This window comes from Puccinia triticina, chromosome 2A (assembly GCF_026914185.1).
Source record: "Puccinia triticina chromosome 2A, complete sequence".
Classification (NCBI taxonomy): domain Eukaryota; kingdom Fungi; phylum Basidiomycota; class Pucciniomycetes; order Pucciniales; family Pucciniaceae; genus Puccinia; species Puccinia triticina.
The window spans coordinates 3496866-3638615 of record NC_070559.1 but is presented as its reverse complement, the minus strand read 5'-3'; the positions used below and the strand labels follow the sequence as shown (position 1 = coordinate 3638615).

General features: G+C 46.8%; 18 protein-coding genes across 18 annotated transcripts; 10 read left to right on the top strand and 8 right to left on the bottom strand.

Annotated features, from left to right (window-relative positions):
• Positions 1–8757: 8757 nt before the first annotated feature.
• On the top strand, positions 8758–11035 carry PtA15_2A368 (uncharacterized protein; the record flags this gene model as incomplete). The annotated part of the gene is made up of 13 exons (XM_053166382.1): positions 8758–9143; positions 9226–9259; positions 9341–9384; positions 9461–9490; positions 9621–9657; positions 9740–9772; positions 9874–9915; positions 9982–10127; positions 10206–10265; positions 10364–10435; positions 10518–10544; positions 10618–10864; positions 10946–11035. The coding sequence occupies 13 exons, from the start codon at positions 8758–8760 to the stop codon at positions 11033–11035; spliced, it is 1248 nt and encodes a 415-aa protein (XP_053017610.1).
• Positions 11036–23124: 12089 nt separating this feature from the next.
• PtA15_2A367 (uncharacterized protein) lies at positions 23125–24189 on the top strand (the record flags this gene model as incomplete). The annotated part of the gene is made up of 1 exon (XM_053166381.1): positions 23125–24189. The coding sequence occupies one exon, from the start codon at positions 23125–23127 to the stop codon at positions 24187–24189; it is 1065 nt and encodes a 354-aa protein (XP_053017609.1).
• An 8368-nt stretch (positions 24190–32557) lies between these two features.
• Positions 32558–33106, top strand: PtA15_2A366 (uncharacterized protein; the record flags this gene model as incomplete). Its single annotated transcript, XM_053166380.1, has 4 exons — positions 32558–32573; positions 32729–32793; positions 32891–32924; positions 33021–33106. 4 exons carry the CDS (start codon positions 32558–32560, stop codon positions 33104–33106), a joined length of 201 nt encoding a protein of 66 aa, XP_053017608.1.
• A 39-nt stretch (positions 33107–33145) lies between these two features.
• Positions 33146–35297, top strand: PtA15_2A365 (uncharacterized protein; the record flags this gene model as incomplete). The annotated part of the gene is made up of 4 exons (XM_053166379.1): positions 33146–33265; positions 33934–34243; positions 34320–34829; positions 34918–35297. The coding sequence occupies 4 exons, from the start codon at positions 33146–33148 to the stop codon at positions 35295–35297; spliced, it is 1320 nt and encodes a 439-aa protein (XP_053017607.1).
• A 1137-nt stretch (positions 35298–36434) lies between these two features.
• On the top strand, positions 36435–38048 carry PtA15_2A364 (uncharacterized protein; the record flags this gene model as incomplete). Its single annotated transcript, XM_053166378.1, has 5 exons — positions 36435–36616; positions 36701–36746; positions 36818–36949; positions 37046–37171; positions 37902–38048. 5 exons carry the CDS (start codon positions 36435–36437, stop codon positions 38046–38048), a joined length of 633 nt encoding a protein of 210 aa, XP_053017606.1.
• Positions 38049–40561: 2513 nt separating this feature from the next.
• On the top strand, positions 40562–41881 carry PtA15_2A363 (uncharacterized protein; the record flags this gene model as incomplete). The annotated part of the gene is made up of 4 exons (XM_053166377.1): positions 40562–41040; positions 41122–41350; positions 41434–41553; positions 41651–41881. 4 exons carry the CDS (start codon positions 40562–40564, stop codon positions 41879–41881), a joined length of 1059 nt encoding a protein of 352 aa, XP_053017605.1.
• A 14652-nt stretch (positions 41882–56533) lies between these two features.
• On the top strand, positions 56534–58317 carry PtA15_2A362 (uncharacterized protein; the record flags this gene model as incomplete). Its single annotated transcript, XM_053166376.1, has 3 exons — positions 56534–56959; positions 57034–57922; positions 58016–58317. The coding sequence occupies 3 exons, from the start codon at positions 56534–56536 to the stop codon at positions 58315–58317; spliced, it is 1617 nt and encodes a 538-aa protein (XP_053017604.1).
• A 6043-nt stretch (positions 58318–64360) lies between these two features.
• On the bottom strand, positions 64361–64668 carry PtA15_2A361 (uncharacterized protein; the record flags this gene model as incomplete). The annotated part of the gene is made up of 2 exons (XM_053166375.1): positions 64361–64578; positions 64656–64668. The coding sequence occupies 2 exons, from the start codon at positions 64666–64668 to the stop codon at positions 64361–64363; spliced, it is 231 nt and encodes a 76-aa protein (XP_053017603.1).
• A 5494-nt stretch (positions 64669–70162) lies between these two features.
• Positions 70163–71563, top strand: PtA15_2A360 (uncharacterized protein; the record flags this gene model as incomplete). Its single annotated transcript, XM_053166374.1, has 7 exons — positions 70163–70182; positions 70270–70342; positions 70438–70570; positions 70651–70729; positions 70817–70945; positions 71040–71391; positions 71456–71563. 7 exons carry the CDS (start codon positions 70163–70165, stop codon positions 71561–71563), a joined length of 894 nt encoding a protein of 297 aa, XP_053017602.1.
• A 1185-nt stretch (positions 71564–72748) lies between these two features.
• On the bottom strand, positions 72749–73799 carry PtA15_2A359 (uncharacterized protein; the record flags this gene model as incomplete). The annotated part of the gene is made up of 2 exons (XM_053166372.1): positions 72749–73157; positions 73246–73799. The coding sequence occupies 2 exons, from the start codon at positions 73797–73799 to the stop codon at positions 72749–72751; spliced, it is 963 nt and encodes a 320-aa protein (XP_053017601.1).
• A 2884-nt stretch (positions 73800–76683) lies between these two features.
• On the top strand, positions 76684–81680 carry PtA15_2A358 (uncharacterized protein; the record flags this gene model as incomplete). Its single annotated transcript, XM_053166371.1, has 13 exons — positions 76684–76930; positions 77749–77804; positions 77914–77961; positions 78107–78207; positions 78349–78444; positions 78549–78654; positions 78719–79225; positions 79386–79833; positions 79906–80097; positions 80174–80481; positions 80584–81461; positions 81549–81567; positions 81636–81680. 13 exons carry the CDS (start codon positions 76684–76686, stop codon positions 81678–81680), a joined length of 3051 nt encoding a protein of 1016 aa, XP_053017600.1.
• A 4068-nt stretch (positions 81681–85748) lies between these two features.
• On the top strand, positions 85749–86843 carry PtA15_2A357 (uncharacterized protein; the record flags this gene model as incomplete). Its single annotated transcript, XM_053166370.1, has 3 exons — positions 85749–85823; positions 86581–86673; positions 86742–86843. The coding sequence occupies 3 exons, from the start codon at positions 85749–85751 to the stop codon at positions 86841–86843; spliced, it is 270 nt and encodes an 89-aa protein (XP_053017599.1).
• A 4251-nt stretch (positions 86844–91094) lies between these two features.
• Positions 91095–92651, bottom strand: PtA15_2A356 (uncharacterized protein; the record flags this gene model as incomplete). Its single annotated transcript, XM_053166369.1, has 5 exons — positions 91095–91327; positions 91396–91452; positions 91515–91610; positions 91685–91912; positions 92390–92651. 5 exons carry the CDS (start codon positions 92649–92651, stop codon positions 91095–91097), a joined length of 876 nt encoding a protein of 291 aa, XP_053017598.1.
• Positions 92652–93209: 558 nt separating this feature from the next.
• Positions 93210–94794, bottom strand: PtA15_2A355 (uncharacterized protein; the record flags this gene model as incomplete). The annotated part of the gene is made up of 7 exons (XM_053166368.1): positions 93210–93229; positions 93291–93757; positions 93824–94110; positions 94185–94253; positions 94319–94411; positions 94484–94577; positions 94640–94794. The coding sequence occupies 7 exons, from the start codon at positions 94792–94794 to the stop codon at positions 93210–93212; spliced, it is 1185 nt and encodes a 394-aa protein (XP_053017597.1).
• Positions 94795–95669: 875 nt separating this feature from the next.
• Positions 95670–97472, bottom strand: PtA15_2A354 (uncharacterized protein; the record flags this gene model as incomplete). The annotated part of the gene is made up of 6 exons (XM_053166367.1): positions 95670–96032; positions 96130–96336; positions 96399–96659; positions 96730–96855; positions 96933–97091; positions 97170–97472. The coding sequence occupies 6 exons, from the start codon at positions 97470–97472 to the stop codon at positions 95670–95672; spliced, it is 1419 nt and encodes a 472-aa protein (XP_053017596.1).
• A 4288-nt stretch (positions 97473–101760) lies between these two features.
• PtA15_2A353 (uncharacterized protein) lies at positions 101761–102091 on the bottom strand (the record flags this gene model as incomplete). Its single annotated transcript, XM_053166366.1, has 2 exons — positions 101761–101777; positions 101899–102091. 2 exons carry the CDS (start codon positions 102089–102091, stop codon positions 101761–101763), a joined length of 210 nt encoding a protein of 69 aa, XP_053017595.1.
• Positions 102092–119631: 17540 nt separating this feature from the next.
• PtA15_2A352 (uncharacterized protein) lies at positions 119632–120289 on the bottom strand (the record flags this gene model as incomplete). The annotated part of the gene is made up of 3 exons (XM_053166365.1): positions 119632–119802; positions 119881–120018; positions 120098–120289. 3 exons carry the CDS (start codon positions 120287–120289, stop codon positions 119632–119634), a joined length of 501 nt encoding a protein of 166 aa, XP_053017594.1.
• A 15120-nt stretch (positions 120290–135409) lies between these two features.
• PtA15_2A351 (uncharacterized protein) lies at positions 135410–136906 on the bottom strand (the record flags this gene model as incomplete). Its single annotated transcript, XM_053166364.1, has 5 exons — positions 135410–135430; positions 135511–136005; positions 136241–136307; positions 136388–136555; positions 136632–136906. 5 exons carry the CDS (start codon positions 136904–136906, stop codon positions 135410–135412), a joined length of 1026 nt encoding a protein of 341 aa, XP_053017593.1.
• Between the last annotated feature and the right edge of the window lie 4844 nt (positions 136907–141750).

Here is a 141750-nt window from a genome sequence, read left to right as displayed (position 1 = left end):
TTTTCAAGCAGCGGAGCCCTTTCCGGAGGGGCTCCAGGATTTTTTGAGTTTTAAATACAAGTGCGATTCACTCCCGCTGGTCACTTGCCCATTATCTTCCCGTCCAGAACCTGATCTCCCCACCGCTGAGGGCCAGACCTCGGCTCCTCCCAGACTGCTGTTGACATCACAGCGGGCCCACGGCAACCAATTGGGGACGCACCCGGATGGTCGCGGCGACCCCGCAACAAGGGGACGTCGGGGTGCGTTGCGGTCAAGGTAGTCAGGTCCCACGCAGCGGGGACGCGACCCGTGAGAGTCCTGGATAGGTGGCACGACGGGGGAAGTAGGTCCCCAGAACGCATTTCTGAATGTATGACCCGAGCTCATCCCACCGGATTGTGGACTGAAAGATTATCCGGTCAGATCACGTGGGTCATTTTATCCGGCCACATGACTCAAATGGGGTCTGGACACTGACCTGTGATAAACCCACCAGATATTCTTTTTCATTTTTTTTTTTTTTTGGGGGGGGGGGGGCGAGTTTTTGGCTAGACGGACTAAGCGATACAATTTTTCTTGGGTCAAGTTACAGCAAAGGGGGAAGAATACACGGATGGGGGTCCGGGGGACATCATCGGAGCGGGGGGTACATAGGAGATTGCACAGGAGGCAGGCTGCTGGTGGCGGAGGTGAGAGTTCCGGGTGCATTTGCGACTGGATGAGATGGAGGAGAAACTGGAGCAAGGGGAGACCTCGGGCGTAGACAGTGCGGGAAGCCGTTGGCGGGGCTGGATGTGGTGGCTTGTTGTTCGGAATTTATAGGAGAGGCTGGATGGGCATTCATAGCATGGGGGAGGGTGGTTGTGAGGTGAGCAGGGAGGCATGTTCATTTATAATATCATTGCAGCAAAGTCAGTTGTTGCTGCTGGAGAGTAATGTCAACAGCAGTCTGGGAGGAGCCGAGGTCTGGCCCTCAGCGGTGGAGATCAGGTTCTGGACAGGAAGATAATGGGCAAGTGACCAGCGGGAGTGAATCGCACTTCTATTTAAAACTCAAAAAATCCTGGAGCCCCTCCGGAAAGGGCTCCGCTGCTTGAAAACGACCATCAAAGGCAAACCTGTGGGTGCGAGCCAGGGCTGGGCCCCCAGGGAAGGGGCTACACTACCACTGGTGTAACGTTTTCTACATGTTACTTATATTATAAGAGATTTATTATTAATTATGTAAGATTTCTTATGAACTACTAGTAGATTTTACGATTTCTACTCTGGCTTTTAATTATAGAGTTTAGTTTTGTTATCCAAGCTTTCATCGTTGTATTTAGCCTTGTCGGGGATGTTGTTTCTTTCCTTTCCTCTTCCTCATTGCAATATCTTTGTTCTTAGTCTTCATCACTCTTGAGTTCCAAAATAAAATCAACAAAGTCTAAATTACCCTTCAAGAGTTTAATCTTCACTCAAAGATAAACTACCATCTATTACATCCAAAAACAAGCGACACTCTCTCTTGAGTTTGTTCATAGCTACTAAAGAAGTAGGAGTAATAGGGCGGCCCTCACAATTATCAACGTTGTAACCGCTGCGCTGCGTTTAGCGTAGCGAAGCGGTTAGCGCAGCGGTTTTTGTGCCGCTGCGCTAACCGCTACGCGCAGCGGTCAGACCGCTGCGCTAACCGCTTTTTGTTTTCCCAGGAAAAAACGGTGATTTGCAGCGCGCTAAAAAAAGCGCCCGCGTAGCGCTGAACCGCTGCGCTTCAGCGGTAGTGCAGCGGTTTTCAAAAACAGGTTTAAATCATGTTAAAAGCCATTCAAAACACAATAAAATTGCGCTATCCGCTAAATTAGCGGATAGCGTAGCGGATTTGCGCTAACACTGCCACCCCTCAGGATGAAACAGTACCCCGCTAAATTTAGCGCTATGGGACGTAGCGGTGTAAGCGCTGCGCTGCGCTAAATGACCGCTTTGTCTAGCGCAGCGCAGCGGTTACAACGTTGCAATTATATTGCAATCTTCCAACCTTAGATTTCCAAACATATAAAATTTTGGCGATCTTTGGTTATTCATTTGCTTTATCAACCTATCTCTTTGTTTTGATTAAGCTTTCGCAAGTTCAACCTTCAAAATATAAATAAAATATAGTCATCATGTCCAACAACTCTTCTCCAGTTCTCCCTATTCGCATGTCCTTATCTTCGTCTCCCAACCCGAATTCCTTTTCTCATCACGCTGGACAACCTTTTGTGACTCCTTTTCAAAGCCCTCTTCCGAATTTCACTGTTTCCGATGATAATCAACGTTCCCTTCCACCTCTCGGCCCAATTCCGGCTAATTTCGAGCCTCAACCCATTGACTCATTACCGATATCGACTTCTCCTGGCCCTCATCAATCTTCTTATCAAGGTGCTTTGGGTTCGGTTCCTCAAGAAGAGGTGGTTTTGGGTTTGATTGCCGGATTGGATGTCAATAAACTTCCGGATCGTGACGAAACGATTGTTGCTAATTCTCAGGCAATTGCTAGTCTTCAAGTTCAAGCTAGAAGGAACGAGGAAACTATTCGTAAGAATGATGCAACCATTAAGGAATTATCGCAGCTGTTGGTTTTTGCTAATGACTTTACTAGAATGAAGCTTCATTATTCTCAAGAATTTCTCCAGGTTCGCAATTCATTAGATTCTACGAATTCTTTGATCAATTCTCGCATGTCGGTGTTGGAGGACTCTTTCTCTCGTCGATCTGCGGTGAAGTCTAATCCAGAACCTCCTCATTATTCACATATCTATTTTTCTGGGAATATTTGTGAGACTTACCGTTTCTGTGCGACTATGCGAGATACTTTTGCGCAATTTCCCAATAATTTTGCTACAGAGCGTCAAAAAATTCTCTGGATCGCGTCGTACTTTAGGGCGGCATCCGGTAATTTAGGCGATGACTGCCCTTCTTATTACTGGTGGCGTGGACTTCTGAAGGAGAATGCCGAGAAGCTAGGGGTGCCGGTTTTGCGGGCTTCATCCTTGAATGACTTTGTCATTCCGGAATTGGCGGACTCGGAATCGTTTCTCGGGGCTCTGAAGGACTTGTTTTCAAACCATAAGGAAGTGGAAGAAGCTCGCGCTAAGCTTTCATCTTTACGTCAAGGTTCAAGGTCTATTACCGACTTCAATATTGAGTTCAATTTGTATTTACATTTGGTCGATTATTCTGAATCGACTTTGGTGGCTCTCTATCAAGATGGTGTCAACGTCAAGATTCACGAGTGTGGATTGGTTCGGGGCGAATGGTCTTCAATTCAAACTTTGAAGGCTAAACAGGCGAGAGCAGTAGCTTTGGCTCCGGATGCGGTTGAGGTGGCGGCTTTAAATCATCGTCGAGCGGCTCCGGCGACCAGAATCGAGTATTGGGTCGCTGTTCCCCCTCCAGTTCCTGCACCAGTTCCCCCCCCAGTCAAGACAACTCAACAGGTACCAATGGATATCGATGTAATGTCCGCGGATTCGGGTTTTAATTTTCCGTTATGGCGTGTTGAGGCTACTCGACGAGGACTTTGCATTCGTTGTGCGGGTGCTTTTGATGAAGATCATTATAAGAAAAGAGGTTGCCCCTTACCGGAAGACAAATGGATGAAGAAGGAGGACTTACTTCAGATTTGGAAGGGTTGGGGCGGGACTTTGCGCAAAGATCAAAATTGAGCGGATCCGAGTCGCTCCCGCTATGCCGACAAAGGGAAGAAACGGGAATCAGTCTCAGAAGTCTCGGAACAGCCAATCTTCAAGAAGCGAACTCAATCGGTTCCTCAAGCCTCAAATTTGGCCCCTTCTATCTCCATGGATCAGAATTCGGGCGCGGAGTATGGGGGAGTTCGTTATGTTGACTCAATCTCCAATGAGACTCTCTCGGTTGCGGAATTGTTATTTAATCGGGAGTTAAGCAAGGAGGAACATGATGAATGTAAGCCTTTCTATCGAGTTTTGGTTTCAAACATAAATGATCGTCCTATGTTTCAAGGGAAGATTATTGCGGGTTTGAACAATGTTTTTGATGTTCACGTTTTGGTGGACTCTGGTGCTTCAAATTCGTTTATTGACAACCGTCTTGTTACAATTCAGGAGCTTCCTACTTTTGCGCTTTCTCAACCTTTATCAATTAGGTCTTTCGATGGTTCGAAGGCGGTGTCAGGCAATGTGGTTTCTTTTGTTGAGGTTTCTCTTCTCATTCCGATCATAGATGGTAAATTTTTAGAATCCAAAGTGCGATTAAATGTGACCAGGTTGTCTTCTTCTAAGATTATTCTAGGTAGTACTTGGCTTAAAGACACAAACACTTTCATTGGTGGGAAAGATAATGATATTGTTATCAACGGTTGTATCTCTTTTAATTCCGCAATTGAAGAGTCAAAAAGCTCGTGTTTGTTGAGAGAGTTTTCTGACGTGTTCGTGACAGAGAGCTTAGCACGGCTGCCTCCCCATCGTGTGGGCTTTGATTGCGAAATTAATCTGAAGGAGAATTCAATTCCCCCTTTTGGTAAAATGTATAACTTAAGTAAAGAAGAACAAGATGCGTTGAAGCTGTACGTGGATGAGAATTTGGCTAAAGGTTTCATTAGAGTGTCTTCCTCACCAGCGGCGGCGCCAATTTTTTATGTCAAGGTTGAAGGAAAGGCTGATCGTCCTTGTGTAGATTATAGGCTCCTAAATGGGATGACGATTAGGGATTCATATCCATTGCCGGTGATTTCTCATTTGCTAAATAATCTTCATGGCTGTAAGTTTTTGTCCAAGATTGACTTAAAGGCAGCTTTCAATCTTTTAAGGGTGGCTCCGGGTCATGAGTGGAAGACAGCTTTTCGGACACCATGGGGATTGTATGAGTATCAAGTTATGCCTTTCGGTTTGGCTAACGCCCTGGCGACTTTTCAACGTTTTATTCAACATGTGTTACGTGAATACTTGGATGTTTGTTGTTTCGTATATATTGATGATATTTTGATCTTTTCTAAGACGGAAGCAGATCATTTGTTGGATTTAAGGAGGATTCTAGCGAAGCTGAGGGAATATTCTTTGAAGGCATCTTTGAGTAAGTGTGAGTTTTTTTGTCCTAAGGTGACTTTTTTGGGGTTTGATATAACACAGGAGGGTTTGAAGATGAACGTAAGAAAGCTAGATACAATAAATTCATGGCCGTATCCCTCTAATTTAAAAGAACTGCGGAAGTTTCTCAGGTTTACTAATTTCTATAGGAAATTTATACCGGGTTTTTCTGACGTAGCAGGTCCTTTGACTTCAATGACAAAGGATGGATTGGGTGATCGTGTCGGTTGGAAAATGGAATTATCGTTGAAGGCTTTCGACGATTTGAAATCCTTGTTCGTCAATGAGCCATTGTTAGTACATTTTGATTTTGATAAACCTAGATTCGTACATACAGATAGTTCGGGGTTTGCTATAGCCGCAGTGTTGAGTCAGCCAGATAAGGATGGCAAGCTTTTGCCGGTAAGTTATTATTTGAGGAAGTTGACTGATAGGGAACGATCGTGGATGATCTTTGATCTAGAATTATTGGCCATTGTTGAAGCATGCGAGGAGTGGCGGGCATGGTTGATGGGTACAGAAGAGCCCGTAAAAATGTTTTCTGACCATTCTAATTTATTGTACTTCAAGACGGCAAAATATTTATCTCCAAAGCAGGCTTGTTGGGCACTAACTTTGGATAATTTTAACATGTTGATTTATCATGTGCCAGGGAAGCGGAATCCGGCGGATGCGCCGAGTAGACGAGAAGACTATGTCGGTGATCGTAAGGATTTTCCGGAGGCTCGTTCTATAACGGATAAACTGGTTCCTATGGAGGCGATAAATGAGACACATCCATCGGACGTTGTGGGGTTTCATGGTATTCATGACATTGCTTTTCAGCGGCCAAATCAATTTTTGTTAAATCATTTTGCTAAGAACTACACTGATACTGACTACTTAGGTAAAGATGTAAGAAAGATGAATAATTTGGTGTTGCATCACGACAGGATTTTGGTCCCAGAGAAGTTGAAAATAAGGATATTACAGATGTATCACGACGCTCCGACGGTGGGACATCCCGGGGTAGCACAAACCTTGTCGACTTTAACGAGGACTTTCTCGTGGCCTGGAGTAGGTAAGAATGTGGCTGATTATGTGCGATCCTGTGATTCCTGTCAAAGGGTGAAAGCGCGGCGGCAGGCTCGTGATGGTGAATTGGTACCGTTGGTTTCAGGACCGAAGCCGTGGAGTACCATAGGAATGGACATGATTACAAAGTTACCTTTGTCGGCCGGATTTGACTCAATCTTAGTGGTTATTGATTTGTTAAGTAAGATGACTCATTTCATTCCTTGTAAAGAATCTTCTTCTTTGGCGGTATTAGCTAATTTATTTAGGAAGCATATCTTTTGATTGCATGGATTACCGGATAGGATCGTTTCTGATCAAGGACCCACATTTGTGAGTGAATTTTGGAAGTGTTTGAAGAATGCGTTGAACATAAGGTCGGCTCTTTCAACGGCGTATCATCCTCAAACAGACGGTCAAACAGAAAGGATGAATCAAGTTTTAGAAGATTACTTACGTCATTTCTGTTCCTATTATCAAGACAATTGGGATAAGTGTTTGGACATGGCAGAGTTTTCTGTTAATAATTTAGATTCGGCAAGTTTAGGAGTTTCTCCATTTTTTTTTCTCTTATGGTCATCACCCAAAGTTTAACATTATGACTGAGAGTTTGGGGCGGAAGGAGTTGGATGAGTTTTTATTAGACTTGCAGCTGACCCAAGAGAAGGCAATGGAATGTTTGGTTTTGGCACGTAAGAAACAAGCTCTTTATTATAATTCGGGAAAGAAGCCGTCGCCAGTTTATGAAGAAGGAGACGAGGTCTTACTGATGCGGAAGTTTATACAGTCCAGGCGTTTGAATTCAAAGCTTGATTACAGATACATAGGTCCGTTTTGGGTTAAAAAGATGGTAGGATTGAACGCGGTAGAATTAGACATTCTAAAAGATTATCCTAAATTACATCCGGTTTTCAACGTGTCGCTAATTGTTTGTTATGTTAGGCCAAATGGTGTTGTGGATTGCGGGTTGACGGATGGTATAAAGGAAAGATATTATGAAGATGGAGAAATTGTTGATTGGTCGTTAATGAAAGCTATTTTGGATGTAAGGTCTCTAAAGAAAGGTAAGTTTGATTATCTTGTTTCTTGGAAGAATTAGACGGTGGCGAATGATACGTGGATAGCCAAGGAACACATTCCAACAGGGGTAAATTCCATTTTACAATCATTTAAGCTGATTCGTGAGAAAGACCTTAAAAATAAAGCAAAAAGGAAAAGCAGGTCCGCGGGCAAGGTGGCGGAAGAATTCCAGGTACAAGGTCAGGCCAATTTGTAACGTTTTCTACATGTTACTTATATTATAAGAGATTTATTATTAATTATGTAAGATTTCTTATGAACTACTAGTAGATTTTACGATTTCTACTCTGGCTTTTAATTATACAGTTTAGTTTTGTTATCCGAGCTTTCATCGTTGTATTTAGCCTTGTCGGGGATGTTGTTTCTTTCCTTTCCTCTTCCTCATCGCGATATCTTTGTTCTTAGTCTTCATCACTCTTGAGTTCCGAAATAAAATCAACAAAGTCTAAATTACCCTTCAAGAGTTTAATCTTCACTCGAAGATAAACTACCCTCTATTACATCCGAAAACAAGCGACACTCTCTCTTGAGTTTGTTCATAGCTACTAAAGAAGTAGGAGTAATAGGGCGGCCCTCACAACTGGGTGTCGGCAGTGACAGTACAGCCTGGGTCAACCGTCTAATGACGGAGCCCTACTGTTCTTGTGACGCCCCTTGTGACGCGGGCAGGACACCCAAGTCCTTTCCGGGTCACAGGTGCGTGGGGAAGCCGGGCTAGTGACTGGGCTCGTCCCAGTCGGTGGAATAGGTGCGACATGGGGGCTTGTAGTCATAGGTGCGTCCTATTGCGTCGTACAACGCCACGGCTACTGTCGCGTCCTCCTTACGGTTCCAATTCACGCGGGGTAGTCCCGCTGTGTATGTACATAACTTGGCTGCGCAGCATGAGGGCTTACTCTGGCTTACTTCTTGGAGGACTTGTCGAGTTTCGGTGGGAAACCAGCCGAGGGGACTCGCGGAGCAGCGAGGACTGGCGAGGTGCGCTGGCTGACTGTCCAGCAGGTTCCACACACTACATGCAGGTACTGCTGTATAGTCAGGGAGGTATCGAAAGGGGTGTTGGGGGCAAGCCTCTCCGTGAGACAGAGACCCTGCGGGGCTCTCCTCCAGAGAGGCTTGGTTAAGCTCGGTTGGTACAGGTCGCGGCGAAGCCGCGCTGTTCCCTAGTGTAAAATAGAAAGGAAAAAGCCCCCTGTGTGTTGAGTGAGGGTGGGTCGCGGTTGCAGTTACCCTAAAGGTTGCCTGCAACCCTTCAGTGTGCCAACTGCCAAGGTCAAAAGCGGGCTCACGAAGCTGACTGAGGAGGCCATCTTCCCTCTCGCAACTGAAAATATTCTCAGCCAGAGAAGGTTCTCTTCCGTGTACATATAGTTCTTTTCGATCCTCATTCCAAGTTCTGTTTTCATTCTTCCGGGCCTAATCGATCGATCCCTCAAGGTCTCTATTCCACACCCGGCATCAAGAATTCGGTCAAACTTCTTTTCTTTCAATCCTACTGTGCCAATTCACGTGGACAGCCGCGAATAGGCAACTCTTACAACTAGCATCTAATTAATTGATGGCTGGTTCATTATCTTTCATTTTTCTCTGCCTGCCGGTACTGTCCATAATACTCTTGGCGAATGCAGATCCTAGTGTTCATATCCATCGCCGCTCCCCAGAAAAACCTTCCAAGCCATCTGGCATTCGCGGACAAAAATCGGGTATATTGAAGCCTAGTTCCATCGAGGACGCGTCCGGAAATCTCCCCGACCCGAAAGGCGCAGCGAAAGCTACTCCATTTGGCTTCGGATCCAAAGTAACTGGTGGCGGCAAAGCCAAACCTCAAACACCAAGGAGTCCCGCCGAACTGGAAGCCTGGCTGACTGACAAAGTCCCAAGAGTTATTAGGATCGACAAAACTTACGACTTTACTTCTCCCACTAACACAACCACCACAGGATGGTAAACATGTTTCAAAGTGATCTGAAGAGCAATTTGGTTTTGCCTCAGCTAACATAGCATTTTATTTTCTTAATTGTTTTAGCAAACCTTGGAAGTCTTGTCCAAACGGAATGGAGGTACAGTTAGCAATGAATTATGGTCAGTCTTTCAGCTATGGCTGATTTGTAACAGGGCTAACCAAATTCTTGCGGTTTTAGACAACTGGTGTAGCAAAGAGAAAAAGCTTCCGGGAAACGTTCCCGTATGCACCGCTTCTCTAATCTTGCACTGTAGTCTAGTCATTCATGAAAACTTACTTCCCTAGGTCCCAATTGAAGTCTCTCCGTTGAATCCGATAAAGATTCAAGGTCAGAAGACTCTAGTAGGTGTCGGCAAATCAGCAATGATCAAAGGGAAAGGGTAACTTATGCAGCCTCACGCCTACCTTCCTTGCTAAATTCACAGTCAATCTGATTGATTTTTAATATTTTCCATCAGTTTTCTTATATATCGCGTCCAAAACATCATCATTCAGGTCTGTTTCCCTCGTTTTCATTGACCAAATTTTCATAAGCCTCTCAAACTCATCCCACTTATTCATCAACTATCCTCACTAGAATGTTCACATTACCTGGCTCAATCCATCCATTGTCAGTGATTTGATTGCTTCTCCTTTTTCTCGCCCTATCTCTCCGGCATACACAAATTTCAAACCTCTCATTCAATTGAAATTTCTGGAAGCAATCAACAGGTCTGGGGAGGTGATGCAATTATGATGGACGGCGCGAAAGATGTAATTAGACTTTTCTCCTGAGAGCACCATTAGCGAGGTTTTGACTCCCGAGCTTCTTGTTTTCAGATATGGATCGATCACTGCACTTTCAGCCACATAGGTCGTCAAATGATCGCCAGCGGCGGTATGCAACAGGTTGAAGCCAACACGGGTATCACAATATCCAACAACCTTTTTTCGGGAAAAACTAAATGGTCACAAAGGTGTAGCAAGTGAGTGCATTCAATTTGGCCCATCATGAATAATTAAATTTTTAAATCTTTCAAACTGATAGATTGATGAACTATTAGCCGTCATTACTGGACAGTACTACTCTCCGGCGCCGATGACCAAATAACTATGGCTCGCAAGTTGAGTTCTTCCTCTCGTGCCTATACACTCGAACCAAATAATCCAAGAAGAAAACATGAACCGGGGCAAAAATACTCATGCTTTAAGCTTTTACCAGCTGTATTGATTCAACCTCAGGCAGAACTCCAAAAACAGGGGGTTCTGGGAATCCCAAGGTACTACTACACTAGTATGTCAATATTTCCGACGCTTTCTGCCCCAGATGGTTGTCTTGATAGCTATGTTGACACCACAACGTTTTGTATTTCCAGCTACAACAATGTGCACACGAATATTTTGTGAGAGATTTCGTTCTTGCTACCGGGATCACTCGCAGTACCTCCTTACTAACATCGGGTACTTTGTGAGCAGAGGTGAGACGTTTGAGATAGGAAGTGGAAGCAAAGTCTTAGCGGAAGGAAACCTTTTTGAAAACGTCAAAATCCAAAACCCTTCCGATATCGAAACACAAGACGCTGGGCACTCTTATGTGCCTATGAAACCTGAAGAAGCCGCTCGATGCACGTCAATTCTGGGAAGACCTTGTGTCACTAACCTATTGAGAAAGTCCTCGCCATACAAGTTTGCTCTCGATAGCCAAATTTTGGATAATTTTAAAGTAAGTGATATTTTCATATGAGCCCCTGTAAGCTTTGTGTCCAAAAGGCTAAATAATCACCATACATGTTTGAAAAAATAGACGTTTCCAGCGGTGGCACGAGCCAATGTCTCGCCCGCCTCCAGCATCCAGCGTGAAGTTGCAGGCCAATGTGGTGCTGGTCATATCTAAACCCTCTTTCCTTTCAAGCTCAACTGTATGTCTCCAAACTTGAAGTATCATGTACCATCTAAGAATCAGAAGAAGAAAAAATGTATTGGAAAAAAACACGTTGTGACATCATCATCTGCAATTTACATTTGTGACTGAGTTAAATAGTGTCAGCTAGCTCCCTAGTCAGATCTAACTGTCAGAATAAATCGAATAAGCAGCGCGCTTATACACACTCCACTCTATTAGAAAAAGATTTAATTTGCGCACGGAGGGAAACTCTTTGCGCACGTGAATTACCGTGGACTCAACCTCACTAGACCTTGGAGCCCCCTCCGTGCGCGCCACCAGCTCCCCCCAAAAAACTATCCGCACATGGAAGTTTCCTGTGGTGACAGGTGGCCGGTTTAAGACACTCTGGCTGTCAGACACTGAGACACTAAGTCCATGTGTCTACAATGCAGAGTACATGTCTTATAGCCTACACCACCCGCAAATGGGTGTGGTTTCCTCCGCAGCCACACCCAGTGGTTTTCGCGCGGAACTCGCGCGGCCCCCCGAAAACTCGTGCGGCCCCCGGACCCCCTAGCTGCATATCATTCGGGGTGCTTGTGGGGCCGACCGGTCATCAAGGCATACCCTCGATGACCGTCTCAATCGAACGGTCATCAAGGTGTATGCTTTGATGACCGGTCGGCTCTTGATGACCGGAGCCGGCCGGTCATCAAGGCATACACCTCGATGACCGTCTCAATTGAACGGTCATCGAGGTGTATGCCTTGATGACCGGTCGGCTCCGGTCATCAAGGACCTCGATGACCGGAGCCGGCCGGTCATCTGAATACCACACCTCAATGACCGTCTCAATTGAACGGTCATCGAGGTGTATGCCTTGATGACCGGTCGGCTCCGGTTATCAAGGACCTCAATGACCTCAATGACCGGAGCCGGTCGGTCATCTGGATACCACACCTCGATGACCGTTCTCGATGACCGTCTCAATTGAACGGTCATCGAGGTGTATGCGTTGAAGACCGGTCGGCTCCAGTCATCAAGGTACCTAAATATGTACCTCAAGGGCCAGCCAGCTGGCCGGTCATCGCGGTGTATCGATGACCGGAGCTGACAGTTCATCAACGCATACACCTCGATGACCGGAGCTGACCGGTCATTGAGGTGTGGTATCCAGATGTCCAGCTGGCTCCGGTCATTGAGGTCCTTGATGACCGGTCGGCTCCGGTCATCAAGGACCTCGATGACCGGAGCCGGCCGGTCATCTGAATACCACACCTCGATGACCGTTCAATTGAGATGGTCATTGAAGTATACAGATGACCGGCCGGCTCCGGTCATCGAGGTTTACGCCTTGATGATCGGTCGGCTCCGGTCATCAAGGTACTATGTACCTCAATGACCAGCCAGCTGGCCGGTCATCAAGGTTTATGTATACCTCGATGACCGTTCAGATGGTCATTGAGGTACATTTATACAACCTCAATGACCAGCCAGCTCGCCGGTCATCGAGATTTATGCTGATGACCGGTCGGCCCCATAAGGACCCCAAATGATATGCAGCTAGGGGGTCCGGGGGCCGCACGAGTTTTTGGGGGGCCGCGCGAGTTCCGCAGGAAAACCACTGGGTGTGGCTGCGGAGAAAACCACACCCGTTTGCGGGTGGTGCTAATGGTTAAAGACTTCTTTAATGATTGACTCATGTACATAAAGTCAAGAGTTCAATTCCCTGTCATTACATGAAGTATGTACCTTTTATTTTAATGTACTATTATTATGTATTTAGTACCTATTTCACACTCTTTTGAGTATGTAATTAATCTTATTTCACATTGATTACATATCTGTTTATACTGAGAGAGATAATCTTATCTCTCTGTGTATTTATCCTGATTAAGCTTAATATATTTACAAATAGGGTGATTACATACATATTTATGTAAATCCCCTTCTGAATTCCGTGTTCACTCCTCCTTGGAGTTAAGGATCCCTCAGGACCTTGACTCGAAGGAGGGAGCTGATCCTGTAATATAAAAGGGGGGATCTTTCCCCTGGAGAGATTTCCCCCCAAGATTATCACACATAAAAAACCCGCCAACCTTACTACAATCAATAGTGAGTGGGGTTTATAATAATCAAACTAACCTTGTTTCTCTCTACAGTCTTCTTTACCTTCAACTCGTGTATTTTCTAGTTACAGGTGATTGTTATCACACCTGTAACTTAGAAAATAATCCTTCTTTGTTCTAAAGCTACGGCGCCGGCTCGAGTCATCGCCGCGTCCCCTTACTTTTGTAAGGGAGCTAGCCCCTCCGCTACCTAGCGTCGAGGTGTGGTTTATTCCCACTGGCTCTTTGAGCTATAGTGCGGCCCCATCTCCGCTGGCCGCTACCCAAGCTGCTACAGCGTGAACTTAAAATCCATCAGAGCCACGTCACATAAGAGACGAGCCCTGACACTGGCAATCCAGAGGAATTGATCCTCTTGATGAGCGGAATAGACCGGTCATCAAGAGGCCACATACATCTCAACGACTGGTCTGTACCGGTTGTCAAGACGCCACATCCCTCTGGATGACTGGTCTGTACCTGTCATCAAGAGGATACACAGTAAATACCGGTCATCAAGAGGATATATCTGTCTTGATGACTGGTACAGGCTGGTCATCAAGAGTATACATCTCTCTTGATGACCGGTACAGACCGGTCATTGAGAGTCCACATCCCTCTCAATAACCAGAATAGACAGGTCATTGAGAGGCCGCATCCCTCTCAATGACCGGAATAGACTGGTCATCAAGAGGATTGATTACTCCGGATAGCCAGTGTAATACTCAAAAGTGGTAATCAAACCATTTTGCTGAATGGTGAAGGGGATGAGGGAGGTGCAAACTCTGCCCTTCTGGCTATCAGCTGACAAGACCCACCAAGCTAGGCTTGGCAAGTTTTTTATTCAAGTGATAGGAGTGGTTGGATCAAGATGAGTTTGTTTGATTGACACAGTATAACAGTTTGATTTCCAATATAAGGTTTTTTAAGGTATGTGAGAAATGAGAGTGATTTCAGTGGTTATTTGCAAATATAAGGGCTGTATGGTGGTAAGGGTAAGTGTGAGGGTGGTATGTAAATAACTGGTGGGTACTGAGCTGAGGAGAAGAGAACTGGGTGGAGGAGGAGCTCCTTTTATAGACAAATGTGAGATATTTCAGCCCCCCCTCTGGGGGGGGGGATCCTGGGTTAGGGTTTTAGCTAGGGTATGAGGCATTTTAGCTGGTGGCAGTAGGTGCAAATGATGTCATAATATGTACAAATGATGTCATGACATGTCAGGGATACATAAATGATGTCATTAGGCTGCAGTGGTGCCGCATGAAAGTGACAGTAGTGACGGTAGGCTGCATGAAGTGTCATACAGATGCAGTGAGTGCTTAAATGAAGGCTGAGGCTGCAGATGCAGTGTAAGATGATATCATACTATGGAAATAGAATAGGGATGGCACTTTGTACCCGGGACCCAATGCGGGTGCGGGTACTACCCTAAATTCAGCTCAAATCAGACACCCGCCAAAGCGGGTACCCGGGTGCAAGGTGGTAGGTACCCGGGTGCAAGGTGGCAGGTACCCGGGTGCAAGGTGGTAGGTACCCGGGTGCAGGTTGCGGGTACCCACCATTGTTTTTTTTTTCTTATAGAAAACTTATTCAAAATAATAATTACTTGCTATCTACCTCATAAATATCCTGTTTATTCTTTCCAGATTTCTCCTTGCCCTTCTTTTTTCCTTCAGCCGTCTGTTTCACCTTCCATGCACGCAACACCCCACTCGGAATCTTGCCGTTTTTGGAGCAGAAAGCAACCACCATTCCTCGCGTGAGAGACGAATTGCTGAGAAGGTGCCTCCTGACTGAAACATAGTCCCTACCAAAGTTGAATGATTGCTCAACCTCAACTGTTGTTGCTGTTGCAGACAAAACTTGGTCAGATTTGTTAAAAAAAAAACAGAAGGAATATCCCTACTGGGACAGCTGAGGACGTCCAATGCCATCTGGAGCAGACCTCCATGAGTATTTCCTGCACGCCCTTGGGTAATCCACCATTATAGAGGGTTCACCAGCTGCCCTTCATCATTCAAAACTAACCCTCCAGCAAGCCACAAATTGAGTGGATCGGTTGACACATTCCCTGTGCGTGCTTCAGAGGCCCCACTCAGCCTGGCAAGAAAACCAGTGTGAGGCTGGCAAGCAGAGAATTGAAAGTTAGTTTGCTTAGATAATAACCAAAAATTTACAGAGAGAAAAAGAGCCATTCACTCACCTTTGCGCGGGGATTGTTTTTAACTGTTTGCTGAACTTGAGGTTTGTATTGATTTTCCCACACTTCTCTTGCAAGTCTGACAGCTTCCGAGATCCACTCAGGTTTCCACTTGGCTAGTTTAAAATATTCATCCTTAAAAGAAGGATGAAGAACTTGCAAATAACAAACTTGTAAATGAGACATTCTATGGTAATTCACCAGGAAAAGAAAATAGTCACTTGATGGCAAGTGACATGATGCAGCTTTGGTTTCTGCTCCAGAGCTACTCCAGCACTGCTCCAAGTCTGCTCCACCATAGAGATCGCCAGTGGGTACCCGTTTGGCGGTACCCGCACCCGTGGGCGGGTACCCGCCACTGCCCTTTGAGTACCCGTCCGCGGGTGCCGTGTACGGGTCCGGGTATGCAATTTGGGCTAGAAAATCACCGGGTACCCGGGTACCAAACAGGTACCCGCCATTGTCAGCCTGAGTCGTGCAGGTCTTGGGACTGCGCCGGGGCAAAGCGCACCTCAGGGCTTGGTTCAAGCACTGAGAGCCTGAGACATCTCACCACCAACCCCCCGGCCCGGTCCAGGTAACCTGACTCCCAGCCCTCCCAGCCTGAGCCCACCACCACTGCTATCCGCCCGACCACTACAATGAAACAAACCAGGAAGCGACCACGCCAACGTTCACCTTCAAAGTCACCTTCTCCGCAGGTGTCATCAAATTCTAGGAATAAATCAACCACAGAATCTCAAGAAAACACCGAAGAAATCAGAGTTATTGACTCAGAAAATGACTCTATCAACCCCACCGCGGTCAAGTCACAAGCCACTCCAAACAGCAACCCTAATTCCAGTGGCCATCGGGAGCTCACCGACGAGGAGGTGCTTTGTAAGATTGTTTCTGATCCGTTCCGTCCGCTCACTATTCCAAACTGAAATCCTCCCTCATAGTTCGAGCGCAGAAAACGGCCTCAAATGGCATCAGCGCAGCTTATTCCAGCTATCACCCACCAGAACTCTCACATCAACTCGACAAAAAAGGACGGCGCATGATTGCATATCCATGCAAGATGTGAGACTGCCTAATACCCAGCCACCCAAACATTTTTGCTGACCAATATTCCTGAACTTGAATCAGGTGCAGCACAAAAATCCACCGGCCGATGGGTGATTCGTCTTGCAGCAATTTATTGAAACACGTGGCAGGATGTATCAACAAGCAGCATGAGACCAATAGCAACCGAAAGCTGGCCAGTCTTGGTGTAAACGGAACGGGTGATATAGACCCAAAAGAGGTGAAATGCACCCTTGATCCCTTCGATTATTTTTGATCATCATTCTAATTTACTTTGGATTGTCCAGGTAAACCAACTCTGCGCGATTTGGTGTGCTGAGTCAGCACGGCCCTTTTCCGCTTTTTGTGACGAATCCCACAAGCGCATCCTTCATCCAATCATTGTTAAACACTTGCCTTTGGCAAAGGTAGTTTCCCGATCGATTCACATGCTCTATACTGCTATTCAAGACAACTACCGGGAGGTTTTACAGGTGTATTTTTTTTTTGCTCTTGATTTCTCTTACAATATTCTCGAATACTGACTTGCTACTATATTTAATTTATGTACTTGTATAGAAACACACCGGTGCCATGTACCTTGGGGCTGATGCATGGCAGTCGCCCAACGGTCATGATATCCTTGGCGTTGTGATTTATCGATTGATCAAGGACGGCAGTGGAAAAATTGAGCTGGAGGATATGCCTCTCGATTTTGTCCAGCTTGCTAAGAGTCACACTGGCGAGTATCTGGCGGAAACTTTGCGTTTGGTTGTGGAAAAATTTGATGTTCAACATAAAGTAGGATTGATCGAGTATATTCCACATCTCCTTGAACATTTAAGATGCTGACCTCTCATGTCATCTATCAGATTTGCGGCATTGTTACAGACAATGCCTCAAACAACATGTCCATGGTGGCCGAGATGAAAAAATTCAAATGGCACCGATTCAAAGGCGACTCGCAGTGGATCAGGTGTTATGCACATATCCTGAATTTGATCGCACGTTCAATATTGAAAAAATTTTGTAATTTGAAGAAGAACACCGGAGGCGATGAGGATTCAGCTGAAGAAACCGAGTCCGAAGATGAGGAACCTGAGATTCTGATCCGTAGGTAAGTGCAGGTCAAACATTTTATCAAGTAGCTCGGTTTCTTATTTTTTCAATTCCCACCTAGATACAATGAAGATACATCCATCGATGAATACGAATATACTGCTGACGGCCAAAGCAACACTTCAGAACAATATGATGCTGATGATGAGGTTTGCGAGGCTGAATTATCAATGCAGGACATCCACGATCTAAGTGATGAGGATGAAGATGAGGATCTTTACACCTCGGCTTCATGCAAACAAACTTTGGCGAAGGTATTTCCATTCCTCCCTGCCCCCCTTGGTTAATTTTTAGCACTGAGACATTTCTTCCTCCTAGTTTCGCGCTATCGCTCGCAAACTTCGCAAATCACCAAATTCGAAGGCCGAGTTCGTGGAAATATGCGGCGAAATGAATTGTGATAAGCCCCATAACGTCGAGAGAGATGTCTCCACACAATGGAACTCCACTTATGTCCAGCTTCAGGGAGTCATTCGATGTGAGAAAGCCATGAGTGTACATTCCTACATATTCTGTCCTCTAATAGCAAGTACTGACAATTTTTTGAGTGGCAGTATTCAATGGCAGAAGGACAAAAAATATGGGCTAGCTCGGCAATATCATATCAACAAGACTGATATCAATTTGGCACGGGACTTGGTTTCCCTACTCGAGTTGTTCTATGAACAAACTCTTCAGGTATCTACTCTTGGATCGGCTCGCTTAACTCACGTCATCGTCTTCATAGACGAGATCACCGAGCATCTTTCAAATGCAATCAAAGGAGAAGGCCACAGATACCCACCTGTGCTGCGAAATGCCTGCCAAGTTGGTCTTTGTCTGACCAACAAGTATTACACACTCACTGACTGCTCGCCTCTATATCGGATTGCCATGGGTATGTTTCTTGTTCCATCAATTCCGGAGAAAAACAAATGACTAAATTTCTTTAGATCAGTACTACACCCATCGTTCAAAGACAAGTACTTCCAGATTGCAGGTTGGGAAAAGGAATGGATCATCGAAGCCATTCGGCTCACACGCGAAATGTTTGATTTGTTTTACAAGCCTCAAATAGAACCTCCGGTTTCCAGTCAACCAACCAGCTCGGGAAAGGTGAGCTTTTTTTTAATACATACGTCCTTTTGCATCTTAATTGGCTGACAATAGATCATTTCAGCACAAGACAGGCAATATTGCACAGCTTGCGATTGCTGCCCAAACAAACCAATCTTCAATTGATCCAATTGACGTCTGGCTAGCTTCTGGCCTGGTACTAGACGATGGCTCCCCTATAAATGCGCTCAAGTGGTGGATTCAACAAAAAAACGCTGCTAATTTGCATGGAGGACTAGTACAAATGGCTCTTGATGTCCTGAGTTGCCCAGGTGAGAATCCACAGTATAATCATTAGAATCTTGCAAATTAGATTGTTTAGCTGATTTTCTGACGTTGCAATCTAGCTACCTCAGTCAATGTCGAGCGTGCTTTTTCATTTGGACGCGACTATGTGTCAGAAAAGCGACACTGTATCAACCCAATATCTATCACTAGGGGAATGGCGGTTTCTTTTTACTCAAAAAATAACTTGATCCAACCCGGTCTCCTCAAAAAGTGGAAGGTTGGTCTCCAGGAGGAAAAAAAGAAAAATTTTAAGGGCAAAGGGAAAGAAAAGTGATACTTTATGTATAAATTTCTTTTCATTTTTTTTACTATTGAATGATAGGAATGAACACAACAAGAATCTTTGAAATTATGGTGAAAATTTGGAGGCGGGTACCCGCGGTACCCGCCTCAAGTACCGCCGGTACCCGTTGGCGGGTGCCGTGTCCGGGTCCGGGTGTCCAATATTGGACAGATTTGTAGCAGGTACCCGCACCCGTCGCGGGTACCCGTACCCGTTTGGCCATCTCTACTCCACCAGCACTTGTAGAGCTTGCAGGACTGAACCAGAGCACTCAATGTGGCACAGTCAGCTGATCCTAATTTTTTCCCAGGAACAGCTGATGCTCATCATAAGCTGAGCAGTAGGAATTGACTGAGCCTGGGCCAAAGATGAGCATTGGATGAGCCTGGGCTACAGCTGAGCATTGGATATTCCAAGCCTGAAACAAATCCAAGTGTCAGCTGGACCAAGAATATTCCAAATCTGAGCATCAGCTTAGCCAACAATGGTCCAAAGCTGAGCATCATCTTGGAAAAGGCTTGCGCAGAGCTTAGGATCAGCTGGGACAATACTGTTCCAAAGATTAACACCAGCTGGGCCAAAATTTTTCAAAAGCTGAGCATTGGCTGAGCCAATGCTGATACAAAGCTGAGCATTGGCTGAGCCAAAGCTGTTCCAAAGCTGAGTATCAGATTTTTTGAGACTATTCAAAAGATTAATATCACCTGTGCCAAGGCTGTTCCACAGCTGAGCATCAGCTGAGCCAAGGCTGGTCCACAGCTGAGCATCAGCTGAGCCAAGGCTGGTCCACAGCTGAGCATCAGCTGAGCCAAGGCTGGTCCACAGCTGAGCATCAGCTGAGCCAAGGCTGGTCCACAGCTGAGCATCAGCTGAGCCAAGGCTGGTCCACAGCTGAGCATTGTCTTAGCCAAGGTTGGTCCACAGCTGAGCATCAGCTGAGCCAAGGCTGGTCCACAGATGAGCATAAGCTGTTACAGGAGTGGTCAGACTCAGAATCTGAGCATTGGCTGGGCCAAGATTTATCCAAAGCTGAAAATCAGCTGAGCCAATACTGGTCCAAAGCTGAGCATTGGCTGGGCCAATGATAGTCCTAATCTGAGTCTAAGCTGAGCCATGACTGGAATAAAGCTGAAAATAAGCTGGGCCAGGACTGGTTCTGATCTGGGCAACAAAGCTGAGCATGAGCTGGGCACCAAAGCTGAACATAAGCTGGGAGCTAAAGCTGAGTGTCAGCTGACCAGAAATGGGGATCAGTGGTGCCCAGCAAAAACTGAGGATCTCCTGTGGAAATTCTTAAACTGTTTAGATGGTGGGTAGATGGTGGGTAGATGATGGGTAGATGGTGGGTAGATGGTGGGTAGCCCGCTGGAGCTGGCATGATGTCACTTGTCATCAAGTGACTATTTTTTTTTCCTGGTGATTGTAGTAGAAAAAATATTCACTCATAGCAACCCGGTACAGCGGTGAGCAATCTGTGAGGGTGTAATATTTATTTTTCAGTTGAAGGCCTGCACGGCATGAGTTTGTCAAGGCCGGAGGGTACACATTGCGCTCGGAAATGATGGTCAATAAATGGCTGGTATCTGGTTGATGAAGACAACAACTTGTGATATGTGTGCCCCACCGCGATTTGAGACCATTTGAGTTATGTCATAGAACGGTTCTAGTATGTTGACCAGGTCGCGTGCTAAGTCAAGGTTGTTTTGGTTGATGTGATATGCTCGAGAAGTACCGTGTTGCTTATCTTTTTGCCACTCAAGACTGCACACAAAAAGCGTAAATGTTAGTGTTTTTTGATTGACAATCTGACTCTAAATCTTTTCAAGAAGCGTCAAGATCAATCAATCAATCAATCTCCTCTCAGTAATCTGATATGTCTCATTGATTTATCTTGATCTCTTCAAGATCTATCAATTGTTCAATCTCCTCTCAGCGAACTGATCCTTCTCATCAATCTGCCTCAATCTTGTCAAGATCAATCCTTTGTTCAATCTTATCTCAGCAAACTAATACTTCTCATTGATCTGCCTCGATCTCATCAAGATCAATTGATCAAGCTCCTCTCATTGAACTTATACTTGTCTTTGATATAGCCTCATTCTTTTGAGTGAGTTCTTCTTCATTTTTGATCATCATTGTGTAGCCTCAACTCCCAACAACCTTACAGGATATGTATGTTTTGTTTCCCTCACCCATCCATACAGATAGATATTTACGTGTTGAGATTTCGACTGGAGGACCGCAGCGCGAGGAAACAAAAAGATGAGCATGTGGGCTCGAGAGGGGGCAGTGAGTGTTGAGGGCTCACCAGATTGGCTCAGGATGGAGGCGTGGAGAAAATAAGGAAGAACCAATAAGTTGATTTCAGTGGACTAGGCTATGTTTAAATAGACTATGTACATGATATCAACTTGTGGGTGACAATGAAAATGAATATGAAATAGAAATGAATAGAAGGAAAAAGAACTCTCAAAGATATCACAAATCTGTCACAAGCAGAGCGTGCGCACATCAGAGAATAAGGGACATTGGGAAAGATTGATAGTCTAATCTTGGCAGGGAACAATGTCACATGGCAAGTACAGAAAACAATCATGACCATCAACATACCAGATCATAGGAAGTGTGAGAGCATAAGAAGTGAAGAGAAGGGAATCAGGAGGCACTTGAGTGAGGAAAGGAAAAAGGGATAGGAGGCAGAAGGCAGAGGAAAAAAGGACAAGAGGACAAAATTCCAACATTACGGAAGCTCACAGGGGACACAAATCACGCCAAATCACGCCAATTGCGCAGCCACCCCCGAACAAAAAACTCCGCTCCCTTCCACAAGGGGCCGAGTTCGCAACATCCGTGCACGCCACCACCTACAGCACATGTATTGATTCATGTGTAGTGTATCAATTCATGTGTATTGCCAACTCAATACGTATGTATCGCCAACTCAATATGTATGTATCGCTAACTCAATACATATGTATTGCTAAATCAATACATATGTATTGCCACTGTCATACATGTGTATCGCTACATCAATGCATACATATCACTACTTTGATACAAATGTATTGCTACTTCTTTACCAACGTGGGGCTACCTCGATACATGGGTATTGCTACATCGAATCATAGATAGTTAGCAATAAAAACAGCTGCACTGCAGCATCATCTCTAACCTGTATTGAGTGACAAGACACATGTATTGCATGACAATACACATGCATTAACACCCATGCGGTCTGGGTATGCAAAAACACCAGACACCGCGATAAACCTCTCTGATCAAATACTTATCATTGGTCTAGGGGGCACCCGGTTGTGCTGACCCCTTGTACCAATACATGTGACGTGGACCAAGATGGCTGCAGGAGATAATTTATTGCAGGGTCCGGTGTGCTTGGGTACCCGGACCAATGCATGGGTGTTGATACATACATGTGTATCGTCATGCAATGCATTCGTATCTTCACGCAATACATGTGTATTGTCACGGGACACATGTGTATCGTCACTCAATAGATACACATGTATCAATACACTACACATGAATTGATACATGTGCTGTAGGTGGTGGCGTGCACAGATGTTGCAAACTCGGCCCCTCGGGGACGGGAGCGGAGTTTTTTGTTTGGGGATGGCTGCGCAATTGGCGCGATTTGGCGTTGGCGCGATTTGTGTCCCCTGTGAGCTTCCGTAGATATTCTATCGTTCAATCTTATCTCAGTGAACTGATATTTCACATCAATCTGGCTCAATCCCATCAAGATCAATCAATCAAGCTGCTCTCATTGACCTCATCCTTGTCATTGATCTAGCCTCAAACTTAGTATCAATCTTGCCAAGTCCTTCTCATTCTTTTGAGTGAGTTCTTCACAATTTTTATCATCAATGCTGGTAGCCTCAACTCCCAATAAGCTTACCAGATATGTATGTTTTGTTTCCCTCACCCATGCATACAAATAGATATGTTTAGTGGTGTATTTGAATACATGAAGCAACACAAACGGGATAATTGTAATAAGAGAAGAAAAACCAAGCGGCACTCCACATACAAATCTGTGAGCCATGCTGAAGATCCCTTGTTGCCGCCTGAAAAGCTTACTTGGTCAATTAAACAATTCAAAAAAACCGAGCTCTTGCCACACCAACTCATGGAGGGTGATCAAAAGCCCACCGATGCCAAACTTTCAGAGGCTCTGAAGATTGCTGAAGGATTCCACTATTTCGGACATGGGAAAGTAGTAGTTATCCATGAAGACAATCCAGATCAGATTATTGCAATAATCAAATTCACCAAAGTAGAAGATCTAACCCTGACCAAACTGAACGATTGGAACATTGTCGCCAGGTTCATTCATAAATGTAAACAATTTGTCAATGTGGTCAAGGAAGCCTCTCGTTCTGGGGGTGGATACATGTGGATGGTGGTGTGGCGGAAATGTTTTGAGGCTTATCAACTTGCGGGAGTGTATCTTAACTCCAAGAAGATTGAAGCAGCAAAAGACAACTACGATTCTCTCATGCGTTTTTCCTCAACCCCTTCAAACATACTTGTAAAACTGTTTAAAGGTGTTGCAAACATTGCATTCAAAAAAAACCGTGAACTCATGAAAACAAATTCTATTCCGGCTTTTGGATTGCTACACTACAAGGATCCCTTGGGTAAATTTGAATGCTCACCAAATCTATTGTTCACGACTGGCGGATACTTCAACCCGCCTCACAAGGATACTAAGGATGCCCAAGATTTTGCATTCACGCTATTCCTTCCAACTAACAAGTTGGACGGCTCAATTATAGCATCAACTGATGTTTACCATGTCAAATGTGGTTTGTTTGTTTTTCCGGATTATAGGATTGGTATTAATTTAGACAAACAAAAAGGGATTGTCAAACTCGTTTGGGCTCAAGAACAGTTCAACACTGCACTTTACCTGCTAGAGAATCTCTTACTCAAGCTCAAACAGCTATGTCTCTTCAAATTAACCAAACAACTCTTACCACCTTCAGAGATATCAACAATGGTTTGATTTATAATAGACCTGCTATTAAAAAAAAAGGCAAAAGAAAATTTGTTTGTAGCTGGTCATGATTATGCCATAAACCCTTCCAATTATCCTCATCCTTAATTTAATTTTTATGTAGATACTTTTGAAGTTTTTGTCACTCAATAAAATAAAATAAAAATCGTTAACCCATTATCTACAAATTTGCTGCAATCAATGTGTTGAGTTCTTCCCTATGCAAAAGACACTGAAGCTCATCTATGTTTCCCCCCAATGCCTCAATATTGGGTTTGTCATGACCCACTGACTGAAGATCACTGTCAAGATCATTTTGGGGAGTCAAGTTGTTCTGGTTACGGGTGAAGAAATCACGCATGGTGGTTTGATTGAGTGATTCACAAGAATTTCCAAATGCATTGTCAAAGTTTCCTGAGATCATACAGTGCCCCCCACAACTTCTCAACTACCCCACACCTGCAAAAAAAAATTGAACTTTGAACAATGTGTTCAAAGTCACCAGACATGTATCACATGTAAGCTATACATTTTTGAGACCTACAGACGTAGGAGAACTCAAAAATATAACTTTGAAGTCTGTGCAATGCCTCAAAAAAAAGTTTCATTTTTTTCAGATGCAAAATTTGGAACAGCTGGTTTTAAGACCATAGTATGTGGTTACAGACATGTACTATTGTGAAGAATATTTCTTCATTGCTCTCTTGGCAGCGAGTCCAGTGAAATTTCAATGACTTTGGACTATTATCATGCATGTTACCAGGTCTGGTTGGTGAAATGGGACATTTGCATCAAAAAATTGGCCAAAAAGAGCCCAGCATCAGCCCACTTTTAAAAGAATTTTTGGAAAAAAAATCTCCAAAATTTGGAACCCCCCTGTAGGGGTAGTTGAGAAGTTGTGGGGGGCACTGTAGATAAAAATCCACTCTGATTCACCCTCCTGTCAATGAGGATCCTTTTGTGATCTCAGTTCCTGAGCCAATACCGCATCTACATATCAACTTTTTTGAGGACTCTATACTATTTTCCAATACTGCTATCAACCTTTTTTGGCGACTTAACGCACATATCCAATACTGCCATCAACCTTTTTTGGCAACTTAACGCACATATCTACTACTGCTACTCAATCATGTATTTGTATCTCTAGCCTTTCTTAAATAAACCACAGTATATTCCCTGGCAATTTCATGCCCCATCTTGCCCAGATGGGCACTTCACACCAGTTCAGAACCAGGGCCTGCCAATAAGGCACTTATCCATAAGTATATAGGAAAAATTTAGTCTATGTACATAGAGTGAGAAGAGATCAGAAAGAGTATCTAACACTATCTACACATCTATAAAAGTGTACAGTTTTTGAGTAAATTTATATACCGTTGGAATGAACAAAACACAGCATGTAACATACAGCATGTAACATAAATGCATTCAAATAATGTAGAATTCAATCTTTCCAGGTACTAAATTGTTGCCAGTATGCAATATTCCTTTTTTGGTATTGTTGTTTTGGTGGTTTGGCTAATGTGCATGACTGGGAAGAGGTGGCTGGATGGGGATTAGCTGTAGGATGAGATGGGCTGGACTTGGCTGATGATCTTGATTCGTCGGCAGCGGGTCAAGCTGATTCAATGGTTCTTAACGCAGTCAACACTGATCTGCGAGGAGGGGTGATGTTTAAGGGCGGAATCATAACCCTTATTAACTTGGCTACTTGAGCCTCCCGGGCCTCGCTAGTCTTGACTGGTGATGGTGACCATCCAAGATAAGGATAAGAATAAACTGGTCTGCAAGGAGGGGTGGTGTCTAAGGGCGGAACTGGTGATGTTGAACTTCTAAGATAAGGATAAGCATTTCAACAACTGGAAGTGTAAGTATGAGGACGACGTTGGTGAGGGTTGCTTCTGTAAGTTTGAGGACGACTTTGGTCAGGGTTGTGTGGGGGATTCACTGGGTTTTTTCGATGTTGTGGGTTGGCAATAATCAAACCAGCCAAATAATTTGGATACGTTGTGTGGCAAAGAGGGCAGCTCGGTTTCTGGCATCTCAAGTCTTGCTTGTCAAATCATTCCTGTGCAGGGGAACCGGGGAACCAGCAAATTCAGTAATGAGGAGATAACTATCTGGTATTCTCTGAAAGTACAGAATGTAAAGGCGCACCTGGAGGCAAGATTGATGAAAGCTGTGCGGCCTATCAGGAGCACAAGATAGCCAAAATCCATCACCTTGACAGATGTCCTCTAAGCATATGGAGCAGGTGTTCGCTCATTGTTGAGTTTGAAGGATTAATGATAAGAGAAAGAAGTATCCCAGTAGATAACCTTAATCCACAATAACTAATCCGCGTTAATAGTCAATAACTAATGGGCAATCAGAGTCAATAATGGGTGGGAAAAGTGGTGGATGTTTGTGGAAATTGCCTGTTGAACAGGTATTTTTAAATTGTTCGCGCATGGCTGGCTTGGGTAAGAGTGTGGCCACTGGGATGTGGCAAGGAATTGCACGATAATGTGCTCTGAATGGGATCTTTTTGCCATTGAAGTTACTTCTAGATCTAAAAATATACAAAGGACAGTGAATTGTTTAACACTCAATCAAGTCAATACCCTTGATATTCCACCCATCCTTCATAGCAGACAAAGAATTAGAGGTCATCTGTTTGGATGGCTGGACGTTGCATGAGCAATACCTATTACAACTGATTGAGTCAAGCCATAAAATGAAGCCAACGGCCTGTGGATCACAAACAGGTCTCAATGCTTTTTCAACCCTAGTGATGTTCAGGTTCTGCAAGTGCAATACTGTCTGACCTTGGCATCTTTGATTTTTTTTTCTCCCTTGTTTGTAATGGTTAATAACTACGACCCAGCCCTGTGTTTCAGCCACTTTCCTTTCTTCTATTTCATACTGTGTTTCAATTTTCATGAGCTCATCTGGATTTCTGCCATGTGCCCCGCCCACCGCACGCCTCTCAAGATCAGTCAAATTCCCGGGCAAGACCGGTCATCAAGCGGAGAGGATATCCACTCTGATGACTGATCAAGACAAGTGTCATTGAGTGGACTGTGACATCTCCCTCTGAAGACTTCCTAGTGCAGATTCTCCCGGAATACATCCTTATCACAGACTCTTCCGGGGAGGAAGACTTATCTGCTAGAAGTTCTCAAGGGAGGAGAAGACAGCAGGGCGGATCCTCCCGGAGCAAACAGCCAAAATTGTGAGGGCAAAGGGGCTAGACCCCATGTGTGAACGTGGGTTTGTTTCCAGTCTCTTTGACTGTACTATGTAAGTAGGCCGGATGGCTGTTTGTGAAAATTGAAAGGCTCCATCAAGGGAATATGAGGTGGAGATTACTGTACATTTCTTTCAAAATTTTATCCCTACTGAGCGCTGGGATCTTAGCTCCAACCCTACATAAATATGTAAAAGCTCAGCACAATGTCATGTTTTGCAAATAGGGTATGGTTTTCTCAAAACCACATGTTGCTCTGCTCCCAAATTCAAGTCAATACCAGGATTTAGATAATTTTGCTACTCTTTTGGGACAAAATAAAGAAGTAATTTTTAAACAGGGTTAAAAAATTGCCTCCCATAAATTAATTTTTCAGCTCCCAAATGTTATTTACTTCCTGGGGACCAAACAATAATGCCAGCCCTGGGTCCCAAGGACCAAAATTTGACCCAGGACTTTTTTGGGAGCCAGAAAATTAATTCTGCCATCATCCAGAAGTTCCAGAGGGCAAAACATATCAATGTTGATGTTGTCAAATCAGCAATTCTGGGAATCAAAATTCAATTTTTTGAATGGGTTGACTTGACCTAAAAATTTACAATTGACACTGAGAAATTTTGAAATTTGGACTAGATTGGGAATTATCTCATGGGCAGGGATTGATTGGATTGTGATAGAGGAGTCTGGATTTTCACCTGACACTAGAGAATACTATCAGGTATAAAATGAATACATGTATCTTTGTGAATACATGTATCTTTGTTAAACTATATAGTATAGACCAATCAAAGGTGAAAGACTTGAAGATGTTAAGAATAATGGTAAAAGATTTCTCTGGTATAGTCAGGAGTGGCTCAGATATTTGATTTGTTTGTATAAGTGTGTGACATTCAAGAGGAGGGAGGTGCCTGTTGTAAATAGATATTTCACAAAAACCTTCTTTCAATCAAATCTCATTGTTGGCCGGGGGGATTTCACCTCTGTGAATGGCCAAACAATATGCTATGTTTTGCTCCTTAATGATGGGCATTCCTGCTTGTAAAAAGGATTCAGAAGTGTGGCCCCGGGGTTTGTGCAGGAGAATGAAGAACCTCTGTCCAGCTTGGGCCGACGAGCTACCCAAAGGGAGTAAAGGTTGGGGATTTGATCACCAATCAACCCCATGGATAGGGCTTCCTGTCTTGCACCATTGTAGTAATTGTTAATGTGCCTCAGGACATGATCTTCATCCAGGGCCTTTTGGAGGGGGGTCCTGCTGTTGTTGTCTGGTTCAAACTCAGTATTGATCTTGGATTTCATGGATTCAATTACACTGTACAGCCATTGTTTCTGGTGAGAAAAGCTGTTGTTATATTGGGTAGATAAAATCTGTCTATTTTGTGTTGCATATGAGTTTACAAATTTTCCAAATGATAGAGCTGCAGATGATGGAGTGATATGATGTTGGCTGGCCAATATATCAGGCGGAGACAGTTGGTAGTGGTTTGAAATTTGAGAAAGGCTATGATGACTGGGATGTTTTGATACAGAAATCTTGTCTGGTATGGCTGGAGTAAGCAGGTTGTTGGAAGGGCAGTTGAGATGTTCAGCTGGAGCACAGTTGTGTTGTTGGTTTGATTGTATGTGTTGATAGACTTCATACTGATGCTGCAGTGCGGAGAGCAGGGGTGACTGTGAGGTAATAGGATTAGCGGTGATTTCAGAGGCATTGGCACTGGGGAAAGGCATGCGTGTGCTATAGTTATTGGACATTAGGACTAGGTCGTGGTGGGTGAGGTGCCTGTTTATTGTGACTGAGTTTGTCAGGTGAAGCTTGGCTAGGTCAGCGTTGAGTTTTGAGTTTGATGTTGAAGTTGCAGCAGTCGTGATGTGGTGTTGAGAGAGCCCAGTTTGCTGAGTTTGATGGTTGAAGCTTGGCCACGTTGCGGTTTACACTAGGTTTACACCACAAAACAAATCCTGGCCTAGGTCAAGGTGTAAGAATTCTAGCACTAACTAGATCAAGGTGTGTAATTTCACGGTTCGTGTTTAGAGAGAAGAATTGAGTTTGATGTTGAAATTGCAGCAGTTGTGTTGTGGTGTTGAGAGAGTACAAATTGCTGAGTTTGATGGTTGAATCTTGGCCACATCATGGTTTACGCTAGGTTTACGCCACAAAACAAGTCCTGGCCTAGGTCAAGGCAAATGAGTCTGCTGTTTGTGGCTAAGAATTCTAGCACTAACTATATCAAGGTGTGTAATTTCACTGTTTGTGTTTAGAGAGAAGAATCGAGTTTGATGTTGAAGTTTCAGCGGTTGTGTTGTGGTGTTGAGAGAGCCTAGTTCACTGAGTTTGATGGTTGAAGCTTGTTCACGTCGCAGTTTACACTAGTTTGACACCACAAAACAAATCCTGGCCTAGGCCGAGGCGTAAGAATGCTAGCACTAATTGAATCAAGGTGTGTAATTTCACCATTTGTGTTTAGAGAGAAGAATTGAGTTTGATGTTGAAGTTGCAGTGGTCATGTTGTGGTGGTGAGAGAGTACAAATTGCTGAGTTTGATGGTTGAATCTTGGCCATGTCAGGGTTTGCGCTAGGTTTACGCCACAAAACAAGTCCTGGCCTAGGCCGAGTTGAATGATTCTGTTGTTTGTGGTTGAAGGTTGGGCAAAAGGTTGATGCCAAGTGAAAATCTGAGGACTGGGTTGAGGGTAGCACTAACTTAACACAAGTCCCCCCTGGTGGGAGGCTCGCTGTGGCTAGCCGCAAAGCCCTCCTGCCCGTAATGTCAAAATTTTGGCTGAGAAAGAAATCACAAATGGCTGGAGGGAAAATATTAAGCCTCAGCCAGCCTCCCCCTCAGGTCCTGTGGACCTGCCCCAGAGCCAAAAGATACTTCTGGACCTCAGTTTTCATTTGGCACCAGTCTCATCTCCTCAATTCAAACCATTTGCACTGTACTAATGGTACTAATGTTTTCAAAATAAAAAAACATGAAGAAATTTAAACTAAGGATGCACAACCATCATACCTGGTGGATCCTGGATCCGCAAACCCACAGATCCTACACATGTAGTGTTGCATTTTGTTGCAGATAGGAAACTCAATTGTGCATATTATCAGAAAATCCAAAAATGGATCTTCAGAGCAATGTAATATCCTTCAGGATTCCTTTGACCTTCAATCAGTTTTGGAGCTTTTTGCTCAAAGTTTTGGGTGAGGGTGTGCATCAGCACTGCCAATGAAACTGTCTATTCAGTTTTTTTTTTACATATTTTGCTGATTTTTAAATAATTATTTAGTGGTTTTGGGGTTGAATATCCTTCCTTTCCCTGCTAGACTTCAAACATTAGGCTTAAGCCTCTCCTGCGGAGAGCCCTCTGGGCGGGGTCCCCCGGATCCTCCGTTTGAGAGGCTTAGTTAAGCTAGAGGGTAGTGTGTGTATTATAATTGAGGAAGCAACAGGTCTGAGCTTAACGGTTGATCTGGCTAAGGTGTATGTAGGATGCGATGAGCTGGGGAATTGAAGGGAAGGCCGCACTGTGTAAAGGCAGGAGGGACTTAGGCGTGAAATGAGCTTGAGTTGACCTGAGCTGCATGAGATCCGTTGAGGTGAGCTGAGGGCAGATTTTGGCTATACACCACAGGTGCACCAAAAGTTTTTGGCATGGTTATCAAAACCAAATTGATTAGATAGTGGTTTTCCGAACCAAATTGGTCTGAATCTGGTTTGTGGACAAATTCCGTTGCCAAAAAGGTTCCAAAAACTGTACCGTGAGAGAAGGAGCATCCAAATGGTTTCCAAAACCATTTCAAATGGTTCTGGAAATATTTTTCAAACCAAGTTGGTTTCCAAAATATTTTTAAAACCACCTCAGGTGGTTCCAGAAATATTTTAAAAATATCTGAAAATGGTTAGTCCGACTCGTTCTTCAGGACGTCCAGACTCAATTAAAAAAAATATCTTGAAAACCAATCAAACTGGTTTTCCAAATATTTTGTTGCACCTGTGGTGTAGAATAGCCTCACATTTGACATATCCCATACTATTCAATAGTCTAACGGAGGTTGACATGGGTGCAGATACAACGGCTTTGTCAAAAGTTTTGACACGGGGAGGTATTGGTCTGACACAAGGAGGAAATAGGAGGTTAGAATGGAAGTGTGGATGTAAAAAAAGATACATACCGGTGAGATTCTGTGCGCAGGATGGCGGGGTGGCCCCTCGGCGTGAACCCGGTCCTTGGCCGTTGGCGGCGTGAAGTTGGCCCTGGTGTCGGGGGTGCTCAATCGCTTAGGCTATGAGATTGCTAACTTATCAAAGTCCCTCCCCATGCGGGAGGTCGGAGTTCGGGTGGTGGTCCGGGGGGTGACTCATTTGGGTGGAGCTTAAGTTTGGCTGGTGGCGAAGCCACCCCTCCCACTTACGGCTAAAGCGGCTGTTTGGGTGGGAGACCACCCACCAAAAAGTGATGGAAAATCACTCTTTGAATTTTGTAGCCTGCAGCTTCAACGCTACCCCCCCCCCCCCCCATTATCGGAACTTAAGCTGCTTTATACTTTGTTGATTTTTTGAGCTCATCACATCAACATCACATTTTCCAAGTTTTTTGCGATAAATTTTTGTAAAGCCCACCCAGACTCAAGACGGCGGTCTTCACAGGCAGTGCCTGGCCCCGCAGGCCTGTGCGGGTCAAGTTTTTGTTTCTCTTATTTCGGCTTTGCTTGTCTGCTATACTTTTTCCTTTGAAAATCTAAGCTGACAGGAAGGAAGATGAGGTGCAGGTGCATCTGTCGATGCTCGGGACCTCACATGTAGCTCGCATAACGAGTGAGCTACAGGCTCTCAAAGTTGAACCAGGATTTTGCCTGATGGTCTCAGGCGAGCACCCCCGCTTTGGGTCTAAGTCCCTCCCTGCGGTCGGCGGCACTCTGCTCCCCACTCAGCCCCGCAGAGGAGGGACTTTGTTAAGTTAGATGAGATTGTTTTGTGCTTGTGTCGGTGATTCAATGCAGCGGGCGGGCTCAGAGCACTGCCAGCTGTTATGCTGGTTGGCCTCACGGTGTGCCGACCAGCCTCCGCCGGGCACGTTGGACCCGGCGGGGATGGGTTGGCCGGATGACCCAAGGCCAACCCAACCGACAGGCTGGTAATCCCACCTGACATGGCATGTCAGCTGAGTCGGCGCGCCAGCGGAGCTGGATGGGTCGGGCCAAGCCCGACTGATCGTTGCTCGCCCGCGGTCGAACTTGGGGCACACAGGTTGGCGCCCGGGCCGACCAGACCCGGACTGCGCCTTGGGCTCAAATTCGAGCGGTGGTGTACACTGCCACAGAACAACCCAGCCAGAACATCCACCAGCCCATCCGCAAACCCCCGAAAAAAGACAACCTGGTCTCGGTGAGCCCTCCTCACTCACTCATTCCAATTGCTCTCCCCTCCTCCTCTTTTGGCCTTCCAATCAATCAGCTGACTCGCCTTCCCTTTCCCCATCCAGACACCCACACAGACAACAAAAAAAGCCAATTCCCGTTAGTCCCCATCCCACCAGTTTTGGCCCTCCAGAATGTGTCTTGCTGCCCTGCTGATCCGCACCCCCCTTCCTACCATTCCATTCATTCCTGCAGCCGACAATACTCCTGTTGTTCACTCCTCCACCTCCGGGACTCAGCTAAGCTCGACCCAGAACACTTTCCAAGATCATCGACAATAGTGGTCAACTCTAATCTGCTTGCCCGCCAACATACATACAATGGCAGCATCGATCTCAAGAAGGCTCCAACTAAGCAGCATCTGCTCCTCCGAGAATGCCACCCACACAGTGTGTCTCTTGCTCGACAACCTACCCGACTGTGTCACCATCCCTCATGATGTTGAGCGTGATGACGACAACAATGGTCCTCGACTCTTCCTTCATTATGACCAAGACATCACTTCACTCACAGTCAGCGCTCTGATGGAACGCCTCCATCAGGAACTTCAACCCATCATCCCTCCCACTTACCGAGCTTCAACACGACGCTACAGCCTCCCAATGGAAATAGCGAGGGCGTGCGACCCGAAGAACATCAAGACTTTTTTCCACGTAATGCCTGTCCATCCTAGCACACTGGTGAAAAAAGTACTTCGTAAGCCAGAGGGAAAGAGACTGTTGGTGATGGACTTCAGGAATACAGGTAAACTTCCTGTACTTCTTGGTGCTCTCCCTCTGGTATTTATTGCTTGATGGCGGTGGATGCTGACGTACTGCTCTTGTTGGCTTCAGGCACCGTAAGTGCAGAAACCCTGCTAAATAGGACTTTCATGGGTTACGAACTAACCCCCGGAACAACGACGACATGTACAACCTCTGCTGCAGGCCGCGCTCCAAGGGCTGTTTCCCTATGGACGACATTTGTCTCGAAAGTGCAGGGTTTCCAGAAGCAACCGGCGATTTGCGCCCCACACCGCACTCTTTTCGAGGATGTAAAACCCAAGAAGCACCGGGTTGTTGGTCAGGAAAGCACCATTGAAGGGCTGCTCGACAATGAAAACTTTCAGGTGTTCAACAATCTAGCAACCGGTGCTCCTCTTTGGGCGGGCTCTCGGCAGCTCGCACCGTGCTGTGCACAACCTGACCGAACGATTACCAATTGCTCGCAAACACTGCTGCCAATCGAAGTGAAGCCAACGTCTGTTATTCCAGAAGGAACTGAGCTGGTCGAAGAAATCAGCAGCACTTTAAAGAAGCTCTACAATGCCATAGAGGCAAAAGATCACCGCTGGATAAAGCTATCATCGACGGATCGGAAAAGTTGGGAGAAAATCGTGCACAGCTCTCCGGCATCGAAAGCTTTCACGCAAGCCTATGGTACGTCGAGAAGACCAAAATACAGTATAACGATTTGAGGAATTTCAAATATTGACCTGCTTGTTGACATTCTCAGGTTACTCGTGTGCCAACAAAACCCGTTACGCCATCCTCACTAATGGCATCGACTGGTGGTTCATCAAGCGGTCAAGGCAACGCATGGGGGACGTGCAAGTGACTCCCTCCATCAACATTGGAAGCACAAACCCAACGGTCGCACAATGCTTGAACTATATTGCCAAGCGGGCGTTGGAAAGGCCGGGATGCCCGTCGCCCTCTGATCCGACGCCGTTTCCACCCTCCTTCAACTCGCAGTTCCCGCACCAAACCCGCTCGCTGCTTCTTCCGCCTGACAGCCATGCCCCTGTGGTTTTGCTGCTTGCGGACGGCACCGAACAGTTTTTTGACGACGGGGACGTCGTTGGGCTGGAAGAGACTGTTGAAGGGCTGCATGGCAGCACTTCAAGAGCTGTAGTCTTTGGAATTACCATAGCTTTGAAAGTTGTTGACTTATACAAAATGCAAGACGGACTTGCACCGCTTGAGAATGAATTGGCATGCTACCAGCACATGGCAAAACTTAACGGTAAGATTGTACATCACGGCGAGCCAGCCTCTCTTACAAAACGAGAATATTTAATTCTAAATGACACTCTGATTCCCGTACATTGTAGGAACTATTGCTCCGCGCCTCCACGCCTTTGGTATGCTGGGGAACGGTGCCTTCCCGGTACTTGGTACCGAGTGGATTGACGGTCACCCACTCAGCAAAAATGATTCCGCTCTCTTTCCGCAAGTCCGAGAGGCATACAGCAAGCTCCACTCCATGTACATCAAGCATGGCGATGTAGCCAGCCGCAACATCCTTGTGACCAACGACATGGTCAAGCTCATAGACTTCGCTCAGGCTATCATTTTTGAAGACAAACAGGTGGCGCGTGGCGAACTAGATGATGAGATGGACGCTGTCGAGGCGCTGCTGCGCAAGCTCGGAGTGAAATCGCAGGCCTCAGCCGCTGACATCCCCTTACGCAAAATGCCTCGTGTGGAGTAGGACAAATGTCTTAGTTACGGTTGGATCTGTGCTGCACTGCTGATGATTGGGCCTTTTTGGCCTATCCAATTGCATGTGGAATGCTATGTTGAGCTGATACTTTCAATATATGTAGAACATATCCCGAAGCAATTCGCCTAACAGCGCCTAACCATGCACGGCTTCAAGTTCACCCTGCTGTACATACGCAAGCATTAACCTGGAAACCTTCCAGCATTACCTGTCTATTTCGGTCTTGTTACTATCAACACCTATCTTGCCCTTTGTTTATTTCTTTGCGGATCTCATTGCTCATGTATGTACGATGTTAAGCATTTTAGCTTAGATGAATAAATTCCACTTCAATTTGGGTTTTGATCTCTAGAATCTTGCGGGTTGAGAATCACATGAGATGCAGGGGATGTAATCAAATGAGGGCTGGAATATCTTGTTCTCTCAGGCAAGAATTGCTGATCAATCGCGGCAAAGCCTCAGGGCAGGAGGGACTTTGGTTTAGGAACCTCTGTGCGGTGAGAGATGCAGGCATCTGTTGAGAAAACTTCCAGAGGGGGGTGTCAATTCTGGTTCACTGCAGTCTGTCGTGCCTGCCGGGGGTAAACAGTTGGCTGAGCGGGTCTGAATGTTTGTTGTTTCTGAGTGGAAGAATGAAGTTGTTCAGATCAGTCATCTTGAGAATTGAATTGTTCCTTACCACCATCTCTCCAACCTTGAATGGTAAAGGTGGATTAGGGTAATCTCATAAACTAATTCTTGAAGTTGTGGTGAGAAGGAGTTGTACCAGCGGCCTGCGCCTCTCTCCGTTGCCGGCTAGGAATGTCCGGAACAGAACCAGGAAGAGGTCGGCCGGAACGGCTTCTTCGACCAACCACACCCGCCACATCGGCTAGGCATGCCCGCCATCCACTCCATCAGCTACCGCCACTACCGCCCCTTCGCCATCTTCTCTCTCTCTCTCTGTGCCCGCACAGCACCGTGTCGTCCTGCTCACCGCTGTTGGTATCTGCAGGGACACATGTGAGTATGATAATCGCTTCCCGTCTGCAGGAAACGCCGCGGCTGCTGACCCAATCACTCAACAAAGACGAGACCTTTCGCCATGCATCTCGCGGCAGAGGCCACCGGCCGACCTGCAAGTTCATGTCGATCAAGACCACGGTCTTTCTAGTGTTCTGCCAGAGCTTCCTGCGCTCCTTCTTCGACCATCTCGGCCTCTTCACTCCCACCGAGTACTGGTCCTGCTCCCACATCCCCGACGCCGTCAACGCCCTCGCTACCACCGTCGAAATGGCCATCGTCGGCCTCTTCCAGCTCGACGCTTTGTGAACCTCCCCTCTCCTTTTGTCTCCCCCACCGCTCATTCGTCGATCGCTTCGTACTCCCTACCCCGAGTATCGCGCGCTCAGCAAGAGCTCTGAAATCAGCCTTCCAGAACTTCCTGCATTCGCAAGAGTCAGTGATCTGCCCCCCGCCTCCATCCCTCGTGCGCATTCTCAAGCCATCTGACATCTGTTTTTTGATAGTTATCCGGACTTCGGACGGGACATCTTGATGGGCATCCAGTTCCTGGTCGACCGGATCCGGGGGGGGCGGAGTACACGAAGTTGCGCCACGCCACGTCGCAGGGCGCGAACGGGATGGACTTCCAAGCGGCGGTCAGTCTCTTCTTCCCCCGATTTTTTTTTAGCGCAACACAGAGATACTGAGTGCAGAGGGTTTTTTTTGTGTGTGTGTGGCGGGGGGTTGTATAGTTTGGGCTGGACCCGGGACATGCACGGGTGCGCGACCGCGAATGGGTGGAGACCCACGCGGCCAGTCCGACGGGCGTGGGCCAGGGCGGCGTTCAAGGCGGGGAGTCCGTCTGTGGAGGAAGACGTGTGGGACGCGAAGATGGCAGGGCAGGGGGGGGGGGGGGAGGCGACGAGCGACGACGAGCCGGCCTACGATAGGACCCTGGAAACCCCCTATAAATGGGGGTAATGTAAAATCCAGAATTTCGCCAAAATTCATACATTTTTTGACTTGATTCATACACGTTTCATGCCTACACTCAGGGGATTTTCCAGTTTTTCATACATTTTTAATGCCTACCATTGCTGCCGAGGGGGGGGGGGGGGGGGGGGGGTGGCAGAAGAATAAAATCTTGCTTCAATTTTGCAAAATTTCCACTTTTCTTGTCCTCCATGCAAAAAAGAAAACAATAGGAGGTTTCAATTGTGGGCTTAAGAATGCCTTCTGGTGATTTTCAGCTTAAGTTTTGAGAAGTATTGAGGGAAATAAAATTGGTAAAATTGACTTTTGATGCCCTATGCCAATGGTATAGGCCCTAAGACAAGGGGGGCTGCTGAGGGGGAAGAGGCTTTTCTGTTGCACTCTCCCAAATTTCATACATCTTAGTTACTACCCTCCCTTACCCAGGAAAAAATTCATACACTTGAAGTGCTTACCATTGAGGCCAAAAAAGCCCATTCATGCCGTTTTTGTGCCTACCATTTTGGGTTTTTGCCAAAAAATTCATACATTTTCATTACCCCCATTTATAGGGGGTTTCCAGGGTCCTCCTACGATCCGTACGTCTCTTATCTCTCCCCCCTCTTCCGCGATCAGAGAGAATACTTACTGAGAGGGAGGCAAAAACAGATCAAGCTCGGCCTCGTCCACTCGCCCTTCGCTGCCAACCCCGACCCTCAAATGCCCCCCGCCCGCCAACATCCATTCCGCCCGCCGTATCCGCACCGGCTCCGACCGCTCTGACTCCTCAAGCGCCCTCCCCGACTGCACTCACCCCCGTCTTCCCGGCGCCCATCAGCAGCACAAGTTCATCCACAGGGACAGCTGATCCGTCTCCACCCTCTTGCCCTCCCTCCCTCTCTCTACTCTCCTCGCTCCCCCCTCTCTGTTAGTGTTTATGCTGTATGTTTTGTCAGTGCCTGTGGTCAGGCCTGCCGCACTGCAGTGCCAATCACTCGGTCCATCTGGTCAAGCGTTGCACGCTGGCACGGCTTGCTTTTTCCGTTCAACTTTGAGTAAACTGGAAACTGAAGATAAACATGCACTCCAGCGGGAGTGTAGACAAACGTTTCTACCATTTTTTAATTTTTTTTTATTTTTTTGCTGGAGAAAGAGCTAACTTACCTAAGGGGAGCAAAGCGACCTCCGAAGGAGGCTCCCTGCGGTACAAGAGGGACTTTTTAAGCTAGGACAAAGAGCTTCAAGTCCTGTGAAACCACCTTGTCTCTCGAAAAAAAAAGTGGTGGCGGAAACTTCTGTACTCTTCTGTTTACCTACCAACTGTACATACAGCTTCCTTGGCATCTATGTTGTATTTGCAAAGCCTGAACAACCTCGTTGAAAACCCTGCGGGACCACACATTTGGATAGCGGGCTGCTGTACAGAATGGCTGTATCCTCTCTACGGCTTTCATCATATGTATATCAAGGGCTCATAAGGGACGAGATTGTGGATGTGCCCAGCGTCGCCGCCCAACCTCTTGCATCTCACCGCACAAAGGAGCAACTCCGTCACATCCCCATTCAACATGCTTCTCTTGAACCTTTTCTTGGTAATCTTTCTTCACTTTGGAGCAGTCTTTGCCTATGAGTTTACCGATGAGTTTAAAGAAAGCTTTAGATGTGGAGGCATCCATGGCTACTGCGCTGTCAGAAGTTTCGAAGTAGACAAGTATTATCGTAAATAAGTATTTTCTATCATGATCAAGGTCAGAATAAGCTCGGGCGAGTTGATTATTGACTGATGTGATATTATCTCTGGCTCTGAATGATCCTCATTGATCAACTGCGAAACATACCCTAGTGCAAGCCGCCGACAAACTCCGGCACGGCCTTTATACCTGTAGGGCTCGTCGAGAAGGGGGGAAAACCCAAAGAGGGGGGAGACTCGTTTACAATTTGTGCTGCAAAACTGATTTTCAAATCGTCGTATGTCTATTCTTGGCTCCGACTTTGCTCTAGCTCTTAATTATGAGAAAAGAAATATCATTGAAGGCTGACCGAAAAAAAATGCCATCTGGACGCCGAATTGCTTATAGCCGCCGAAATTCTTGCCAAACCCACCGGTGGAAGTAAACGATATTACGATGAAGAAAGAAGGATGTTATAGCCAAATATAGCTATGATCAACCATCCTAAATTCCATCTGAGATGGATACCAGCTATAACGATCTTAGCAAAGTCCCTGCCTGAGGCCTCGCTGGAGGGACTGATGCCCTATGAGGAATTCTCACGCATGACTTTTGGATATTTGAACCCGGATTTCGTTATATTCCTCATCACTCCCTCAATTCTCACACTCTGCCCTCAGAACCCATTTTTCCTAAATTGCAATATACCTGTCCACTTGTTTCCTATCTTTTTCAGATCACTGATATCTCCATTCGAAACTTTTCATAAGAATCTTTATGTATACCATATTGAATAAAAAACAGAATAACTATCACATCCCTACCACCGGGATCTATGAGCACAGACAAAGGGGGGTTCATGTTAGCGGGTTCTAATTTTTTTTGTCAAACCTGGCTACAAAGTCAAGGACTGCAGGACTTCCTACCAAGAGAGTCTGTTTAAGGTTGGACCACGTCGGAGAGGGAGTCCCAATCGGTCCCGGACTCTTCGGCGTAGTAGACTCGATTAGATCCCTGAGTTACCGTTTTGGCATCCTTGTAGTCGGTTTCCAGACAAGTGAGGGTGACAATGTCGTGCACCCCCTGGATCGCAAAGAGCTCCTCTAGTCAAGTACACCATACTGGAAAGGTTAACGAGTTTCCGTAAAGGACCGAAATGTTTCCAATGATCATGAGAGCAGAGAGCCGAGGGGTTTTTGTGGTTTGGGCGGGCATGGTGTCTTGAAGATGACGAATGGCTAACCCTGATCACCACATCATGACGACAGCGATATCCATCGACGGCACAGCTGGGATCACAATTCGCATCGCGATCATCGACCTTGGTGCATTCTTGTTCTCTCTGTTCGAGTCGTTTTTTTGTCTATAAAGACAGACACCCTGTCTTGGATTCTTGCCCCACCAACCCAACGACCTCAGACGTATGAGCAGACATCCCTAGTCTTCAAGCGCGATTTTTTGGGCATCTTGAACGCATTTCTGTGTTTATATTCATTCAAATAAAGATATTAAAGGTTGCTTGTGCCAATATACCAGATACTAAATACCCATAGCGACTCGTAGATACTCGATCCCCACTAAAAGCACCAGCCTAAATCTCATATTTTCAAGAATCAATCCTGGAGAATGGTTCCCTTTATTTTCAAGATCAGTTTACTACTGCTGATAAACCTTCAAGAATCCGTCAAGGGTGCAAGTGTTGTCAGGCCCAGCCTCCACAAACGCCAATTCGATATCAGTAGCCTTACGGGTTCGCTTGGCGGTGGTGGTATACCTGGCTTCGGCGGCTCGGGTTCGGGCTCCGGGGGCGGCGGGCTTGGTGGCTTACCCTCTTTCGGTTCTGGAAGTGGTGGACTCGGTGGGCTAGGTTCCGGTTCCGCTGGTGGACTCGGCGGTTTTCCCGGGATGAGCTCGGGCGGCGGGACTGGCGGACTCGGTGGTTTATCCGCTATGAGCTCCGCCGGCGGGATTGGTGGGCTTGGCGGAACGACTTCCAGCTCTAGCCCATCCGACGCCGACTTCGGTAATAATGGCAGCGCATCCATCACTGGCAAAAACAAATCACGAGGCTCGGCCGGTGGATGTCCATCTTATTACATGATTGGGTACGTACTGGCTGGCGATAACGAAGGAAAGTACGGAAAATGACAGTCCAATCGCTGTCGGGACCCGTCATTTTTCATCAGTGCTCGCGGAACCAGCGAGGGGCCAACTGGGTCTGTAGCCTATAACGCCCTGTACCAGAAAGTCTTATCAACCATTCCTGGAGGGGCAAAACAAGAACTCCAGTACTCAACTTCAGCCGACTATTCCGTCACTGTAACCCAAGGTGCTCAGACTGAAGTTAAATTGATAACTGGAGAGATCTCCAAGTGTCCGGAAACGGTCTTTGTTTTGCTTGGTTACTCGAAAGGAGTCAGTAGAGTGAAACTAGCGTGCCGCCTGTTTAGCCCAATTCATAATTCTGACACCCCTCACCACGGCCGCTCTATCAACAGGCTATGGTTCAGACACAAACTTTGAACAACAAGGATATCCCCCAAGACAAAATTGCGGCCGTCGTTCTTTTTGGAAACCCTTACTTCAGAGCTGGTGCTTCTCAAAACAAATGTGGCGCAGTAAGTTCGGGATGAATTGCCGACAAGATATTGAGATATATCAGATCTTTGAAAGATTGACTAATTCTACCACCTCGATATTTTGGGACAATGCTAGACCGCTGGTATGGGGATTGCGGCCATGGCGGGTGCCAAAATGCCAGAGCAGTTGACCGATAGGGTCTATGACTGTTGCGCCGCTGGCGATCAAATTTGTACCTCCACGGGGAGCATGATGGGCCATCTCACATATGCTGGCCAACACGAAAATGACGCAACAGAATTTGTGATTCAGAAGTTAAAGGCAAAGCTTGCTGGTTCAACTACTGCAAAATACAAGAGCTCTTGATCTGGGCCTCACTCATCTTTCACAATTTCTAAGTTTTACCTCTTGTTTACAATTTCATGTTCTAAAACCACAAATTTAGCTTTGAAAATTAACATGGGCTGGTAACATGTGAGATTGGTGGAAGCAAAACATTCGAATATAATTGTGCCCCTGATCAGCTTTCTCAAGCTTGTTTAGTTCTGAACAATTATGGTGTTCAAAATTGATTTTTAAACCACTTTCTACATAAAATCATAAGAGCTACATGTCCAAAGGTTTGATGGGGTGAAAGTTGAGGGTTCTCTTCATTTCAAACACCTCTGAAAACTTTGATAAATCTTATGATTTTATGTAAAATTATATTCAAAAATCAATTTTGAACACCCTAAATGATGTTGATTAGCCTGGTTCATGTTGGCAACTTGACAAAATGTTCATCACATTTTGTCCTAAATAAATTTTGTACAATTTTTTGACCATCAGGACAGCATCATGAAAAAACTGACAGGACTAGGTGGAAGGTGACATGAATCTAACTCCAGCCTTTATTCCACCAACCATACACTTAGGGAATGGTAAGAGGGCCATTTTTGGTCAAGGGGTGTTGTTGGAGTCACCACTAGACTTGGAAGACATGTTACTGAGTGTCACCCAACACCTATTCACATCAATTTGTTCATGGTGCAGAAAAATTGGTTTCAGAAGAATCTGACCAACTTGAAAAAATTGCAAATTTTTACTCTGGCCATTGAATGATTTGACAGCTTTTCCAAACCAGTCCCTCCTCAGAAGGGCAAAGCACAAGCCTTGAGACCGCAAGTCTGTGGGACCCTCCTCCAGAGTGACTTTGTTAAGCTTGGTATTATCCCAGCTTGTGTTGAGTTTAAACCTGCTAGGATGATGTATCACCACAGTCTGGAGCAGCTGTGTAGTTAAACATACACCACTATGACCCAACTGCCCTGGAAGCCACAAGCATCTACAGCCCAAACTGCAGGCCAAAAGATGTTGCTGAGGCCTGCAGTGTCATTCAGACGTTAAACACAGATTTTAATTCTTATGAAAAATCATCAGGAGCAAAAGATGTCTGGCATGCAGATACAGCAGATGAATGAAAATTTCATCATACACACATATGCATGACATCCCGTCTGCTTCTTGAATCAGGGCACATGCCAACTCCCATTCAGAAAAAGTAGAATACAACAATTTGACTCTTCCAGCATCTGTTCCCCTTAATAATTTCAACATTCACCCACCATCAAATTCAAGCTTCCTTTTATGGTCAATTCTGTGGAAAGGAAGATAAGATCTGGAGTCTGGGTTTCTGGGGGTTCTGGATCCTACGTGTTAGATTGCAGGATGAGGAAGAGGTCTTCATCTCCAGCCTCTCAAACCATGAGTGTGCAGTCTGTGACATGTACATGTTAGCTATGTACACGTGAGCCCGCACTATTGCTCATAAAATTATACCCCCTTTAATGCCAAAGCCTCCCCCACTGAAATTTTAATCAAGGAGAAATAAAAAAATCCTCCTGTTTTGGCTCTGCATTATGTCCATGAGCAGCATTAAAAACACCATTGGGAAAAATTATAGGTCCTATAAATGCCTGTGCCTGTGAGGCTGAGTCAGCTGGTTTCATTTTATATTGCCAAGCCAGCCCATCTAGATCTCCACCAATTAATGTTATCTATATTGTACCAAGGAAAATAATCATCAATTAGGAAATGATTTCAAGATAGCTTGTTTTTGGCAAAATTTTAGGTCAAGTATTGTCAGCCTGTAGGTAACTAACTGTGGTTGAGAGGGTTGTTACTAGCAAGATGATAGTGTAGAGTGCCAAAGATGGGCCAATGGGTTCGTGGTAAGACCTGTAAAAGGTTTCACTCTATCAGTAATCTTGACTTAGAGGCTTGCTCAATGAAGGCGCGTCCAGATCAACACAGGGTGTTAATAGGCATCCAAGGAATAACTCAACTTGGGTTCGTGGTTTTACCTACAGAAAGGTAAGGGTAATCAAGAGTTGATGTTATTCCTGAATTGAAATATGGGTGAGAATGAAAGCACTGTTTAACTATAGTATGGGTTAAACTTTGCTGTAATAATATTCTGAGGGATAAACAGTCCTGGGGGGCGTGTTTATATAGAGGGAAAAGAGCAGGAGGGGATTTGAGGCGCTGGGAGGCGCTTCAGGACCAGGGGGGAACTGGAAGCCCTCAAAGGAAGCAGATCCTCAAGAGGATCAACATTGAAAATTATCTGGGCAGTGTACTGATCAGTACTGATCCTAGATCAGCAGCTGTGTACACTAGCTGATCAGTGATTCCATTCAGTGCTCTTTTGAATTACATTACATCATGTATTGTTTATGTATTTATATCATAATCAATATTTTATGAATGTAGGGAATGAGGCTTAACAGGGGATAAATGAGTGATACCTGTCTTAGGGGTATTTCACGTGTACAGTAATTTTACAGTATATTGTAATCTTACCGTTTGCACATAACTTTGTTGGATTTTCATCCTCCTGGACTCCTCTCTTCTGCCTTCTGCCTCCTTTCCTTTCCTTTTTCTGATTCCAAATGATCCATCACTCTCACCTCTTATGCTCTCACTCTTCTTATGATCTGGTATGTTGTTGGTCATGATTGCTTTTCTGTACTTGCCATGTGACATTGTTCCCTGCCAAGATTAGACTGTCAATCTTTCCCAAATGTCCCTCATTCTCTGATGTGTGCGCGCTCCAATTGTGACAGATATGTTTCATCTGTGATATCCTTGTTGAGAGTTCCAATTACTTCTATTCAATATCCCTATTCATTTTCATTACCAACCACAAGTTGATTCCTTGTACATAGTCTATATAGCTTAGCCTAGATACAAGAAATCAAAATCATTGGTTCATCTCATTCTTTTTCTGCGTCACCCTTGAGCCGCATCCAGTGAGCACTCATACTCACTGTCCCCCTTCCTTGAGCCTTTTGGCCTCTCTTGTTGCGCTTGCTGTAGCCATTGCTTTTGGAGTCAAATCTCATCAAACTTAACTCTCATAACAACATTACATTATGGCAACTGTATTTGACTATGGTTATCTGTAAAGTAATTTATCACAAGAGTAAATTCTTAAGCTTGTATCCAATGATACACATATGTAATAAAGGTGTAAAAGGAATGCACTATATGTAATGTGAACAATTGCAGGTACTTGGTATGTGTAAGGTACTGTGAAATGTACTCTGTGGCTGACAAGTATAGTGACAGAGGCAACTGTGAAAGCCTCAATGAAAAGCTGAATGATTGAATTGAGTAAAATAAAACAGATGATTTCACAAGATTGGAAATCATTGGATGGTTTTGTTGAGGCGGGCAGACTAGTTGGACTTTTTGATGTTGTGTAAAGTGCTAAACAGAGGCTTCACAGTTCATGTGTTGAGATACAGAGGCCCATTGGTCTGTTGATGTTTCAAGGCCTTGTATGGGTCAGGTGTATCAGCAATCTCAGAACACCCTGTCTCAGCGGATTTCCCTATGCGTTTTTACTCCTGATTGGTAGTCTGGTGGAGACGTGAGGGTGAACAGGTGACATGGTGTTACAAATTTTTAATATTTTGCCAAACCTTGATTATAATTTGGTTTGCTCCTGATTCAAACTGTAAGTGGAGGTGGTGTGGCAGTGACCAGGCAATGTGGCAGCAGTGCTGATGTTTTGGAGAATTGTGATGGGAGACTTTTGTTTGGGCCTGAATTAATACAAGTACCTCTGGTAGCTTTGCAATTCCCTTGTTTCAGGGGACGGGCTGGGCTGGGACCCAGCGCTCCAAAGGCGCAAACTTCTGATGGCCTCTTTGGAACTCAGACACTTGTTCTGGTGAGTGTTCATTTCTTGCAGCCTCACTACACAATTTTTTCCTAAATTAGTTTACACCAAAACCCCACCAACTCCTCTTTTTGCAAGGCACACCTTGCCCAACATACCACATACTGGTTTGCTACTCACAAACTGCCTGCACAATTACGGATTAGGTGAAATAAATTGGAATATTTATCACCTCCTGTGACCTCATCTAGGTACATACCAAGGGTGAAATCGCTGCGCTTCAAAAAGTGCAGCGCAGCGTGAAGCGCAGCGGTTTTGGTGGCCGCTGCGCTGCGCTGAAAGTAGCGGCCCCGCACGCTGCGCTACCGCTTTTTGGGTCTGGCAAGAAGCGGGGACCCGCTACTTTCAGCGGTAGCGCAGCGGAACCATCGCTGCGCTACCGCTTTTTGACCTGGCCGCGTAGCGCTCCCCCGCTGCCAGCCAAAAAAGCGCAGCGCAGCGCAAAGTGCAGCTGTTTTGGTCGCCGCTGCGCGGCGCTGAAAGGAGCGGCCCCGTCCGCTGCGCTACCGCTTTTTTGCGTCGGGGAAGAAGCGGGCCCCCGCTATTTTCAGCGGTAGCGCAGCGGGACTGGCGCTGCGCTACCGCTTTTCGGGCTGACCGCGCAGCGGTTCCCCGCTGCGCTGCGCTAAAAGACCGCTTTTTTGTAGCGCAGCGCAGCGTTTCAGCCTTGTTAACATACTCTTCCAACCATCATACATATAAGCACCACTCTAAATTTCTTTCCCCATCAGATAACCTAACTTCTCTCTGCCATTGTAGAACACTACTGATCTATTGCTTCTAATGACATCAGCACCTCAATCCCACCTTACAAATTATGCCAAGTTTCTAGGAAAAAATATAACTTTACTTACCTCTACTCACCAACAGGAGGAAAAGCTTACTTTCATTCTTAGCCTCTTTCCAATCCTCTTCATAAAATTATATACCAGCTATCCCGGGACACTGAAAATGGTTTTGTATTGGTTACAACCCCCCACAACAAGGTCAACTACAGTCAGCCAATACAACATCAGTCTCCCAAACCAATTTAATGCTGCCCTTTCACTTGGTGTGTAAGTAATTCATAGCTTTATCTATGTGCTTATTAAAATTTTCTGATACAATTCCCTCTATCATGGCCCACACTTCACCTTAAACTTAGGCCAATGTGTGAAGAGCAATTTTACACATGAGCTCCTCCTGAGGAACTTTTTCCTCTTTTCCGGATACATTACTGGCAAAATTGGGCCCACCATCCATTTTGTTGTGAGAAATTCTCATAGATCCAAATTCCTCAAAAACACTGGTACATTCCTCACCCTTTCCACCTCCTCATGCAGGCTTATTCCATTGAGCTTTTTCATAATTTCCAAGCTCCTCATTGCTACAATCTGCAGTCCCACTGCCTCAAAGGAACTTACATGATATAATTCTCAATTATTGAACGTGTCCCTTGCCTGGCTGGATCTCATCTATGTTGTATCATCAGTCAAAATACCATCCGTTATTTATACTATTGTTACTCAATCCATGTTTGCTCAACTGTCTGATCTATGTAAATTCAATAGTTGTTGTGCAACCTGAATATCCTGCAGAGATTGTGCAATGGGACTTGAATAATGGTCACATGCTTGACAAAGCGGATGCTAGGTGCAAAATTATTGATCAGCTCACAAAAAGATAAAGAGGTTACATTGACAAAGATAACTCTCCAGTACAAGGGTGGAGCTCAGGCTAAAATTTCACTCTATTATAATCAATTCCACATAGTAGCATGTTTTTCAATGACAATGAGCAAAATTCATTACCAAACTTGAAGTCTCATTTTTTTGCACATGGTCAACTATATGTAGCTTTATCATGGTTTATGTGTCCAGAGAATTGGCTGTGTTCCAGTTCTTATCCTCAAATGATGTCCTCAACATGGTTAACATATTTGTATTAAATTAGGCTGTTTACTACGTCTTTGACTTGCACTATTAATTTGTAAAATGTGTCAGCTACACATGTGTATATATGTTTTGAATATTATGACAATTAGCAGTGCTTGCTAGGTATACGTACTCAATTTTTGCTGAATTATTGAATTATTTGAGGAGGGATGGAAAGTTGACTGTGGCAGTCTTCTAGGGTTTCTGTTTCAGGTGCATAATGGGGGTTTTAAAGTTGACCTTGTGCAATTGCATGCAATTTTGCAAGTTGGCATTCAAGTCAGATCCTGAAAACCAAGTTGCAAAAGGTCATGCAAGTCTAATTTTATGTCAGCCGGGCTACTATGATAAGTTAGAGCCCGGCTAACAATGCTAGCATATGTAGTAGCGGCGCAAAGGGCCGCTGAAGATAAGATAGAAATTACATTCTTTCACTAATAGTAGCGGCGCAGAGCGCCGCGCACAAGGATAGAAAGGGTATTCATTAATGAGTATTAAATGCAGCGCAGAAGCGCCGCGCACCAGAAACTATGCAATACATATCCCCTCAAACCTTAAACCAAGTTGAGGGGTGAATAGTAGAACTCCAGCCAAAAACGGCCGGAGAACCAGTTATGAATTGGTTGAAACCCGCTCTCAAGGTAAGAGAACCAAACTTAGCTAAGTCCCTCGATTGGAGGCGCGCGAGCGCTGTCGCGAAGCGTCCCTCCGAAGGAGGGACTTACGCCCTACCTCGCAAAACAGTAGGCAGCAGAAATCCCATTTGGCTGGGGAGAATTTTCAAAATCTTCAACTCTTGATATCTCGACTCAAGTAAAAGCCATCGAAAATCTGAGCAGACAGATTTGTCCGCCTACATCTGCCCTTTCACTTTCCACCTTCCTGAGGTCGGATCCCTTCAAAAACACTCTTGAATCCCAAATGAAACAAAAAGGAGTTCATGGGTTTTGGGAGGGCATTGTTCAAACAGGCCTCGGTCAAAGCCATACTTTTGACACCTGTCAAAACCTGGCAGCTCTTATTTATTTTTTTAAAAATCAAGCTCATGTGTTACAGGTAAAAGAAAGATACCAGCAGAGAGCCATGCTTCTTGGCTATCTCTTGAAGCAGCTGACTTGGCCCCAGCTGTCCTTGCGTAGCCTCAACGGAGGGACAAGCAAAAAAGGCTGAAAACAGACATCTGCTGCCTACTGTTTTGCGAGGTAGGGCGTAAGTCCCTCCTTCGGAGGGTCGCTTCGCGACAGCGCTCGCGCGCCTCCGATCGAGGGACTTAGCTAAGTTCAAAGAGAACGGGTTGCAAGACATTCTCCAGTTCGATCAAACTAGGAGAAACGACAACAGAAGGACCAATGTGAAACGGCCGGAGGAGTGTAGCAGTAAAATGAACTACTGAATCTCCCCGGCAGCAGATGAACAGTCCAAGAATGATTAGAAAATCAAATACCCTCCCTCGGATCGAGGGAGAGAACCCGTCATCTCCAAAAGATGAATGACAGGAGCGATGTGGATCCTAGAATCCTCAAACGCTCCTGTCCACGCTCTACTCCTCCGGCCGAAGAGCCGAAGGAAGAATAACTAAACAGAGCTACAACCCTACCGGTTGTAGCTCGAATATATAAATGGGGGCCTTTGGGTGATTCAAGGTCCCCCAGATACATTTATAACCACTTCGAAGCTTTGCCTGTCTCGCCCTCGTCTAATTGACCTGTGCGCCAGCCGGACCTTGCCTCGACCTTGGTTTACTTGAATCAGTAGCCTTTTTTACCGCAGACCCTCGCTGAGAGTAAGTCTGCGTTTTTTCCCTTTTCTATCGGGATTTTATCCCAAACTATATCCTGGGTGCGAGTAATCGCGCAACTACCCCCTTTCCAAGGGCCCCAGAAGCCACAGGACACAAAAACCCCTGCGCATTTTGTGCGCAGGCCCTGTAAGAACCGCGGAGGGCACTAAACCACCCCAGGCGCCCCTGGCCCCTCCGTTAACCTCTTTTTTTGTTTCATTAGAAGTAGCTTTTCCTAAGCTACTTCGCACTTCTACCGCACATTTGATGCGCGCTACATCGCACCATGCTCTGTCGCCGGCGTAGCTAGAGGAGTATTCATACTCTTGGCATCACCAAGCCTGACATTTTACTTCACCCCACAGGCCTCCTTGAATGTAGTTTTGAAATTTGGTGTTAGAAAAGTGTTGAGTTGCTGTCTGACTTGATGTGACACTCCCTGTGAAACTTACATCATTCTATACTTTTGACTGTCAGTTAGGATGGTCCGTAGGAACTTAAATTCTCATCCCTGGACCATTTTCAACACACAGTCTTGACTCCCTGGATTGCCTTACCCTTGATCCATCCATAAATAGCGGACACTTGCACACTCAAACATTCACTGCTTCCTCTCTCCACATATCTCCACTACCCCGCTTCAAATCACCTCTTCCGCTTCTAATTCCTCATTTACTTTGTCAAACTGCTTCAATCTTTGCTCTGCATCAAACAGCTCTTTTGCCAATTTGGTGAGAATCAACACCAGAAACTCAATCACCCTCAATCCTCAATCCTCTTGTGCCTTGGCTGAACTGTGTCCCTTCTCTTCTTCCTCACTCTTATTTCCTTACTGCTCTCCCTCTCCTCAGATTTTTGGTTGCCTAGATAGTATCTATCTCTTCAAGTGGTAAACTTACTCCCTCTCAATTTTCCCTGTCTGTTATTTTTTCTTTTTCTAACTTGTGTTTCTCAGTCTGGTTTTGGTTTCACAACAATAAAAAGTCTAGTTCTAACAAAAAGCCTTGAACATCAACTTGCAAAAGTGTATGCAAGTTGCAACCAGCCAACTTTGGATCCCCCTAATTTTCTAAACAAATTGCAGCTGCATGAACAATGGGTGTTGATGTTTCACACTATTAAAAATTTACAATGATTGAGAATAGTTGGTTGAAATCATTTCCAAAAAGTTGTCATGAGTGGCAGGCAAATTTGGAGTATAATATTTTGTGTCTGAAACAAGGTGTGCAATTTGTGCACAGATGCAATATAATTGTATATAGATGTCTTGGTGGAGGCCTGAGTTTTGCTCCAGCATCATTGTACATGAGAGGGAGACAAAGCTGCCTATAAACACTATTCTTTCTTGTAGCCAGAATTTTGAAAATGATTCCTGGAGTTGCAAACTGGTGGAACTTAATTTGGAACACTTGAGCATTCTCCACTTTTTTAAAAAAATATTGAAGACCAACGCTTGGTGATAGGGAAAATCTGAGAAGGTCAAATTGTAGGGATAGTGATGTTGCATAAGTTGCATCAGGGACAGATCTGTGGAGAGGATGGAGGAGGAGCTATAAAAATTCAAAAAGGGAGGGGCGGCTTCGCGGCCAGCCACAGCGAGTCACCCACCAGGGGGGACTTGTGTTAATTATTATTTAGGGACAGCCCGGACCCTCCGTTCGAGAGGCTCTGTTCCAGGGTTTGGGCCAGCAGATTGGTTTGACCAGGAGGCTCGCGGTCCGCCCCCCTTTCGCTACCGCAGCTGCGTAGTCGGAAGGGTTTCAAGAGGCATGATAGGGCATGATGCCTTCGCGGCGCGCTGGGGGATTTTGATCCCGCTCTTTTGGATCCCTGCGAGACTGCGATGACTTGGCTGCAGAGCGCGCGCCCAGCGCTACTGCTGTTGCCCCGGGGTGCCATTTTTCTCTCTGTAATTATCAAACTTGCACACTTTCTTGTTGGTTTTTTGATGTATGTAATAATTAGTAATTGATGTTGTTGTATGTAACTTCAACTTGTATTCAATTTCAGCCGATTCAAAAGGGAAAACCGTTGGGTTGTTTTTTTGTGATGGTTTACAGAAACGATGGAGAACCCATGAGTTTTGAAACCTGACATCACTGTTCAAGTATGTGGAACTTCTGAAATACTAGAAGATCATTATGCTCTCAAACGGGGAGCTTTGTCGTTACATGTTTACCTTGACGTGGGGAAGATCATGATGCTCTCAAACGGGGAGCTTTGACGTTACATGATGAGACGAGGGTGTGGATGGCACGGTGATACTTGAACAGACCTGAACTGTGAACTGCGTTCTGCAGATAGATGTTTTATCTAAATATCAATTCGGATTATGGGCAAGTGCTTGATGTACCACCCGAACATCATCTTAGAACTTCCCATGAGTCTTTTCCAGTCAAATACCTCCTTCAGCGGATTTAAGTACTTATCCAGAAATTAGTTAGCTATAAAGCTCTTCAAGTATTGCCAAGCCCGTTGTGAAAGTCATGTTACGAAATATTTGCTTTCTGATCAGCTACCTTGCCTGCGGAGTGGCAGCTCGTCCAGCGCTACCGAGCCTGTCAGCTCCAGCTCAAGAGGATATCATCAACGCATATGACCTTGGAAAACAATTCAGTCGGAAGCGCCCCCCGGAGAATCAAGTTGAAACCTGCCGACCCTGTCATCTTAGCTGTCATAGTAACACTCAATGTAAGAGAACTCTTTTCATCTATTTTTTTCCTATCTTCAAACTTCATCCGTGTTCTCAGTCTAATTCTGTTGAAATCAGGGGAGGCACCAAATACTTTGCTGCCAGACGGGTTCAAGAGGCCAAGGGCAGAACAACATGGCAGTCAAGGTAATTCACAACCAAGCCCCTACCCATGCGGCTTATCTACTGATAACAACATTCATGAGACATCCATGTCCCCTGCCATTCACCATACAAGAATGGATTTCATCAACGAAGACCCTGAGATGTACAGGCTTTCAGAACCTCAATTGAATTTGGGCTCAAAAGATCTTTATAATCAATGGATCACATTGTTGGATCAATCGGAATGGAAGGCAGATTCAGACTTGGATTTACCTGGAAAAGATTACATGAAAATTCAAGATCATACAAATTCTCATCAATACTCCAAACATCAAGATAACAATGAGGATCAAAGTGAGTGGGAAATATCAAATAAAAATTTGCCTGAAGAGATATATCTGAAAATATCATTCCTTTTTTATCACAGATAATTTGACATGGGGAATTTCTACAATGCATGATCCTATTCAAGTTGATAAGAAAGCCAATAATAATCCCATAATGGATTCAATAGCCATCATTGACCACCACAAATTAAATGATTTGGTTGGAGGCAATGACCACCAAGAGAAAACTTTAGATGAAAATAAAGCATCTGATTCTGGCAAGGTTATAAAAGGATTCTCAGAAGGATTGGAAGAAATGATAAACTCCCATGAAGTTGATAAATTTCATGAAGCTGTTTTTGGAGGTAGCATGGGCAATAAAATATCAGATGAAATGGAGGAGTCAATTATCAACAAGATTGAAATATCCAAGTTACTAGAAAATACCTTGGGATCCAGCAATCCTCATACTGCATGGCAAGCACTGTTTAAATTTTTGGATCAACCAGGTTGGAAGCAAGATTCGGATTTGTTTTTCCCTGGAGATGACATTCAAATCCAAGCTCTTGAAGCAGATCCACACTCTGAGGGTGTAGAAAGCCATGTGGATGATGAGCATAATGAAAGCGATTTGCAAGACATGATGATTCATGATGAACCAATTAAAACAGGTAGATCAGAAAACAAAAAACAAGAATATTTTGATCAACACAAAAAAAATCATGCTAAAGCTATGAAAAACCTGAAAACAATCTCAGATGAAGAGATAGAGGAATACTTGAATAAAACACATTATCCAAGAAACAAAATCCAAATGAATGATGAATACTTGGATTTATTCATTAATAGGTTCCGTGAAAAACTTTCATGTATGCCTCCCAGTTTGAGATGGGGAGAAGTCATCAAATTGGATTCAATGGAAAAATATCCTGTCAGATTAATTTGGAATCAACCCACCAAAAAATATGCAATCAGGGTTTTAAAAGTTACAAATAATGAGACTGCAACTCATGATTCTTTGTCTATTAAAGGGAAAAGACAAATTTTTGACATGTTTATCAGATTGGTTGAGTGGCTTATATTGATCAATAAGTCTGTACTCACCAGCATTCATGGAATTGAAAGCAATTACCAAGATGAATATGAAGCTCACCATAAGCTTGTAGATTGGCTATTTGACCAGGCTTTCAATCCAGGAGAAAATGAACTGCCAGTTATTGGATCTATTGACCATGTTGAAGAAGGGATGGACTTTGGACCAATTCAAGCCGGACTATCTACTTACCTTTCCCATGAAGCAAATTCAAATGAAGCATTTGAATTATGCATGTTGATCACTAAAGTATACTATGGAACATCCAGAATTGATGTTTTCAAGTGGCTTGATGGTCTTGGTGATGATTTGGATAAGTCATTCAGAAGATTAATATACAATGGGATCAAATCAAAATTAGAGTTCCGCAAACCAGTTGAAATCCATGAAGATAATTTTACTCAAGTTGGAAACTTCAGAATTCCACCATTGAGTTTCTTCCCCAATCAATTGAAGCCCCAAGACCCCAGAGTTTTGTATCACATCACATTTGATAAAGAAGAAGAGAAACTTCTTCAAGATCTTGAAAATATTCTGACTGAAGTCAAAGCCAATAAAAAACTTAAAAAGTTCCACCTTGAAGACCTTGCAGTTGTAGTAAGGAACCTTGTATATGATGAAGAAGAAGATGCATCTTGGGGATCTGCTGTAGTCACTTATAATAACAGGAAGCTTCTTGAAAACAGCAGATTTTTAACTCGGTTCAAACGGTTGATGGTTTATGTGAAAGCTTGCTTCATAGGTTTGGAAGATACATTTGAATCAAAGAGTAGTGCATGGGATGGAAAAATCTACAGAAAGTTTTTTTATGAATGGCTAGATGATTTAATGATGGGACAAACCATAAACATATTACCAATCTTTGGAAATTTCAAGGTTAAAAATAGAAATTTCCTTCAAGAACCTCCCAGCTCCCGGGATTTCTCTGAAATCCAAAAATTGCTAATTGATTGGCTGAGTTCCTCGCAGCCAAATTCAGAAGAACTCATCAGATTATCCACTGCTTTGATTGGTTATTGGTGCAAGAATCATCAAAGTGTGGTATTCAAGCAGTCTTTCAAGGATGACCAAGATTTCTGGGATACTGTAACTGAAGTCCTCAAGCCAAAATTCAATTCACGTGGAAAACAGTCTTTGATCAGGTTTTTCTCAGAAACAAAAACATCAAACACCGCAAATATGGAAAAATTGAACAAGGTTGTCCCAGCAGTTTTCAAACAGGGTCTGACCAACAAGTTACGCGCCCCGGACCCAGAAAGGCGCAGAAATCCCCGGACAAAGTCTGTCCAAGAACTGCTTGCACAATCTAGTCCCAGCAGTTGATTTCTGCAGTGCGCAGTTTGAATGTTTATATTTTCTACTTTCTTCTCAATCCTCATGTTCAACTCCTCTATTCTTAAAAGTGTGACCCCTTCTCTCTTGATCACCTTCTTTTATAGTTTCATTTTCATAACTGTTTTATAGGTTTTTGGGCTCATTGACTGGAGATTGAAGTATTTCCTTCTATAGCACCCCCGTGATGTCACATGTGTGTGCAATGATGAATCATTTATTACCTTTGACTTCAGCCCTCCTGTGGTCTTTTACATATACCTGAGCCGCAATGATTAATATGGATTCTTTCTTCCAAAATGATACATACATATTGAGCAGTCAGAGAGGGCTAAGGTGCTTTTTGTCCGAGCAAGCTATGAAGAGCGAGAGCCTGAGCAGTCCCTTATTGAGCTGCGGGCTGTTTCCCGGAACCAGGGGCAGAAGAGCGTGTTTTCTGAACACACGGTGGTGCTCTGTGCTGGGCTCGAGTCGAGCTTAACTAAGCCTCTCCGAGGAGGCGCGAAGCGTCTCTGAAGGAGAGGCTTAGGACTAAAGTCCCATGCTTGGCCTGAGGCTGACGGGGTTTTACAGAGAAAATCATGTTTTTTGAAATTACATCTCTTTTTACTCCCCTCTTTTGGCTTCAATTTCCATGCCTCATGTGCCAGTTTGTAGGCCTTGATCTTAGCTATCTTGTACAAGTTTTTTCAAGTAAATCCATTCATCACTGACCGCTCAGCGGCCATTCTTGCGAGGGCTCTTCTTGAGCAATGTGAACAAGCCATTGGATCATCCGAAGGTCGCCGTTGGACATGCTCTCACGGGTTTGTTTGGTATTAACTTAAAAATGACTGGTCTCTCAAAGAGTGCCATCCCATGCAGGCAGCTTGCGGTAGAGATGTCCAACCTTATTTTCATGTGACTAGGCCGGACGCGCTATCCGGTCTACACCAGGCCGGATAGGCTCTAAAGTGGGGTTTTTTACATCAATTTCTCTTTGAGGGGATGGGGGTAGGTATTGTGCTGAATACATGATATTATGTAGAAATGAAAGCTGATTCTAATGGTACTCGAGGCTGTGAAGAAATCAGAAGGGTATACGGTGATAGGTGGGTTTGAAGGGAATTTTGGACAAATGGCTGGGCAGCCTCAAGCCAAATTTGGGACATTAGGCACAAGTCCCTCCCGCAAGCGGGAGGGTGCTCGCGCCCCGCGAGCACAGGGAGGGACTTGTGTTAAGTTCGGGCTCGAGTGCCCTTGGTAAAAGCACACCGGTGACCGAAGAAGAGTCGACCGGCGGGTGGCCCGAAAGCCGAGAGCCCCGACCGTCGTCCCCGCTCGGTCCCCCGGTGTGAACTTTCCAGACTGCTCTCGCAAAGGCCGGTGCCGTTCCAGAAATCGGTAGAATGTTCGGTAAGCACGGGCTGCTCCGCGCCGAGCCTCGTTTCGGTAGCCAAAGAAATCGTCGAACTGCTATTAAAGGGTATGCCCTCTCGCACGCCGCCGCCCATCCACGCAAGACATCCAGACAAAGCATTTGCACCAACCATAAGCCTCAGCTCCCAGGAAAATGTCATCCTTCTTCTACCCTCGTCACCAACAGCCCTCGGGCTACGGCCAGGCCCCCCTCTTCGATTTCCTCGACCAACACCCATCCCCCTTCTGCCCAGATCCCTATGATAGCTATCCCCGCCGTCCTTACTCCCACTCCCACCACCCCCATCGCGAGTCCGCCGGCTTGTTCCATCCCCAAGAATTGGGCTATCACGACCGCTATCAGGCCCCCAACATTCATCCACTGCGCCATTTGCGCCAGCAGCAGCTAGACCGAGATGCCCTCGAGAGCCATCCTCATAGCTTAGGCTACAACTCCTCCCATCCACTACATCAATTGCGTCAGCACAAGCTGGATCGGGATGCACTGCAGAACCGGTTTCCTTATGGCCATCCATGTCGCCGAGCCTCATTGCATCATGGGCCTCCGAACTACACCGAGGTAAGAGTCAAACTTTCTGCATACACGCGGCAAGTTCACGATCGTTGAACTGACTTTTGAATTGCAACAATTAGCAGGACTCCTTGCGCGCCGAAAGAGCCCGAAGGCTGGCTGAAGCCAAGATGAGGCAGCTCGGACAATCCGTGCCGGAGGAAGAGATGAAAGTCGAGGTAACGCTCCCAGACGGAAGACAGTGTGTTGTGCCGATATCCTGGGCGAAGAAGATGCAGACGAAGTACCCGGGGATCCTGACGAATTCGATGATCAGGGCACATCGGACGCCGTCTCCAGCCCCTGCACAACTGGACCAGCCGCTGGCGAGCGAATCGGACCATGACAGCGATTTCTATGTACTCGATCCCACACAGGACCCATCAATACCTGTCCTCGCCACTTCTTCGCCGCCGCCTTCGGCCGCTCGCCGGAGGACGCCGAGTCCCCAACCGCCCAAGCATTCGCCCGAAGAGCAGGATGCAGCTGCTCGTCTGATTCAACAGCAGTTCCGGGCGCATCAATCCTTGAAGCATCTGGCTGAGCTCGAACTGACATTCGACAAGCTGAAGAGCGAGTTCACCTATCCGGCTCTGTTCGACCTCAAGTTCGTGGCCTCGCCCGAGCAGTCCGACAGTCCAACGCCCTCGTCGACCAAGCTGGCCTTCAACCACCCCGTCAACCGCTCCGTCCAGGCCTTCGAAGAGGGCCTCACCCAGCTCCAGATCAAGGCCGACGCAATCCTCTCCAGAGGCAACCCGAAGGTCAAGAGCTGGAGGAAACGGCTCATCAAAGCTGTCGAGGCTCAGCTCGATCAACTCGACCGCTTCAAAACCGAAGCCTGGTCTGCCCAGCATCTCGCCCATCTCGAAAGCGCAACCAAAAACCAAACCGACGACGGCTGTGAGGATGTGGAGATGACTGACGAGATTATGAACACCGATGTTGAGAGTGTATCTTCTGATCGTCTCAGTTGAGTAGTATGCCCCATCTCCCTTCTTTGGGCCCGAACACAGGACAAGGATGACGAACTGACCCCAGCTTCGATTACCATCGTTTATGCAGGTGTCGACTCGGCAGCATTAGCCATCCCTCTCCCGAATGAGGACGTCAGCCAAGTGCCCCCGGAGTCAGAAGAAACCCTGGTCATCCCGGCGCCCTCGGAGCAAGCCAATCAATCCCTCGAAACTCTCGTCATTCCCGTCGCCACTTCTGCCGCTCACCCACCCCCTCCTCTCTCCAAGAGTGACGCTTCCTTCGCCCCGGCTCGTGTTGTGGATCCGCTGGTAACCAGCAATGGCGACTTGATTTGTCCTGCTCCAGCCGCGTCCATCGGCTCGGATGATATCCTTGTATCTCCTGTTTAAGCTCAGTTGCTGTATATCCTCTTGCCTAAACATGATGTCATTCTGCTTCCTTTGCATTTCCTTCTTCGTTTTGTTTTTATATAACACTTAGCTAAAGAAAACGGTCAAGATAGATATATGCATGGCTCCTTTGTTAATTTCTTGTTTTGGTATCTGTTGTGGCACGTTGATTGAAGATTGATTTTTATTTGCTTTGAGACATTAATGCCTGACTCACATGTAAAATTAATTGTTGAATCTAAATCAATGAAAAAACAAATGCTTCTGTAATACACTAAAATGTGTGACAACAAAAGAAGATAAACAAGCCTATGTTCTCTAGTACGTGGGACAAAAAAATTATACATATTAAAAATAATAAAAAACAATACGAAAAATTAGCACAACGACTCCCAAAAAAAATTATTTTGGGTCGATGACTCCCAAAAAAAGGGTCTAGGTTGATGTCGAGCGCTGGTCGAAAAACAGTCGCGCCGACGTATGGGAGTCGTTTTCCCAAAAGTTGGGAGTCGTTTTTCCAAGACCCTATTTTTTTGGTCCAATAACAGTACTGTTATTTCCATTTTTCCGTAATGAAATTTTGATACTATATCCAATTGCATGAGGTTTTTTTTTTTTGAAAATAATATGTCCAAATGAAGGAAGAAACAAAAAAAAATCTCAATACTATACTGGCCAGATGTGGCCAGTACCACTACCCACACCAGGGGGGAAAGTGTGGCACTCTCTAGAGAGTGCCAGACCATAATTTCTTTCTGGAACCCTGCTAGATGTCAACTGTGTAGAGTGTGCAATTCAAGGCTAAGGCCCCGTTTGGAGCCGATATAATTGCGCGATATAATCTGGAATTTTGTGACATCTGATCAAGTTTTGGCGGACCTGATCAGATGTCACATAGGATGTCAGGCAAAAAAACTCATATATCACCCGGATTATATCGGCTCCAAACGGGGCCTAAGCTTCAGCCAATGTTGATGTTGTGTCTAACTAAAGCTGATCTCATCTCTAGCTTAATAAGGTGAGTGGGGCGGAATTTCACCTTGACCAATTTATGACTTGAGTGCAGCTCAACTTGAATCATATTTGATAGCTCAGTTGGCTCTGGGCTCACATCATGGGTTACTGTAACAGCTTGTGGATGAGACAACCATCATTCTTCTAGAGAATAATATCACAGCAGATCCCAAATTTTAGCCGGATAAGTGCAGCAGGAGCTCAAGTTGTAAATCCTGCCTGTTCCAGTGCATAGTTTTTAATTTCATGGAGGTTTAATTGAACCTCATAAAGCCCAAGATTCAATAAAATCCATGTCATGAAATCTCAGAGCCCCCTTGGTGGGCTTTTATATGTATACCAGCCTGCTGAGAGTGATCCCTCTTGGCAAGCTGGTATATGTATGCCAGACTGCGAAGAGGGGATTCCTCTTGTTGGGCTGGTATACAGGTAGACTGTCACTTGTGTGACATTTCCACCATGATTTTTGGCCAAACATCCCATGATTTTTGGCCAAACATCAGGCTGGAAACTCCCCTGCAAAGTACATTTCAATGAGGGGAGTTGTGTCTCCTCTTGATGGCCAGCTGCAGCGGTCATTGAAGAGAATTACATCACCTAGGTGGTGATGGACTGTCACTTGTGTGACATGTCTACCCTGATTTTTGGCCAAACGTCAGGGTGGACAGTCCCCTGTAAAGTACAGGTCATCAAGGGGAGTTGTATCTCTTCTTGATGACCACCTGTACCATTCATTGAGGAGAGTTCCATCCCCTGGATGACTAGTACAGCTGGGTCATTGATGTGGAGTTGTAACTCCCTTCAATGACCACCTGTACCAGTCATCAAGGAGAGTTGCAACTCCTCTCCATGACCCAGCTGTACCTGTCGTTGGCAGGAGTTGTAACTCCCCCCGATGACCAGGATTGACTGGCCATTGAGGGTAGTTACAACTCTCCTTGATGACCAGTACAGGTGGTCATCAAAGGGAGTTACAACTCCGCATTGATGACCCAGCTTTACTGGTCATTGGCAGGAGTTGTAACTCCCTTCAATGACCAGTCAGTACCGGTCATCAGGGGAAGTTGCAACTCCCCTCAGTGACTGGTATAGCTGGTCATTGAAGGGAGTTACAACTCCACTTGGTGAGCAGCTTTACCAGCCGTTGAGGCGAGTTACTACCCTTGATGACCTGTACTGACTGATCATTGTGAGGAGTTGTCACTCCCTTCAATGCCCAGAACTCCTGTGATAATACTTCTTAAAACTAGGAAGAAAGGGAAGAAAACATAATTGGAAACAAGGCTGACCTAGTGTTGGCAGAGAGATCAAATTCTCTGCCAAGCCAGATTGAGGAGGGGACAAATCCGCCTAAGTACGCATTGGATGATGAATGAGTAAAATGTAATGTGAAACCTTTGTGGAGTCTTCAGTATGCGTGGGCTTTACAAGCCAACACAAATGTTACCAGCAACATGCATTCAGTGAAGTAGTGAATTCTGAATGGCATGATACTCCAAAGTGCGGGTGGAAAACCCTGGGTTTCACTTCCAAGTAGTTGCTCACATGGTGACATAAATTTGACACTCCTACCTTGTAAAGGATGTACAATGGAGAGAAACTGGGAAGTAAATTCTGGATAGGCTTGGGAGGGATTATCAGTTAAACAGAAAAACACACCATGTGATGCAGTTGGACAGCCAAAACTTTGCCCCAATCCCCACATGAGATTAGACTGGGAGTATGATCCATTCAACATCACATCCAGCCTGCAGTTTGTAATGAGTTCAGCATCAGCATAGCCATTACTTGCTCCTGGGAGCACCACCAACATTCAACTGACATCCAACCCAGAGCCTGACAAAATTACGGTCTGGCACTCTTTAGAGAGTGCCACACTTTCCCCCCTGGTGTCAGTAGGGATGAAAATCTATCTATTTCTTGGGCTTGGGAATCAGAGCACCCAAAGCCTTTCTGGCCTCAGCAAATTCCCCTGAGAGGGAAAAATCCTCACAAAGCCACATAAGGCTGCTGAAGGATTTTGAAGTAGTTGAAGGGAACATACAACCATGTCTGGAGCCACAGAGAACAATCTCTCAACAGAACAAGACCTACCCGGTGTTCCTAAATAAGCCCTTGCTATTGCCGCAATGACCAGGTAGGTGGCATGTTTCACCTGGACAATCATCAGGAGCCCACATGTCATTGCCTCATGTTTACACCTGGTTAAGTGTGTTATTGCGGTAACCAGGGGCAAAAAAAGTTACTATGTATACCTGTATTTTTTGTTTCAGAGAAAAACCACAGAATACTATAAAGGCCAATTTCAGTAAGGGCCAATACTAGTACAGTTATTAGTATAGGTTGGTACAACCAGACCTATACAATAACAAAAAGGCCTGGTTATAGTAGAGTATAGTATAGGCACATTGTTGATAGCAATACATTGTATTGCTGTATCCAATATGTACCAATACATACCAATGTATCTGATTTGTACCAATACATAGCAATACAATTTATCATTGTATTGGATACATATCCAATGCATACCAATATGTATCTGATACATACTAATATGTATCCAATACATACCAATACATATTTGATACAATGTACTATAAACCTTGCCAAGTGTATTTAAAAAAACAGCCCTAACCCCTAAACCCCGGCCCCTAACCCCCAAATGGGGCATGGGGGCAGTGGGAATTGAACTTTAAAACTTGCTGTAAGGGGGAGTAACAACCATTGGTTGCGCTGCCCAGGTTTTGTGGCGAGGTTCCTATGTACTCAGCTCTTCCAGCCCAACCAGCTCCAGTGCTCCTTCTGCTTTTAGCCAAAGAAAAATGCACATTTTTCTTTGGCTACAAGCCTAAGAATTAGGGGGTTGAGAAATCAACTCCCATAAGTTAAAAAATTGACTCCCTAATGGAGTTTACGTCGCGCAGACCGCTTTGGAATGTCTCCCCCGGGTCCTCATGACCAAATTTTGACCCGGGGGCGTTTTGGGAGTTGGAATTGTAATTCTGTGATCCCAAACAGGAGTTGGGATTTTAATTTGACAAAAAATCCCAGAAAATAGAGAAATTTTCATATCTCCTCACTGGAGCAGCCAAACGCTCCCAAAATTTTACACCTTTCTAGATACACTATCTGTAAAATAGTTTGAGATTTACAGTAGTAGAAAAAATCAGGAAGGCCTTGAGGAACAGGGGGTTAATTGGGCGGATTTCCTTAATAGGAAATCCCCGGAATACTTAGCTACAGTGCTCAAAACACTCCAAAATCTTTTCTGCAAAACTAATAAACTATCTAGAGAATATTTTTGGCTTCACGGAATTAGCACACCTCAGGGACACCTTGTGTAGCCAGGGGGTGATTTAGCGGATTTCCTACAAAGGCAATCCGCCAAAACCTTCTCTATGGTGCTCCAAGCTGCCACAAATATTTTCTGCCATAAAGATATACTCTTTAAATCATATGTTGAGTCTCATGGCATTGGCACACCTCAGAGACACCTTGTGTAGCCAGGGGGGGTGATTTTGCGGATTCCCTACAAAGGCAATCCACCAAATCCTTATCTATGGTGCTCCAAACACCCCCAGATGTTTTTTTCCATATGAATCCACTATCTAGAAAATACTTTGAGCTCCATAGAGGTATTGCACATCAGGAACACCTTCTATAAGCGGCAGTGGTGGGTAGTTATGTTACCAATAACAGTAATGTAACGGTTTTTAAGCCGTTATTGTTACAGTAATATGTTTTAGAAAGTGTGTTCTTATGGCAGAAAAAATTTGGGGCCATTTGGAGCACCGTAGAGAAGGTTTTGGCAGATTGCCTTTGTAGGAAATTCTCCTTTGCAGGAGCACATCTTCTCAATTTGTGTTACTTCCAGTGTGGATCTTTGGGTAATCTTTGAGGATTATTGGAGTCAAAAACAGGACCTCTTCTCCTTTGCAGGAGCACATCTTCTCAATTTGTGTTACTTTGGGTGTGGTAGCCAGACCGGTACAGGGCTTCACGGACATCAAAAGTCCTCCAAAAAAACTCTGCCTCAGCCATATGAAACCACCCACCCCAGATCCTCAGTCCTCTGCACAGCCTCCATTTACTTTACTCCGCTCTTTTCCGCTCTGCCCCATCAAATTATTTCCGCTAGTTCTTTCTCCAACATTGTTTTCTTTTTTTTTTCTCCACCCCTCCTTTCCCTCTTTTGGTTGTCTCCGCAGATTATCTCCACATCAGGATGTTCCTTTCCCATTTTTAGTTTGATTGTGAAGTGTTGCGTGGTGTTTGTCTTGGTTGTTCTGGTTGTTTTCTGATGCTTGTGGTTGTCATAGTGGCAGACGTGCGTTGGACACAAGGGTCAGGTGCACACCGCTCATCTTAGACTACAGTTGCGCAAGGCATCCTACTGTACAAGAAATACCCCTGGGGGACCCCCGTCCGGAATTTTAGGGCCGGTTTTTTTTGTTTTTTCCCAATTTTATATGGCCAAAATCAGTTGGAAAGGGGGTTGGGACGGGTTGGGATCACGGTGTACATATGTATTACACTCCATGTTTGCCATGAGGGCCCCCAATTGCCCAGGTGGGTCATCTCAGGGCCATTGGAGGTGCTCTGATGTTGCTTGGGGGGCCTCCAATGTTGATTGGAGGTGCAATATCTATGGACTTATAGGTGCAATACCCCCATACGTATGGGTTTAGCATATGTAAGCTGGTATGTATGGCTTTACAGTATGTAGTTAGGCCAATGTCCGTAATTTCAGACCCAAACAAAATCAAACTTTTTTTTGGCTGGTCAGAAACCTTAGCCCACTTAGAACTGGAATCTAAATGATCCAAACAGCTCAAAAATGCCATCTACATGACATACTACCCAAATGACGGGCCATGGTGGTGTGCGTGCAAATGGGAAATCCCAGGGAATTTGTTGTTGAAAGGATTCATTTGGAGGTGGGGAATAATACCCCTTATCTCTGCTGCCCCGTTTATTGAAGTACCCAGTGGGCAATGGGTGGCCAGAGGGGTGGATCTGCCCAGTGTTATGTTTGCCCCCCCGGTTGTCCATTGAGTGAGAAAAGCTTGGCAAAATCGCGCTGGTTTATCGAAGTACCGAGTGGGTGATGGGTGGCCGGAGGGGTGGATACTACGGGTTGGATGTTGGGCTCTTCGACTAGGATGCTCCGGACCAGCTCGTATAGGCTCTTCAGTTCTGACTCCAGCAGGTGTTTGCAGGAACGCAGCTTGCTGATCGCTTGGTCTGTCCACAATATGAAGAACAGTCCTTCTCAGTTCTCCTCCTCCGGGTGGCTTGAATTGTAGGATGAGATGACTTACGCAGATTGGGCATTCTTGGTTTGCGGTGTGTGGTCGGAGGAGAGCAACGTGAGGTAATGCGACCTCGTCGAGCTCGGGTTTGGGCCGCTCAGGCTCATCCGGAGGCAGCCCGAAAGCCAGACGGCCTTCAAGGCAGATATGTACTTTATCCAAAGCGCATCTATTCTTATGTGTTTTTAGCCGACCCTCTTGAGTAGAAAAGACCGACTCAACGTGATGCGAGTCGGATGATGGATGGCGGCGGGTGTACCTTCCGGCGGGCCTGTCCGTGGGTCCGAAGGGGGAAGGATTGGTTGATCAGACCGATGGGCCTGCGGGCAAGGGCCCCGGTGGGAGCCGGGCATACACCAACAACGCCGCCAGGGGACACCCAGCTCCACAACGCCCTGGCTGGAAGACAGCGCCGCCTTAACCGGCCAGGGCGCAGCACCGGGTAGAAAAAAGGGGAGGAACTCACCAGTGGCTGTCGAATGGGCCCAAGAGCGAGCGTCCGTGGGTCTGGATGGGAGGAGGATCAATCGATCAGCAGGGCATCGTCGTCTTGGGTCTCTCTTCGATTTGTGCGTGGTGGGTTTTGAGGAGATGGGAGGAAAGAGACAAAAAAGAACTTACCTCGGTGGATTTGGAAAGGAACCAGGGAGCCCCTCGGGCCGACGGGCGTGGTCGGCGAGGCGGGTGGGTGCAGATGTCCGTCCGGGTGCGAATGCTAGCCTAACTAAGCCTCTCGAACGGAGGGGGGGGGACCCCCATGTCCCGAAGGGAATCTCCGTAGGAGAGGCTTATGACTAATGTTGTAATTTTGGCTTGCGGGTTTGGGTTGTTTGTGGCTTTCTAGCCATATTTCTTCTTTTTCCCCTCACACAGCAAAAACTGTTCCAACCCGGGTGAAGGTATGAAGGGGTGGAACAGCCAAGCTTCTTGGCTTCCAGTTCCTGTCCTCAAAGTGAAAATCTGTCACACAAGCTGGATTGGGCAAGGCATCTAAAACAGAGCTTGGTTCCTGGGGATTGAATTGAATACTGTACTGTTTTTCAATACATTCACTGGATACAGCTCAGAATGACCTTCAAAACCAAAAGTTTGAAGGAGCATGGAAAGAGAAGGGTTGGGTTCTCAGGGATGAGTGTAGCGTCAAAAGATGGGGAAGAACCAGAGGATTCTCATGGTCCAAAGGGCGTGTGTGGGGCTGTTTGGGAACAAGGTCAAAATTGGAATGGCACAAATCCCCCACCAAAAGGCCTCAAACCCTCAGGCCAAAATGTGGACATTAGTCCCAAGTCCCTCCTTCCGAGGTTGTGCTTTGCGTGAGGGTGCTTCGCGCCAGCCCAGGCTGTACCAGGGCCCTCCAATGTGGGGGACTTGTGTTAAGTTAGGTGCGAATGGATGATGGGGCAACCGGTGGTAGAGACCTGGATCAAGGATGAAGGCCTGGATAATGGATGCTCCAGAGCACTGAGAACTGTGGCGCTGTGCCCGTGTGTACTTCATATTGAAGCCCGCCATGATATCTGCATATCCAGCATCTCACCCAGAACCAACCACCATGTCAGGCTGCAAGCAAAAAAAACCAAACACCTCACTTGAACTGTCTGTTGCTTCCTCTCCAAATCCTCAATCTACTCAGAAAGACACCCAGCCCAAAGAAAGCAAATCGGCTACCGCAGAGCCTCCATCAGGAACTAAACTGACCAATTGGGAGGAGCTAGGTTAGTAATCATAAATCAATCAAGAAATTGTGTTCTGACCCTACCTTTCATTTCCTTTAATTTCAGAAAAGGCCCAGACAATCGCTGCAAATGCCATCAGCGCAAGCTATAAATCTTACTCAACACCGGAGCTATCTAGTCAAGTAGACAAGCATGGCCGCCAAATGATTGCATATCCATGCAAAATGTAAGTAGTTTTATTTTTTTGTTGACTGACTACTTGCTGAGATCCCAACTCCTCCCTGATAATCCCTCAAATCCAACTCCAGATGTGGAACCAAGATCAACCACCCCACCGGCAACTCTTCTTGCAGCAACTTGATCAAGCATGCTGTGAACTGTCTTTGGAAAAAAATGAAAAAACAACCACCCGGTCGCTTGCAAGTGTTGGAATCAAGGGGATGGGGGATATCAATCCCAAAGAAGTAAGTCTTCTAATTTTTGACAACAAACTGCAGACCTAATTTTTATCTTTTGTTCTTATTTAGGTTTCACAATTGTGTGCAACCTGGTGCGCTGAGGCCGCAAGGCCCTTTTTGGCGCTTGCTGATGATAGCCATTGGGCCATCCTCCATCCGGTCGTTGTTGCTCATTTACCATCCAGAAGGATGGTTTCAAGGGATATCCATATGCTGTACTCAGCTATCCAGCAAAAGTACAAGGCTGTTCTCCAAGTAAGCAATTTCATTTCCTCAGAGCATATCACCCAAATAACAGTTTCTTTTTGTTACTTAGTCACACACAGGGGTGTTGTACTTAGGAGTCAACGCGTGGCAGTCACCAAACGGCTTTGACATACTTGGGATTGTAATCTACCAATTGCATGAGCTCAAATCCAATGACTTGAAGCTGTTGAGAGGGACGAGGGGGAAAAACATGAAGTTCACAGGGTGACAAGACTGTGTCACTTGAGGGAGTGAGAAGATGGTTCTGATTCACTAGGGGAGAAAACTCCTGAGGCAATCATGTGTAGACTATATACATGATTGAAAGTGTTTTAGTAGAATCATAGATAAACTAAGATATAAGCATACTCTATCTCAACAGAAGCTGGTGGCAATGCCTCTTGATTTTGTTTGGCTCTCCCATTGGCACACCAGTGGGTACTTAGCCAAGACTGTCTGCTTGGTAGTGTAAAAGTTTGGGATTCAGCATAAGTTATTTTGTCTTTGTTCTTGGTTCTCTTTATCTAACTTTTTCCAATTGTACAACCAGCTGATCAACTACATTCTTACCCAGATTTGTGGCATTGTCAGCGACAGCATGGCCAACAATGGAGTTATGGTAAGGGAGCTCAAGAAGCACAAGTGGGATTGTTTTAAAGGGGAGTCCAAGTGGAGACTATGTTTTGTGCATGTGCTCAGTCTAATTGTCCAAGGGATCCTCCAACCATTTGGAAATCAAAAGATAGCAAGGACTTCAAATACCCAAACTACATTGGATCAGGATGATTCAGACAATTCAGATTCAGAGAGCAACAACAACATTTCAGCTGATCAAATAATACTGTGAGTCCAAACATGCATCTTATTTGTTTCATGTCAAGAGGCTGACAGGCCTGTTTCTCACATTCAAGTCTTGACATTGAGAAAGATACTGTTTCCAAAGATGGAGAATCTACCACAAGCAAGGATGATACTCAACATATTGAGGACTCTACAATTCTCAAGCTGGAGGATATTGATAACGCTAGCAACAAGGATGAAGTGGATCAATACACCACAAGTGGCTGTAAACAAAGCTTGGCTAAATTAAGATAGCTTGCTGCTTATTTCCTTTCAAGCAAGCCTGACTGAGACTGATGCCTTGCTCCCTAACAGTTCCGTGCAATCACTAAAAAACTTAGGTACTCCTCCAACTCGAGGGACTTGTTCAAAGAAATGAGCAGCAAAAAGGAGTGTTCCACCACTCATACGGTTGGGAGAGATGTTTGTATGTGATGGAATTCCACCTATACACAACTCTCCAGCATCATCAGATGCAAGGATGCCATGTAAGTCATTCTTATTTCAGCTGATTTGATTACGTTTATTCCTTTGCTGATATGTATTTGCTTCACTCAAGTGTTGAGTGGCACAGACTTGAGCATAAGCACTACTTGAACAAGTCCAATTTTGACTTGGCACACAATCTGGTTGATGTTCTGAAACTCTTCAATGAGATCACACTTTAAATGTTGGTCTCTGCCTCACCTCAATTATCAAATATTGTTGTCTTCATCAATCAAATCACTGAGAATTTCTCATCAGTGATCAGCAGTTCAGCTTATCCACCGGCATTAAGGAATGCCTGTTGGCTTGGGTTAAAGGTGACCAACAAATACTACAGCCTTACTGACACTTCCCCTCTTTATAGGATAGCTATTGGTAATTTTAATTTCTTGCTTTCATATTGATAAATATCACTTATTTGTCACTAACACACATGATTCAGTCCTTCACTCATCTTTTAGGGACAAATACTTCAAGTTAGCAAATTAGGAACCCAAGTGGATAGTCAAATTGATACGGCTAACCCGGGAGATGTGGGTATCTTTTTACAAGCCTGCAGTCATCCCGATGACCCCCTCATCATCATCTAACAATAAGGTAATACTTCATTTGTATCTATTTATAGAAAAAAAATTCCTTAATGCTAATCCACTTGAGTTCTTGTCCCTCAGCCCAAGACTGGTATGTTAGCTGGCCTTGGAAGTGCTGCTGCTGCAAGGTGGACGCTGCTCAACAGATGCATTGGAGGTGTGGCTTGCAGGCGGGCTAGTATTGGAAGGCAACAAACCCGTAAATCCACTCAAATGGTGGATGAACCAAAAGAGATCCGGAAACACTCACGGGGGTCTCTTGCAGATGGCACTCAATGTCTTGAGTTGTCCAGGTGAGTTGGTTTCTTTATGTCCTTCATTGATACATGCACTGACAGTCTGATATGTCAGCTACATTGGTAACTGGTTGATGTGGAAAGGGCTTTCAGTTTTGGCCGCGATTATGTGTTGGCAAAGAGGCACTGGCTCTTGGCACGATCATTGAGCAGGGGCATGATGGTGGCCTTCTACTTGAGGAATGGATTGATTGAGGATGGCCTCCTGGCTAAATGGAAGGCTCAAATTCAGCAGGAGAAGAGGTCAAATGCTAAGGAGAAGGGAAGTTCAAAGGACAAGGGGAAAAAAAGTATTGTTGTGGATTAGAAGTGATCAGACAAGAGCAATCAATATATATTTGAGCTATTTTTGTGGCAAGTCTAGGCGGTATACCCGCGGGTACACCGCCCAAGTACTGCCAACACCCGTCCAAGGGTATCTATCTTGGCCAAAAAAGGTCGGCGGTGCGGGTCCCGATTGCCATCTTTACCCACTGCCCACCTTGTCAACCCACCTTGTCAATCCAATTGCCTAAAAAAGGGAGAGGACCTGAGATTTAGAATCAGAGGCAGAGCAAAAAAGGGGTCAAGGAATCTTGTTTGAGGGTAGAGCTGAGAGGAGACCTGATTTTCTGCTAGCTTGAAGTGGTGTGGCAGAAAAGCGCTGACTACGTACAACAAGAGGAATTATTAGGGTTGAGTGGATGATTGATGTGTTTTTTACAAGCATATTGCAGGGGCTGGCGGGTGGCGCGATGCTCTTGTTGAGTATGCCTCCGCGCTGAAACTTGTCTCCCTGCGCCCTAGCCATCCACCACCAAGTCAACTCACCGGCAGGCTCCAAGGCGTCCAATCGAACCCTCGATCGAACTTAGCCATCTCAAAAGTCAAGACCTCTCGGATTTCCCAGGAACTACTCCATCTCAACTTTCAACCCAGACAAAGATGCGGTACTACCGACCGAGGTATGTTCAACCCAGAACTATCATGAAGGCCAGAAAGCATTAATTTTTGAACGCAACACTTTCTTTGGTTGTAATCGCTCTGTATAGATTTCCTGAACCAGATGACCTGGTGATGGTACAGGTCAAACAAATTCAAGAAATGGGTGCTTACGTCAAATTGGTGTGTGTGACTAAACAAAGCCACGTCGGACATGGCAGTTCCAAAGAGCTTCAGTCACATTTGCTTATCCTTTTTTACCGCCATTCTTTGTTTAGCTCGAGTACGACAACATCGAAGGAATGATCCTTTTGTCCGAACTATCCCGTCGACGTATCCGGTCCATTCAAAAGTTAATTCGAGTTGGCAGGAACGAAGTGGTAGTCGTGATGAGGGTTGACAAGGAAAAAGGTATTCCGTACCCTTACTAAAATCCGAGATCAATCGAGTCGTCTATGGTAATTGACGCGAAAACTTACGACAAATCAAAGGATATATTGATCTATCAAAACGACGTGTATCTGCTGAGGATGTTGTCAAGTGCGAAGAACGATATAACAAATCAAAAACGTAGACCGAATTTCTTTCTGGCTTTTCTTGCAGAACGGTGGTTTATTTTACTTTTTGGCCTTTTCCGATGGATCTGGTCCATTGTAGCGTATCCTCGATCATCCGTCATGTTTCCGAGAAGACTGAATTGGATATGGAGACGATTAACGAAATGGTGGCTTGGCCATTGTTTGAGAAGTACGGGCACGCATTTGATGCTTTCAAGCTGAGTATTACGTTAGCCAAGATTTTTACAATTTTTGTTTGAATCTGCTGCCAATTATCATTTTGTGGAGACTGATCATGATGGACTTGGATTGGGGACAACTAGAGAGCCGGATACGGTATTTGGGGCGCTAAATATACCGGAGAACGTGATGACTCATCTGACTAGCAATATTGCCCGGCGATTGACCCCCCAACCTGTCAAGGTTCGAGCGGATATCGAGGCTACTTGCTTCGCATACTCGGGAATTGATGCGATCCGAACCGCCCTAAAACTGGGAGAGTCGATTGGAACGGAATCCGTGCCGATAAAAATCAGATTGGTCGCTCCCCCGTTGTACGTCATGGTTAGCAATGCTACCGACAAGCAAGGTGCCATCGAACTACTCGAGACTGCCATTGATAGGATCGGCGAAAGTCTCAAGAAGGACGGCGGCCAGCTCATTGTCAAGATGAAGGTTGGCGTCTCTATTTCTGGCTGATCTTCGTTCATCTATTCACTTGGTTTGTTTTTCTATTTAGCCCAAAGCTGTCTCTGAGACAGACGACCTAGAATTGGCTGCACTGATGGAGCGCGTTGCAAGAGAGAATAAGGAGGTATCGGGAGATGAAGATAGCGATGCTGATTAAACCTCTCAAAATAACAACCCAATTGGCCTCTTTGCTTTAGCTATGATAGAATAAAAAGTTGTAAACACATTCATTCAAGTGCGGAAAACAACACGCCTTTTTATTTTATTTTTGCCAGATATCCACTTTTTTCCTTTCCATCTTTCCGATGAGCATGTTTGGATGTCTTGCTAATCATTGAACGTTTACATCATCGTGTTTCTAGAGGAGAAAGTCTGGTTGTTTTTGGTAGTTCTGTCATTGGTATAAATTACCAAAATTTTCAGCTTGGATTTGGTTCAGATGTCTGGAGGAGTCAGAGTGGCTCTGATGACACTGATTTGTGTAGCGAGGAAGTTTGCATCTGAGCTTTACTGGGCTTTGTTGAGACCACGCTTGCAAGCAAGAGTGTGAGGTATCTTAGGCACACTGGAGGACTTCCTGCCAATTTAGAAAGCAGGCTAGATATTTTCTATTTTCCATTTCTTAGCCTAGAAACCACTTTTGCTCCCCTTTGAAAATACACAATAGAAATAAAAAGCATTTAGCTCATATTCTAAACCCAGGCCACTTTTAGGGCAGGTCACTTCTTGAAATTGTTGGTGGGAGTTAAGGCCTCGTTTGGAGCCAATATAATTATGTGATCATCGATGTATCTTGCAGCATTTAGGCGTGTCTGGACTCTGAACTGTTTAGAAAACAAACTGATTGTCTTTTATTATTAGTTATATATTTATCTTGATTTTGTGGTCAATCAACATGAATACAAAATTGAACTTCAATAGTTATGCAATGAAATATGTGCATGTTTCAAACTACATGCATCATCAAGAGAAAGACGGGGGTGGTTGAAATTTGTGCAACACACACGAAAAATGTCAAATTTTCTTTCTCACAACTCTTTTGATGATATTTATTTTTGGCTTTAATAAAGAAGAATAGGAAAATAGAGATGTATGTAGAGAAGGAAATTAGAATCCAAGCAGGTTTTATAATGTGTGTCTGTGTATAAGAAGATCAATCATACAAAGGGGGAAGGGGGAGAGTTGCGCATCAAGTTCATGATAGAAGAGTTACATATGTTGCAATTTTTTAATCGAGTATCCCTGTTCTTTGTTTAAATGATTGGGAGATAATGCAGGAATTATTGAGAAATAGGGCTAGAAAGGAAAAAATCGATTGAAGCCGAGTCACAGGTTGAAGGGCTTATCTCATTGCCTTAGCCATAGTTTGGCTGGCCTTGACTGGTCCAGAGAGCGGGTGGGGATGAGTGGAATTAGGGAGTGTTTTGGTTTGGACGGGACGTCTAGGTCTGCTCTGAGGGGTCGGGAGGATGTGGGAGGAGTCAGGCTGAATCTTGGGCTTGTTCCGCTTAGGTGTTTGGAAGGCGAGCTGGCTGGCGTCCGCTTGGGCGGCCCTTCTTGGACTCTTCTCGGCCACGTTGCCTGCTCCCACTGTCTCTTCTTCGTCTTCCTTCTCCTCGAACTTCAACTTGCGTATTGGTCCGGGACTCGGCGCCGACGGGAAAAGCAACTTCGGACCCGAGGTACTAAACGGCGATCCACCTGAGTCATTCAAATCTTCCGTATCCTCACATACTATCCGTTTTCCTCGACTATAGAAACAAAAAAGAAGATTAGATTGATCGAATTCTGACCAATAGTAACATAAACATTAGATTAAGAAGAAAAAAGCTCGCTCACAAGACATAGACTAGTTTGCGATATTCATCGTCTCGTTTAGCGCCTGGTCGACGGGGCTTTTCCCCTGGACGGACGAGGAAAGGATTGTTGGGACTGTCCTCAATCGGACAAGATGTGGATGAGACGAGGGGGCGAAGGGCGGGGCAAGATTTGGAGGCTCTGGGACGTTTCGTTGTAGAGGCAGATTTTGATGTGGTAGGGCTAGTGGGTGGCGAGTTGGAATCGAAGGGATCTTCGAGTACGCGACGCTTCTTGACGCGGGTGCGACTGAGCTGTTGTTTGGATTCAATGGCTGCTTCAAGTGCTCGGTGAGTATCCCGGCGTCGAGCAGACTCGCGGACTGGTTCACGCGATCCAGAAGCCTTCCTCCGGGGGGAAGCCCGTCGTCGGACCGTCCGTGGCGAGGGCGGACCAAAGTGATCTTCGATTAAGAGCGCGTCTGAGGCCGGAGGCGACGGTGGCAGTGGGATTTGGGCAGGTAAAAGAGCTGATGTCTTCCCTGTTTGCTTCGTTCTTAAGGGTGAAAGCCGCGACGATGAACGAGAGGACGACATTTGTGAGTGTTTCCTTCCGGGCGTCCTTGAGCTTGTCTTGACCTTTTTTTCGGTTACAAAGGGCCCAACGAAGCCAAAGAGGTAGATGGTTCAGATGATGATGATAGTGTACAGACAACAGAGGCAAGCAGGAGGCAATTGGATGTGAGGAGTGTGTGAGTTTTCGAGGTTTTTAGGATTGAGAGTGAAACAGTTGGTGGGAATTTTATGAAGCAGGGTCCAGGGGAGTCGGGGCGAGTTAGACAAAAGTTAGAGATGGCTGAACGCGGGGGTGGCTGAGTGTCTCACTGGACTGGCTGAAATGGTTGAAAGCTAAGCTGAAACGACGATGATGGCTGGTTCAAGCAGCCGAAACTGTCGAACAAAAGGGAACCCACCATCCCGAGCCTTCTTCCAAGAAAGCGCAACGGCTGGAAGAACCACAAAAGGAAAAATTCCCGGCGTTGGGCGGACAGGTAAATGTACGCATCCTACATGAGACCCGAGTGCCACTAAAACAAAGGACTTTGAGATTCCCTAGAGTTCACCAGACGTAAGGGCACCAGCAAGGCCTGTCGAGTGAGCCGAGTGCCTCGGAGAGCCTCAGCTAGTCCCGCAGGGTTTCTGACTCCCAGCGTATTGGGGGGTCGCGTTAGGTCGCGTTTGTTGCCCCTGCTTGGCGGCAGGCGAGGAACTAAAGCTCGACAAAAATAGCCCGCGATTCCTCATAAATCGAGATCTTGTATTCCAACGATTTATCTTCAAATGCAAATCGTTCAAACATTCGTGATGTCTATAGGCATATCTAGCTACACTGTGCAGCCATCCAACCCAGCGGTGAGCCAACCGCGCTGAGTTCTACTGACATAATCGAGAGCAAAAGAAAGAATGGATTGCCGGAAGTCTTGATTATGACCTCGAAGGTATGCCGATGTCCCTGATTTCTAGATCTCGAGCCTGTCCTGCGGGTAGCAGTTTGTGCCCAAATAACTTCATGGCCCCTTGTCAAGTTGTCGAACCGACTCGAATATAATAACATCGCAAAACGAGGTAAAATACTAAAAATACCATCAATACGTTTGACAAAGGGGCGAATCAACTTGATAATAATGAATGAACTAGAGGAAAAGTTCAGGCTAGAGTATATGCCTTACTTCCTGTATGTCAACGGGCATCAGTTTCCTTCAGTTTCTCTTGAGTTATTTTCTTTGGTCTTGGACCAAAAAAAATGAATGACAAAGGTGAATGTAGAATGCCCCCCCCCCCCCGAAAAAAAAAGAAGGGAGTTAAAAGAAACATCTTGAAAAAAAGTTGCTTTTTCAATGTTGAGAGGCAAGGAAAGGGGGTGACAGTGTCAGATTGTGAGCCTTCACAAAAATTCACTTTAACCAGGTTGGCTGAGCTCCCCGGGTTTCAGCTTGGCCTTTTTGCTTGATGGAAAGGTTGCGGGCCCTTGAAGAGTTGTGCAAGAAGCCGGATGGGACCGAGACAACACGGCAGACCGGAACTGGTCCACGGATGACCCCTACATCATCGCTTAGGTTGTTCACACTTTTAGAAACACAGCCGCGGCCACTGAAGCTTCAGAGGTAGTCTTGGGGGTCGTATGTTTAATTGGGAGGGTGCGTTTAGCCAGAACATCCGCGACGCCGGCATCGGCATCTGACGGACAAGCCATCCAATCCGCCGGATGACTCACCTTGACTGGACTTTCAACGATGTCTTCCAGTCAACCAGGGCCGGGCCTATGTAGTTAAGGTAGAAGAGCAACAACGCGCTAATCCTGTGAGATGGAAACAAATGAGACTTGAATAAAGAAAGAAACAACCCTGCTGGCAATCAATTAAAACATCGCATCCACTCCCCTTGATGGCCTGCACAACCCGGCCATCAAGCAAAACACTCTCCTCGATGGCCGATCAGTTCCGGTCATTAAGAGCAACCCGAAAAACCTTGATGGTTGTCTGCCACGGCCTTCGCAGTACCGCCTATCGAGAGAGGTGCGTATCACTCTCGACCACCGGTCGTGTCGGCCATGAAGAGAGTACGTGAATATTTCGCACGTCTCTCGAAGAACAGTTGGGAGTCATCAAGAGTGTAGTGAGTTGCCCTCGATGGCGGGCACTGACCGGCCGTCGAAGGGATGAGTGTTTGCAGGTGAGCGCCGGATCGGGGGTGATCCATGTGCTCATCGTCTATCCAACTGAGTGTATAAACATTTTTGTGGGAATTCGACCTTTTTCCTTTCCCCGGTAGCTCTACATAGCCCAGGGGAGATTCGAGAATGACTTCATTTGGGAGTTTGTGCGGATACTTTCAATGCGGCCACAAAGCGTGTTTGCGTGTATCCACATGCCTCTGAGGATCCAGACCACGGTCCACATGAATCCTGCGGAACCAGAGTCTGAAAATCTTGCATAATTGGTATTTACAACCTTTTAAGACCATAATGCAAAGCAAAATAAATATCAAGAAATTTGTTCGGATCCAAGCTTCTGGAAAACAATACAAAGGGGAGCGTCTCTCAGATAAGAACTGAAGGATAGCGTCCGGTTTGTGCAGTTCACACTCTTCGCGTTCACAGAATTCAGTTGGCTGTACATACAAACACTTTCACCTCGGGCTATCGCTTTTGATCATCAATCTAGAACAGTCCATAGCAAGATACGCAATACATATTTCGCACAAATCCCTTGGAGTGACCTACGGAGCTGAGAGGACGTGTTCCAGCGTGGTCCTTGCCTTACTAACCCTTTAGTCATCACTATCAAGCTACTTCTGGTTGAGTTACCTCTGTTACGTATCTGTATATCCATCCAGCTGCCTTTGGAGTCTGACCGATGACCAGATACAAAATTGTCCGCGGTTTGATTTAATTTTCCCCAGGAGCCAGGTTTGCCGCCCAATGTCGGACCAGAGGAACAACATTCCAGTCGATTCTCTATGCGAACCCGATCTTGGAACAAGACATGTAGAGAATGACATGCGATCCCCTCGCATCATTGACCTGAGAGGCTGCGACTCGTCGAACGGCCCAATCGAGTTCTCGTTGCACCAAGAAATCATTGAGGGTCTCAGCAGGCAAACTCTTTTGGTTCCGGGTCACGCGCCGGACGATCGCTCCTTTGCTTACTCCAAAGTAATACCCACCGGTGAGTTCATAATCCACGTGTCTCGGCTTCTTCGTCAGACATTTTTTGGGCTCCGATGTGGCGAGCCAATTCAAGTAATTATGTACACATCCACCCCCGTGGTGGTAAGAGTGATGGGGGTACCACCCCCGCATTAGCAGGTCATGCCACGGGCTAGCGATTCCATGCATGCTAACAAAGGGATTTTTAAGGGAATGCGCGGAACGCGTCCTGAATGACCCCGAGCCAAGCGGAGCCCCGGCCAAGTGACGGAGGTTTCTCTGTGCGCGGCTTGAAGGCAATGGGCTATTATGCAGAAGTTGTGACTGTTTAAGATGAATCCAAGGATCCAAGCAGCACCACTCCAGAGATTGAACTTGGAATCAACGGAGGTTTAATCCCTTCTCTATGTAATCTCAACGCTACTGTAGGATTGTCTAGTGATGATCTCGCATGTCGGAAATGATAAGGAAACGTCTTCAAATTGATCATTGATACATGTTCGCTCTTTTTCTTTTCTTTTCTTCTCGGCCGTTCCGTGGATTCTGCACTGGGAAAACATCTTGGGTCCACTTCAAATCTCCGGGTACTTGGCAAAATCCTTGGTCACTAGTGGTTTTATGTGTGTAACAATTTTTTCCTAACAAGCCGTTGTGAAATTTTTCTCTTCCTTTTATCGTTTGTCCCTTCACTTGCGATTTGGGGCTGCCTGGGCCAAGCGCAATGGGGTGCCAGGTCTATGACGACTTTGATGCACTACTCAGATTCGCGACATCTCACTGGGAATTCAACTTTGTCTCTATGATTAATCGTCCCAAAATCTATTTTTGCCCACTCAGATGACAACTTAGGCTTGGAAATTTATGATCAAATCACGACAGTTGAGGACTACTACGTAAGTTCTCAAAAAAAAAAAAAACTGGAAAGAATGCCTTGGCCGGATTGCTTTGCGAGTGTCTTGACAGCTGGATGAAATGGATATTACTGATGCTGCAAGTGTTTAGCCTTTTGCCACCGAGTTGGCAATCCTCCGTGCCAAGAGTCATGAGATCGTAAGTGGAGCTCTCTTTCCTTGCTCGCAGTTTTCCTCGCAACTTGTTATCTGCCTGTGATTGCCTCGTTGGGTTCGCACCTTGGGAGTTCGCACCCTGCCTCCTGCCTTTTTGCTATCCAACTGATTAGCGTGTATCCGACTAGGCTTGTCGCCTCGGTGGACTGTGCACTTCTTCAACGTGCAATCGTAGCCCAAGTTTCGTTAAACAAGATACAGATCAACGGGAAGAGGGGCATGTGGACGGGTAAGTCGAACCTGGCCATTCTTGCCTTGAGTCTCGCGTCTTCTCCCAGCGCTATTGCTGGGTGATTTGTATCGTATGGGCAATAATTTTCTTTACTGGCGCTAATATGACATCCAACCGCGTTCCCCTCGGGGGGTCAAGGTTTGTTCGCCCTGCGGCCGCAGCTCTTCAACATTCATCATGCTCTTCCGCGAATGCAACCGGGTTCTCCCTGACAACTATCGAACTAGGGGCAGGGTCAGTCGCAGATTGGCTCTGATCCTTCAACTGCTCATTCCCGATCTAATCCTCCAATCGACTTTTTAATCCAAATGGTTCCGTGGATGTATTCGTTTATTTAGTTCTTTGAAAAAAACCTCACATCTATTGGAAAATGTGGCCCGACTGCTCCGAGCTCGTGGGGAAGATCGAACGGTACCGCATCTGTCGCAAGCAAAATATTATGCAGTAAGTCTTTCAATTTTTGGTAGCTTTCAAGACATATACTAACCTTATCTTTTCGAATCTGAAGCTCGATCTGGAAATGGAGCAGTTAAGCTCGACTCTATCCGCGATTCAACTCCAGGAAGAGAGCGGGGTGGGCCCTGCAATCGGGTATCAGGTTCAAGGCCATGGTATCTGCGGGACTTATACCCAAGGCCTGGATTGGATTTACAGGTCGTTGACTACGACCAGTCACGCGGAAACTGCCGAGCTTGGAAAAACTAAATGTCGAAAAGCGATTCTTTGGTTAGGATCGTCTATCGGCAACTTTTCCCCTGCAGAAGCCGTGGAGTTCTTGAGAAATGAACTCAGTCGAGCACTGGATAGTGAAAGTCGAGCGCTGATCGGTATCGATAATTGCCAGATACCAGAAAAGGTCCAGCTGGCATATGATGATCGGCAAGCAGTCACTAAGAAATTCATCCTGAATGCGATCACAGTTGTCGCTCGCCATCTCGGTCTGCCTGAATCTGTCTTGAGCCCCGAAGATTTTGACTACGTATCGCGATATAACGTAGGAATGAATCGGAACGAGGTCAGCCAAGAATCGAATGACTAGATCAATTTATACCTCGCATGAATCTCCGACTGCTTACCCTCCCAAGGCATGCATGGGGTGGAAGGATTGAATTTAGATCCAATTATTGAGGTCAAATGAGTTTTTAATACTTTTGTCTTTCTCCTTACACCAACAGGCCTATCTGCGGGCTAAACGCGACATTTATTTCAAAGCCGCGTCAGTCGACGCAGTCGGTAGTGAGGTCCAAGCTGCTTCAATCCGAATCCAGACAGGCGAATTGATCCTTGTTGAAAGGTCATATAAGTTCTCACCAGACGACGCATATCGATTGTTTGATCAAGCGGGTCTGCGAGTCATTCAGAAATGGAGCGATTCGTCTGATCCAGTTGCCCCGACACACACTCTCTACCTCATAGAACGCGCCGCTTTCCACTTTGTCCGTACGCCGCCATGGCCTCCAACGGAAGACCATCCACTTTCTTTGGCTGAACTGCCAGTAATTCACAAGGACGACCCATCCAGTTGGCAGTCACTCCTACGAATATGGGCCAAAATATCAAAACATTCCTTACCAGTTCGGATATCAGATAGACATCAGCTTACACCCGCGAGCAAGCCTCCTAGTAAGAAGAATCACCCTACCTTTGTTTGTCTTTCAGTCTTCTCATCTGATCATCAATGCACTCTGTCATTAGATCCTCAGGGAGGCAATGTATCCATAGCGTTCGAGGCATCCAAAGGGGAATTAGGCCCGAGAAATAGTGGGGGGTTGCCCTCGATGTCAGACTGGATTACATTATGGAAAGCATGGGACACGGTGACAATAGAAATGATTCCTAAAGATATGTTGCACCAAAGACCCATCGATTTACGACATGCTTGCTTGTGTACGCCAGTGATTCCAAGTCAGGATACGTGAACCGATACACTTACTTGGTTCAATTTAATCCTTTTCCTTCCCAGTTTACCTGGGGCACATACCTGTGTTTGCAGACATTCATCTTAGTCGATACTTCGAGGTAGCAACCACGGAACCTCACCGGTTTGCTCAGATTTTCGAACGCGGAATCGATCCCAACTTCGAAGATCCCAGCAAATGTAATGATCATTCCCCGTTCCCCGATCAAGAAAGTGAATGGCCATCTCTGGAAGAAGTGCTTCGATTCAGAGATAAATTCCGAACGAGGCTCACCGGAGTATATGAAGGACTCGGAAAAGAACCGGGGAGCAAGATTCTACTGACAAGAAAACTGGGCAGGGTTTTGTCGATGGTCAGTCACTGATCAAGCCTCTTTTCGTAACTTTATCGCAATCGAGATCAAATTCATTCTTACGCCCGCTTAATGCGATGACAAAAACATTGCGATTGGTAGATATACGAGCACGAGGCCATGCATCTTGAGACACTGCTCTACATGTTACAACAGACTGATTTTGTCAATCATCCGCCTGGTTTCACACCACCTGATTGGCACTCCTTGGCCCGTGAATGGGATTCCACTGTGGAAGCTCAGACTGGAGAATTCGGTCTGATTGAATACTCAACTCCGCAAACAATCACTGTGGGGCATGATGACTTGGAACAAGACGATTCGTCCAAACCTTTTTCTGAAGACCACGAGTATGGATGGGACAACGAAAGTCCATCGAGAGAGGTGGAGGTCAAGCCTTTCAAGCTCGAAGCAACAACCATCACCAACCAGGAATACCTCGAATTCGTACTGCAAGGCCTTTCTGACGCCGAACCCATCCCCCATCATGTGATTCCTGAATCATGGGGTTATATCTTCAACGCCAGCGATCAGGAATCTAAGAGACATCAAGTTGTGATCAAGACAATTTATGGGCGAATATGTTTTGACTTTGCGAAGCATTGGCCAGTGCAAGCATCGGGAAGCCAGCTAGAAGCTTTCGCGAAGTGGAAAGGCGGTCGGTTGCCCACTGCTGATGAGCTCAGAGTATACCTTTTCGACAACCCAATTAGCCTGTCAGCCCAAAATCCAATCGGATTTCTCAACTGGCATCCCCTTCCACCTCAGAGGCCCCGGAAAGGAATGGATGGACGCTGGCGAGGAGGCTGGAACGGTGGAGTTTGGGAATGGACTTCTACTACATTTGAGCCTCACCCGAACTTCAAACCTAGTCTATTATATCCGGGTTACTCGAAAGACTTCTTTGACGGAGAGCACAACGTCCTACTGGGTGGCTCTTGGGCGACGATTCCACGAATTGCACATCGAAAAAGTTTCGTGTAAGTGCAAACCATGATTGAAATATACTGCTTGTGGACGACTTTAAGCTGAGATATCTTCGTTATCTCAATCCTCACCTCGTCCAGCAACTGGTATCAGTTCAAGGTACGCATCAGACTGATAAACTGCTTCATTTATAAGTTGGAAATATTGACCCGGATTGTGTTTGACAGTATCCGTACGTTTTTGCGGGAGGCCGAGTTGCCTACGACTACTGAGCTGACACAGGCAAGGCTTCCGAGATGCTTACGCAACAGCAGCTTATAACCGGGGCTCTGGAGGAGCTCCACTGCTCACGACCAAGCTTTTGAGCATTCAGATCGCTTTGCTCCCTCACCTGGTTTCAGAAGGCGAGAAGTTAATCCGGGACACGCCTACATAGATTAGTTCCATTTATTTTGCCCTCATGGCCCTTGACATGCCATCAAGTTTTCCCTTCACGCTTAATGTACACACATGATCACTGCCCAACACCTACAAGCAGAACAAAGGATCCAAGTTATCCGCTTTTTCTTCAATTAACAAATGTTCATTTTTCACAAGACCTCTGGGTTGCTTACTGCCGCCCACCAGTTCAATTTAGGTGTGCCTACACGGCTCCCGTGTTCTTCGTATGTTCACTTTATTTGACTCGTCATTCTAGATACACAAGACAACTCTTCTGAAGTATAAACAGAAAAGAGACATCGCGCAAACAAGACTTTCAAAAGTAATTGGCTCAAGCTTTTAACTGATACCTACACAGTTGCCACCAGAGAGAGTCGGAGCCTGAGTCTCTATAGTGACAACAGGACACAAGAAAATAGGGGGCAATATTTGAATTTCTTTGGATAAAGAAAATACAAATATAAGAGAGAGAGAGAAAAAGAGAAAGAGACTGAGCAGATTCAAGATAAGCAGATATTCAAGGTTATTCTGGTGGGAATGCACATCCACTGGCAATGCTACCTCCTTAAAGGAGTGCTGCCAAGCTGTGCTAGAGAGTGCAACAGCCTCCTCTCACCAAAGAAACGTGGAGGGCCTCTGGATTAGACAAGTTTAATCCAGCCACAATTTTTTTTAGCTTCCTTCTGGATAGTCAAGGTTCTTTAAAGGGAAACCTACAGCCATTCCGAAAAAGCTTGGTTCCTTTGAAAGGAATTTCCGCTGGAAATTCCAGTGGGATTTTCCAACCTTGTATGCAAAGAAGTATCAAGGTTGGACATTTGGATATCTATGCCTACATCATTGGTATATGCAGGACACCTATATCACGAGTAGGTGAGCTCAATCACTGACTTCTACTCATTTCTCCCCTTTTTTGATTCCAGAATTGGAATCCTTGACCAATTTTTACCCCGGTCTGCCATCATGATGGACGCACCCAGGTGTCAGGATGCCGGTCCCCCCGCTGCCAGCATTTTTTTTCGCTACCAAACGGCTTGGCCGGTAGCATCCTCTAAGCGACTGCGCTTGTGGGGATGGATATCCATCTGTCCAACCTTGTTGTTGGATACACACAAGTTGGAAATTCCAAAAAGAATTTCCACTGGAAATTCCCTCCAGAGAAGCCAAGCTTTTTTGGAATGGCTGTATGTGGTTTGTTTCTTACAAAAACCACAGAAAAAGAATGATGTTAAAGCAGGTGCAGACCTGTGATCAAGGATGAGGCAAAGGCCAGCAAAAGAAGAGCAATCAAGCAGATACAGAGTTGTACCTCTGAGATAAACAAGGTTCAGTGAAAGAGGTTACTTACTGTCAATATCCTAGGCACCTGTGATGGTAGGTATACTGGGAGTGTGGTAATCTCTTTGGTGAAGATCCTGGGGTTATCTGGGGTGTGGTTCTGGTGTGCTGAAGTCTGTAGATCCTCCTCAGGCAAGGGGGATCCTGACTACAAAAATTTTCACAGTTTGCTTATGTAATTACATATGTACATGTGGTTTGGTGCGCCTGGTAGCGCTTACACGTCACAACTGCACATGCGCGCCACAACTCAAGAACTCAGGGAAGGAGTAGAGTTACAAAGAAAAGGTAAGTTGTAACTAAGGTTAAAATTGCATGGGGAAACAGAATATGAAGTCAAAACAAGGTTATCTCTTAAGATGAAAAGATATAAAGTAATTCATATGTAACAAAGGTAGAAAAGGCAGCTTTTAGGTCAGCTGTGTTGACTCAGGCTGACAAGAGACTAGAGTTTGTGAGAGCTGTATGCATGTGCATGAAATTGAAGCTGTTGCACCATGGCACAAGGCACCCTGTAGAATTCATGGTAATTGGTGTTCAAAGTTAAGGGCTAATTTGGACAACCTTGTCATACATCATAAAATTTACAGTTGTGATCCACCTCATGCCACTTCAAAATTTAGTAACTTGGACTAGTGTAAATAATCCTGGGAAATCTCCTTGCAGGCCACCAAAGGCAAGCTGATTCACCAGGACCCTGGAATGCGCGGCCAGAACATAGTAACCAAAATGTATGAAGGTTCCAAGCCACTTTGGCTCACAACCAAACATGATATACTCAATCTGAAAAGATGGGCGCATGTACGCTTAAAGGGAAAATAATGTACTGCTATCTTATCCTAAACATGTGGCAAAAGTTTGAAAGAAATGAAGAAAAACCTCTTTCAAAAATGTACAAATCCCATGGTTTTGAATTGATTTTTGTTACTGTGTTCTGACCGCGCGTTCCAGGGTCCTGATTCACCCCAGACCATTGGTACTTTATGTGCAATCCCAAGTTTGTGGCCAACTGAATTTCAATTTTGGGTGGTCATTTTGACCTCAATACTGAGGGACCAATTATAAACAAGTTTTGGGATAATATTGGGATTATTTTCAAATAAGTTTGAAAGATCTTTTTGCTAACTTTTGAAAGATCTTTTTGCTAACTAGTCTGAAAACAACCCAAACCACCTTGGGGAGGTGGTTTGGGGAAAAATGGATTACCAATACTGTTTTGAATGTGATTACAGCTCTGCATGCAGATGCCCGCCATACACCTGACAAGTACTCCCCCCCCCCCCCCCCCCCAAAGGCCACAGCATATGTATTTGCGCAAGATACAGCCATCAAGGCTGATTTGCGGGTATTTGCAAAACAGACACCATGGATGGATAGCCAGGATGCAAGCGCATCTATCAATGCCGGGACCTCATATGTAGCTTGCAGAATGAGCAAGCTACAGGCTCTTGCCATTGAACCAGGATGTTGCGCGCAAGAATCAGCCTTCAAGGCTGATTCACGGGTATCTATTGACTTGGGAGAGTCAGCAGACATTGGCGGCCAGTTGTCCCCACCCAGGTTTTCCCCCCAAGTTTGTGAGAAGGCTTCTGCCGTTGCTGCCATTGTCTTGGCGCATGCAAGACGGACAACTGTCAATGGAGCAACCTTTGGTATTGGAGGCTCACGTTCAGTTGCGCCGGAAACTCATCCAGCATGGTGGTGGGTTTATAATTTAAACTTGGTTTGAAACAGTTTTGGCCCCTGTATCTGCACCACCAAGATAACTTTTTTTGATTTCAAACTTATTTGAAAACAATCCCAATATTATCCCAAAACTGTTTTATAATTGGGCCCTGAATAACTGGAGTTATGAAGGCCTGGAGGGGCAGAAAATGTAAGTTCAAATCTTCCATTGCTTTCCACCTCTTACTCAACTTGATACAGCTATGGCAACAAAGCTTGCGGGCCCCCAAGGCTGAAATTCCAACACACAACATTCTTGATTTCAGCCCCCTTGCCTGCAGCCCAATATTTTTTCTTCCAATTCTTCCTTTCTTCTGAAGTCTTCCCTCTCTCCACCACCCCATCTCTCTTTCTCTCTCTCTCTCCCCCCCCCCCCCCCCCCCCAGCCAGTAGCCAACATGCCCCCCGGACCTCCCCCCCCCCCCCCCCCCCCCCCATCGCAACCTAACCCATTGAAACCTAAACAAAACCTAACCGCTTCACATCTGGTCCTGCCACTGGTATTGCAACCCACCCGGCCCCCAGCAATCCGCCAACCCAACCAGCAATACCCCACATTTTTACCGGTCCAGGTCAGTCCCTGCCCCCAGCCATTACCTTTTTTGCCATCCAGCTGCATGATTTTTTTATCCGCCCCTCCCCCCCTCCAAATCAAGCACCGCAATCCCCTCAGACACAACTCAGTTAAAATCCTAGCACCCGTACCCAAATCCTTCAACCGGAAAACCTCAAGCAAGATTTCAATCATCATTTTAAGTGGCTGGACTGATTTTCTCACCACATTTCTAACTGGTAAACTGATTTGTTCCCCCTAGCAAACTGTGGGCCTTCAGACAATGGCCAGCCGCTCTAACCGCTTGAATGCCAACACCAACCAAGCTACCAACAATGTATTCACGCTCACCCGCCATGTCAGTGTCAATTGGGACGCGCCCAATAACCCCCCCCACCGGCAACACCCCCAACGCCACACAGGAATCAGTGCTTGGGCCCTCACAGGCTCACATCACCAAGGGGCATTCCTGCAGGCTCTTCTACAAGCATGAGGGGTCCAATGACAACAATGGCAGCAACACTTCTCAGCCCCCTCCCAACGCCTTGGGTTCAAACCCCACTGCGACTCCGAATGGCAATAATCCTCCCACCGCTGTTGGATTGGGCCCGGGCCCCAGACCTCTCCATATCCTTCACCACGTGTGCATGCGCACTGCAGCGGGACAGTTGGCCCAAGCAGGCGCAAGGACTCCGGCGGCGGCGGCCGCCAAAAAATGGGAACAAGTCATCCCAAGAGGCACCACAATTCTCCTGGCCGACATCCAGAATTTGAACTGGCCACAGTTCAAACTTGGCGCCATGGACACCGTTGACCAAATGATTCCTCTCCTTGGGGCTCACGTAAAGAGCCTGGATGTGCAGCGACTGCTGCAATGGCAGGGCATTATCATGAACACGCCACTTACAGCGCCAAGTCAAACACCATGGTCACAAGCAAGGCCAAATCTGCCCAATTCTCTGCGGCTGTTGTGGAGAACCCCCTCTTGAAAGTTCAGGTAAAGATAACAATGAATGACCCCCGGGGGACTGCCCAAGAGCAGCAGAAGGTGAGTTTCTCACCCACTGCCGGACTGTTGGCACGTCAGACCCCTTTCTGACCTATTTGGATTACAGAAATGGGCCCAACAAGATACCCTGGCAATGAGCTACGGCCCTGAGGACACCCGGCTTGCCTTGGAACGTGCACAGGCTTGCCTTGCGCTGAACGTAAGTGATTCCTCCACCCTCTTGATCTCAGACTATTGTAACCAATCACTGATATTTGATTTGATCAGCCAAGGGCTGATGTGAATGCAGCCAGGGGCTTGAGCATCCTTGCTGACCTGACCCGTCACTTGATTGCCAAGTACGGGGGTAACCAAACGTCTTCCAGGTAAGCCACAATACCAATATTTCCCCTTCCTGCTTGGTTTGGTGATTTGCTGACACCCGTGTGCCCCTATCCATGGTGTGTGACCCAGCTTTGTAGAAGGATTGAGTTCGTCCATTGGCCTTCTCACACGAGGAGGCTGAGTTTGTTCTGGACGCCCTTGCCGCAGAGCCGACCTTGTACCTAGACAAAATCCAGAGGAACATTGAGGCAATGACCGGCACTCGCCACCCAAGCACAAATGATACTGATTGGTTGGCAAGTGCCGGTCATTTCCCCAATGTGCCTCTGGATTTTGTCTAGTTACAAGGTTGGCTCTGCGGCACGGGCGTCCAGAACAAATTCAGCCTCCTTGTGTGAGAAGGCCAATGGACGACCTCAATCCTTGTACCAAGCCGGGTCACACACCACGTCCCGGGTGCTGCGATACAATTGGGTCAAGCGGGATATAGAGTGGGGGGAAATCCTCTGAAAGATTTTATTGCTGATCTCCGCTAGCGACATCCCATGCAAGCTTAGTCGGACCGGAATGAATGAGATGACGCCGTTGCGGGCATATTTGACAATGGCTAGGGGCACACGGGTGTCAGCAAATCACCAAACCAAGCAGGAAGGGGAAATATTGGTATCGTGGCTTACCAAGAAGACATTTGGTTTGCGTGATCACAAAATGGCCGGATATTGCACTACATAAAATTAGAAGGGGGGGGGTCAATCAGGACGGCAAAAAAAAGGTAATGGCTGGGGGCAGGGACTGACCTGGACCGGTAAAAATGTGGGGTATTGCTGGTTGGATTGGTGGATTGCTGGGGGCCAGGTGGGTTGCGATACCGGTGGCAGGACCGGATGTGAGGCGGTTAGGTTGCAATGGGGGGGGGGGGGGGGGGGGGGGGGGGGGGGAGGAGGCCGGGGGGAGAGAGAGATAGAGAGAATAGAGATGGTGGAGAGAGGGAAGACTTTGGAAGAAAGGAAGAATTGGAAGAAAAAATAGCGGGCTGCAGTAAGGGTGTTCCCCGGGGTTTGGGACGGGGCATGAGGGTCATCCCAAACCCCAGACCCCAACTATGCCCCGGGTCATGACAGTTTTTTTTGCACCACTGAAAAATCCATGGTATTGGGCTGTATTGGGATGGCCAAAGCACTTGCAAAAATGCCTTGGCCTCCAGAACTGCCTACCAACCCCACCGATTGAGGGGATTGAAGCCAAGATCACTCGCTACGTGAGGATCCCAAACCACAGGGAAGCAATATCCCCCCCTCTATTAGGCCAGTCAAAAGAAAACCTATGCCAAAATTTGCCAATGGATTATGGCACATAATCTTCTCTCAATCCCTGGGGCTTCCAAAAGTTTTTCCTTGGGGTTCTCACTTGCGCGTCTCAACTTGTTTGCTTTTCTCTCAGTCCACCCGTTTCCTTGGGGTTTTTGCTTGCACATCTCAGCTTGTCTCTCTTGCTTGGTGTCTCATTTTTTCCCTCAAGGTCATACTAAAACCAACTTTTACACACTTGATGGCCACTGGAATGACAAAAAAAACCCAAAATCCCAAAAAAATACATCACTTCCCACAGGTTATCCTCCCTTTGCAAAAAAAAACCATATGCCCCAGGGTTTGAGGCATTTTCAAGGCCAATCCCGATGCCCCGGGGCATGCCCCAAGCCCCGTTTTTGGGGCACAGTCTTAGACTGCAGGCGAGGGGGCTGAAATGAAAAATGTTGTGTGTCGGAATTTCAGCCTTGCGGGCCCGCAAGCTTTGTTGCCATACACGGCAGTTGCACATTGCCGCCGAAGCGCCCAAAGTTTGGCCGTCAATTTGACGGACGCACCCCAGCCATTCTTGACTGTTTAGATGCCGGCCTCCGGTCAACCATCAAGTGGACCGCCAAACTGGGCGGCACCCCCGCCAATGCGCAATCGGAGAACATGCTGGCAAAACATAGGGCACCTTGACCCATCCGGCAACTTGCCGTCCAACCCGAGACCCCCTAGAAAAACCAGTCAGGGCTTGTTGACCGCCCTTTGGCGACAAATCACCACCAATTTGCTGGTAATTACGCTCACTATTCTTGGGTCAACTCACAAGACACACTCATTTTGGTTTTACAGCCACCTGGGCACCTTTCTTTGTTATTATTGCATTTGACATTTTTTTTTGGAACATGGTCGGACTTGAGCGCCGTGCCAAAGTTGACGACTTTGGTCTGGAGCTCGTTTGAGCTTGCTCGCCCATCCAGATGCGCCTCGATCACCGCCCCCGCCCCCCTCGTCAGGGGGAGAATTGGCACCCTTCTTACCATCTCCGCTGCTTTCTTCATCAGAACGCTCGCGGGCATCAGCACTCCATCTTTGATCGGAACAAATGGCTTGGTGATTGATCCTATGGAACGACCGGCAAAAGTTTGCACCACTGGATCAGATTCAGGCAGGCTCTTGTCAGCTTGAGATTGGAGCGGATGTGGGCTGGTAATGTAAATATGTATATGCGGAGGGCACACCTGAGCATCATCCGGCGAGTCCAGGGCAGGGCTGAGTCTGTCGAGGTCATAGACCGAGCAGGCCGGCGCTTTGTTGCCACTAAAGAGGGTTGTGTTGATGTCAAACCCAACAATCGTGCCCGAGGGAACGCCAAGCTCAATGATCACCCTTTAAGAAGCCGAGCGAGGTGCGGAGCTCGATGGATGATGTGGAGGTTGGCGTGCTGTGGATGCATTGTGGGCCAGGCAAGGAGGAGGCAGGCGCAGAGGGACACATCGAAGGATGTGGGTTGGTGATCAGGGTGGGGGAGATGGAGGGTGGCGGTGATCCGATGAGTGGACTTAGAGAAAATGAGGCGGGTGGATGGATGGCCGAGGGTGACGTGTCCCTCTGATGGGCGGACTTTGTCTTGGCCCCCTCTGCCCTTTTTTTTGGGTTAGCCTGGAGGCCGGCATCTTGCCACTGTTCCCACCGGCTGTTGTCAGGTCAAGCGCGTTCATCGGCAAACCGACCCCAGGCAAGTTATGTTAAACTTGCCTGAAGTCAAGTGCCGGCCGTTCAGCTGTTAATTCGGCTGGCAGTTTGACGACTGACCGGAGGCCGACAGGTGGGCGGTCAATCAGGCGGGTGTTTTGTCTTTGACGGCAGTTTCGACGGGCGAAACCTTAATCCGCGCAACTGCCGTGTAGCTGTAACATCTGTGGAAGACGGATAAATTGACCCTCCCATTAGTCAATCCAGAAAATGCGGGGGGCATCGCAACTTCAAGGATGAGCTTTGGCATATCTGCAAGTCATAAGGGCTAGCTAGAACGTAGCAGCAACTGAAACCCCGAGGAAGGTGTCCTCCCTCAGGCGAGTCCCTGGAGGCCCCGGCTTCACTAGATACGACTGCAGAGTTCTCCACACCTGCGGGACTGCTTTTGGAAGAGGTTTAACCATGGCTTCAGGTTTGCCCACAACTCCGGGAGCGCTCTTCGAAGCTCCGCAGTCCGTTCCGGCCAAATTCAAAGCACCCGTTTTTGGCCCAGGCTGGCCACCCCCCCCCACGTTCGTGGTCGGTCGCATTCGCCGTGGAGTGGAAACGCCCCCCCCCCCCCCCCCCCCGCTCGTATTTTTCATTCTGAATGCTGACCGTTTTTTCTAACAGGTCAGCCCCTTAAACATGCCTAAACCTTTCTTTTTATTTCTCCCGGAGTTGCCGAAGATCGCGTTTTGCCTGCTAGAGCCGTCGCCTTGCTCTATTTTGTTTTGGCAGCTCGCCGATTCTGAGGTACTTGTACCAGCTGCTCCATGCGTAAATAGCCACTCAGTAGGATGTGGGACGTTTCTCCAGCGAAAGGCCGTTCTTCTCAGCCTTTGCGCCCCAAGAATCCAAATTCGATTCCCTGCTGCTCCTCACGGCTCAGAGATTATGGGTGCGTGGCGCCGGCGGGGAAGCGCTCATGCTGCCAGAGGGTGCAATTATGCCGCGAAATGCGTGCAGAAAGCAGACGGCCATATTTCTATCTAAGCAGTGGATAATTAAACTATTACACCAGAGAGGGCGAGGGTGCAGGCGGGTTGAATGGGCGATCTGGAGCGAAAAGAGTGACAGCAATGGAAGCAAAGGGGAGCCCGGAAGACGGTGAAAAATCTAGCAATCTTTTCTCGGCACAGCGTTCTATGTGGATATCTGGGAGTCATTCAAGGGCTATAGCTAGAACAGAGCAGGAACTGGAAAGTCGCGGAAGGTGTCCGGATTCACAAGGATTCTAAACATGGCTGCAGATGTCTACACAACTCTAGTAGTACTTCGAACCTTGAAAGGGTCGGAGAGCCGGCTGCAGACTTCTCACAACATTCACCAATGCCTCTTGAGTTTCAGTGAGTTGGAATTTGGGTGCTTTAACGTTGGCTGCCAACTGCTGGACTCTCTCGTTGAGCTGTAGCCCCACGGACCCTTCTTCCGACGTGAGGTAGCCCCTCTTATCTATTGCCTCTTTAAGTCTATTCGCTTGTCCCATCAGGACTTGATCTTTCACACAGAAGCAGTCAATCAGTAGGATGTTGGAATTTTCTATCGGGCAGAACAGTGTTGTTTACCTTGGGGATTGAAGCTTCCCAACAGCTGCGCGTCATGACTGACAGATTGTCCGTCTTCTGCAGGAACGCAGCCAAGATCAGCAAGCCAGCCACGCGAGAGACGGACGGATCTAACTTACTCAATTTTAGCATGGGCGCGCAGAGCAACAGGTGGCTGGCCGCGAGGAGAACAGCAATGTAAAACAGCGATTTCTTGGCCATGACCATCATCTCGTCTGAGCGAAGATTAAAACGATTGAATCTGAGGTGTTTAGTGAGAGTGGAGCGGACGTGGCCTGGTGTGTCGAACTGCGCTGGCTGACGGGGCCCCAGGGTGCGAGATGGCCGGTCTCTTTATGGACACCACACGGCTGGCTTCTCCATCCCCAAGTGGAAACATACCGCTCGTGAGAGGGTTTTGGAGCGGCTCTCGAGAATGTTTCACCGCTGTCTTCCGGGTTTCCAAATCGCTTGGAGGAATACACCGAGAAATCTTTCCATATTTCGCTGTATTGCCCCATTGTCCAGCAATCTGGGTCTATTTTAGCGTCAAACGTTACATTCAAGCCGGCTTTTTCAAAGATATGTTGCAGCGAACCTCCCCAGGACTCGGAGCTACACGGAGAGGTACAGGCCGGCAGGTTTGACGCTTAAGAAAGATAGTGCCACGAGACTTGGTGCAGGTCTCAACACGCCTCCAGACACGTATGTCCACATGCACCGACACGGCTTGTAGCAATGGGTTGTGGTCTGAGGAGTGAGTGCCGGGTGGTATCAGGATAAACCAATGATGCCACGGCGGCGGTCTCCATGCCAGTGTGGCGACCCGTACCAAGCACTCAGAACTACTCGGAGAGGGACAGCCCGGCAGGTTTGACGCTTGAGAAAGATAGTGCCACGACACTTGGTGCAGGTCTCGACCCGCCTCCAGACACGTATGTCCACATGCACCGACACGGCTTGTAGCAATGGGTTGTGGTCTGAGGGGTGTGTGTCGGGTGTTATCAGGACAAACCAATCACGCCATGGCGGCGGTCTCGATGCCAGTGTGGTGGCCCGCACCAAGCACTCGGAGCTACTCGGAGTCCGGCAGGTTTGACGCTAAAGAAAGACATCACCACGAGACCTGGCGCAGGTGTCAACACCAGACACGGCTTGTAGCCGTATCCAATGGGCTGTGGTCTGAGGGGTGTGTACTGGGTGTTATCAGGACCAACCAAACCCGATTTGGCGGCGGTCTCGATGGCAGTGTTGTGGCCCGTGCCGCTGATGGCCATGATACGATGGCTGGCACAAGTCTCACTGTGCGACGTCGTCTCCCGGGCCACACCAATGGAAGCCGGGTCGGCGTTGCTCTCCATCCACGCATGCCCAACAGCTGTGGTATCTACCCTCGTCCTATCGGATCAAGGCCTTTGATTGGCAAAAAAACAGAGCAGCAAGCATACACAGCGAAGCGTAAAAGTACAAGCAGGGAGTAGTTAGGGAGAAGAGCAGCAGCGAGGGAAAGTCCGCGGCCCCTGTGGACACGCCAATAAGGGCCGTGCCCCACCCGTGCGAGTGTCCTGGTGACCTCTGATAAATATGTACATCGAACAGGGAGACGGAAACGTGGGGAGAAAGAGGGTACAACACACGGGCGTCGGGCGTAAGAGAGAGCACAAAGGGGGTCCAGAAAGAAACGCAAGAGGCGATTTTGGGCGGATTATTAGTAAGGTGATGGTGATTTTTTTTTGGGTTTTTTTGGGGTTAGGTGTGGGCAATGAAACAAGGGGTGTAGGCCAAGCAGGGGTGGACCAAGCAGGTGTGAAGGTAGATGGCGCAAGAGGGGGTCTCTAGGCGGTGGAATGGAAGCCTGGAGGAACAAGGTGTGGGTGAGTACTCATATAGAGGGGGGAAGGGAAGGGAAGGCTTACTGGCGATCTCGTCGAAGAGGAGCTGCTTGAGCTCCTCCTTACTGATCTCGTCCTTCTGGCGGTCGAAGGCGAAGAAGTCCTCGTCGAGGGGGGGCGCGACGGGCTCGTCGTCGGGGTCGTGGTAGGCCTCGAGGTAGGGGTGCTGGAGGGCCTGCTGGACGTCGAGGCGTTTCTTGGGGTCGAAGGTGAGCGTCTTGGCGAGGAAGTCGATGGCGAGCGGGGTCGCATTGGGGTACAAGGCGGCGAAGGCGCGCTTCTTGCGGAACGGGAGCGCCCGGATGTAGTCCCGCGACCGGCGCGAGTTGATCGCATAGAACTCGTCCAGCGTCGGCGTCCCCAACACGTCCAGGATCAGCGTCAGCTGGTGGTGGTAGTCGCGCCCCGGGAACAGCGGCCGGCCCGAGAGCATCTCGGCGAGGATGCAGCCGACGGACCAGACGTCGATGGCCTTGGTGTACTGCTTGAACCTGGGGCCACGTAGCAGGGGGTCAGCTGCTGCTTGATGTGCGCACTCGGCGGGGAACAAGACGTACGTGAGCATGATCTCGGGGGCGCGGTACCAGCGGGTGGCGACGTATTCGGTCATGAAGCCGGTCTCCTGCTCGGCGGTGCGGACGGAGCGTGCGAGGCCGAAGTCGCACACCTTGAGGTCGCAGTTAGCGTTCAGGAGCAGGTTGGACGGCTTGAGGTCGCGGTGGATGACGTCGGCGGAGTGGAGCGCCTTGAGCGCGCGCAGGGTCTGGTAGATGAAGTACTGGCAATGGTCGTCCGAGAGGTCCTGCGTCCGGATCACCCGGTGCATGTCCGTCTCCATCAACTCCTGTATCCATGGCCCGGCGTCCGTCAGTGGTGCTCGTCGGCTTGGTGCCCAGCGCAGCGGGGGGAAAGACTTGCCTGGATCAAGTATACCTCCTTGAAGGCCTCGATGGTGGGCGGACGGATGATGTCGACGATCGAGATGATCTACATGCGGCCGATGTGGTCAGCCCGGTGCCAAGGGGGGGGAAGGACGGGAGAGATTGGCGCACGTTTTCCGACACGTTTTGTTCCTGAAAGTATTTGAGCAGTTTGAGTTCGCGGAGCGTGCGCAGACAGAACATGGAGTGATCGAACGGGGTGATCTGCGGGGGGGGGGGGGGGGGGGGGGGCTGGGTGAGCAGGGGGTGGGTGGAGCAGACAGGGGGAAGACGGACCTTCTTGATGGCGACTTTTTGGCCGGTGGGCCGATGGACGGCGGAGCAGACGACGCCGTAGGCGCCCTCGCCGATGACGTCCATGACGTGGTATCTGCCACCATCACTGGTCAGCACACATGGGAGAGCGGGGAGGATGGGGAAGGGGGGGCGTACTTTGAGCCGACGTTGAAGCGGACCCTCCGGGGCTCGGCAGGGGTGCGCGAGGCGGGGGCGGCTTTCTGGCCGGCCGGCGCGGGGGCGGTCGAGGAGGGGGCGGGGTTGGCGGGGCCGGCGGTGGCGGAGCTGGGGAGCGCCACGGCTGCTGCCATCTGCAAGGAGAAAACCGCAGTCAGCGACGGCCGCGGGGGACTGCAGCGGGGGGGGGGGGGGGGGGACTCACACTCTGGAGACGTGTGTGTGTGGGGGGTGTGGGGTGGGCAAGGAGCGGAAGGGGTTCAGAGGCAGCTGGGAATCGTCGGGGTGGGCTTGGGTGTGTGTCTGGGGGGAGTGAGGCTGGGGTGGGGGGTGGCCTTAAGAGTGTGGGCTGGCTGGCTGTGTGGGTCTTTCTTGGCGGGAGGAGTGTGTGCGTGGGCAGGAGTGAAGGGGCGCAGGCTCGAGCAGCTGGGGGCGTGCGGAGAAGGGGCAGGGGATGATCAAAGGCTGGCTCGGGCGTGGGAAGCGCTCAAAGGGCTCCTCCTTTCAGCCAGCCAGCGAAGACGGTTGCCAGCTCGATACAGGCCGCCCGTTGCCGGGGAGCTGCAGCCGCCTCGCCCGCCAGCCGGCGCTCCAACAGCCACCCAGCCCTCCTCCGTTGCCACCCACCACAGCCAGTCTCCGCGGCCGGACAAAAGGGAGACCCTGCAGTGCCAAGCCAGCCTGCATCCCGGAGGCCAAGCCGTCCATTCATTCCCAGTGACCCACCACATGGCCTGAGCGAATTCTGCCCGCTAGAGACACATCTGCTAGCACAATTCGAGAGATGACACCCAGAGCAGGCTGCTGGACTACGGACAGACCCCCTCCGTCTGTAGCACTGCAGCACTGCAAGAGCCACCTTGCGGACCAATGGAGTCCATTCAAGGACTACCGAAGGCAGCTATTGTCTCCCATAAACCACTCACAAGTTAAGACATACACGAGATTCAAAACATAACGGAGAACATCATATTCATAGGGCGGTTAGAGGATCAGGTGGAAAGAACCGTCAGTTCAGCAGCAGCTTCCCCAGCCTTTCCGAGCGGCCGACGGGCGCAGACGCAAGACTGTCGAGGTCGTAGATCAGCCGGGTGGCCAGGACGGTGGACACGACTCTGCCGGACAGCTGTTTCCCGCAGTAGGCGGAGATCTTGTTCTTGAACTTGAGGTCTTCCTTGGTCACCTTATTCCGAGCGTTGTCGGATGGGATGAGGTCAGTATAATAGGAGGGCATGAGGAGGGAGCTAAGGGAGGACACAACTTGGAAGGCACGGCTGGGATCGAAGATGCAGAGGTCGCACTGGAACCCGGGCGCGAGGAAGCCCTTGCGGTCGTCCAGGCGCGCGAAGGCGGCGGGGTGTTCGCAGAGCCACTGGAGGAGCCGGCCCTCGAGCTGGGGCAGGGCCCGGGCGCGGCCCTCGGTCCAGAGCAGGCTCAGGCCGAGCCCGAGCCCGCCGATCCCGCCCCACGCGTCCATCAGGCTCCCGCCGGCCTTCAGCTCCGCCGGGCACGGCGAATGGTCCGACACCACCATCCCGATCGTCCCCGCCGCCAGCCCCATCCACAGCCGCTCCCGGTTCGCCGCCCCCCGGATCGGCGGACAACACTTGAACTCCGCCCGTCCGTCCGGGATCGTCTCCGCCGCTAACGTCAAGTAGTGCACGCACGTCTGCTTCCTCCCCTCATCATCAACACCCACCCCCGCTTCTTTGGGCGACAAACAGAGGAGCGGGCATACCTCGGTCGTCAGCGGAAGCCCGGCATCCCGCCGCGCCTCCTCGATCATCGGCAGCGCCTCCGCCGCACTCAGATGCACGATGTGCGTCCGCAGGCCCGGGTACTTCTTGTTCAGGCGGATCACCAGCGCGACGGCGTCCTGCTCCAGCCGCGGCGCCCTGGAGGCCAGGAAGCTCGCATACAGGTCCGGGTCCCGCTCCTCCGCCCCGCGCGGCTCGGCGCTGGCCAGCTCCGCATGGAACATCAACATCGACCCTGCATCCTGTCGTAACGGAAAACAGAGCGATCAGGCGGTTGCGTAAGCTGCGCAGAAAGAGAGGGGGGGAAGCGACCTGGAGGATGGCCATCGCTTTCTCCAGGTCCGCCTCCGACACACTCGGGAACTCGGCGACGCCGGAGTCGATGAGGAAGCACTTGAAGCCCTTGACGCCGGCGTTGACGAGGGGCAGGAGGTGGTCCTAGACGCAGGGACGCGCGAAGTGGTGAGGGCCCAGAAACGATGGGAGGGGGGGGGGAGGGGGGGGGGGGGGCTGACCTGGTTGCCGGGGACCACGCCGCCCCAGAAGGCCACATCGACGAGACATTGGCCCTCGGCCGCCCGCACCTTTTCGCGCAGATTGGCCAGGGTGGTTGTGGGCGGGACGGCGTTGAGGGGCATGTCGACGAGCGTGGTGACGCCGCCGGCGGCGGCGGCCTGTATGTGTGTGTGGGGGGGGGGGGGGGGGGGTGAGCGGCGAGAGGGATGGGGGAGACGGGGGGAGAGAGGACGCACGAGGGTGCCGGTCGCGAAGCCCTCCCAGGCCGTCCGGCCGGGCTCGTTGAGATGCACGTGCGGGTCGACCAGCCCGGGGAACACGAGCAGCGGCCCGGGCACATGGTGGTACTCCGTGTCCGCCCCGTAGCTCTCCGCAGGCACCAGCCGGCGATGCACCGTCGTGATCAGCCCCGTGTGCACACTCGCCTCGATCGTCGCCGGCCCCGGCGCACTCACCGCCCCCCCCTCGCTCGGTAACATCGCCCGCTCGATCGCATACACCGCTTGCTCTACCGTCGCCCCGCGCGCCGTCTTCTTCATCGCTCGTTGGTTGCTGCTCGCTCGTACTTCGAGGTGCGGGCAGAGGGTTGGGCTTCGTCCCCTGAACGCGGGGAATCGGCTGTGCTATGTATTACCGTATCAAGAAACCTTAACTTGGCTGTGGATTTACACCCTGCTAACTACCCGAGGACTTGCAAACACATGGCATTTTCTGAGTGTTTCTTCCTTCAAGTCCTTCCAGCGACGTGCGCATTCCGAGCTGCATCACACAAACACCGGCAGACTACCCCGGTCCCCAGCCCCGAGACAGCCAAAGCACGCCTCTTGCACTCCGAAGCGCTCAGAACCCTGACTTATCACAAGTCCCTCGCTTCAGAGGGCCCTGGTACAGCCTGGGCTGGCGCAAAGCGCGACCTCCGAAGGAGGGACTTGCAGGCAAAGCCAAGAATTTGGCTTGAGAGCTTTCAGGGTTTTGGTGGGAGTTTTTTCCCGCTCCCCTTTCAGGGGTCTTCTCCTTGTGTGTTCCTATCGCCTGTGGTGCCAGATTTTTCTCTTTCTTTTGGTGCCAATCACCGCTTTTTCCCCCTCCACAAACTCCTTCCATCCCCCTTTGAAGTTTGTGATTTTTTTTTTTGTTTGGCCAGAAGTGTGTGTGCAAATTCCGAGAAGATCCATTTGGACTCAACTTAAATACAGAGCTCCATCGTCCATCCACCTTGACTGCTGAGCAAGGGCAACACTCTCCTTCAAGTGTAGATATCACAAAAGTCACACTACATTGAAGCTGAGATGCTCAGCTATCCCGTGTACTTCAGCTTGCTGACTCACAATGAGTGCGCGCTGTGTAATGCAAATTTGATTCAAAAAGTCGGCCAAAAGCCACAAATTTCCTGAAGCTCTCACGCGGAAAAAAGCCAATAACTCATAAGCCTCCCATTGGGAATGGGAGATGCTTCGCATCAGGGTGCTCTTCAGCTCGCTGACTCACAATGAGTGTGCGCTGTGTAATGTAAACTAGGGTTTAAGGGCGGCTTTGCCGCCCTGTGACCATTAATTCCATGTCAACTGCAGAAGTCATGTAAAAAGTTCCGACATAATCACATATCATTACGGGAACAGTTCTTGAAAAGTTTAACCAAGTCGCGGCTTCATGACCCCTGGTGAAGCCTGGTCCACTACTTAGTGATGCCACACTAAAAAGGTGGATGGTACCTCAATTCCAAAGTCGCAGAACACAATTGAGAGAAACATTTAATTATTCACAATAAAGATACAATTTAAGACATATCTATTAACTACATTGAGGATATCTTTTGATGTTCCAATTTGGAAAATAGCCAATTTATCAGGAGAAGTCACTCGTAACAAGGCTACATACAATTGACCATGGGCAAAAACATGAGACTTCAATAAAAGTACTACATTAATCAATGTTTGGCCCTGGCTCTTATTAATAGTCATCGAGAAACATGCTACTATGGGGAACTGATTGTGATAGAAAGAAATCTTAGCCTGGGCCTCCCCCTTGTATTGCAGTGTTATCTTCGTTAATGTAACTTCTTTTCCTTTGTGAGACCCTGTCAAAATCTTTGCACCCATTTTCCACTTTGTTAAGCGCGTCACCATCATTTAAGTGCCATTGCACAAGCCTTGCGGAATATATTACAGGCATTCCAATTGCTAAGGATAAGCGGTGTTCAGGAAAGCCAGGGAAATCCAGTTTATTGAGACTTTCTTCTAGCAGGGAGTCCAAGGCTTCATTGTCCGGTCTATCCACTGAAAATGACGTCGACACCTCTACATTCATCTTTTCCATAACAGCGCAACTAAGAGACCACGTATTAACATTAAGCGGAGCCAAGATGCACCGTGAACTTAAATATTCCATGTAACTGTTCTGGGTTCTGCAGCATTCAGTTTTGATCCCTCTGTACAGATATCCAACCAACTTTTGGATCAGGTCATCTGGAGAGATTGCTAAGTTCACGTTGACCGTTCCCAATTGAACCTTCTTGTTTGATGCAATTTGAAGTTTCCCTTTGCCGAGATCGAGTAGCTCTTGGCCGAATCAAGCGGTAGTCCCGTCAGAGTCTTTGCTCTGCCTCAATCTCATTTTAAGAGTCAAAGCGTGCTTCTTGACTGCTGCCCATAGGTATGGAGACTTTAGAGTTGCGTGGCATGACGGAGGACACTCCTCCATTCCAACGACGGGAAGAGTTTGACAAAAGTCTCCTGAAAACACAACACACTTTCCTCCAAACGGCTGCTCATTATTAGTCACTATTTGAAGAGATTTATCCACTGCTTGGATAGCTTGGAGGTGCATTGTCACAATCTTGTCCCAGAAAATCACGTTGGCTGCGATTAAATCCCGACTGTATCTTGTTGAAGCATCAATGTTGCATAAGGTCTCATCATTGACTGTCAATGGGAGTTTGAAAGCAGAGTGAGCAGTCTGACCTCCGTTGAGTAGGAGCGCTGCTACCCCTGTCAATGCGACAACTACACATTTCTTACAATTGATTGTCATCCCGTTGATCAAGCTGTTTAGGAGGAAGGTCTTCCCAGTTCCGCCAGGCCCATCAAGGGAGAACAGTTCAGGTAGTTGGTTATTAACCGCATAAATCACATTATCGAAGAAGAGTCGCTGTTCCGCCGTGAAAATCAATTCATTTTTCTCCAAGCAAGCACCGACCGCGCCGAAGTCGATAATATCCCGCGGCCCATCAAACATTTCCATCAAAAATTGATCCTTTTGCGAAAGCTTCAAGCCCACCAACTGAAAACAATCATTCATTTCCGCCAGTGTTTGACTCATAAGCCACAAAGTCGGGCCTCGGATTTCCTCTTTGGTGGGGTTTGTTGCGCCATAGCGGGTGGCGAGTTTCAGTACAACATCATCACCCAGGTTCTTGAAGTGGTCTTTGAACAGTTTTTGTGGAGACGCAGGCGGGCTGTAGACCAATATTATTGCAAATAATAACCGGAGCTCCCAACCAGTCTTAAAAAGGGCAGCCTCCGCCAATGCCGCATTGTATTGATTGTCATTAACCAAAAGTCCCATTGCATCCACCGCTTCACAAAAAGTACCGTAGACTATTCCATCAACCGTTTGGAGATCATGGAATGACAAGACACCGCGTTTATGCAAGAGGAGGAGGCGTATGTAATACCGCTCCCCTTGGTGGATAGAGATAAAGTGCAATCTCCCAACAGCTTCAGAAGCTTGGACCCGGGCCTTCCATTCATTATTTTCCCAGTAGAAATAAGTGGGGAACTCTTGATAAGTCAAATCTTGGGCAGATTTCCCCGATAAGTCAAATCTTGAGCAGATTTCCAGTCAATGTGGGCCGCTAGCAACAAGAGGGGAAAAGGAAAATTATTACACTCCTCATGATTAAGGGACCATAAACACAGTCTCATCTTCCCGGGTTTCGCAGCCGTCCTCAAAATGGCAAGACACAGAGGAACTTGATATCCCGGGACACGGTCTCAGTATCCCGGAATTGGCAATATAGGAGGGAATTGGTGATTTGCAGCAGATAGGGATACGGCCAAGAGCGGCATGTAAGTGCAGAAGGTGCCGAGGTCGGCACAACAACAAATGAAGCAAGGACCAATAGCGGTGAATATAGAGAGAGAAGCGGGCTGAGGGTCTTACCTTAAGCGGAAGTCAAGGAGCAACTTCCTCATCCGGAAGGCTTCACAACCAAAAATAAGGGGGAAAATTAAAAAAGCAATGATGAGATGAGGATCGGGGCCACAGTATAAAAGCACACGGCCTGTAGACCATTGAAGGTCATTGCTTGGCTCCTGCTTGGCGCCAATTGCTCAAGGAGCCAAGCAATTGAGGACAGTCGGTACCTGTAGCTTTTTTGATGGCAAGGAGGGAGGAATGCTGTCAAATTTTTTTTTGGCGGGCGCCTGTTGGTCCCGTTAATGTTAAACTGCTAATTTGATTCAAAAAGTTGGCCAAAAGCCACAAATTTCCTGAAGCTCTCAGGCGGAAAAAAGCCAATAACTCATAAGCATCCCATTGGGAATGGGAGATGCTTCGCATCAGGGTGCTCCGCACCCCCAGTCCCGGGAGGCTTAGTTAAGTCAGTCAGAACCTGTGCATGAGTCAGAAAAAGAGGGCAGAAAAACAAGTCTATTGTTATTTTTGCTTGCAGAGCCACCAAAAACATGTGACCTAAGCTCATAGAGGAAAGAAGTTTGATGGAATGAGATTCAATGGAATAATATTTGCAAATCTCTTTAGACTAAATGCTGTGTATCTAGCAGCCTACTAGAATCCAGGGGCTTCAGAACAAGATTGACAAGAGATCTATGGCTTCTCAATGGCTGTTAGCAAATTACGGTTGATCTCAGTCATTATGTACCGTCCTCATCTTAAAACATGTTCAAAAGAAATCAAACTTCAGGAAGTCTTGCAACTGCTTCCTGTGTTTTTCTCCAAATTCACCAAAAGAACCAGCCATCTCATCCAACATGTCCTTGATAGCTGCCTGATTCCCACCCCATTCATATCTGTTGCGAGCAATGTGATATCGGGCCATTCTTTTCACCAGCTTGAGGAGGTCTTGAGGCGCTCTGCGGGGTTCTGGAGGCTTGAACCCTAGGGATGTGCGCAGGATCATCACAAATTCAGGAGCCATCAACCTGATTCAACACATTACTCATGATTAGTACAGTGATCTGAATCATTCTGTCAAAGATGGATCTTGCATTACTCACAGCTCAGAGAAAGCCCGTGTGTGTAGTTCCTCTTCTATGAATAAGAACAGATTGACAGTATTAAAAACCAGAACTCTAGCAAGTTTTCCAGATTCTAGATCATCAATGGATGTGGCTTTGGGGTGATTGATAACCAGATGTCTGACTATCTCCTTCACATCTTCTTGATTCAGCTCAGAGCGGACTGGCAAAGGAGGTTTGTTGTTTCCACTTTGCGATGGATTGGGATACGTCGGCTCATCAAAAGAGCTGAATTTATCCACGTATTTCTGGCATGAAAAGCCCTCAAATCCTCCATATCTGCTGCCTGCATACAAGGGCTTTCCTCCTGACTTCAAACTCTCAACTCGGAAAATGAAGTTGATCGTGTTTCTCTCCCTTCTTGTCAGAGCTATTCATGCATTGTATAAAAAAAACAATAAAAATTAGAAAGCAAGAAAATGTAAGGGGAAAAAGTATATAGATACCTTGGCAGAATTTATTGAGATACGGCTCAGACCACACATCTGTCAAATTTGCCATGCTCATCCATTTGGATGCATATTGAGTTTTTATTTGGAGGAAGGTTTTGGCATAGTAAACGTACTGATAAACTAGGTCCTCTTTTTGAAACATAGATTGGATTGCTTGAGGGCTGATGAGTTCATTTTCAAACAGAAAATCAAGGATTTTGAACACATACTCCCAAGCTGCAAGGGTGTTGCATCTTGGGTAGAACTGAAGATATAAGTCAGCAAATATGATATTGTGATTGGTTATGAGCTTTTGGATTTTCCCAAATAAAGGAACAGATAATTTGTCAAAGATTGGTTCCCAGATATGATCTGGTAGATCTGATGGTTCACTTTCATCAGCGACAGCATTCTTTCTCCCGGAATTCCCCAGCTCGAGAAACTTCCATGTAATGAGTCTTGAAATGTATTGTTTTGATTCTTGGACCAGTTCCGTTCACCAGAGATGCTTTCAAGGCACTCGAATGCAATTGCTTTATGTTAACTTCATAGCACGTTTTGCTTGAACCCCCGGATGTGGTGGTTGTAAGTGTTGTACAACTATGGCCGGGATTTGGTCATATTGGTCCCAACATCAGTTGACGCTTTGCCCAACTCATCCGCAAGTCTTTTGTAACTCAGTTGACACCCAGATGGAACCCAATGAAAACCTCCACCAAGTTAAACAAGAAAATGATTAAATCATATTCTTAGTTGTCCCTCTCAGCCCCTAGTCACTATATGCAGTTGACCTGAGTCAAAGTATTAAACTTTGAAATCTGTCACAGCAGATGTTTGTTTTGATAGATCCCAACACCACCATACACATGGAGCAGTGATCTTTTGGTTGGACCAGTCGAGCTCTGTCAGCAGCGCATCCTTAGGGACCGAGTATGCGGACCCAAGAACCTGCTCAAACACTTCAGGCAGATCGGTGTACATCTGTTATGCAGTGTTATGCCATTAGTTGCATGATAAGCATCATCTATCTTCTGCTGACACAAGTATAAACTAGAAATGCATGTATCGACACTGTTGAGAGATACCCCCTAATATCCAGGGATACATCCCCCTTCGGGTCTTGGGTTCTTCTTCAGCCAAAAAGGGACAGCATGTCAAAGGCCAGTCTGCCACCATAAGTGTTGAAGTGCAGGCAAGAAACTCGAACCTGACATATCGTCCCGCTTTCACCCCCCAATCCCAGCTTTGAAATTGAGTTCTAACTCCATTATGGCCGGAGTTTTCTGCCTAGGTCAAATCGTTCTTACATTTACCTCAACATACTCCATCGCTCCCCTTGATGTTCCTCGTGTTGCTTTCCTTCAGCGAGGTAACCACCGAGTACACGTGTTAGGTTCAGCAACCCAGTCTTTTGGAGATCTCAGCGAGGTTCAGAGCAGGTGTGTCGGACAGTTGCTAGGACCTGTTGGAGGATGTTCCACTCGAATGAATGAAGCAAGATTTCCGAGTTCGGACCCTTCCTTAATTAAACTCCACGCATTTGTTGCCACAAAGACTCCAACACTTTCTCAACTTTGGGGTTGTGTTTTCAGTCGTTCGATGGATGTTCAAACGGTTCTTTCTGCATTCTCTAGAGCAGGCATTGAGCTCCTGTCAATCTGGAACTACAACCCAACTATTTTCTTCGACATACCACACCTTATGTCTGCCACTCATCGACTTGGCCCATCTGATGATGACCGGTGGCTTCAGCCATACCTTATACGATGCCGCACAACATTGAAGGATCACCAACTGAGCGCCCTCAGGTTTTTGAAAAACAACGAATCCAACACAGACACTATCTCACAACTCTGGAACCACCCGGACAACAGATGGATCAGGGATAATGTCGATGATTCGACTGGACCAATGACTAGCGATGAACATGCAAAACCACGAGGTTCAATACTTGCCGATGACATGGGTCTTGGAAAGACATTAACAGCGTTGATTTTCATTCTAGCCACTAGCCAATCAGCCCTGGATTTTCGCCGTTCTAGTCTTGGCAATACACCACTGATGTCTGCTGCTACACTTATCATATGTCCTCTGGCGACGCTTTCGAACTGGGAGAACGAAATCCGAATGCATTTTCATGCACAAGCGATTCCCTACTGTGTTTTCCACGGGAAAAATCGAGGAGGTATAACACTCGAGGAGCTAACATCTTCAATGGTTGTCCTGACAACATATGAGATGATTGGGACGGACGAGGACACTACGACGAGCCGGCCGATGATTGAACCCTTAAATATTTGTTGGTTCAGGATAGTGTTGGATGAAGCTCAGTGGGTTAAATTGAGAACTATGTCCCAATGATTTCTTTCAGTGCAAGAAAGAGAAACTCATTAATTATATATATGTGACATATAGTATGATCAGGAACCGATGTGCTACCAGGACGAAGCTTATTCACCGTCTGAATGCAAAATTTTTCCTATGTCTGACTGGGACTCCCCTGCAGAACCGCTTGACAGATCTGCAAAGCCTCGTCCAATTGTTGAGGATCAAACCATGGAGTGACGAGTGGATGTGGAGGAATTTCCTCATACCTAACATAAATGTCGGCTCAATCGAAGCAATCAGATCGTTAACCAGGCTCATGGAGGGAGTATGCTTGCGGAGGACGAAGGATGTCTTATTGAACCTGCCACCAAAGACCGAATATGCTGTGGTTGTCCATCTCAGCGCTGAATGGGAGAAAGTGTCACATGAACTCCATCAGACTTTTGTGGAGAATTTTGGAAGATTGAGAACATCAGCCGATTCTTGGGATTCAGGTGAATTCTTCCGCCAACTTACGAGGATCCGACAATTTTGTAATCACCCACTTTTTGCAAGGGAAGAGATCGAGTTCGGGGTGAATTGGGAATGGAATCACTCTGCAAAGTTGATTCACCTGATGGATAAGCTTAATAAATTTGATGGTCAAGGAAGTCAACAAAGCAGACCAAAGTCTGTAATATTCTCAAACTATGTTGGCTTCTTGAACATGTGAGTGATTCAACTGAACTCTGAAGGTTGAACTGAGGTTCGCAATTTTACATCTACTCTGCTGACAAAAACACTGGTTTTCTTGTAAGAATTGAAATCGGCCTCAAAGCGAACGGTATAAAATCCACATGGCTCAAAGGGGAAATGAGCATATCACAGCGTGACAAGAGCCTTGATGGTTTTCGGGGTGATACAGGGTGTGACGTACTGCTTGGGTCAATCGCAGCAGCAGGGGTGGGGATTGATTTAAGATGTGCTGAAAATGTTTTTATCATGGTGAGTGTAGACAAGGCAAGAAGCATATGCACAGAGATCTAAAAAGAGTCTTATTTTTCAAGGAACCGGGTTGGAATCCGGCGATGGAGGCGCAAGCTATAGACCGTTTGTATCGGTTGGGGCAGGTCAAGCCAGTGAGTGTATATAGGTACTATGTACATGGCACGTTGGAGATGAACATATACCAGGTACAGAGACGGAAAGGAGAATTGGCTATGTACGTGAGTTTTCTTTGAAGTTGTTAAGCTCCCTTTGGTGACAAAGCGAATGATCCGTATCGTATTCCAGGTTGAGCGTTCCTTCGGGTGGTGATGAACAATACAAGGCAGCTCAGTTAATAATGATGAACATGATTAGTTGAATCGCATACTCCTGAACTCACAAAATAGTTGAATCATTTCGAAAAGCTCAGAGAAGTTCATGTAAGGTTTTGGGTTGAGGAGTAGTTTTTGTGCATTGTCAAGTGTATTGATGTATTCGGGTGCGTAGCAGTTGATTGGTAAGTTTATCGGAACGTCAGAAAACGTGGTAAGAACAGAAGCCTGAATCAAGCGACGGTTCTCTATTGTAAAGCTGTCTACAAATTTCGGGCCTTTGGTGTTCTTCTTCTTGTGGATGTGAACTTTGTCCAGTTTCTGTGCGAGGAGGCTGAATTCAGAGGACCTCCACAAGAGAGGAACTTTGACAAGTGACTTGTCCGGAAGCCTTTCCGTTTCAGATGAGCATTTAATCGGATCAAAGAGCCCCTTCGTTTCATTTGATACGTCAAGCGTGGAGAGTGTCTGTTGGCGGTGTGTCTGAAGCTGGAGAATATCATTCTTGTGATCAATGACCTGGAGCAAATATGAGTCAGAAACCCAGATGGCTTACCTGACTCCTCCACTTGGATTTCAACTCGGATTTTTTCTTCTTATCCCGGCCGTCTGTGGAATACTTTCCCAACCTGAGCCCCTCAGCACGCCCAAGGAACCATCGATGCAAGGTACCCATGTGGAGTTTTGGATTGGAAGCTTCGTTAGGGTCGATGTAGAATATCTTGAAAACACCAGACTGATGGGCATGTCTCCAGTGTTTGAGAATGAATTGAGCAATCGCCTGATTCCAGGGCGAGTCCCAAGGGTGCTGCCACGCGAAGGTTGCTCCAGGAAATCCAGATGCAGTAAGATCTTCCAAATACAATGTGCGGAACACAACAGGTATCTTCTCGTTTTTGAGGGAACAGGCACTTTCCGGAACTTGAGATATGGGATGGATCAATATTGAGTGTGGAAGGGCGCAGCCTCTATGGAAATCTTGTGGGGAGGGAGAAAGCCTCCATACCTCAGAAGATTTGGTGTTCATGTCTAGCAGGCAACGGGTGAAGGAAGAAATACTTCTACACAGAGGTGACGTTGATTTGGGGAGTACAGTAGAATAGAAACTATTGATTTTACGACCGTTGGTTGGAGGATTGTTCCCGCTGAAGTGAGAGTGAGCCGAAATTTTCATCGTGGGATGTTGTGTGAGTGTTGGGGCAAAGTCTGAGAAGGAATTCGCGGCAGGATCTTATACCCACGAAGGGTGATGTGGGGGTGAGGGTTGGGTGAAGACATGGCCCGCATTTCTACCCTTTGTTTTGTAACTCTCAAAGGCTTATCGGTAGGGAGATATTGCATGAAAGGGCGCACAGCATATTTTTATGTAAAGCATTTCGTGCAGGGTCACATGTTTGGCTTGCTTTGGTTGACGTGTTCTTGTCATGAAAACGTACGCGCGTACGTTTTCATGACAAGATGCCTGGAGTCCGACTCGAGTTTTCGCAATGGAATGAAGCGGACAGTCGTTCAACATGTCCAATTCACCAACAACACCAGGTACCCCCGGGCAGAAGCTACCAATGGCTTGTACACGGCAGGACGACCGCCCCATGCCCTCAATGGTACTTAAACAGAACACAGGCACCCCATGCGGAAATATGTGTTGCGATTGCACAGTCCACAGAAGGTTTCTTCACATTTAGCTCCTGTGGGAGTGGCAGCACTATCATACTTGATCTATCAAGCCATCAAAAATTGATGGTGTGTGTGCTATCGGTGTGGACTTTGGAGTGCTTGATCCAGAATTGTATGTAATGGGGCATGAGTATCACAAAATTTGGAAAGGGTACAGCTTCAGAAGTGGATGTTGAGTTACAGAGAATTCTGTTTGAGATAGCCTAAGTCCAACGGTTTGGCTTTGACAGAATAGGCAGTGTCCAGAGAGAAAAAGTTAAGGGTTTGTCAGAGGCACATGCCAAATGTGCGGACTCGGAAGAGGGAAGTGCGGCATTGACTGTACCTTGGTGGAACAGCACCTCCACACATCTATTGACCATGGGCCTATTCCGAAGAACCCGGCGCAACATCGGTGGTGGCATCTTTTGCAAACTCGACGGGCCCTAACATAAGTTGACAGTATTAGTTGCTCGTGTGCTGAAGCCGACATGGGAACGCAAGGAGTTCAAACCTCTTCCAAATCGATTTCTTCTGGCCATCCAGGTGGCCTTGACGTTGGGGATAGCCCAGTGAGGAATTTTGTGGTCGAAGGCATCGGCATCCAGTTTACACTGGAGGTGAAAACAGTGATTCCAATTCTTCCAGTCACGGGACCAGTTTTCTTGGATGTCGACCGGAGCGGGTTCCCTGTCAGGGGGAAGTTCAATTCCGTCTACAACACGATCTATCCTCTCTTGCATGGCTTTGATCCAGTGCAGTTGGGTTTGATTGAAACTAAAAGTGGAGGGCATGATGGTATTTTCAAAAGTGGCACTAGCTTCGGTGAGGAGATGACAAATGGGGGTGATGGGTTGATTTTCAACTTCCCCAGTGGCAGGGGCTGTTTAAGTTCAGCACACTGATCTGTTTAAGGTAGTAAGCTATGTGTTTTACTGCGAGTCTCAAACATCCCTGAGGCCAAAACAAACGATTGAATAAGAAGTGAGCATGTTGGACCTTAAGTGGAATTAGTCACTGCAAGATATGAATTTCTGATGGCCCGACAATCTCCCCACCACATATGAATCACCTGATCCACAGGTCTTCTGGACACCGTGCGTATGCATGGCTTGCTGTGAAGATTTGGAGAAAAACACAATACATAGGCTGTGGCACAATTCAGATCAGAAGACGTGCTTTTTGATTCTTTCCACTCCAATGCCCAGCTGCAAACATGAATTTGGGAGGTGACGTGACTCCGCTGCATTGGCCACATGATTGAGGGTGATTCAAAGTGAAACTACACTGCATATCCTATCAAGAAGGATGCCGCAATGGCACGCAAACACACAGCTAAAGGCTCCCTGCCTCTTGTGTGACTTTCGAAATCCGCAACGTCAACGTAACCCCCAACACCCGCTCCCATCCTTCATTTTATTCCATGAAGTCAAATCATCCCACCTACGTATGTCATTGTACATCTTCCGGATGCAATGCTACACAGCATCAAGAAGAAGGAATCGGGGTGGTCCCAGGAAGAGTACTGTCAAAGGTTGCATATCAAGCACACCAACTTAAAGAAGCCCAGTTACAATCACGGACATTAGTTGTCTCTCGGCCACAGCTTGGAGTTGGTAGCTCATGTGAAGTAAGCTGCCAGCATCTATCATCCATATGGTCTGTCATGCTAATCATGAGGTGTTCGACTGTGGAACAATATGGCACCAACAGAATGGACCAACTCCTCCTGCCGTCGTCCCAGGTGAGGAATCCCAAAGCAGTGTTCGGCCTCTGCTACTGGAGGAAGATTTCTGTACACAAGTCATGGTGCAAATGGCACAGTCCGTCCTCAGAAACCGACTCAGCAAGTCAGGTGCATCCGACTTCCTTCAGGCGGCTCGTGAAAATGTGGTCTTGCTCTCGAGAATCTGGGCTACGGGGGATACCGATACCGCACCCAACGCTTCAAGGATTGTGGCCCAGATACCCCACACCCGTGAAGCTGTTTTTAACCGTCTTGGGATTAACCCCACCATCACTACGCAGGTTTGCTGCAAGAAATGTTTTGCTTTGTACCCGACGGGCGATCCTCAAAACCCTTGCCCAAAAAAATGTAACCGGCCCTTCCTGTCCTCGTATCAAACATTTTGCAAGTGGGCAAAGGCAAATGAAGTGAAGCCAGAATGTAACACTGACCTGCATAAACTGAACCGCAAGAATGAACTGAAGCCGTTGCGTACCTTCAGCTATGTCAAACTTGAGACTTGGCTCAAGGCACGACTTTCTGTATCACACTTTGAGGCTCTGTTAGATTCCAGCCTCGTTGCTCATTCTGGAAGTGCTGATGGGATTATGGAGGATGTGTGGGATGGAAAGGTGTGGCAGGAGTTTCCAGAGACTGAAGGGGGTAACGGTATCTTCACCAAGAATTCCGGGAACCTTGTATTCAGCCTTTATCTAGACTGGTTCAATGCGGAAGGATCATCAAACCTCGGTTCTCACAACTCTGTCGGTGCAATTACTCTGATATGCTTGAATCTCCCGCCTGGTGAACGCTACAAGATCGAGAACATTTTTCTTTTTGGCGTGATTCCTGGCCCTAAGGAGCCCAGCCTCGAACAAGTCAACCATCTACTGCGTCCTCTAGTAGCGGAGCTTCAGTCCTTTTGGGAGGGAGTCCGATTTCAATCCACCGCATCATACCCAAACGGCCGGGTCATCCGCGCGGCACTATTCCCCCTGATTGCAGACCTTCCAGCACTACGCAAAACAGCTGGCTTTGGAAGTCATGCAGCAACCTTATTCTGCTCCTTCTGTCTGATGGATAAGAAGGACATCAAAGAAATAGACCCATCAAAATTCCCTGGACGAAGCAATGAGCAACACCTACTTCACGCAAAACAGTGGTTAGCACTCAAGAGCTACGTCGAGCGCAAACATTTCATGAAGAACCATGGTGCAAGATGGAGTGTTCTTAATGACCTACCGTACTGGCTTCCAGTAGACCATTGCTCAATCGAGCTTATGCATGCTCTCGTTCTTGGCGACTTGAAAGATCACAGCATGCGATTCTTGTACCTCCCGTCAGCAGCGAAACTGCTGAAATCCACGCAGGAGAAGGAGGAAGAGTGGCAGATGGATGACCACTATTCGGCTCTTCCATTCACTGACCTCTTTCCCTCCGAACCAAAGAAGAATCCGGGAAAGCGCAAGCGTAATGAGGAACCCAATGATACAACTGAAGAACTCGGGCGCCGGCCGAAGAGAGGCAAAGTACCCGAACCAGGTCCTTCAACAAAAGGGAAACATTGTGCTGTTTCAGGAGCTGAGTGTCAAGCCTCCTCAGGGCAAAGCTCTCACACCACCCAAGGAAGCCACTCGTACAAACTACGGGCTCGAAAACAAGCGGTTTACGTCGAATGCAGCGAGAATCCAGATACTGAACACTCCGAAGACAACGGTAATAGTGATTGTACTGAGCGGGGACCCAAGAGAAACAAATCGTTGACACCACTGGGAAAGGAGGGTGCTATCTCGCATCGCATGAGGCCTGATGAGCTTGAGGTGGTTCGAAGAACACTGATTCACACTACCATTCCATCCTGGATTGACCGAGTTCCCCACAATTTAGGGGCAGCAAGTCATGGATCCCTCAAGGCTGCCGAGTGGCTGATTCTCTACAAGGTTTACTACCCAATGGCCTTGATACCTGTCTGGAAGAAAACTTATGTGGAATGTGCGACAGCAGAAGAAAAGGAAAGAGTTTCAACATTGCTAGACTCAACCACTCTTCTTTCCAGGATAGCACATTTCCTTACCTTGCCAAAGATCAACCCCAAGGATCTACCAGAACTTGATGACCTCATAGTCAAATACCAAAAATGTCTCCGCAAAGGCTGGCCGCAGCATCCAACTAAGCCTAACCTGCATTTGACACAGCACTATTCTGATGTCATACGGAGGTTTGGTCCACCTAGATCAACAGCGGCATGGGCTCAGGAACGCGTTAACGGGATGCTGCAAAGATTACCAACAAATCACCACCCTTGTCAGTCTGTTAATGCTCATTGTGTTTGCGTCCTGTGCAGCTGACAAATGTCACACCTTCTTGTGTAGCCGAGATTCCCAAGACCCTGTTGAAGAATTGGCACATAAACTCCACCCTTCAAATCGTCACCCGCGGCCAGAAAGAGAACAAAGCCCTGTCGGTCAGCACAGCTGTATCAGAGATGGAGACTGAGAGGCCAAGTCGGGATCTCGATGCGCAGATGATGAAGAAGTGGAAGCGAGCTATTGCGGGGAAGGAGTCATCCAGGGGAAAGCTTGCTGCAAATCCCACGGAACTCAATGCTACAGTATCGACCAGAAAGATGATGACCATCAATGGGAAGAACTTCTCCACAGCCCGGCATCATCTCGGAAACTCGTATGTTGAGTATTTATTTGGTCGCGACCAAAGGTTTGGCACAATCGAGGAGATATTTTGCTCCATACAAACCCCGGGGAAAATCTGGCTCATAATTAGCCCTTTCAAGGAACTGGACAAGACGGAGGATCCATACAATGAATATCCTGACCTGAATTGCCGATTGGTTCGAGACGAGTTGGAAGTGGCTGTTGTCGTGGAGCAGGAAAAAATTATTGGACATGTGGCAGTCCTGAAGAACCCCGGTGGAACATTTGGCATTCAAAGTAGAACTGTCACGGCTGTTGGATTAGGTACATTGGTCAGTATTTGTATTCTGATGCGGTTGTGGCTGTTCTCTGACAGTTTGTTTGTACAGGGATGGGAAGGGCTTGTTTGATGTGTGAGAAAATTACGCACAATGTTTGCTTGCATTTGGGCTATTTTGAAAGGGGGTGTTATGAAAGGGGCAGATTTACCTCTGAGGCACGGTTCTTGGGTTCCTGTTCTTCTTTATCAAAACTGCCTACTCTGTATATAGTGTGCCGATGTTGTTGTCAACCCAAGGTTATGTCCACTACACGATTTCCCCATCAATCTTGCCCCCCCCCCGTGTCTGATCATTCGTTGAGGAATCCAGAATTAATTTTGATCGGAAATTCTATAAGTTGCCTAAATTTATATCATCTTTCAACTTGAACTGCCCAATATCATGAATGCTGAACCGCTCGGCGAGGACTCTGGAGAAGGAAATGAAGGCCTTGGTCAAACAGGAGCTCCAACGGGAGCTGGGGGATCCGATGCACAAGATAACGGACGCGAGCATAGCTGGATAACCAATATCATCGACAGAATCCTGCCCAACTTGGCTGACGCACCTGATGGTAGTAGATCTGCTGGTAAAACTTCTCCCGTCCAGTCTTGAGTCAATTATGCGTGTGTTCTTGTTCCAGTGGAAACTGATCCTGCGTTGTGTTTTCATCTTTCAGGATCAAGGCCTGCTGGATCGTTGAACACTGAGAGCATCACTGAACGTCAGCGATTGGATCCCAACTTCATCGTTGAGCATGCCAGAGGGGTAAGAGCTCATGAAGAGGAGCGTGGGGCTCGGAGCCGGGAGGAACGCCGAGCACGCGGAATCGCTAAAAAGGCCACTCTCAATGAGCACTGCGACAAATATTCTCGTGGAATTCAACACTTCCTCAAGTTCTTTCTAGGTGGACCGACGGACCCACAAGACTATCCTGCATCACCGTCATCCCAAGAAAAGGAGGCTCTTTACTGGGTGGACGGGCGATCAAGACTGATCATTGAGCAACTCGAGCGGTTGCGTTCCAGTCTTTCTTCAAGATCTACCGCCGAGCAAGATTTCTTCCTGGCACAGGCCGAGAAGGAGATTCGGAAGAACATTCCACTGCCGGTGTTCCACCCAGCTCCGCGAAAGGGCGATCTTGGAGGAGGAAAGCCGATCAGTCTCCAAACAAAGGGCGATGTTGAGAGAGCGCTAGCCTTGGCCGGAATCTCGAGGTTCACATTCGATTGGCATGTTCCCGGTGATGAGGATTCGACTTGGAACTCTGTGGTTGTTGAAGTGATGGGATCGAAAGCGGTGGAATGGCTCGGCCGATCGATGAAAATAAGTCAGGAGGAGTCCGGACAGGCCGCTGCTATTATTAATTGTTGGCTCAAAACTAAATCTAAGGAGATCCAGCAGTACGGAGGTATGGATCTAACCGAGTACAACTCTCTCAAATCCAAAAAAGCGACGAAGGCATTATACCAGAGGTGGCGCAAGAAAGTAAGTGTTGCTTGGCCTGCTCAAATTGATTTTTTCTGTCACATCAGCTGATCTGTCACTTCCCTATTGAAACAGATCAAGGATGCGCGTTGTAGAATGGCAGATAGCGTCTTTCATGAAATTCCTCAACTGGCTGTGGTACTGGAGGACAACGATTGCCACTCGGACATTGAAGACGGACCTGATGGAGGAAATCCGATCAGCGTATTTCCGCCTTGGCGTAGCATTCACCTCACCGAAATACTTCACCATCTCGATCGCATGGTGCAAGTCCAAGCTACTCATCACAAAACCATCGAGACAAACAAGAAGATGTACGCGCGTTCGGCCCGCAACCACAAGAAGAATGTTGGAGGACCAATTGGGGTTGCGCGTGACTGGCCAAACGATTGTTACGATCAAGCGTTTTGGAGAGGTCTCAGCAAATTCGAGCAGGACACTATCTCAAAGGTCGACAAAGTCGATATTGAAAATCTCGCTCTGGGGTTGACCAAGCTTTGCCGAACAGGACACAACACGGGGACTAGTGGACCACCAGATCGAGGAGGGACAGGGGGGGCTCAGAAGCGTCGTCAGTCTCATGATCATAGTGAAGGGACGGGTGGTGGGGTTCCTGGTCCCAGTGGATCGATGAATGTTGACTGAGGTAGAAAATACATGCTGTGTCCTAAATGTAGTTTATTCTGTTCCATGGCCGTGGAGAAAGTGTTTTGGCATGAAAATTTCATCTACTATGTCGGACCGGTGCTGTGTCTTGAGCTTCTAGATGTTACAGATGGTTTCCATCGATCCCGCAGTAGCTGTTCGTGTATTTCAGTAATCTCGTCACAAATGGTGTGAACAATGTGGCATGTGTCCCCATGTGTCCCCAGCGACGCCATGTCATGAAAACGTACGCGCGTACGTTTTCATGACAGACGGCTGAGCTCCAAGCCCTATTGGCACTGGTGCCTCTAGCAGGCATCCATTGCCCCAGCGAGCACCCTGAAGAAAAAGCTGAGGCCAATGCTGACTCAACGGCTGATGAAGGGTGGTGTTATCCTTGATTACGGCTGACTTCATCCATCCTTCCCTTGTACTTGTCACCAACATGTGGCCTTGTTGGTGGGAGGGAATTTGGCAGTCCACTTAAGCTTCAGGCACCCATCCGACCCAACACGGGCCGTTCCATCTGTGGCAGAGGTCCAAGCAAATTGGGGGTACAGCCACATCAAGCAAGATAGTTTTCTTGAAGGTCTTCCATTCAGGTCACAAGGTGTATATTCATGCCATGACCGGTGGGACCATCCCTACAAATCTTGAAAGTTGATTATGGTGTTCCTTTGTCTACCTTTGTCTATGCGATCCCGGAGCAACCCAGAAAATCTCTGCTCAGAATTGCTTACATCATCCTTTGTGTCTTAGAGTAGATCGTGGGTGCACTACACCCTTTGTTGCCGCCTCACCTAGAATCCAGTGCACTACATAAACAGGCACTTGTCCTTCCTGGTTCAACAATTCCCTCACCTCCCTCAGCATCACGACCCCCGAAGATTTGTCCCATCGCCTCTCTCCAATCTCCCCATCGGTCCAATTACCTCGCAAAGCACTGCACCGATGAGTAGCAATGATCCAGACCCTGGTCCCCCGGTTCCTCTACCAGCCCAGTCATCCATTTCTTTGGAGGATCCCTCCACGCCTCCACCAAGTAAGACATCTTTCCACTGCACCCTTGTTGTTCCTCCTGTCTATATCTGTCACTGACTCAATTGTATAGCCTTACAATTTATACAGCAGAACTTCCCTGGTCAGCCCTTGCCAGCACCGACATTTGAAGAGTTTGCGTTGTCCTCCACAATTCACAGCCTTCCCGAGCCCCTCCACCCTGGCCAATCTGTTCTAGAAAGCGAACTTCAGCAGATTACCGCTGAAGAATTCAATCGGAACATCAAAACTGCTGAAACGACTCTACTCGGCTTGACCAACTTGAAGCTCCCCAGGAGTTTGAAGCGGAAGATTGCTGAATGTGCTCATGACATCGAACACTCCAAAAAAAGTACGTCTACCATTGATCATTACACACATTGCGCATCAGCAAGGACTAATTGATCTTGTTTGCTTCAGCATTTGAGCAGACTGGGGAAATTCCAGAAGACGAGGGGATCCGGATCAATCAAGCCCGGCCATCTCGTGTCTCCTCCGCCATTGCAACCTCAACATCCACATCGACCAAAAAACCCACCAAGCGGATCAAAAAGGCCCGCTCGGTCAACCCAGCTTCCCTTCTGACCAAAGGCGATAAACCCGCGGCGGATGTCAATTCAACTACTGTAGCAACCATTTCTGACGGTCATGATGCCGCCCCCTCTGGCGCCAACAACACATCACAGGCCCCCTCACCTCGTCCAGCCACCACTCTTGGCACCCCTCCCCCGACAAATCCCAACCCTATCACGCAAACTAAATCTCCGGTGGAGGTTTCCAAACCCGTCGACCCCCCAGATTCCCAGTCGGCACCAGAGGCATCACACGGTGCAAATTCTGGCTCTGCCGATGTAAATGGTGGTATGTTGCCTCATTGTTCCTTGTCTTTTTTCTTTCTTTTTTTCATGTACATCTTGATTCAAGCCGTGAAGCGCTCTGACAGCTGACTACATCTTTGAAATACCCTACCCTTGTCTGTCCCCCTGTAGACGAACATCATCACTCTGAGGAAACGCAACTCCTCGGCTCAGGTCTTGAACCCACTCCTGGGAATGATACTTCTCAGGCTTCTCAACTGCCATCTTCCTCACAGCCTAACCCGTCGGCCAGTGGGGTCGGAGGAACCACTGGCTCCTCGACATCTTTAACTATCCTCCAGTCAACCAACGTGTGAATGTCGGTCACTGCGATTGATCATGTAGTTGGTGGAGTGAAGCCAAATTGGGAGCGGTACAAAACTACGTGGGAAGCACTGTCCAACCTTGCTCTATTCCGAGCCCAATCTCTTCAGAGCCCCGGACCGCACGAGCCCCACTTGCACTTCGAAAGAACAACCTGCTCCTATGCGGCCTGGATCAAAACCATTGCCTCAGTGGGTAAGCCAGGAGTACCCTTTTTGATACCATCCAATCACTTAGCTGAACAAACGTGTGTGTTCTCCTCTCGCCCCAGCCGATGACTTTTTAGCTCCATCTCCAAACAATCAATGGAACTGTCCAGACGTCGTGGATTTTCCCTTAATTTCAGTCTTCTCCGAAAGGGAGAAAACCGGCTCCTCCGATCCTTTTATCTCCCCGACCGTAAAATCTAAACATCCTGAGTCCACCATCATCCGTTTTCTCCACCGCCTTCAAAGTCCACCCGCCACCGTCATAACTGATTGGGCCAAAGTTGTTGCTGCTTCCGTTGAGGTCATGGCTTTCAAGCTCTACAACCCTCCACCTCCGACTCCTGATACCAATCACGACACCCTCACCCAAGGCCTTCAGGTCCTCGAATGGGCTGAAGGGCTGAAGAAATCTCTCTCCACTTATGAAACACCTCCAGACTCTCAACCAACCTCGGCTGCCCCGGATGTTGAAATTATTTTACGCTCTCACGCCATCGATGTCCTGACAGATTTTGCGAAGACCATCATAGATGTCTTCATGGGCTACGTCATTTTCCAAGTACACGCCCTCAGTGGACCTCCGTTAACAAACAGCCAGCTCCAGCAACAATCCCGAGCCAAGAAAGCCTCAGGCAACTCATCAGTATCCGACCCCTCTGCGCTCAATTCAACTTCCCAAGATTCTCCCGTCAAGGCCAATAAAGCTGCTACACGGCGACTGCAATTATTCCAATCCAGGCATAACTTCCAGCCCCTCACCTACTTTGTTCTCGGTGGGGTTCGAGGCCTCTTCATCGCTTCGAAAAATTACCGTCACACCCCTGTGTCTGAATGTATGTCGTTCATTCAGTCAATGGCTGTGATAACTCAGCACTCAAAAGTCCCTCGCACACCCGAGGAACCAATTTGGAAGAATCTGTCAGCATACCTGCTCCAAATCTTCCAACCAGCATTCCAGTCGCCAGGGAAGATATTACCACTTCAAAAAAAGCCAGACCCGCATGAGCTTGCGCAGGCCATTACCGTCGACTTTCTAACCCATTGGAGGACGAAGCAGCCTACCTCTCCATTTCTGATCCCTCAGGCTCCCCATCAGATAACCAACAAATAAGGCAAGCTTCATTTTGTAGTTTGTGATCCCCCATTCCCTACTTCCTTATCCGACCTCAACCGACCTGCCTACATATCCTATTTTGTTATGCTTCTTGTGTGGGCTTCTCTCATGTTGCAAGCAATGTGAAACACCCGTCTCTTTTGTTTCACTTGGTTCATGGTAACTTTCACCATCCGAAATTATGACTTCCATTCAAAATGTTGTCTTTTGGGGAATTCCAAACCGTGGAGCTATCCTTATGTCAGATGGAACCGAATGCCAATTTTGGATTTGAGAAATCATTTGAGAGTAAAAACGCCCATGACCTCCGCTGATTTTCTTCTCCCCACAATCCACCAGATTTGTCTTGCTTGCACTCACACCTTGATACCTCGCTGTGTAACAGGAGGACACACTTTTGTGATAAGTTTCGCATAAGTCTCACCCAATACAGAGTAAACATGTGAAAATTGTTATCCGCCCCCCCCTTTTGAAGGGTGACCTGCCTGCCCCGGCAAGGAGAGATCCAACTTGTGCCGCCATCCAAAACACCTTCTCAAAGCACCAGAACTTCTGCTGTTAGCCCTCCCCCCCGGTGTCACACATCAATGAGACATAAATCATGATTTTACATACCAGTGAGCGCATGGAATGGTCACCACTAGAACCTTCCTCTTTCTTGAGGCCTGGTGGTGCTCGACCATCCACTCTTATCCCAAGAAACTCATGAACTTGTAAAAAAAGGAAAATCAAATCATTAAAACGTATATCTACTCAAGTGAGAACTCATCAAATAAGTTGAGAGTCAATCATGAACTGTTGAAGTCAGTGAATCATGATTCACCACCGCTTCTTCTCGATAGTCCCCCCCAGGGGAGATCGGGGTTGAAGGAGGCGCGCAGTGAAGTTGAGTGGCCACACTTGCTGCGCGGGAGAATTACAGTGTACTCTGCAGTTTACAGTGCCAGCCTGTATGTCCGATTATGTCCGCCCTGGCGGTCAGCTGTAATGTGATCAGGCAGGCTTTTACTATGGAAGTAGGCTGCAAGTTTACCCCTTGGGATTCCCAAACCAACGGTGGGTTGCAGGCACGACAATTTTGACCTATCTCGTGTGAAGAAGATGGAGAAACACAGTAAACATGACAGTTAATCCACAGAAAAGAGCGCTTGAGATATCACAAGCATGGCGGCGGTTTACGAGTAAAACTAAGGATTAGTTTTGATTTAAGATACATTTTCATACGTTTTTCTTAGCAGCATCGAGGAAAAAGAGGCAATGAATGGATGAATAACAAGAGGGAAGTCCACTGTTGAAATAAGTGGTTTTTATTCTGGAACTCGGAAAGGTCAAATATGATAGAAATGTGATTGTTTTTATTGAAATCTAAGCAAGGATGACTGGGATGATCTCTTTTTGCCTTGTTGTTTCTTTTGCAGCTTCTTGAGGGCCCAATCGTCTACTCTCAACATTTGGATCTTTTTGGGATCAGGCCTGAGGAAATATCGAGTTGATTCTGATCGTCCCAAGAGGTCCATGGTGTTGACCTTCCAAAAGTGCAGCATTCCCGGTTAACAAGGCATTATCAGGATGAGAGGAATGCTGATGTAGAGCCAATAACATACTGTTGTTTCCGCAATGTGAAGGTCCTTGTACGCATCAATCCCAACCTTCCCGCCAAACTTGATCCAGTCCCCACGTTTGAGCTGACGCATCTGATCCAAAACCTCCGAGTCCCAGGCAAGAAGTCGTATGCGGGCTCCCTGAAATGAGGTAACATGAGGTCATGATCAGCCAAAACATATAATAAACTCACACCCTCTGACTGATCAGACTACACACCGGCTTGGTAGATGGGTCCTGAACAGTCACATAAATTCGTCGAAAAGCGGTCCGGTTATAATTGACACCCGTTACATATCCAGATCCCCAGACGCGGGCCTTGTGAAATTCCTCAACCAGCTCGAAGTGTTGGCCACAGTGGACCACCCACTTTCCTTTTCCCACGACAATCACCGGGATACTACCTACCATACTAGCAACGAGGTGCCCAGTGAAGAAGATCTCTGTCTCTGGTTCATGCATAAAAGGAGGAGGGTATGGACTATTCGACTGCAGAATGATGTGGAATTTGGAGAGTTCTGAATATTCACTGTGTTGGACGATGTCAGGGGAACTAATCACACTAGTAAGATGGATTGTATGATCTGACGCGCCATGAATTGAAGAGATCTCAGCAAGAGAAATGTGGAGGTTTCCGGATATCTCAAACATCACATCAGTTTTGCAAAAAGGCAAACTAATCGGGCAATTCGAGAGATGAGGACGAGGCTACGGGGGGGATGATGTGGGCCAGAGCTTCATCTTTCCTGGCCTTTAAGTCAGTTCAGGAGGATCATGTCTACAAGATTTTGTCACCGTAACACCAGATCCCAGCGGCTGCTTTCCCCCTTTGACTTTTCACACAAAGGGAGCACAGCTGCAGCAATTGGCCCCCCACCCAGCCAAATGTACCACCACTACCAAGGAGTTTGTTTTGATGGAGCTTATGAGCCAAACAATGTCTGGGCATTCAACCGGGGATTCCAAAGGGAACCCAGGTAAGATCAATACAATGGCTGCTGTTTGGTGTGTGGGGCATTTGTTTGGGCAGGGCAGAAAGGATGGTGGTTTGTTAAACCAAACACTACTCTGACGGCCGCGGCCAGATGGACTACACTGTTTGTTGGTTGTCCATTATTTTTCTACAGCATTCAGTCGACCAACACATTTTCCAAACCAATTTAACATGTTTGAGGCCTTTGTCAACCAACAATGCCAGACGGCTTGAGGCTGCATCAATCTTACGTCAAAAAAGCTGCATGGTAGGTGCCAAACACCAAAGATGACCCTCTGCCCACAACTATGCGTGGGTGGTCGTGGTCTTGTCATGAAAACGTACGCGCGTACGTTTTCATGACACACAGCTATTTTTAGGCCGGAGGATCTCACCACCTTGCCAGCATTATTAACCCAGGCGGAAATCTTGTTGAGGTAACCGCGGCCGAGATCCTCACCTATTCAACAATTGCCACCAAATCTTGGATGCGACAAACATCTCGAGTTTGTTGCCCAGAAAGGTCTCTGTTGCCCTGGCTCAAGCTGACACCCAACACCGTTTTCCGTTGCATTTGATACATGATCCGAGTCATGCGACTCCCTCCTGCAGCATGTCAGGTCTAGCCACATGTCCTGCAACCAAACTGATGTACCAATACCTCAATGATGTTCACTTCCTGGTTTGCAATGTGCATACTGTTCAAAATAGGGCAGCCACGGTCTCACAGAAACAGTTCACCATTATTTCCAACTCTTTGTAACCCACCTTGTAGACTTGCCCTCTTTGAGAACAAATGCCGTTGGTAATACGGATCCACCGCATCCCTAACAGAAAATCCCAACCTCTGGCGTGTTGTCCAGTCAAATTTGTTCCTTCAGATGCCTGTCACAAAGTATGGATGATCAGGAAGAGTATGTGTATTTTATAATTTTGCTCATTTTGCCCAAGGAACCCCGTCCATGCAATCACTCCACGCAAGCGTAAAATTTGGCAAAAGCTCCTTGCAGATATCTTAATACGTCCTGTCTTTCACTTAAAACCCTTTCCAACAAGCTTCAATGAAATTAAGGTGTGCTTCTCCACTAATCATCTCCATCAAGATCCAACGTTGCCAACTCCCAAAGCTGAAGGCAGCGCATTGGACCTGCATACTTCCAGTATGGTCACTCAGCTTGTTCCCCGCCTGATCCTCAGCAGCGACAAAAAAGGTTGAATGTGTTGACAGGCCCCTCGCACTACACACACGATAGACGGATCACTAGTCATATCCATACACTCATATGCAAGGGATCCAAAAGAGGCACACCTTCTGCAGCTCGGGAAACCTAACAACTGCGTCAACAGCCGCCTCACGGTAGGATGATCACTTTGCCATTTTTAAGCAGCTCATAGCATAATTTGTCTGTCCCATGTCGCTTGGTGAGTCTCTTTGCACTCTCATGTCAATCAGATTGCAAGCCAAAGCACACATTTTCGGAATTAAGCTTCTTCTCTGCTGATGCAAGGATCTGCCCGCAACATCCCCTGCAAAGTGTCACACACCTCAGGTCCAGTGTTTTCTCCTTTCCTGATGAGGTTTCGCAGACAAGCTGAACTTGAGTTTCGTAACTTGATTACACCATAGGTCCATATATCCTTCTCCAATTCAATGTCGCTGAGCGGAAAATCACAGTCCTCCTCACTGAATTCGCATCGACACGCTTGCCCTTATGAACTTGTACTTCACAGCTCCACTGACATGATCTAGTTTCACATCCCCGGGACTCCCAAAGTCAAGGGGTCTGCCCGGGAGCTTTTTTCAGGATGTTGTAATTGCCTTTTGTCCCTTCGGGGTTTTCTTGCCATGATGCTTCAGCTCTTTTGCCATTGGCAGCGATCTCATGTGCATGATGTGCATGAGGCCTAGTGCCTACATTTTGAATGTGGATACTGTGCATGCTATCACATCATGTTTTTCGCTCTCAGATGCTGAGATGAATACGTAGAGCTAGTTGAGTGTGTCTTCATCTCTCCCACTGGCTGTTTTACGGTGACCGATCCCTCAAGTCAGCATCCCTATTGGTGAAAAAGTTGATGGATAGAATTTTAGCAGGCTCCCATCCCACAGAAGTGACTGGTTTTTGCTATTGCCCATGTTGCAATTAATTGTTTTGTGCAACATCATTGTGCTTCACCGGGTTGATCTGAGCTGTCAGCGTGCAAAATTTCCGGGCCCCACGCCACTGCCATGATATCATCATCAGAAAAATGTGCCTCAATGGGTGTATACGTTTATTTTTTTTCAACTCGGCTGCAACTCCACTTGCAAGCACCAGCTCAGCATGATCGGCGAGCTGAAGCTTGGGCTGGGCGGTGTGACCCAAACCCCATTTGGGCTTTCTCAAACATGTACATAAAAGTTGCCGCCAATTGGCCTTGCACCGGGTCACCCATCAACAAAGAAAAAACATTCTCTCCGATCACCACAGCTCACTCTGGTCTCTTTCCCTCTTCTCAACTTCACCTCACTCTCCGGTTCCATGATAGTCACCGTCTTGGTGTCACACCTTATCTCCCTTGTTTTTTCACCTCCTGTTGGCAGGTATTGATCGCCTGATCAAAAGCCGAACAGCAATCTCCAACTGGAAAGCAAAGCTTGACCGCTGAGTTTCTTTGCAAGTACCTGTTATCATAACACACACTAGTACTGAGAATGTGAACGGTAAAATCCTTCCTGTCTCTCTTGCCTCCATTTGCTGTACGATCGATTCATCGATCACCTGATTTGTTGATTGGCTGATCAATCAGACAAATGCACTTGTGTTTTCCAGAAATAAATTCAATATAGAAAGCATCATTGGTTTCTTTTCTATACTCTCTGCTGTTCAACTCCCAATGAGCCATCAGCTGACCCAAGATATTATGTCCTTTGCGGAAGCCAGCAATTTAGATTGTTTTGGACTGGCGTCTACACACCAGCATCGAGAGCGCGATGAACATAGTATGTGTTATTTCACTTCTCAATTAAAGAACGGTGATCAATCCGAGCAATAATTAGAACATGAATTTCATCGATTCTTTACTCCATCAATCTTTTGTCTCGCCGTTCACTAATGCTTGATTGATGATTGGGTGATCATCAATCCATGAAGACCCTTCACGCTGCATTACCCAATTTCCGAATCAGTTGTTTGACTGACTGACATCACAACACAACCACCAACACGCGATTCTCTCCTTTGTTGACCAGAAATCACAGACTTGTCAGCGCCTCCCCGTGATCCCAGCGCCACCAACAGTGGTTCCAATGGCTCCTCCACTGTCAATGGAGAGACTCAGTGAGCCCTACATTCATTACTCCTCCCTCTTCCTTTCCTGGTCTCATTGCAGGGTCAATGCTTTTGGTCTGGGGGGCCTGGTCTTAATAGTTGATTTGGTTTCTCCCCCCTGGTTGTCTTTCTGCCCTGTCTATTGGAGAAAGTGGTTTCTGTTGGCCTGTGCATCTCTTCAGGCCTGGCTGATGTTCGAAAGGCAGACAGATTTCAGTCCGTTTGTAATGCAAATTGAGTGCTGCTGAACTCAGCATCTACTTGGACCCCCTCTTCTGAAATTGAGTTTGATCTCTGCTGTTCCCAATATCATCAAATCAAACTAACATTCAGTTTCTGCACTCCCTGCCCATTATTTTCCCTGATGTCAAGCCACCTTACCGGTCTGTAACGCCTTATCTGCTGGATAGCCTCTTACCTGAAGAAGTGCCCGGCATACCGAATTGGGATCATGGAATCCTTTTTGGCGGGCCGTCAAACTAGGATAGATAATTGTATTTCCCCCCAGTTTGATGCGGCTATAGGGGTTCCCCAGGGCTCCCCTCTCTCAATGATACTGTACACTATGTGCCACAACAAATTATTCGCCAAACCGTTCTCGATTGGTGAGAAGGTGACAATAGGTTGCATCAATGATGTTGTACACCTTGTGGCTGCCAGGTCCCCAAGTTCCATTTCCAGAATTGACTTTGGAGGCAGCCCTCCCGCTGAAGTGGGGTTCAAGGTATGGGGCTATGTATCTTTGAGAAGAAGAAAGTCCAATTCATCTGGTGCTCTAGAAAGGTCCTTCCGGATACCACCTTTGTATTAGGCAAGCAAAGCCTCAAGAAAGCCTGGACGGCTATGTGGCTAGGGATTCTGTGAAACCCCAAAGTTAAACTAATCTGTCAACTTTGAAATGGTTTCAGAATGAATCACAAAAACGTTCACCGAGTCTGGAGCGCCATGAAAAACACATGAGGATTTAGCGGCAAGGATCACTTTAAGTGATGGCCGCCCTTGTCGGTCCTCTTATCACCTGTGGGGCACCTGTTTGGGCTTCCAGCTAAATCATAGCAAAGTCAGAACTGTTGTCGAGAAAGTTGAGGACTGCTTGGCAACCTGCACCTCAGGCGCATTCAAGTTGACTTAAATTGTTTGGCACCAAGCAAATTTGGCTGTCCGCCCGACCACGAAATGCATCTTGAAAGCCAGGCTCGCAGCCTAAGCTGTATTGCCAGAACGCATGCAATCAGATCGGGCAACTCCAGGGTGCAGGATATCCCATGTGGCAGAGGGACAAGGGAAGCAAACTGGATTGCACCCCATTCCCCTCCGACCATGGAGCTGTTCCTCATTAACAATAAGGGGGGGCACTGTCCAGGGGATGTTCATTCGATATAGCCCATCATGTGAGACTGACAAGAGGCAACTCTCTCATATGAACATGTCAGCAACAAAAGAGCAAGCGAAGCTGGCAGTAGAATCATGCTGCGACGCCTTACCCCTCAGTGTCACTCCCAGGCAATATTCACGGATGGATCATACAAGGAGTGGCGAGGACGTGCGGCGGCTGCGGTCCGCCTGATTGTGACCTCGGTTATTGTGCGCGCCTGGGATTGGGAACCTCAACCCTCAAATCAATTACCAAAAGTCAGCCAGTAGGCTTGTTACTGGCATTAGAGCCAATCAAAATGGTTCTGCCTCCCCTGTTGTCAGCAACTTGGAGCAAGGCATATTCAACCAAAACAGAGGTGTTGTGGAGCGGATGCATCCTCCAGGGGCGACCAAACCCGGCCACAATGTCTGCTCAAAATGGTGGACGTCTGGCAACAGCTGCTTGCTGATGCACAGATTACTTGTGGTTGGTGCCCACCACATTCTGGAGTCAGGGGAAACGAGCTGGCCAACAGGATCGCGGATGAAGCAACCAAGCGGAGAAAACATCCCAACAAGGACAGCTGGACAAAGATTTATGATCAACTGACTCACCCGATTGAATCTGCTGAAAATCCCATGCCCAACAAATTTCAATTCTCCTGGGTCCCTATCCTTCAGTCCTCTGTCATCACCCAGATTCTATCAGGCCATTCCCCCGAACCATCAACTTCGCAAACGGAAACGTTGCCTGGATCCCTCCTGCACTTTCTGTTGGCCCAGAGAAACTACAATCCACTGTACAGACCTCTTCCCCCAGCTGAAAAAGGCAACGCCAACACCTCACATTAATTCAGAAACAACAAAATAAGTGTGTCCACGCACAAGCCCCACTTACATCCCCGGAACCACAAAGCTCACCCGCTCCATCTACATCATTACCTCAAAACAATTTCTCCATGTGTGCAAATTTAGTCTCCCCCTTTGTTGTCATCTTATTTCCTGAGCATTTCTTCTCACTCTCGTCATTTGCTCCTTGTTGCCTTGCTGCTTTCCTTTTGGTTGCGTGTTCTGACCACCATTTACACTTATAGCAGCTGTTTGCTTGTCCTCAATATGTTTCTGAGTTGTGAGGTTGCTACCTCAGTCTCATGGTGCAATCCCACTCCAGAAAAGAAATTGCATAATAAGCAAAACAATGATGATGGTGTCTGAAAAATCTTATTTCCACTGTCAGAAAAGAGACAGATCATTGATCATCACTTACATAAGTAGTATTACTATTGTACACAGTTTTGTTGGATGTGGAACATAATCATGTTCTGAAAAATATTGGATCTATCACAAATATCTGAAATCCTTTTCAGAAGCTGAAAATAAGAGCCAGGTCATCCAGAATTAGAAGATGAAATTAGCCTGAGGTTGGCAGAAGATGAGACTAATTGATGAGTTTGACATTCAACCGAGTTACACATGACTTCATACTGACAACAAACTTGTGTGGAGCTGACTCCAGACCCACTTCCTAGAAGTTACCAAAGGGTTGTTCAAGATAGTTATGTGAAAGCACTTGCATGCAAGTGCCATGAAAACATCCCTGGTGGTTGCCTTGGGCAGGATTTCATTGTGTCTATCGTAATCCAAAAGCCTTTTGAACTGAGCCTCAAGTTCCTTCTGGAGTTCATCTAACTCCTCAGAATACTCTTCAAGCAATTTAACCTTGCCTACCAATTATAACTTTCTTCAATAAGCTATGGCACAGCAAAGGTTCATGATCATTGGTAGAATTCAAAATAAGGAAACTTGCCTTCATTTTGCAACCAGCTCTTTCGTGCACCTATGATCTCAATAATCAGAAGACATCAGCCTGGATCTCACATGAGGTAGTCTCTGCAAGCTGAGGGAAGAACTAACGTTTGGCTCCAGCTGAAAGGTCCTTGACTAGCAGACATCTTCCACCTGATACTCTTGAGTTTGGGAAAAAGTAATCTTCTGACGGATTTGTGTGTTCTCCTTCCTCAACACAGTTTTTCACTTGTATGAGTGTTTAAGAATTGAATCAGTAATGTGGGTAAACCATCAGAAATAATTTATAATTGGTTCTCATTAGAAAAAAATTGATTCTCAACCAACCAGCAGCTTCTCTCACTTCATTTATGATTGAAACATCTGGATTTGAGCGTTCAAGGGTGGTTTCCAAGGCAGGTGGGATACCCATGGCTGCTGAAATCAAGGCAGACCAGAGGATGACATGGAGAATTTGCTGGGTGTCCATTATTTTCCTGGTAAGTTTTGTTCTCAAGATGACCCAGATGGCTTTGATCAAATCAAAAGATATCACAGACTGTCAGTGGGAAAAAGAACTTCTGGTTTGACTTTTTTTTTCAAGTGAAGCTGGTATTTATCAAGCTGGAAGTCAATTAAAACAAGGAAAAAAACCAATTTTTATATGAAGCATCTGTACACAAATGGAAACTCACAACTTGTGCAGACAGATCAAATCAATTATTGTTGCATTTGTTGATTGTCTAATGGCATTCATAGCTTGGGTAAAACTTGTCTGAGCAGTCATACAAAAACAATAGCCAGTGGCCAAAAGTCCTGTTGGATGAGGCTATTTGACCTTGGTGGCCAAGAGAGATTCCTCCCAGTCCACCAGTATTTAAAAAAAGTTTATTTCAATGAGGAAGGATTGCCAGCCTCTTTGAATGGGGGTGTACACAGCCTCATTGGACAGGAGGGGATCCTCCAAGAGGCTGTTTTGGCTCACTGTTACACACCAAAGTTGGTTGTCTAACAATGAGTATATTTTACATTGCATGCTGTTTTAGAATTACAGTCAAACCCATGAATCTGCATACCCCGCTGTAAAGTGGATTAGGTATGTGGCTTAGGGGGTTAGGTGGTAGGATAGGTTATCTCTATACACATATAGCTAGTAGTTATAAAGCCTCTGGAACTGCTTGAAAGTTATGTGGTTTCAGGGATATTTTCCACTTGATTCCTTCCATCATTCCTTGCAGAACCCACCAAGCCACTTGTATACTTTGCAGTTTGAGGGGTATTTCCCAAGTGTCTATGAATACTGATGGGGATTTTGTTTCTATTGAGTGTGTATAAGAGGAAACAAGGCCTATTTATATATGGAATAAGTAGGAAACAACTTAAAATGTTCTTGATCTTCATTTCTCTGTAATGTTCTTTGAGTGTACTGAGATTTAAGTCTTTGCAAGCCTTGATTGAATAATTTATACTTGGTTGCTTGGCAGCTAGATCATGGGAATAATTCTTTTTGCCAAGGCAGGATAGATAAATTGAGGTAAATTTTGCCTCAATGAGCTTGATAATGCTGGTAATCATTTGAAGAAAAATTCTAGTTTTATATCAGTTTCGCAGATGCAGATTGATGCACAAAATTTAGGTAACCAGGTGAGGTATTCCTTTATGTAGCATGTAAGCCCCCCAAAAAACCATTTTTGCCTGCACCAACTACAGTAGAATAAAACTCACATGCACTATGGGGGGTAATGTGGTTTCATAAGTATTCCATTTCACACATTTGACTGTAATGAAAAGGACCTGCACCAGTGAATATCTTGGGTGCAAAAATCAAGGGTAGATAGATGCTGGTGGGGTGTTTCTGGTTGGGGGAGTCTCATGATCAGCCCACTGTGGTACATGCTATCTTTCACATACATTTCATAGGCTCATAGCTCCAATAACTTAGATAATCTCCACTTCTAAGCCCAATATATACACCAGGGAAGATTTGGATGCACTCTCCAGGTAGTGCCACTGCCATAGATAAATTCTATTTTGGTTTTTGTCTGGAGTGCACTGGGATTCATCATGGTGTTTTTTCTGAAATATTTAAAATTCTAACAAGAACTACACAACCCAAGAACTACAGGCCAACCTACTTATGGAATTATGTGCAATTATTTGATCCTAACTATCATTGAATCCTAGTGAATTTGTACTGAATTCTACTTCAACTTATTTGTAGCTCCATTTCTATATTGCCAATTCAAGTACCATACATGAGGATGAAATTGTTCAGAAGCCATTCTGATGGACATTGCCCTCTGGTCTGAACAGTTTCTGATTGGTTTGTAATTTTTCACCCTATTGTACGCAAGTAAAATGGGGTGAAGAATCACACACCAATCACAGAATTGTTTTACCAAAGGAGCACATTGACTGGGTATACAAGGGAAAAACAGTTCATAAATCACTCATCAGGAAATTCCCCTCTGCTCTAAAAAGTGTGTGATTGTTATTTGACATCCTATTTTACTCACGTACAATAAGGATCCTGGTTGGACTTTTTTCAATGGCTGGCTGGGTTGGGAGTGCCAGCAAACAAAGCCTTGTGGTCAGGAGAGCCATTGAGTTCAATGGAGTCCAGATTTGTCTTTCACTGATAGATATTTGCCTGTGCCAGGATCAAGATATTTAGCAATAGCCAAAAGAGTGCACTGTTTAAGTGTCAAGAAAATGGAATTTTGTAAGACTTTCACTCACGTTGTGGTAGACGGAAAAGTGAAAAGTCAAAAGTTTTTCCTCATACATATATTTACTCACCCTAGGCCTCAAGATACCACCAAATGGACCTCAGAAATGGATTCTACGGCCAATTTTACCCCTAGTCACCACTGGAAGCGTCACTGGAACCCCACTGGATTGGAAGTTACACCCTCTTGGACCCTCATGGACACAGCCAGCCCCAGTCATCAACCTGTCACACCCCTCAAGTCACCTTTCCCAGGTATACACATACTCAGCCCCAGCCAAACACATACTCTTTTCTATCCCTCTTATCTCCACTGCATATGCAGGGGACCAACCCCATTTCTTCTGTATTTGACATGTCCCCGCTTCATTTATGCACCCCTTGCAGCTGCATGCAGTCTTCTGACCCCATTTCTGCACTCCTTGCATTAGTCTGACACCACTCATGCACCCCTTGCATGAATTACCTCTGTATTTGACATTCCCCGCTTCGTTTATGCGCTCCTTGCATTAATTAGTATGACATCATCTTTCATTTCTCACCCCACTTTTTGCCTGTATTTAGTATCTTCTGACACCACTTGTACGCAGCCCACAAGCTAAAATCCCTCATCCAGGGTCCCCCTTGTAGCTAAAATCCCTCACATTTGTCTATATAAGGAGCTCTCTCTCCCCCCCCCAGTTGTTTTTCCCTCAGCTCAGTATTCCCCAGTTATTTACATACCACCCTTCACACTTACCATCACCTTCACACATCACTACAACCCTTATATTTGCAAATAACTACTGAACTCACTCTCAAATCTCACATACCTGTCATCAAACAACTTCATCTGGAACTAGACCAGACCTATCACTTGATTAAAACTTGCCAAGCTTGGCTTGGTGGGTCTTGTTATCTGATAGTATAGAAGGGCAGAGTTTGCACCTCCATCATCCCCTTCTTCATTCAGCAAAAGGGTTTCACAACCACTTTTGAGTCTTACAGCGTTTCACCCTTACTGAAACTCGACTCATTAGACACATATGTATTTATGCTTATACATGATATTGTGCCTGATATATCTTGTACTCCCGTTTGAAGGGACTTCTCTCCTTTTTCCTCAAGCTGGTCTTCACCATGGTTTCCCTTTCTTTGTCATTCATTCAAAATCCACATCCTTTTCATAGAACTTCATGTAGAGACTGTAAAATGAAGATGTGTCTGGTGAGAGTTAAACTCACGACCTCAGCTATGCTGAGACACATACTAGAGTGCTGCCTTTACCAATTAGGCTACAGGCGCTTGTGGCTTCCAGCTGGGTGGTTGGTTGGTAGTGTTGAAACTCGCTGTTGGATTTCTTGCAGTGCGGACAGATCGGACCGGTTGCGTTAGTGTGAAGAGCGGTCTGAGCAATCAATCCAGGCGAAGTCTTGGTATTGAGTTGATTTTGGGCGGCAAAATCTTCAAGCTTCTTAAGGACTTGATTGAATGGAATGGTCTCAAAGTTCATCGAGATGTTGGTCTTGAAGGAATGAAACTCTTGAGGGAGTTTGTCAAGCATCAGAATGGTCCGGACTTGATCATCAAGAACAAGGCGCGAAAGGTTGATCTTCTGGTTGGCCGATTGGATTGAGGGCATGAACGAGATGAAGGAATCAAAATTGACAGGAAGAAATTGTTTGAGAGCTGTTGTTTTTGCAGTGAGATTGTTGCCAGCATACTTGGACTTGAGGAGCTGCCAGAGTTTGTGACCGTTGAAATTATTGTCTTCTGGAAGAGAGGAACTGACATAGGCAAGGACTTCTTGACTGACAAGTTGGACAATCTCGGCATACGCATCTTCATTGTACTTGACATAAAGCTTGAAGTTGTCTTTATCCTTTTCAGGATTGGGCAAGGGGATCACACCAGTGACAACATTGAGATACTTCAATTTGTGGAGTTTTGCTTCAATCGGAAGGAGCCAAAGAGGATAGTTCTTGTTGGTGAGAAGGATCTTGTTTTCTCAAACGGCGTAGTTGGATGACATGATGAGATGAAGTTGAGGATGAAAGTTGGAGCGATGTTCAACTGTCAATTGTGAAGGGATTTCAAATGAAGATCGCCGCACGAAGAGAGCGCAAGAGATGAGCCTTTAGGCTCAAGAGGGGACAGTGAGGGGATGAAGGCTCACCGGATTGGCTCAGATTGGAGGCGCGGATAATTAGAGAAAGAACCAATGAGGTTTGATTACTGTGTCTAGGCTGGGTTGATATAGACTATGTACACAGGATCAAGTTGTGGGTTTGAGAATGAAATGAATATGCATAGAAGGTGATGGAATCAGATGGAACTCGGGGAGAGATTGGTGACAGTCAAGGAATCACAAGCAGAGCAAGCGCACACAAGGAAACACAGTAGTTGGAAAGCTGATCGGGCTATTCTAGACAGGGATCAAGGTCACATGGCTAGTGAGACAGGAAGCATGACCAAACTAAAAGTAAACATCAGGTGTGACAGGCATGAGGTGATATGAGAATGACAACCAAGAGCTCTGGGAAGACAATGAGGCAGAAGGAAGAAATAGAAATCCAACACTTGCCTTAAACTCGCTTTGGCTCGCGGCATGCGCTTTCTGTCCGCGCTCTTAGTCTGCGGCGCATCAAGCACCATCAACTGTTACTCATGGCCAAAAACCTAATCTTAGAAGCCTATTTGTCTCCCGCTTCACCTGAACTCTCAAGATCATCGACCTCAAATCCTCTCCTTCGGACCAAATCTCATCAGTCCGACACTACACTCGTCAATCCTCTTCAACCTGCACTCTATCCTCAATCAAGATCAAGACCTCAAGAATCCTCAAGACATCAATTGCTGTCTGTCAACAAGTCCCCAAAAGCTTTGACTTGGACCGCCTTTGTAGCTTTCCACTTGGTGAGAAATGCAACTCTGCGTTTCCGGATTCGTCTACAATCTCATCTGATTCTCCTTTGGCTAACTCCCTTTCTTTTATTCATTAGTTGACCGTCTTCAGATCTTAGCGCTCCTCTTCTTGTTTCTTAAACTGTTGTTCCTAAATTTCTAACTGGGTTTGTTCATTATTTTGTTACCACTCTTTTATCTCATTATCCCTCAACTGATCCTCCTTATCCATCTCTCAGCTCAACTCAACCACTTGTAAAAACTCCTCTTATCCAGTTGTTCTTCTACAGATAGTTATTTATCTCAGGGTTTGTTCTTCATCCATTGTGTCTATTTCTTTATCTTTCTTGATTATTCCCTGTCTCACATTTTTGTTCTTTCAGTTTTTGGTCTTATTTACACAGAAATCAAGTCATAGGTTCTTTACGATTAACAGTCGAAACCGGAAACCGACTTAAACCTTTATGTCCGACGGTGATTCCTCATCTAAATCAAAACCGAGTACCGCTGTCGCTATCAAAGACCAAAAACCTGCTTCATCAACTGCTTCTGCTATGGACGGACTTCACAACTCTCTCGTCAAGACTGTTGTCAAAGGTATTTGTCTCCTATCGATGGACAACTACACCTTGTGGAGACAGCGAGTCTCTAACTTTCTCGACGTACCTCTTGCACCTGGGGCCACTGGCAGATTCTTTAGGATAGCTTATGTAATATCTGTTGGTGAACCATCATGTTAACCCCCAAGGATTGGGGGTTTGCAAACAGCTACCCAAAAAAATTGGACATGTAGGTACACATATTCAATGAAAAACATGTACCATATACACTCCATGTGTTGTACTTGTTGCACTGTTGCAGTATCAGTTCTTGTAATTTGACAATTCTGGTGGAACATTGAACCCTGAACATTGCAGGCCTTATCCAAGTTGCAGGGGACCAAATTTCACGGCTGACAAGCCAGTCACACTTTGTGAGTGAAATTAAATGGTTTGAATTCACTAGAGGAGAAAACTTCTACGGTAATCTGGATAGAGCTAAATACAAGATTACCAGAGTTTTGATCAAAGCATACAAAATCAGATATATAAGCATATCTGTATCTCAACAATCCAAGCTATCTGAGCATGGCCTACCTAGAACAATTTCCATCCCCCACATCATGCCATTTGTCAATTTGCAGACAATCTTGATGAATTCAATTTCTCTTGGACTTAATGTTTCAGGGTTGCTCTCATCCAATTCCAATTTTCTATATAGCAGCTGATAGACCCTGTTGTATTTAGCAGAGGGTGTAGCCGTAGCCAGTGGAGCTGACCCGGTTGTGGTCTTGTTGAGGAGACCTTTCACACGGGGAATTCCAAGGATGAATCAGCCAATGGACACCGCTGGGTGGACTGCGTGAGCTTGAATCTTCTGTCTGACTGCAACTAGAAAGACATAGTGAATTCTTTTGTCATCAGACATACATAGATGAAAAAATATCTGCATAGTGAAAAGAGGATGCAGTATTTGTAACCTTGGTGGATAATTCAGGGATAATCACTTCAGGATTCCATGGACCAGTATGAGCCCAGGGCTGATAAGGTATGCTGCTAACCCTATGACTCTGGTGGGATCAGGCCTGCCTGATATGCCTATAATTGGTAGCAATAATCTTGCAATCAACGATGGGAAGTTACATACGTTACGATATCCAGAGGGATTTTTGTAACATAACTTTCCACCGTTACCAGATAACGTGTTACCCTTATCTGGCAACATTGCTCCTTGGGCCGGTGGGTAATGTAACAGAGGGTGTTTTCACCCTCAAAACCCAGAAAAATAACAGAGATAACGCGTTAACCGCGTTATCAGAGGTAAAAATGCCATAAAAGGGGGAAAACTCCCCTTTTTTGCGCAGGTTATCCTCCTTTAATTGCAAGGGATAACGTAACAAGGCTAGGAAGAGAGGGAAAAAAATTAAAGAAAACATAATGGAAGCTTTGCCACCGTCATTGTAATGATAACGGCAAGGATTCCGTTACGTTTTTGTTACGCTACCGTTACAGGTAGCGTAACCTCCCATTGTTGTTGCAATGTTGCCCTGCAATGGTAACAGTCGCCATCCTCCCTCTCTCTGGTAGATAGGGCATATCTTGACAACCCCTATATAAAGGGGCTAGAATCACTGAAGCAGAGTTCACATCTCCATTTTCTCTTGCATTTGAATTCAACTGTTTATTCAAAAAATCATCAAACTTGCTGGATCAAACTTTCTGGATTAAACTTGCTGGATTTTGTCCATTCACCCCATTTATTTCTCTATATTCCAGCCCCAAATTCCCCAAGCAAAAATGGTTGCCAACACCATTACCAACTTGGCGCATTCCACTTTCAACTCTCCCAATCCGAACTCCTCCTTCCAAAGAAGAAAAAGACAATCTCAAACACAAGAGAGGTGAACATTTTTTCATTCTCTTGGGGTTTTATGAAAAGTACAAAGATTATCAAGATTATCCAGGGGGCAATAAACCCTAGAAAAAAGTGCAGGAGCCGATAAAGTATTAGTGAGTAGTATTGAAGGGTTGGAGGAGGGAGGGTCAGAGGGACATACAGCATCGATAGCGTCGACCTCGTCAGCTTGATCGCTATCAGCCATGCCTTGCCAGTTACTATCGATAGGCGAACGGGGCATGACCATCATCCCAGTGCGAGCTGCTTCAAGGATACCGTACGGTCTGACGAGCTTGAGGAACGCATCAATCCTGGCCGTCTTAGCACTCAACTCGATTATCAGAGCGTCATTGGACACGTCGACCACTTTGGCTGCGAAATGCTTCGCCAGATTGGTAAGCGCCTGGAGATGGAAATGTTTCTGGCGTAGTGCCTCGGACGGTGTCAGGTGGGCTTGTTGAACTGCGCTACCTTCGGCTGCGCTTGATGTGGTCTCGCCCGTCATGGCCGAAGCTGATTGTGGACCCTCCGACGAGATCTTGGAGTGTAGGTGGTCCTCAAAGTATTCAGGCCCTAGGATCGAAACCTTGACGAGCAATAGCTCGCGCTCGATCGTTTTGTTGTGCGTGTAATCGAGCACGGCCCAGACGGGTACCTAAATTGATTGATAGAGAGCCAAGAAAAAAATAGTTAGCATGTTATGGTAGGAAAACCTATCAATAGAGAAAGGCGAGAGTGAGACGGTTCAGATAATGTAGATAAGGTAGCGATTTGGAATCCTCATAAGGTCAATGACCTATCAGACTCGTCATCTAAAGTTATTCGTTTATCATCACAAGTATCTCGCGCTGGCAACCACGACCAAGGGAAATGATGAAACAAAACCTTACCACATCCTCCAGCTGCCTGCGCGCCTGTTCGACGACTGCGTCTTGACCCTTCAGGACGATGCACATTCTGAATGAAGTGTTTTGAGGCAGAGGAAGATACATTAGTCAGAGCGAAGCAAAGCGGGGATCGGTGAGAGGCTAACTGACCGAGACAGCTCACGGATTTCGGTGGCACAGACGACGAGCGACTCGATGTTGAACCCTCTACCAGCTAGGATACCCGACACCCGGGAAAGCACACCGGGCTCATTTTGGACAAGGCAGTTGAGAACGTGACGCGCGAGCGGCTGGGTAGAGGGTGGTGGAGTGTTATATCTGAGTGAACAGCAAGCTGATCGTAGGTAAGAACGCAGGCAGATATGGTGGATGATCGGGGGATGGAAAAACGTACAGGATGTTGGTGACGGCCTGTTCGGCACTCCAGCTGGGCGGATCGATTGCGGGAAGGGGAGCCCTCTTTCGTGGGTGCGAGAGCTTGTAATCCAGCGCCGAGGTGGCAGAGGGAGAGGCAGACGCCGGCGCGGCTGGGGCTGCGGGGTTGGTGGGTTCCTTCTGGGCAGAGAAGGCACTGCTCGAGAACGGAGATCGCTGGAAGGCAAGCCGGCTGGGATGCTGGAGAGCGGGTGGGGATGAGAGCAGCCTCCGGAGGGTGGTGCGTGGCGGCATGGTCCTGGTCGGCAGGCGAGGGCGGGGGTGAGCAAGGCCAGGAGACAAGCTCCCTCGAGACTTCGGGGGCCCCGAGAAAATATGCCACAAACGCACAAAAGTCAGAAGAAAATTGAGAAAAAATGCGGCAAAACCCAGAATATGCACTACACCACCGCTCGATTCTCAACTTTGAGTTGCGTTGGCGCGCCCGCGGGGTCAAGGGAATGTCAGGTTTGACCTGCCTGCCGCAAATTTTACTGCGGAGGCAGGTCAACGCTGGGGACGGGTCAGACCCGCGTTGGTTTGACCCATCCGACCCAGCTGTTGTGCCAACGCGACCAGCCCATTCTGTTGGCATGACAGCGGGGTCAGAATAGTGCCATGGCATAACCCAGCCAACCATGTTTGGCCCTGCTGAGCAGGCCGACGGTACGGCTGGGTTGGGTCAACTTGTTGGCCCCGTTGGCTTGACTGTACGTCAAACAAGGGTCCAACACGGCAGACAGCTAACAAAGGCTTGCCAGCAGCAACAAGCCAACACCGTCGGCTGGTTGGGCCCGCGTCAAGCATTGGTCATGATTGGCTCACCGTCCGGGTCGGCAAGCAATCATCGGATTGGTTTTTTTTTTTTTTGAGCAAGGGTCCAATATATGCTTTTGCTTTAGGAGAAAGGTAATGAGAGTTCCATTTTTCAAAAAAAAAAAAAAAGAGAACATGTTGAAAAAAGGCTGTCAGCAGGAATACTAAACAAAAAAACGTGGGTTTTAGTTTAGCACCATGGGTGATAGGCTAAAAGGTCTTTTGTCTATATGCAGTGGAAGTGGGACCCTGGTTGCCAGACTAGATAGTGTCTGACAGCTCTGGGTTTGAGCCTGGGGTTGATGCAATTTTTGCACCAGCCAAGCGAATGCAAATACTACGCAGGCATTGCGTACTGCAATTTGCGTTGCGCAGGCCCGGCGCGATGCATTTTGTGTTGCGCTGGGCTTGCGTCAAAGATGTGCCGATGCACTTCCATCATGCAGGCCTTGCGTCAAGGATGTGCCAACGGCAGATTTGGACGCAAGGCCTGCATCGGAAGAAATGCCAACTGCGGCACCAATGGCCTCCCGCGTAGAGACATCAGGTCTGCCACCACAATGATTTGGTGGTGTTGGGGGGGTTGTGCCAACACAGTTCTTTTTGTTGTTGCTGTGTCAACTGCGAACCCTGGTGTGTGTACTGTGCTGTGGTTCCATGTCCAAACACATCCGCCGTGCCGCCAGTCCCCGGCTCACCCGCGTTGAGCCAAAGGATTGGTGCTCACTTCACTCGCGTCAAGCCAAGGGATCGGTGCCGATTGATCCACATTTGCGTAAAGAAGCATACATAGCTATGGCCCTGTTTGGCTGCTGCGTTATAAGTCATAAACGGTTGAATTTATGACGTGCAACCCCTGGGGGTTTCAACATTTTGGTGGCAACGGGGGGCAAACTTTGGGTTACGGTGTCTTAAATTCAACCATTTATGACGTATAACACGGCAGCCAAACGGGGCCCATGTATTTGTATGGCAAGCCAAAGAGTGCCAATTTTCATATGGGTTAACAGGGATGAACATTCCCCAGCGGCCTAAATGACCCATACCATCTTGGAGGTGCACTTCCTTCAGTCCGACAAGGCACAAGTCAATACAAAGCTTCTCAAGCTGGCAGGAGGAAACAATATAAGAAAGTGTGCTCATCTGGCCTGAGTTTGCCAGTCTCATAGCTCTTCCTGCCCACAGGCAGTCGTGTGCCAAAGCACACTGCGTTATAGGAGTGTGCCAAAGCACACTGCATTATAGGAGTGTGCCAAAGCACACTCTGTTATAGGAGTGTGCCAAAGCACACTCTGTTATAGGAGTGTGCCAAAGCACACTCTGTTATAGGAGTGTGCCAAAGCACACTCTGTTATAGGAGTGTGCCAAAGCACACTCCGTTATTAGGAGTGTGCCAAAGCACACTCAAAGCACACTCCGTTATTAGGAGTATGCCAAAGCACACTCTGTTATTAGGAGTGTGCCAAAGCACACTCTGTTATTAGGAGTGTGCCAAAGCACACTCCGTGATAGGAGCTATTTAACAGCCAATGCATTTGAAACCCCAGTCTTCTTCTTCTCAACTATTCAATCTTATCACTTCTTCCCTCATTTCTCTCCCCCCAACAACAATGAACCTATATGCTTTGCCTTAATACCGCACCTGAAACATTTTGTCACACTTGAGATGAAGGAACCACCAGATATCCCAATACCTGGACTCAACCTTGTATCCCATGCAAAACAAATCCCAAAAGTTATACTTTGCTCTGGGAAGAAAAGTTATCAAGTTTTCTTAACAATGCTCATTGCTAGAAATGTGCAATCAAATATTTATCCTTCATCATTCTTTATACTAGTTCAGACTCCATCCTCCCTTTGTACACATCAATATCTTTTAAGTGAATGCAGAGTTTATACTACCAGGACAAATAAGCCATCACTTGATGTCAGCCTAAAGCGCCCCTTTTAGCGCAGCGCAGCCGGTACCCGCTACGTGCCCCTCCCAAAAAGCTGTAGCGCAGCAATAAAACACTGTGCTACGGCTAAATTTACCTCACTGGCGCTTTTTCTCCAGGGGAAAAAGCGCAAGCACAGCGCCAAAAGCCGCGCTTTGGCTACAATATAGCGCAGCGCAGTGCCAACGCGCTTTGTTTGCGCTATCTGAGTGCTACATGCGCTTTCACGCTACAAAAGCATAGGCCCGCAGCAGCCCCACTGCGCTAGAGGTTTTTCCCAGTGGCAGGGGCTACATGTGGCCTTCCTTGTATGTATGGATGATGGACATTCAGAAATTATGGGCCTGTACCATAGGGCTTGAAAATTGAAATTTTCACAAATTTATTTGCCTCAAAATTTCTTGGGACAAAAACTGAGCCTGGCTGAAATATAGGCTTGAGCCCAAATGTGAATAATTGAAACATTGGAACCCTCTCTACGTTTTCAATTTTGGTTTTCAGAACAAAAAAAGTTGAAATTTTTCAAAATTGAGGCCCATGGTACAGGCCCTATATATACATACCCCTTGCTCACCCACAGCCGCTCATCCACACCCACCATTTCCGGCGGTTGGCGGAATATGTGGCTGCGTGGCGAGGTTAGGATGGAAGGTGATTTTTTAAACTGTCAGAAGATCATTGATGCGGCTCATGAGAACCCAAAATCCAATGTTGCACAAAAGAAGAACAATAACGCGGCTGCTAAGTTAAAAAAGTTATAATTTCATTTCATTACTACTGATGCTCTCTACCCTTGCTTCAAATACAAAATATCAAATAAAAAAAAGTCTTTTTGTTCTTTTATTTTTCCACTTAGCACCAAAAATAGATAAAAAAAGCTACTTTCTCCCCCACCCACAAAATAAGTGCTATAAAATAGTGTAGCACGCTTTTTATAGCTTAGCGCAGTGCTTTGGCGCTATAATATGGCTAAAAATAGCCGCTGAAAATTTGAAAAGCTATACACTCATGCCAACAAGGCGCAAGGGCAGCCAAAATAAGCTACAAAATAGCGCAGCGGAGCCAGGCCAAAAAGCACTGTGCTGCGCTACGTGTAGCCAAAGCCTTTCACCATTGCGTCAGGTGACATTTGGAGCTGCATGCAGTCTGCTCTTCTCACAGGCTGGTATGCACTTATGAGTGCCCATTCACTCAACAACCAGCCTGACCTATTGGTCAGCTTATAGCCTGGAAACCAGTATAATTCACCCAATACATTGGAGGAATACAATTATTTTGATGAAAACAATGCTGATATGGATGGATCTGGATGACAGACAATGCTTGAAGGAAGTGAGTTATCAGATGCTTCTGATGAGGAAGGCAATGTGACCATCTACATGAGCAAACCAGACTCAGATACCTCCAAGGGTGCACATCAAGACAATGAAAATGACAACAATGAAGGCAATGATCATCATGAAAACAAGGACTTGGACATGTGTATTGTTGACCGTTGAGTATGCAATGAAATTGTAATGTTGGTCTGTTTTCATTTTTTTTACTCTTGTCTCAGCTGAATGTGTTTCTGGGCCTGAAGATTTCTTATGTTTTCTGCCTGAAAATTTCTTATGTTGACTTATTTAGGCCTCAATCATTGGAGAGTGCCACTGACCTTGACAAAGAAGCTTGTGATCTGATGAAATTTCTTGAGCTCCACTGCCCCAAATTCGGTCCACCAGGAGGATATGATCTAATGATCAGGGCTGGGGCTTGAGTTGAGATAGAAGAGAAATCAGAGGTGAAAGATGGGGGCTTGTTCACCAATTGACGTCATACAGCCAATGATGGCTTTGAAGGTGTTGAATTTGGTGAAAATTTGGTAATCTAAACTGGAGGCATCAGATTCATCAGCCTTTTGGGCTGCACACCCCCCCATAGGTGCGACACTGGTGTGCATTTTGGGCTGCACCCCCCCCCATAGGCGCAACACCGGTGTGCTTTTTGGGCTGCACCCACCAATGTGCTTTTTGGGCTGCACCTCCCCCCCCCCCCCCCCCATAGGTGTGACACGGGTGTGCCTTTTGGGCTGCACCCCCCCCCCCCCCCATAGGTGCAACACTGGTGTGCCTTTTGGGCTGCACACACCCCCATAGGTGCAACAACCATAAAGTGCTTGATCACCACAACATCTACCCATTGCAACCCCAATGGTGGGCCACTTAAACTTAGCATAGCAGCGCGACCAGGGGCCATGTTTTCCTGTAGTGTTATTGGGCCTTTACACCACTGAAACCAAGCTGTGGCATAAATTATTCTCCCATGCTAACACTTTTTTTAGTGTTGGCGTCCCCTCCTACGCTAATG